The 143,379-nt window shown below is 52.1% G+C and overlaps 1 protein-coding gene across 3 annotated transcripts; it reads right to left on the bottom strand.

Moving 5' to 3' along the window:
• Positions 1-27,216: 27,216 nt before the first annotated feature.
• Positions 27,217-111,384, bottom strand: GFRA2 (GDNF family receptor alpha 2). 3 transcript variants are annotated; one of them, XM_079139059.1, is made up of 9 exons: positions 110,607-111,384; positions 105,315-105,629; positions 99,370-99,453; positions 77,854-78,208; positions 39,527-39,636; positions 38,773-38,913; positions 36,658-36,830; positions 29,409-29,462; positions 27,217-28,531 (listed from the first exon to the last, which is right to left on the bottom strand). In XM_079139059.1, exons 1-9 carry the CDS (start codon positions 110,644-110,646, stop codon positions 28,409-28,411), a joined length of 1,395 nt encoding a protein of 464 aa, XP_078995185.1. In that variant the 5' UTR covers positions 110,647-111,384; the 3' UTR covers positions 27,217-28,408. The 3 variants fall into 3 exon arrangements, with proteins under 3 accessions (XP_078995185.1, XP_078995186.1, XP_078995184.1); XM_079139060.1 differs by lacking the exon at positions 110,607-111,384 and adding an exon at positions 107,983-108,622; XM_079139058.1 differs by lacking the exon at positions 110,607-111,384 and having other exon boundaries at positions 105,315-106,335.
• Positions 111,385-143,379: the final 31,995 nt, after the last annotated feature.

Here is a 143,379-nt window from a genome sequence, read left to right as displayed (position 1 = left end):
AACATGAAGAGCTTGTCACACCTCTGCTCAAACCCTCTACCCTCTACTCATGTCACTGAGAGTAACCCTAAGCCTGTGCAATGACTCCAGTCTCCCCTTGGCTCACTCTACTCCTCTCACCCAAGCTCCATGCTCCTGTCCACACGTGCCAGGCATCCTTCTACCTTGGGGCCTTGATGCTGCTCTCTCAATCAGGCAAGGTGGTGCATGTCTATCATCCCAGCTACTCAGAAGTCTGAGGCAGGAGAGTCACAAGTTCAAGGCCAACCTGAGCAATTAAGCAAGACCCTGACTCAAAATAAAAGGACTAAGGGCTTGACTCAGTGTTAGAGGTCTTGCCTACTGTATATGAGGCCTTGGGTTCCATCTCCAGTACTGCAACACGCACACACACACACACACACACATACACACATACACACACACACTGCTCGTATCTCTGCTATAAGAAGCATAATGACCAACTGTCTCAGCTCAATTCCTTGGGACTTACCATCACATTCATATTGAGTCTATACTTCTGGGCCATTTCCAGCCAGCGGCAAGGTTATTAAGGCAGGTCCATTCTTACAAAAATGCAAGGCTCTCCAGGGGGTGACTGGATCAAGGACTCCCAACTATATTCCTGGAATCACACTTCAGCCTCAGTCTCTTTCTACCCTGAGAGGTCCTCCCTTCTGCAGGTGTAAGACCCACATATGGTCCAAGGCTCCCTCCCCAGGAAAGCTAATCCCGTTGTGGCATCTTCTCAGTGGCCTCTTTTGTTCACTGATTTATCCCAAGTGCAGTAGTATCTGCAGGATGAGTGTTTAATAAAGGCTAATTGCTGACCAGTGGCATTCATATTAGAAGCAACTAGGGTTCCTAATACACAAGGTGAAGGTTTGTCCTTCATAAGCTGGTCTTTTCGACTAGTTAATTGAACAGTAAGCAGAATATGGAGATCCCAGGGTCCCAATGAACAATCACAACCAATACTTGCACAGTGGTTTAGAATGTTCCTGAATACCTTTACAAACACTGTCACATGACACCTCAACCTGCAAAGCACATTTTTATCTATTTTAAATTTGAAACCCACATACATACAGAGGTTAACGGAGCTTCTCAAGGAGACATCATAGAGCCTGAATTCCAATCCAGATGTGGGTGTCCTGGGCTCAGGCTCCCCAACTTCATCACGCCATGTGAGTCCCAGGATCAGAGTGGGGAAGGGCAAAAGTTGGTGACTTCCTAAGTTTTGTCAAGGACTAGAATAGGCACACCACCAGACAGTGGAGGCCTGGTGACCGGCCATGGGGACAGGGTCTCCAGTTGCACAGCTCTAGAACAGGGCCCTCCTGGTGCCCCCTGGAGTTGAGTAACATGGAAGTCCTACACAAGAAACTGCTTCCTGAGGCTCAGGGATACAGAGAAGACTTAGCTAAGGAAGAGAAAAGTAGAAAGGGTACACAAAGGGAATGCACACTTCTGCTCCAGACTGGGAGGAAAGACCGGGCAGTAGACAAGAGACCTCCAGAGTCTGAAGTTCTCCAAAGACACCTTCCACCTCCCCTGATTAAACTGAGGCAATTTCTCTTCCAATCCTAGGAACCGGAAGCACTCTTCATGCCCACCCGCCATGATGAGGTTTTGCACCCAAAACAGTGGAGCAGGGTCTGTGAGGCTGGAGGCTGTGCCATTGAGGAAGGGAGGGGTGGAGAGGAGCGGGGAGCACTCTGATGAGACCCCAGTGGGGGAAACAGCAGAAGCACTTCACTTCCAATCACTGAAGGGTTCCCAGGGGGCTCTGTGATCAGGAGCACAGGTGGAAGCGACCAAAACCCATGGTCATTTTGTGTCACTGACTGAACAAGGCCCCTTCCTCCTTTGAAGCCTGGAGTAGCACCTAACAGCCCTTATAGTCCCAGTGGGGATGAGCTTTCCAACCAGCCTGCAGCAACACAGGGGGAGGCAACAGTGGGTTTCAATCAGAAGACACAGATTCCATAGCCCTCATGGTGGCCTGGCAAGCTGGCCTTTGTCTATAAGCAACTGCCTCAATTTCCCTAGTGTCCCCAAGAAGGTAACCATTTTCTACACATGCCATGAGAAAGGACGGAAAGAAAGGAGCAAGGAAAAAAGCGGGAGGCTCTGGAGCTCTGGATGCATTTCCTCCCTCCTCACCCACCTCTAGACACTGCCCCCCACTCCATTCATTGGTTTGGGCCATGTTTTGGGCACCTGCATCGTGCCAGGAACACTTCAGTATGTCAACTGCAGACTATTCTTCCAGTGGGCATAGGGGGGAGGGTCTGCCACTAAAACCTGTCTGGCTGTGGTCCTCCTATGCCCACCCAGAAGCTAAGGGAGCTGAATTAAATGCTGCCCATGGTCTCTGGCAACTCCAGTGTTTGCAAGATGGCAGGAGAAGATTCAAGAAGAATCCGCACTCCTCCTCCTCCTCCTCACTGTGCTCCCCTCCCCCATTCCATTCCAGCAGCTCAGTCTTTGCTCCACCACTGCTTCAGGGGACAAGGGGACAGGCACTGTGAGATGGAGAACAGACAGGCCCAGAATCTCCTCTGGCCTCTGGTGTGTCAAAAGCTTGTGTCCTTGGGGAACTGAGAGGACTCAGACTTAGCCTCAGTGACGGAGGGTTCAAGAATGCCCTTCCTAAGTTGTTCCTGGTCATTTTTACCCAGGCTAGGTAGAGAGAAAACGCCAGATGGTGGGTCAAGGGATGCCCCATTGGCCACCTTATGAACAGGGGTGACCAGATGGGGACGATGACATCTCCGCGGATACCAGCATGGGCAGTTGATGTCAAGGACCAGATGGACCTTCCCCTCCCCCAGCCAGCACCTACAGTTCAACAGAACACCTCACTGGGTGCCTGGCCTGCCTGACGTGAGGGTGAGCTCCGGAAGCCTGTGGGCTGACAGGCAGGGCAGGGAGAGGAAGCCGGAGTGCCTGTCCTTCCTGCCACAGGCAGGACTTGCTCAGAGGGAGGGCCATGAGTGGGATGAGCCCCGTGGGACCCGCCTAAAAAGAGGCGAAGAGTGGAACGTGCCAGACAACACTTCCCTGGGACATCACTAGGAGACTCGCGGCTGGCCAGCTCCCTCTGAGGCACCTGCTGCCTGGTTGGACTTTTGCCTGGGTTCTGTGCATGAGGACCCCTCCCCTCCCCAGCCTCGTTCACCTCAGACCCTCCCCACTCCCACCTTGGCCTCAGTCCTCCTAGCTGGACCCAGTGCCAAGCTGCTGTCTCTGCCAGGACACAGCTACACTTAGCCAACAGCCTGCCAATCAACCAACACAGGGGTCCCCTGGGCTCCGTGAGTCCAGTGACCCCCAGACTCATCCTGGTGACAAGAGACAGAGCTTCCTTTTCCACATCTGCTACCTGCCACTGCCCAGGCTGCTCCTGCCATCAAGGTCCCTCTGTGCCCCATCCAGGCAGCCCGTGTCCCATCGCATCCTGGAGCCCAGCCAAGGCCCCGGGGGCTGCCCTGTCTCTCTCTTGACCTTACTGTGTGACTCTAACAACTGTGGTGCAATTATATGCCCTTCCAAGCTGCCGGGGCGGCGGTTCCCAGGGAATTCTGCACTCCTCACGGGGAAGTGCTGCTAATAGGAAAGAGTAGATGAACACGCGCTGGCGCTGGCACCTCGCTTCCTTCCCTTAATTTACAACAGCCCACCTCTGTTTATTGAGCCGGTAACATATTTGAACACTGACTCATAAGAGGCCCTCCTCACAGACACCGTATATCTGGAAAATAATTCCCCTTCCACTGAGGTGTGTGCAGAATTCAGCGCAGGCAATTTATAGCACTCTGTGGAGAGAGGCAGGAAGAGGACACTGAAGCAGGGGGTCAGACTGCCCAGCAGCCAGGTGGCCTGTCCTGTAGGATGTACTCTAAGTCCCGCCCCCCAGGGCAACTCCCAGGAAAGTCCCTGTGTTCACTGGTGTACAAAGTGAAGGACAGAGCCAGGGAGGCCACAGGTCAGAAGCCTACATCCCCATGGAGCTGCCTGGCCATGCTCCCTACAAAGCCTCGGCATGTGCTCTCTCCTCTGTCCTCTCCCAGCCTCATGAAGAAGGCCACCAGGGATGGCCACCTCCATTTTACAGAGGGGGAAGCAGGAAGTGAGTGATCACTTAGCCTTTTGTTGGTCATCTGCTCCCACATCCCCAGGAGGACAGTTTATGTCCTTTTTTTTTGATAGGGTAGGGAAAACAAGGCAGCAGATGTACCCTCCCCATGCCTCCAGCTGCTGGGAGGCGTGGCAGCATCCATAGTTGCTAGAGAGACCTTCCATAAACAGTGACCACGAGGACCCCAAAGGCATCTGATTGTGATCAGCTCATGATAGATTCAGATTTAAAAAAAAAAAAAAAATCCAGTTTCCCTCCCCAGTTTGTCACCTTCAGAGCTCCGGGAAGGGAGCTGGTAATTAGCCCTCATCACTGGGTGAGAGGGCACGCCGCTCCTCCCACTCCACATACACGCACGCACGCACGCACTACTCTCCAGAGGAGAATCCAGAGGACGCAGGGATGTGGCTAGTGGGGGTGTGCTCGGGCCCAGGGTGGCCTGAAGAGATGTCTCACTCACAGGTGACCCCCAAGCCATCCTCAGGCATCTCAAACCATGGCAACAGAGCAAAGCAGAAAGAGGACGGACCTGAGTTCAAACTCGCTTTGTTACCTGCATTTGTTATCTTTACCTCCTGAGCCTCCGTTTCTTCATCTTTAAAATAGGAAGTGTAACAGAAAGATGGTCTTTTGAGGATCACATGAAATATTAGACATCATTGCACACGGTAAGTACTCAATACTGCACATAGTAAGTGCTTAATAATTATTCAACATCTTCTCCTCCTTTAGTCCCTCTTTTTTTCCTTGCCAACCCATAATAGCCCATCATCTCCAAAAAGTTTTCCCCAAAGCTACCCTGAACAGACCCTGATGTTCTGACACAGGATTCATGGGCAGTGACTTCTTGGGGGCTAAATAAGGCTGGAGCTGGAGGCTGGGGGATGCTGCCACCTCTGAATAAAGAATGTCCACCCACACCCCCAAAAAAAGAAGCATTCTCAGGAGAAGCTATAGGGAAGAGGGGGACATGCAACAGAATAGGGAAGAAGCCAAGCATGGGCAAAGCCTTGTGCAGGTGACTTCAGCCATCACCGGGGCAAGGGGGAGCACTAAGTGTCAGTTAACCTCAGGGATGTCCTGCCCAGGAGCTGGTTCTCGCTCCCCTCCACTTCCCAGTAAGAGAAAAAGACAAGGGGCATGTTGGGAGGCAGCTCTGGTCCCCCCAAGGCCGTCCTCATAGCAGTTTGAAGCAAAACGTCCTACAGTCAGGAAGGGGACTTTTGGAAACAGGAAGGAGACTCCTGGGGCACAGGAGTTGAGGGACACCAGCTCGTAATCAGGCTGCCTATTCGAGTGAGCCCAGGTCACCGAGTGTGGGAGGACAAGCAAGGTGACACCTGGCCCCCAGGGGAGCCCTTTCCAGGCACTGACACAGCGTAGGCAGATGTGCTAACCCTCGCAGCAGCTTTTGCGTGGTGATCTTACCTTCTTCTATAAAGTCAAGGTCCAGAGAGGTGTGATGACCCACCCCAGGTCCCAAAGCTAATTAATAGCAGCCTAATTCCAGGTTTCTGGACTCTAAGTACCAACCTCCTTCCAAAAACAGTAGTTAAAGTGCCACACATACATACGTGCCATGTGCGGGTCACCTACGTGAGAACTTGGCAGCTCTTCAGAAGTGAAGGCTGGGATGCAACCTCAGAGGAGCATAAGTCCTCCAGGGCCACACGGAAGGGTCCTGCCCCCAGGGCACGCAGTTCTCCAGGCAGGTTAACAAGCTTCTGTGTGTAGGGCGGAAATCATCCAGGACTGATCTGAGACTGGTGCCAGGGAAGTTTTCCCATTTGTTCTCCCCCAGACACCCTGATTCTGTGGGAAGATGAGCTTCAGCAGGGAGTGAGGAAACATTGTGTCTCTTCCTTCCAGAAGCTTTTGATGAACCCCAAGGACAGGGTTGAGACCCTGCAACATGTATCACACTGATAACATTGTTTCAATTACCTTGTCCTCCACCTGACCATAGTTCCTCCGAGACAGAGTGGCCTGTCTCTGCACCACTGTTTCCTGGCACATAATAGTCACTCAACTAAGTGAAAGTTTGTCTGGTTTGGGGAGTAGGACTGTGTGGTGGAGACCACAGGAAACAGGAGGCTTATGTCAATGAGTATGAGGGACAGTCATAGGGGTCAAGGGAGAGAAAAGAACTAGGAGGTTGGGAGAGGGACACAAAAAGGAAATAGGAAGGTTCTAAGCACATCCTTGGACACCCAGCAGTGCCCTACAAATGCCTCCACACGTGCTGGCCCAATCGGCTTCCTCAGAGTCCACTGGAGGACTCAAAAGCGTGAGAACCTTCATAACAGTTCGCGCCTCTGGAAGTCCCACCCCACCCGCCTGGCAGGCTACCCAGAGCTTACACCGTAAAAGGAAGGAGAAGCAGCAATGCAGGGTGAACCGAGCCCTGCTCATCCCTGGGGTCTCTGGAGGCCTGAATGCCCGCCATGTTCGCCTGCATCTCTGCCCCACACCCCCTGCTTGCTTTGACTCAGTATCCTGGAGAAGAGCCAGGAGAGGGCAGGGTGGCAGGAAGTGGGCCTGAACTCCTGCAAACTTACAGAAATAATGGAGCTGGTAAAACATCTGCTTCCAGATGGGGTTGAAGGTTGGAGGCATTGTTTCTTCCCCTGGTGCAGAGGGAGCAAAGTGGAGGGTGGGGCGGCCAGGCCTCCTGCTTGCTGCATTCTGCCTGGGCCCGGGACAGCCAGCTTTGTCTGTGGGGGCTTCCTGTGTGGCCCACGTCCTGCATTCTGACTTGGCAATGCAGATTAATCCGTCTGGCCCAGCCATGGAAGAAGTCCTGAGAAAGTCCCTCTGCCCTCTCCGCAAGGGCCAAGAGAGGCAGCCTCACCCTGGAGAGAGGTCCAGGGCAGGGAGGACCAGGCGGAAATTAAATTCTGGCCAGAAGCCCCTCCAGAGATAGTCTACAGCAGCCCTCATTGTACTGGGGAGGAAACGGGGACCCTCAGAGGAGAAGAGGTCGCCCCAGGTCTCATGGCTCCTTCTCCCCTGAAAGACTCTGGGGCCAGAGGACCAGCAGCCAAGCAGGGTGTGGGGGTCATAGGCAGATGGGGCCAAGGAGAATGGAGGGAAAACATGGAGCTGCTCTTGTCTACACCACCCACCAGCCCTACCGCAGACTGGGGCTTGGCAAAGTGGATCAGCCTCCCGGGTGTTAATAGCCTATCCAAACCCCCAAGTTTTTCCCGGACAGGGTTTCATGAGTCCTTGGGGACTTTCAGGGAGAAGCAGAAGGAAACAGACATTTTCCCCAAATACAAAAAAACAAACAAAAATAATCTGGAAGATCAAGGCAGGAGAGGGGCCAAGCAAAGGGCCAAGCTTCAGAGGGCCTGAACCACCCTCAGCAGCTGGTTGGTCCTGGGTCAGGCATGGCTCTCCCATGGCCTTGCCCTGGTGGCTGAGGGTCAGCAGTGAGCCTGGTTGGAAAGCTCTCAGTCAGGGCCTCTCCTGGGTCCTCCTGGCAGAAAGCTCAGCCCCCAGCAATTTAAGGGGCCAGTGCTTGAGACCAGTTCCCCCACAAATATCTTCCTGAGTTGTAGATAACCCTCAGAGAGTAGACTATTGCCCAAAGACCAAGACCAGCCTAATTTCCTCAACCTCAGCTCCTCTCCCATCACTATTTGGGTAGCTCCCTACAGTACCCCTAAGAAGAAAAGGGCCTATGTTTCTACGTCCCCCCACCACAAATAACCCTTCATCCCTTTCTTATTGATCTTTCCAATGTTTGTTTATGCAAATACAAATACAAATGTTTGTATATATTCCCATTTCTTCCCTTTCTTTTATAAAAGATATGATGCAATTTACCTTGCTTCTTTAACATGATATCATGGAGACCTCCACATATCCACACATGGAGATCTTCTTCCTTTCTTTCCCTGAATAGTTTTCCACTAGTTAGATGTTCTAGAATGCATTCATTTATCCGGTCCCCTGTTGACTGGCACAGGGTCGCTTCTAGCCTTCTCCTATTACAAACATGCCCGAAGGAAAGACTCTGTACACCTTGGCTTCTACTCGTACAGGTGTTTCTGTAGCAGAGGTTCCCAGCAGTGAGATCCTTGAGTAGACACATTTGTGATGTTGTGGACACTGCCAGCCTTCTTTCTAGACTTTTTCCATTTTCCACCCTGCCAGCAATGATGGAGACCACATGCTTCCCCACAACTTTGCCAGCACTGAATTTTGTCAAGATTTTGGATTTTTGCCTAATGGGAGAGGTAGGAAATGGTTTTGATTTGATTTCTATGTGGTTCTGATTTGCATTTCTCCCATTATGAATGGGTCGCACATCTATTCACATGGTAAAGAACTATTTGCATTTCTTTTTTGTGAATTCAATGTTCCTATCCTTTGCCCATTTTGCTCTTGGGTTATGGATCTTCTTGATTGTGAAGTCTTTTCATATTGGAAGGATTAGCGCTTTGCGACATGAATTGCAAATACTTTTTCCTCTGCTTTTCATCTGCCTCTTGACTTTGCATGTGGCATTTTGGACATGTTAAAAATCTTTTTAATTTTTAGGTAGTCAAATTCATCCTTCTTTTCTTTCATGGCATCTAGACTTTGAATTATAGTTAGGAAAGCCATCCAAGGTGGCTGCCTTGCTTCCTTTAGAATTTTCACATTTGTCTTTAATATTTAAATCTTTGCTCCCTTTGGAGAGTCTCTCAATGCATGGTATGAAGTATGGAGTCGGATTCATAGTTTTCCAAAAAAGGCTATTGTTCTAATACGCTTTATTAAATCTCATGTTCACCACACTGATTCGCGTTGCCATCTGTATCCTTTACTGACTTCTTCCATATATCCTGGGCCTACCTGGCTGTTCTTCCCCATTGGTCTGTCTATGTCAATGCCACACTGCGTTAACAAGCAAGACCACACAGTGTTTTCAAATTATGTGATAGAGCTAGACTCTTCTCATTGCCCTTTTCTTTTCTAAGATTTTTTTTTTTAGATTTCTTGCTTCCTCCTTTTTCAATATAGACTTTAAAATTACTGACCAAATTATATTGTTCTCTTGTGTGTATGTACAAATACATAACAACAAATCTCACCATTATGTACAACACTAGTGCACCAATAAAAAAAAATATGGAAAAAACTTTAATACCTCTCTTAGTTCCAGAGGAGTGATACCTCTTGGTATATTATTAGAATTGTATTAAATATGTAAATTAACCCCAGGGGGTATGGACCTGTTTATGATATTGAATATTTCCATCCAAAAACATGTGGGAGATGGGAGAAAGAGATTCAGTTCCAGCTGCAGGGTCCTGAGGCAGGGACAATGTGTGATGGGGGATCGGTGACCTGGAAGTTAAATCTGAATTCACATCTTACCCAGCATCCCTGATAGGACAGCATCTTTGACCAAAGTTCACTCTGGCTCTTCTACTTTGCTCCTTTTATTTGAGATTTTATGAGAGGACATTTAGCAGGACACATTGAACACATGAACTGATTCCATAATCTGACATCCAGGTTAAGATTAGGATTGCTCAGGATCACGAAGGCAGTGGGGAAAGTAAAGGCAAATAGAAAACAAGATATAAGGAAACATAATGAGCCCTTCTTATGTATCAAGACTAGGGAGGGGAGTTTGCAAGGAGATATAGATGCTCAGACACCCCCAGAGTACAAAGCTGGGCCCAGCAGCTTGTGATGGCTTAATGCAGGGTGCCTCAGTCGAATCAGCTGCTAGAACAAAGTATCTTAGCATGACTAATTGATAGACAACTCAAGTGTTCCACTCCTGGAGCCGGGGAAGTCCAAGATCAGGCGCCAGCACGTTAGGCTCAGGTGAGCGTCTGCCCCTCATACGTAGCATCTTCTGTGTGTCCTCGCATGACAGGAGACACACACAGCCCTCTGGAGCTTCTCCTATCAGGGCACTAATCCCATTCATAAGGATGGAGCTATCGTGTTTTAATCACCTCCCAAAAGTCCCACCTCTTCATGTATCACCTTGGGGATTAGGTTCAACATACGAATTTGGGGGAGAGAAACATACATTCAGACTACAGCGTGGGAAAGAGGGGATCATATGACATGATAGCAAAATGGCTTTCAGTTCTAAAGGCTGGAGAAACAGGTGTTTGTGGACAGCAGAGGAAAGCCTCAGTGTGAAGTTGAGACCCATGAAATGTCCTGGCACTCAGGCCTGCCCCTGTCCACCAGAGCCTTCCTTCCAGATATGTGCGTCTCCAGCCAGCTGCACCAGACTGCTCAGGGAGCCCGGTGGCAGCCATCGCTCTCATCTCAGCATGCCTGCAATGCCATTCCCTCCCAGAGGATGCCCTTCCTCCTCTGCAGGCCTCCCTTGCTCATCTCCTAGGCACAGCTCCAGGGTCTCACCATCACCGGGAAGCCACCTGACCCCTTCCTACCCATGCTTACTCACTGTGATGGTCACTTTTATGTCTCAACTTGATGGAGCTATGGAGTGCCAGACATGTGGCTAAACCCTATTTCTGTGTCTGTGAAGTGGTTTCCAGAAGTGCTTAGAATCTGAATCAGTAGACTGAGAAAGGAAGATCTGTGTCTCCAATGGGTGGGCATCATCCAAACCCAGAGAGGACCCAAGAGGATACAAAGGCAGCAGAAGCTGAGGGACCCCTCTCTGCTTGCCTGCTGGAGGTGGGACATCAGTCTCCTGGCCTTGGACTGGAATTACACCACCAGTGCTCCTGGTTCTCAGGCCTGTGGCCTTGTATTAGGATCTACATCACTGGCTTCCCAGGCTCCCCAGCTGGCAGATGGCCGATCATGGAATGCCTCAGTCAACCGCCGTAGTCCCACAAGCTAATATCTTACAGTGAATTTCATTTTCCATGTGTTTCCTATTGCTTGTTTCTCTGGGGAACCCTCATGCACAGTCTCCTTGGAGTACCCCAGTACTGTATTCTATGTACAACCCCCTACTCTACACCCACATTGTTTTTGTATCAAAAATCTCCTCCATTAGACTCTCAGCTTCTCCAGGGAAAGGACTTCATTTGTATTCCAGCGCTGAACATGTCAAAAACATCCAATTGTGTTTGTAGAAATGATAGAGCAATCAAATCAATAAGCAGGGAGCCCTGGGTGCCGATCCCCAACCCACCACCCTGCTCACACTCACAACTAAGTGAACCTGGACAAGGTATTCATCATCCCTCAGCCTCAGTTCCCATGCTTGTGGAATGGAGAGAAGGACAACACCCCCTGCAAGGATTATTAATAGGATTAAATAACATAATGCCTGTTCAAGGCCTGGCCCAGTGTCTGGTACCTAAAAAGCACTCAGTGGTAGCTACTATGACTACCACAAAAGAAATTTTAGTCAATAGGGTTTCTAGTTTGAGCTAGAAACAAAGGTGTCCCAGGCTGGGCTCAGGTAATAGGGTCATTTCCTTTAAGGAGAGCTCTTTCTAGAGCACTCTGTCCCTTCCCAACAAATTACACCACCTCCAGTTGTGGCCAGAGCAAGATGTACCAAGACTGCCTCTCCAGATGACTCAGTTTCCCAAATGTATTGCCGTTCCGAGCAACTGCCTCCGTCACTGGGTCTGAGCAGATCACAAAGGTTCTGCAGTCAGGGAAGCTCCCCGCCATATGCAGAGCCCCATGGGGTAGAAACACATTCCCAGTACCATGGACTTTCGGGAACATTCATCAGAAATGCCTGCTGAACAGCAAACCCCAACTTCACATAAGGTCCCATTGGAAAAGTGCTGACAAAGGTCTGGTTATGTAACGGAGGCGGCAAATAATTAGCACAAATGCTCCCCAGCAGAAGTGGAAGAAACAGCCCTCAGGCCTGAGCTGTTCTCTAGGAGATGGCGGGAGAGCTGCTCTCATTAACCCAAGTATCGGGAAAGGATCTGCCTCCCCAGACCAGACTAAATTGAAAATCTTCCGAGAACAGCCTGCTGACCCAAGGGACACGGGGACAGCCCAGGGCACAGGGATCTCCATGGAAGGACTGCCAAGTGCTTCTTCGCCCCCTGGGAAGGTGTGGAGAAGCCCAGGCCCTTGGCTTGACTGCACTGAGGACTTTTAAAGGGCGTCTTACCTTGGGATCCTCGGGGTTCAGCACGTAGTAGGCTCTAGATAAGAGGTTTCTTTTTTTTTTTTTTTTTTTTTTTTTTTTCTTTCATTACTGGGGGTTGAATCTAAGGGTGCTTTATCACAGAGCTACATCTCCAGGCCCCTTTATTTTTATTTTTATTTTTTATTTCAACAGGATCTCACTGAATTGCCAAGTCTTTCATCAAACTTGCACTCCATCTACCTCAGCCTCCCCAGTAGCTGGGTTACAGGTCTGCACCACCATGCTTAGCTGAAGGAAAGGTTCTGAGTGGATAAATATGTTTCCCTGCATCTTGAACTCCCGACCAGAAGGGATTTTCAAAGGACCACAGGAGTGGGAGGGGTTAGGCCATCGTCAAGGTGGACTGAGTGGCCAGGAGGTCCCTCCGGCCACTGCCACCACATGTCCATTACATCCTTGACTCAGGAGCATCTCCCAGTCCTCCTTTGTCACACAGGCCCAGGGTTCTGAGACTGGCTGTGCAGGACAGGGAGAGATGGATTCCTCCTGGTTAAGGGCAAGCAGCCAGCTCTCAGCAACGTGGAGTGAGTTACAGCCTACGCTGTAAATCGCAAGGGCTTCAGCAAGAGCCACTGAATAAATAGGTTACGCTTTAAAGCCTTCGAATGGGGGTTTATACTGGGATTCACATTTGGAAAGTTGCTAAATGCCATCCATGTGTGTGTCCGGTGTCTGCTTCAGAGGGAGGTGTGTGGGGGTACAGGACAGTCGCTAGGCAAACCTCAGGTCCATCTCAGCACATGCCCTCTCCACCACCACTGTGTCACTGCTGTCATCTCTGCTAAGCAGCCTAGTGGGGCCTTTGACTTTGAACCCAGCCCTGGAGACAAATCAAGACCTTCAAAGTTGGTCTTCGTCTCCCCCAGTGCCATCAGACCATGCCAACCAAGGGCAAAGGTGGCTCATCCATAGACCAGGTCCCCTCAGCTTCCACCTGGCTGGGGGTTCAGGCACTGACCATTTTCAGAGCAAACTTCAGGGATAGTGCCCACTGCCCCACACTACCCCAGAAGCATCCCCACCAGGCACAATGTAGAACGCACTGACCGGGGCCCCAAGCCTGTGGCTCCCTCCCATCATTTAACCTCTCTGGCCTCAACCTGCTCACATAGCATCCAGATCAAAACCACTGCGGTTCTGCTTCACGTGGTCCTGTGAGAATGAGAAGAGATGAGATCACAGCTCGGAAAGAGCCCTTTGATAACAGAGAACACCACACTGCCCCACAGGTCAGCACGCCAGCCTGGTGCTGGCCTGGCTGGGCTCTGCCATCTCTATTGCTGTTTCCAGGCAATACCGGAAGCCACCTGCTGGGCCAGGCCCCACTGATGGCCAGAAGCAGCAACACAGGCAAGGAAGTCATTCTTGCCAGAGGCCAAGGGCCCATGCTCCAGGCCAGTAATATCACCACCATTTCTCCCATACGAGGGAGCCAGACTATCCAATCTCTACAGCCCTGCCACCTCTCTGGGCTCCAAGTCCATGAGCCAGACCTCAGGCCTGCACCTTCTCTCCAGTGATATCCAGAAGTTTATTCCAGGATTTGAGAGCCTGTGTGCCCAAGCCAGATGGTCAAGGTCGCCTAAGAGGAGGTACCTGGCCTCAGGGAAAGCACACTTACATTAGGCAGCCACGACTCCCAGGGCACATCACACCACGGGCCCCAGGGACTTTCTGTCACCATCAGAAAGAACTGCTGAGAACTTAAACATGGAGCAAGCACTCGGAGCCCCATTTTAACTTACATGCTTTTGTGCATTCATCCTCTGTCCGAGGGAAGTACCATTACTGCCATTTTACCAGAAGAACCACTAAAGGTTGAGAGGTGAAGGACTTGCCTGGGTTCCCACAGTCGTTAAGTGGCAGACCAGGACAAAGATGCATGCTCTGTTTACTCCAAAGCCTATATTCTTGAGTGCCAGGGCTCAGCGGCTGGTGTTTTCAAAGAAGGTTTTGTGGAAGAGATAGGTAGCTATTTATTTCTTCATATACTTACTCTCCTACCCCCACATAATTCCAAAAAGCTTTAAAGTTGTGTTTATATTAAAGATATACCTGCAGAGCCACAGAGTAGAAAGGGAAGCAGGATGTACGTGAGGCCGGGACTAAATGCTCTCTTTAACCATTTGTTTGTTCATTCATCGTTTCTTGGGTCTGTCCTAAGTGCTAGATGCCAATGGCTTCTCCCTGGATGTACTGGGAGGCAAGACCCACACCCCAGTCTTAAGGATCTTCAAGTTGTGTGTGTGTGTGTGTGTGCGTGTATGCACACTGTATCAATAAGAAGGGAATGGGACAATCAGCCTGAGAGTGTTCTGCTGGAGGTGAGCATGCATCATCCGGAACAAGGAAGTGGGCTTCTTTCCCAGAGAGTGGGAGTCAGAGGCTTTCTGGAAGAATGTGTAAAAAGAGGGGTGTACAAGGGTTTCTGATATTACAGTTCCAGAGCACAAAATTGAACTGTTTGCTGGCACCACAGGACAAAGGGGAAATACTATGTGTTTCCCAGTGTTCCAACATCAAAGATGACTCTTCCTCCTGTGCAAGGGTCTGCCATCATATTTATCCATATTTAAAGGGACATTGTCTTAATGGACAGTGTCTTGCAGAATGCATTTCCAAGACAATGCAAACCTCAGGAAGTGGCTGTGACTTATAGCAACCCCTGATAGAGCCAAGCTGGAATGGAGTCCAAGCAGTCGCCTGACCTGGCTTTCCAACAGTCAAGCTTGCTTCAACAACTGAACCAGAAGAAAGTAGAAGTGGACAGTGAGGAAATAAATGAGAAAAAGGAAATCAAAAGGGAACCTATTTTTTTAAGAGCCTACTATGTGCCAGGCCCTGCTCTGGGCACTTTATGCACATTGATTCATTCAATACTTCCTACTCTTATAGGTGAATGTCACTCAGCCCCTTTACCAGTGACAAATTGAGACTTTAAAATTAGAGCTTAGGAAAGGACCTAAAAATTGAGCTGGTCCACACTGAGAAGGGCTGTCTTCATGAATTAGCCACCCACGGCTCTTACCCCCCACACATTACAGGTTGTCTGGAGCTGTTCACCTGGCCACCTGGACCAAACCACTTGTTTGACAGAAGAGGAAACAGGCAGACAGAAGGCAAGTGACCTAGACCAGGACTGGAACCTCTGCTTTCCTGACTCCTAGGCAGACACTTGCCCCTCATGCTTGTCCCCAGGGTCCAGCAGAAGGGCTTGCCTGGAGGAGTAGTGGTTCCTGGGACCCCCACCAATGGGGGTCCACTGCTACTTCTCAGTGCAGAGGAGCTTGTGAGGACCCCTGTGCCCTGTGCCTACACCCAGCCTCAAGGACACAGCCCTTCAGTACAGCTCTGACTGTCACACACACAACCCATCAGAGCAGGTAAATCCTGGACCCCACCTGAAGGGGATGGGGTCCAAAATTCCACCTATGTTTTATTCTAGTGCAAATCTCACCATGTGCAGGGACAACAAGGACAGGTGAAAGGAAGTCCCCTCTTTGCCACCTCTGAGGAGCTTTCCATCCACTCTTTGCCTGAGTACTGAGTTCATGAGCAAGTACTTAAGGACATTTTTTAAAGCCCTAATGAGAGTCTTGGTGAATTCTCCACTGGTTGCAAATCCTCCAAGAAAGAATGCCATCCTAGGGCCACTGAGGGTGATGACCCTGAACTGGCAGGTTTTCAGCTGTAACCTGAGACAGGAAAGCAGGCAGATAGGTAGCGGCACCCCCAGGAGCAAGGGGTTCTTCCCCCAACCCCCTGCCAGGCCCAGTCATGGCCTCCATGGTCACCTTGGACCACAAACAGCTGGATCAAAGCAGGCCCAGCCCAAGGAGCTCTGATCTCTGTGGTCTGGTCGTTGTCCAATCCTCTTTCCTCTGATTTGATAGTCAATCTGCTTCCCCTAAAGAAACTCAAGGTTTGATTCAGAGAATTGCAAAGGAATAAACAATCCCACCCACCCTCCATGCTGTGCCGTGAGAAACTTCTATCTATGTGCAAATACATGCCCATGGATACCCCCATTGCCACCAGATCACTGTCCCCCGACCCTCACTGCAAAATGGGAGCACAGGAAGCAGAAATAACCTGCAGTGCTCTTCACCCAACTGAACTGGCATTATGCTCCAGGAGGTAGTGCCATTTGCTGGGTCTTTTAGACTCCCCATCCCGAGGGTCACACATACACTAAGAATTTTTAGTCTCATGATTGTTAGTAAATGGATAAAATTGAGACACAAGTTTTGCTGTCCCTGCTTCCTCCCTTCTCTTTTGTCTTTTCAAGAGGCCAAGGAGACTGAAATGTCCTGCAGCTAGTCTGCTCTTCCCTGTTTCCTCTCACCCCTGACCCCTGGCCCCCAACTGATGACCCCTGCTCCCCTCCAGCAATGGATGGAGAAAGATCATTACCACGAGGAGAATGCTCACCCGAGTAGACTTCTCGTGAAGTTACGTTTGTTCGCCTGGCACATTAGAATCTTTCAATTTGATCGTCCTCCGGAGATTGTATCTATTTCCTTCCCATTTCAAGAGGCAGCTGTTGATCTCCGTTCTAATGGCCTGGTGATTTCCAACAAGTTCCTCGTCCCTCTGCTGATGGCCTTTCTCAATCACATACCTAAACAAGCAAGACTTGATGTTCCCCCTTCTATTATCATTAGCTCCATCTTAGTAAATAAAACGCACCTGCTCCCTGCTCCCCACTCTCCCAAGGTGCCACTTAACCCTTTCAGGCCCTGGTGGAGTGCTAGGTAGATTTTCTCCTGCTTGCCTCCCTGTTTATGTACCAGGACAAGTGGCTGAAGCACAGGACAAGTGCACACTCTCAGCGCAAATTCAGAAAGACGCTTGTAGACCTTTCTTGGTTGTTTGGAGCTGGGACGTCATGTTTTTTTTTAGTGGGGTGGGGGGTGAGCCTGGGTAAATCAAGACTAGCAGCTGTTCAGAAGGACAGGAGGGCAATGTGAGCTGAGAGCTTGGTTGAAAGGTGGGCTGTCGCTGAAGGACTCAGTCAAGGTGCCCATGCAGATGCCCAAGGCCACAGCACAGGACTCTGCACAGCACAGGATGACACCCTGAAGGTGTCATCAAACATCCTCATTCCTGTCTGCTGCTCGGAGAGTTCCCTTTCTTCTATCCTCAAGAAGAGCTTGCTAAGTCAATTAATGATCCAACGTGAGCGTGCAGGAACCGTGTGCAGTACCTAGGAGGAACACCATTGCAAGGGAGGGCAAAGGGGTGGGACTAGAGAACAGAGCTCAGGATTCTCTCTCAGTCCTGCTGTTGGTGATGGGCTGTGTGGCCTGGGGTGAGGGGCAGGTTTGGACTTGCTTCAACAGTAAGGAAAGGACATCTGAGCTTGCACTCTCTGGGTTTCTGCTTTGTTGTGCTGATTCAGAATCCCTCTGTACCTCTCCTTACCCCCATTTTCCTAGAACACTCTCCTGGAACCCACGGACACTCATCCCTGCTTTCTTTCAGTCAATCAACAATCATTTATTGAAATCCCCAAGTGTTGCCCTCAGGATTAAGGATAAAGCTGGGGCAATAAGAAAAAGGAAAAAAAAAAAGACTGTGGAGCTCTGTCTTGGAGCTTACTTTCTAATAGGAGGAGGTAGATTATAAACAAATAAACACACATGCAATCAAGTGCAGCACAACAGTGTTTCAGTCAACAACAGGTCCTCTACAATTGTCATGGAGCTGAAAATCTCCTATCTCCTGGTGACGTCATAACTCTCATAATGCAATAGAGCAACACGATGACGCAGGTGAGAACAGACCTGCTGCACTACGAGCCACTGAAGGCATAACACAGCAACTATGTACAGTACAGGACAGTGGATCACGACAGTCAACGCCCACGTTACTGGCTGACGGTTTTCTCCACTTTTTCTTCATTCTTTTCAAGAGCTCTCCTTTATAGTTGGCTGTAAAGCAGTACCCAGGGCCGGCGGCAGCAGCACCACATGCCTCGTGTCCATGTGTCTCTGGACCACATGGAGGCCACATGGAGGGTCAACCTGGACCATCTAGGTTCACAGAACTGCTCTACAATGCCCACGCAAGGACCAAATCACCTAGCAGTGCAGTTCTCAGAAGGCAGCTCTGTCATTAAGCAACGCCTGGCTGTACGCAAACACGTGTGCACCCATAATCGTGAGTGCTTTGGAGAGGTGTCAGGAAGGGGAGTCCTGAAGTAGGGCGCCCCCCACAGGAGAGCGCTCTTCAATGAGCTGACATGAGCAGGGACCTGAAAGAAGCGAAGGAGTGTGTTTTAATGATGAGCAGAAGATAAACAGCCAATTCAAAGGCCCAGAGTGAGCGTCAGCAAGCAGGCCACTGTGGCTGGGGCTGAGTGGGCAGAGGAGGGCGGCCAGAGAAGCAGTCAGTAAGGTAGACAAGGCCAGACCACAGAGGGCCTTTCAGGCCATAATGAGGGCAGGTCCACTTCAGAGAGATTATACTACATTTCTTGGTTTAAGCAAAATTTTATAATTCAGATTTTTTTATTCTCTTGGACAAGTTTCCCTCCCAATTAATTCAAGCGAGGGGCCTTTTGCCCCAGATTGATGGAAAAGTGCAAAAAATGCACAGTTAAATTTGAAGAGGCTGATTACTGGAAAATATCTAGCAACCCTTGGGCAAACCTCAAGGATGGCATGAGGCTGCCTAGCACGCTGGCACGTACCCAGAGGCTTCTGTTCTCCACACCAGTCCCTGTGAAAGGAAAAGGACCCTCCTAAGCAGCTGGACTGCACGTGGGGAGAAGGTAAGATGGGAAGATGAGATGGAATCAGAGAGAAGAGTCAGTTAAGGGACTTTGGGAGAACAATCCCCCAGCCGGCCAAGAAGAAGAGCCATCTGACCTGAAGCGGAGTCCTTACTTCTCCAGGCACGGTGCCTACAACAGATAGGAGAAGGCAAAAACCCAGCCTGGGAGAGCAGGTTCCAAAGCAGAAGGACAAAAGAGGGATTCTGCCGGGACTGCGACTGGACTCCCAGCCCATGCTGGGCCTAATTTTTAACAGGACCCAGAACAAGGGGTGCCCTAGTCTGCATGCACGTGGCATACCCCCAGTCCCACGCAGTGGCCTAGACCCCACGCTTTCGTGCTTAAGCACTGGCCTGACGACAGTGGACAGGGTGGAAGTCAGAGGAGTTGCAGAGGACGGCAGGACACTGAGGGACAGCCCTGGGAAAGTCTCCTGCTCAGGAAGGGTCTTGCTGCCGGAAACCAGCCTCTCCAGCAACCGTGCTGATTGCAGACAAGCTGGTACCCCCACATCCCGCCTTAAGTCCTGCCACTATCAAATACATTCTGAAGTCCTGGATACTCAAGTCCACACAGAGATGCTCAGGACCTGGGCCTAGGCCAAGCTGTCCCTGTGAGGCACCTGGAAAAGGCTAGGCCTGCTTCCTGAATAGGTCCATTGTAAGGCACAGAGCCAGTGAAGTAGGTAGGTCCTGGGTGGTGTGTCCTTCCCAGTTCTGCCAGCCAATGGCCAAAGAACAATGACACTCTCAGGACTGATCTGTTCCACCTGTAGCAGGAACCACAACAGTTGTGTCTGCATGTACAAACCCAGCTTGGACTATCTGAGGCTCTTTCTAGACCTGTCCCCTCCCAGGCTGCCCTGTAGCTGCACAGTAGGTTGCAAGAAAGTCCATTTGAGGGACTGGGTGAGGAGCCATCACTGTGGTGGGACAACAGTACCCCTGGGCCACTTCTAATTCTCAGTAAGGACAGGTCTGTCTGTTGGAAGAAAGTTAGACCCGCGTCCCCCATCACCACCAGGCACTCAGTTAGAAATGTTCTCAATACCCACCCCAGAAGGAAGCATTTTTGGACCGATCCTGTTGCTGTCACCTCACTCAGCCAGCTTTCTAACAAAACGAGAATTAAGAGTAATTTGAGGTTGCTGGGAACACTAGAAAAATCCTTTCATCTTCCACTGGGGATGGAAGTGAAGGATGGCCTGAGCCAGCAGGTGTCATGCCACAAGGATTTATTTGGCCAACCAGGCTGGACTCTGATTTTCAAATGGAATGGGTGAAAGTAATGTTTTTTATCTTAAATTGTCAACCTCTTATACAGAGGGGCAGTCACTGTGCAGGCCTGAGGAAAAGCAAGGAAGTGTCTCCCGGAGGCGGCAGGAGCTTCACACCCCAGCAGGCTCACCACTGTGGTTTGGCAAACTCGCCTGCAGAGATGGTGAAGGGGAATGAATCACTTTCTGCCTGGGTGGGCCACGTGCTGGAGACTCCTCCGTGACCTCTGGCTGCCAGATGGTTCGCAGGTCCAGGTGGTGGCTCAAAAGTGCTCTCTCCTAGGAAGGGAGGCCAGCTGGGGCGGGTCATTGTTCCACGTGGCCCCAGGGTTGGCTTCTCTAGAAATGCTGTCTTGAAGAAGAAACAGGCCAGAGAGCGAGGTATACAGTTGTCAGCCGTGCCCAGCGGGAGCGCCATGGCAGCCGTCCAGCCTCTACACCAGGCATGTGGTGAAAAATCGAAGCAACCAAGCAGGGTGGCAGTATTTGCTGAAAGAGAGATGAATTTTGTCTCCTTGCAAGTCATTTTGCACTGGACTGGTGAGTTGAGAAACAGCTGGTGACACAGACTCACGGAATCCTGTTGGGGAGGAGCCTGAAGTGGAGGGGGCCCTCTGCCCTCTGCCCTCACGAAGGAAAGCAGAGTTCAGAGCAGGCAGGCAGGGACTTGCTCAGGCCCAGCTTCCTCCATGCACCCAGTCTTTTGCCCCCACCCCTGAGAGGCAGCTCCTTTTGCTCTTGGCCTTGGGTCCTCCACCAGCACACATAGGAGTGTGTGTGGCAATTAGGGAACCATGCCCCCTCCTCGGGGCGGAGGCCCAGAGCAGGGGCACAGATGGGTGAGTTGAGAGAGGCTGACTTGCAACCCCATTCCCCTGTTGGCCACTGTACAGAGCACAACGTGACAGTAGCACACACTGTCCCCACTTTCCAGCACACCTCATGTGGGTCTGCCCTCCACCCTACTACCTGGCTAACTGCTTCCTTTCTTGCACCCCAGCTCCAACAGAAGTCCATTCATCCCAGCTTCCTCTACCACCAACTTGACTGTGAGTTCGAATCCCTGTCCACGCTGGCCAACCTGCCCTCTCTCCCTCCACTCTCAGGTTGATTTCAGCCCCATACACCATCAGTCATTCCCTGCTGCCACCACTCTGTACTCCAACAGCCTGAGATGGATGACTTGGACTCAAAGGAGTCTAGAGCAGCGCATTGGCAACTACAGGCTGTGGGCCAAACTGATTTTGTAAATAAAGTTTTATTAGAACACAGGATCTCCTGGACATTGACATTTTGCCTGAGACACCTTTTTAGTTACTGTGGCAGTTAGTAGTTGCAATTGAGATGACGCAGCCCTGGTCATTCTAGTCCTTCCTAGAAAGTTTGCTGGTCCCTGATATACAGCAATCGTTCTGAGGTTCAGGGAAGTTCAATGACTTAGCTAATGTCACTAGTCAATAGCCAGCAGAGCCAGGATTGAATCCTGGTCCTCTGACTTTTGCCAGCATACCCCAGATTTTTCCTAGGAAAAAGCACACAGAAGAAAGAAAGTTCTCTTCAAAAAGCCCTGGGTGACTCAGAACTCTCCAAAAGCTGGCTCCGGGGGCCCAGGGTCCCTCCCTGCAGTGAGACTCTAAGAGCCCATAGTAGCAAAGCCCACTCTGTCTTGCCTTGGGCACCACCAGGGACCGACAGCACACCAGTCACCCTCCCAAAGGTGCTGACATTCCCTCAGTTCAGCTCCTGTGACTAACTGATGCTTCCTGTTCAGTTTTGAGCTGCTGCACTTACTCCAGTGACACATCCTCTGCCTTCATGCATGGAGAGGGGGCAGCCAATCAAAGGGACTCCAGAGAGCGTGACATTTGGATGTTCTGTAGCCACCGTCCCTGGTGATTCTCAGATCAAATCAACTCTGATTTACAAATAACACAAGGACATTTCCTTTTTTGTCTCCCGCTCTTCCTGCCCTCTCAGCTCCACTTGGCAATGCTTCCAAGAGTGCAGCCCAGGGGGCTGATGACAGCCATACTCTCGTCTGCCCCAAATCCACAAAAGCTTCTTAGTACACAGAAAGGAGGAGGAAGGGAGAAGCTCCAAGAATGGACGCAAGAATGGCCTGGTCTGCAGAGCAGGTGCTACGGAGTCAGGGAGGCCCAGGGTAGAGGGCCCACTGTGTGGAGGAGTGTCGTGACTGGGAGCCCACACTATGCCAGGCATGTGGCAGAATATCCCATGAGCTCTCAACACCACTCCTAAGAGGCGGGACTGACATCATTTCACAGATGAGAAAACCGAAGCTCACACTGGACATGATCTCCCAGTTGGTTGGTGGCAGATCTGGAATTCAAATCAGGTCTGATTCCTAAATTTGTTCTCTCCTCTTATCCAGGGGAGGGGTGGGCAAGATAAGAGCAGCCCAAGGTCAAGCCAGCAGGACCCCATCTGGTCAGGCTCTTTCCTGGACAGGCTGACTCCTAGCCAAAGCCATTTCCCAACGAGGTCATTAGCAACCCCAGCAAAACCAGATGGCAGGTGCTGAAGCAGAATGCCCACCTCCATCTCCCTCTGCCCCACCAGAAAGAGCTTGAGCTGGGGGCCCTGTCACTGAGCAGCCTCTTCCTTCCCCTTCCTCCGCCCACCTTCCAAGTCTACACCATCCTTGATTTCATGAAGTCATTTACAGAACTCCCTCCCGGTCGCCCTGTAGGCTCCCAAAGGTACACTCAGCTTGCTAGTGGCCTGTTACCTTGACCTTGCAAGTACCAAAGATGCTGGAGAAAGAGTGAAGGTGCAGCAACAAGCCCAGGTGAACGAGACCCTCCCCATCCCCCCGGGACAGTGGCTGCAGGCACCTGGGCAGCCACAGACCAGCATCGGCAAGGCACACACACGTGGCAGCTCAGTTCAAGATGGCAACAAATTACAGCACAGACCCTGGAGCCAGCCGGCCTGAGCACTGCCACTTACTAACCCTCCACAATATCTTAGGCAAGACAGGAGCTTCGCTGAGCAGCAGTCAGCTCATCTTCCTGTAGAAGGGGGATATGGAACCAGCCTCTCTGAGTCCCAGTGGGGATCCAATAAATTAATATTCATACAGTTTCAGAAGAGCACCTAGCATATGGTGAGGGATGTGAGCATGAGTTAAACCTTAAGACATACATATTTTAAAACACTTGTTTGAGGCTTTTTTGTTGTTTTGTATTTGTTTGTTTTGTTTTGTTTTTTTACTGGGGCCTGAACCCAGGAACACTTAATCACTGAGTCACATCCCCAGCCCTTTTTTTACATTTTATTTAGAGACAGGGTCTTGCTGAGTTGCTTAGAGCCTCACTAAGTTGCTGAGGCTGGCTTTGAACTTGCAATCCTCCTGCCTCAGCCTCCTGAGGCTCTGCAATGACAGGCTTGTGCCACCGTGCCCAGTCTTGTTTTTGTTTTGTTTTCAGGAAGAGCTATCAAAACCCTTCCAAAATGTCTGATCCTGTTTTTCTGCCCTGGAAGGTAAGGCACAAAAACCCCATTTCACACAAAAATGGGATGTGGCAAGTAAGGTTCTGGTGGGGAGGTGATCCTCTGCAGGAACCCGGCTCTTGTTCACACCTTCGTGAGACTTCAAAGTCCTTTCTATTTGCTCACTTGCTTTAACATATACGAGGAAGCAGCACAACTGGGTTTTTCAAACATCACATCACAACTGAAGTATTCAAAGCAGACACTCCAGAAGGCTGGGCACTCTCATGTTGTCCAGAATACTGGAGACACGCCTGGGAGGGAGGTGGACACCTGGACAGGAAAACCAGGCAGAAGGCTTAGCATCCACTACAGTCCCTCTCAGTGTCCCTCTCCTCTCTTTCAGAGCATGTTTAGTCAAAAAGGACTTCAGTCACCATCTAAGGCAACATTTCAGGTGATCCAACCAAGGTTGAAATGAACAAGATGACAAAATTTCCCATAAGTGACCAAAAGCCAGTCTTCCTGACATTTAACCCCACCACAAAGAATGTTAACACCTTATTTATCAGTTTGGGTTCCAAAATGACTTTGTCTTTTCCTAAAAAATTGAAACCATGTTTAAAAGATGATTATCTATCCCCAAGGAGACGCAAAAGAATGGACACCATGTCATCTATTGGTTTACATTTCTTGTATTATGATGGAGCTTGTGACCAATTTTATCCCCTGACATCCCAGCCCCTTGGATGATTCAAACTCACCTCACAGATCAGAGTCTCTCCAATAAAGAGGCAACACTGAAGCTTTGCTGTCTGTGAGTAAAGAAATCCATGTCTTCCACAGGCATTTTGGTGGTCAGTGGCTAGAAACTGGGTACACACACATACACATGCACACAAACACACGAGACCCTTTGGCATGAGGCTAGCTAGCCACAGCAGGTCGACCATCAGACCCTGGGAGCCAGGGGCTAGCAGGCCCAGCCCTGAGGGAGGAGGCTAAAGCAGGGCTCCTGGGTGGGACCTCAGCAAGCAGGTGAACCGTGGCAGGAATCTGGGAATGGTGAGACGTGTCCATCCTGGTAGACCAGGAGTGGGCTGGCATCAGGAAGTTCTGCCCTGAGACAGCAGAGCCCAGCTAGGGACTGAGAATCCCAAGCAGGGCTTATTCCCCAGAATGGCCAGAAAGAGCGGGACCGGGCCTTGGCCTGGGAAACCTGTGTTGCCACACACATTAGAAAGGGCCCAGGGTGCCCAGAACTAAGATGGCACCCCTGTGACTAGTATCAATACACAGCGGAGGCCTGGCTATGCAAACCACTGGCAGTTCTACGAGGGGACAGTGACCCTGCTCACCTGATGTCCAGAACACCGAAGTCCTCAATGGACCTCCCCAGGCCTCCCACTGCAGATCTCCCCTGGGCTTTCCTGCTGGCCTGTGTGGCCTTCCGTGAATTAAGAGGAGGGCCACAGAGGCAAGGGCCAAGCAGAAAGCTATCTACGCCATTGGCTGGGCATAACTGCCCATGCCGGATGCTTCCCCAACAGAGGGGAGCATTCCTGTGTGGCTTCTGACTTGGCAAGGTACTGGGGCCAAAACACGAGCTAAGATGGCCTTCCAGACAGAGGCACGCCCCAGATGAGCAGCTGTAGCGAAGGAAGCTAGCCTGTACCCCTTGCTGACTGAGCTCAGCGCAGGGTCTGTACTGCACAGGGCTGTGCTCTGCCCAAAATGACCACCAATGTCAAATCTCTCCCCGGTGGTCCCCGCCAGTCTGCTCCTCTTCCCACTCCTCTGCCCTTGTCTGCTCCCCAACCCCAGTCTCAACTTCTCAGCCCAAAGGTCCTCCTGTCACTAAGAGTCATGTTCATTATGAACTCAATTAACATTAAGAAACTGACATTTGACTCTTCCCAGATTTATTTACAGATTTTTAGAGGAACACAAAGAATGGCCATCATCTCAAGCAAAGGAATGAATACTTAATAATAAATTTTCGGCCATGCACTGCATGGATGAGGAAGTACTTTCACCAGAGTAAAGCTGCCCAGTATCCATTTCTCCATCATAATGGTGCCTCAACTTCCTTGTGGGGTACCCACCCCCATTCCCTAGCCCAAGGGCTTACTTCCTATTAGGAATGTCAGTCACTAAGACACAACCTTCCTCTCACACTCAAGAATGGTGGGGGGCAGGCATGAGGCCTGTCCAGCCAGCTGGGCAACAGTTGCTGGCCACTGGTCACTGACCCTGTAGATCCTGCCTTCTGGCCCTTCGGCTGTCCCAGGTCCCTCCCTCCCTCCATAGTTCACCTCCTCCCACAGCCTTCCAATAAATCACTGTTTGAACTAACCAGTCTCTCCTGTTTGCAAGAACACAGAATTCCAGGCGGACATCAGTCACCCCAGCCTGCAGTAAGGCCAGCAGAGGCTGGGAGGAAAGATGGCTGCTCAGTGTCCTCCCTCCAGGCAGAGACCGGAACATGATCCACTGCAGCATGACCACCGTGAGCAGATGTTACTGACACATGTGCAACCAGAAACCAGAGCCGTTTGACTGGACCCAGGGTCAGGAGGCTGGAAATGACATCCCATGGCCCGCAGTGACAGGATGGGGTCACAGGAAGCCCTGAAGGCACAGGCCAGCCTTCCCCGCCCCCTCTGCCTGCTACCTTCTGTGTACAGGAGCACACGCACACTCATGTGCACACACACACACAAAAACACACACACACATACAAACACACACACACACAAAAACACACACACATACAAACACACACAAACACACACACACACACACACACACACACAGATTTGTGCACACGAGTACGCCCTCCTCCTGCCACTCTCCAGGGAGAATCTGAAGAACATGGCAGGCCCAGTGTCCAGGCAGGCTGGGTGCAAACAGAGGGATGGACGGACTCAAACACTGATAGCAGTCTTCCCTCTCTGGTGGGAACCAGGAGGCCAGGTCCACCACACACCTGGAGCAGACCAGGGCTCCCAGGGAGAGACACCCTCCACAGCACACAAGATAGACACGGCCACCAGCTGCCTTAAAACAAAACCATATCTAAGGGGACAACAAGCCATCTCTCCCTCCCTAAGGCCACCTCTCCTTTCATTCTCTCCCAGTTAGGAAGCGACAGGCATTCAATCTGACAAGAAGGCAAGGTAGGAGAGAACAAGAGCCCACGACAGCATGGCTGAGACCCTCGAGCCTGCAAGTGTGAAATTACCCCCATGGGACCATCATCTACCTGCTCACTCTGGCACATGTGGACGAGACGCACGGGGCGGGGTGGGGTACCCAAGTAGACACACGGATACACATGCACAGGAACGTTTCCAGCCCCACCGGGAACACCCAGCAGGCAGCAGGGGCCAGGAACGCGGAACGGCGAAGGCACAGGGCAGTGAGGCACGGGCAACTTGCTTCCTAGTACTTTTATTGGAGCCTTGGTTAAGCGTGAATGCGCGTCAGGAGTCCCGGCCACGGCCCGTCAGCCCAACTGGAGCGGGGCCCTGGGGTCGATTTCCTTTTTTCCCTTTATAGACAACATTATTAAAAAAAATAAACTTTACAATAATACATTTTCGCTCATCTGTGGGGTATTATTCGATAGTTGTTTCTTAAAAAAAGGAAAGAAAAAGGAAAGCACAGGATATAGGTACGTGGACGTGTATATACACACATGGAGAGAAAGAAGCCTCGTATGTACACAGTCGACGGATATCTCGGAAATGAGAAGAAGGGGTGGAGGTGGGGAGGGGGAGAGAAGGAGCGAGCTTGAGAGACCAGAGTGTTGCAGACACACGTCCCACTGTGGCCTCTTCTGCCCCCTTCAGTGGTCCCTTAGGGGAAGACCCGCCAAATGGAACCACGAGAAACCGAAAAAGCCAACGAAGCATCATTTCTCTTTGACTTCAAAACTCCTAATTCCAAGGAGGAAGCTGCACTCTGCAGCTGGTGCCCAGGGCTCGGCCCCTCCCTGCAGGGGATGGCCCAGGCAGGCTGAGAGGCCCAGGCCCCACGTGCACTACAGCCAGGAGGACCCAGCCCCGCATGGGGGCTCCACACCACACACAGTGAGGGAGGACAAGCCATCTCCATCTTTGAAGCCAAGACGAGGGCTGACAGGGCCCAACCGGAGGCCTGTGGCCAGCTCCACTTCCCCCAGTGACCAAGGCCCTCTGCTGGGCCCCCAGCAGGTTCCCAGAGTGGGCAGCTCCAGAGCAGCTGCCACCGTCCTGTCCCCAGCCTGCATTGGGCACAGCACAAGTCCCTTCGGCAGTGGGGGTCTCAGCGTGGTCTCTTGCTTCAGAAGGGTCCAGAGAGAAAAACACCAGGAGACAGTGAAGGGCATTTCTAGAGCCTTGTACCCCACTCAGGGCAGAGTGTCCCAGAAGCCAGGGGGCCTTCGGACCAGCTCTCGGGCTCCCCACCTGCTGGTCTGTTGGGTTTAGAAAAACTTCTCCCGAGAAAGAACCTGGGAGGAGACAGGTTCAGAGACAAGGCGGGGGGATTTTTTTGCAAGGGGGATGTGTGTGTCTGGGAGCATTTCCACTTGGTCAGGCGGGAGTTCTCATCTGTGTAGTTGGTAGAAATCTTGAGACGGGGTCCCAGGGCCTACAAGGCCCATTTCAGCAACAGGAAGGGGAACGCGGTCAAGGCAGCCGACGGTCTGGCTCTGCTGGGGCCTGAGTTAGGTTTGATCACCTTGTTGCTCCCTGGGATGATATTTGTCGTGAGCTGCGTCCACCACAGAAAGGAAGACAGAGAAAACAAAAAGGTCCCGTCAGTGGGCTGGGTACCAGTCTCCTCCAGCCCGCCCTCCCTGGCCACCAGAGACCCTCCCTTACGCTCTGAAGGCAGAGCCAGGCTTCCAAAGGGCAGGGTAGGGTAGGAACAAAGTGATGTTCTGTGTCCCTGCTGGGCTCCCAGCCCTCGGGTTGGGGCAAGTGAGCAGAAGTCCCCAGAAAACAGGTTATGTCTCCCTGCTTCAGGACCCGGAAGGAGGATGTGCATCCCATGAGGAGGGAGGTGGTCTAAGACCCCAGGGAGAAGCTCCAAGGTCCCCAAGAACCTGCGTCTGGAGAGGAGAGGAAAGGCAGGGAGGGGAAGCCATGTTCTCCCAATTCCTGAAATTCCTCCTCCAGGAAGCCTTCCCAGCACATCTCTGACTGAGCCGCTCTCTTCTGCAGAATTTTTCACCACACTTTCTTCTCACCTAAGCTACCGTGGTAGATCTACAAGGCACATATACACTCCTATGCAGGGGAGTTCTTTAAGGAAGGGACTGTGTCCTTTTCCATCTCTGTATCTAATAAATGTCGCAGGACCAGTGCTGAACAGTGCTCCACACATTTGCCTTAAAGATAAGCAAAGCGTGGGAGGGCCTCTGCTTGGAAAGCTACTCCCCTCTCCCAAGGAGACAACGCAGGCCCTGACTGAAGCCTCTGTACTCCCCCACCCACCCGAGCAAAGTGAGTGCCCACTCAGGTCCAGGTGGGGGCCGAAAGAGCAGACGACCCAGCAAGGGGGTTCTGGGGTTCTGATTTCAAGGCTCACTAGGAAAAAGCCCTCTGGGGCCAGTCTCCTCCACCTTCCCCCTTTCGGCACCACTCACCTCTGTGAAGCACATGCTTAACTCTTTGGAGTTATTGGCCTTCAGTCCCTGCTCCTGTAAGAGAGAAGGCACTAGTTAGGCCAGGTCACCATGTTTTTCTGCCCTAGCTTTGACTAGCAACTTGGATAAGGCCCTGCCACTCACTGTTGGCATTGTGAAGCTGAAGGTGCATAATAAAGATCGCTGCTCAGTCCCACACAGCAGGAAGGCCCCTGCATCCCTGAAGCCCTCATCAATTAGATCCTGGCTTCTCAGGGCTCCTGCGGAACCAAGCTCTAAATCGTGCTGTCCAGTTCACGGCATTCTGTAGGAACTAGCCATCTGCATGTCTGTCTGCATACTCAGAGCTCCGCAAAGGCAGGGACCACGTCTCCTTTCCTTGCATTGAGCCATGTTTGGCTCACAACTCAATTAATGTTTTACTAGATGCATGCACGCATGAATGAATAAATGAATGAATGCATCAGACCAGAGATGGCATTCTAGAGCCAGCTCCTATTATTTGCCATCAGTGCTGGAAGGCTCTGTAGAAAAAGATCATGAGCCCTCATCTGGGCTCAGGAGAGAGAAAACTGTGATTGATTAGTGATGTCTGCCACTGGTACACGTTAGGTGGACATCTGGCAACTGCGCCAGGCCATTTCACTCCCAAACAGATGTGCAGCACCTGGGAACTCTGTAGACAAGATGAAGAGTGAGAAGGAAAGATTGGCATCATGGTCTTTCCAGGATTCTCTGCCCTGGCATAACTACTTGGAAGCAGGTCCACAGAGCATGCGTGAAGAACAGTGTTTTGTTACCATCATCATGAGAGCCATCCATGGGAACCAGCTGGGGATATGGTGCTTCCAAAGGCTTAGTTCCCAGGGCACTTGTGGGGAAGCTCTGGCTGCCAGGAGCAACTGGGAAGCCCAAGAAATCATGCCTAAATCACGACTCTTGGCCAAAAGTATCAATAATTCTTTGGACGTCGTAGGCAATCGACCACCCAGGCATCTGGTCAGCTAAACAAGGCCCCAGCTGTCACACAGAGACCCCAGCCAAGAGCAGTCACTGCCAGTGGTGGAGACAGAAAAGTGGTGATTAGCACTGCAGGAATGGAACCAGACCCAACCCAGGTCCTATTCAAGACCAGGTACCAGTGCCTCCAGGTGCAGGAGATGGCCTGGCCAACCCCCAAGCTGCTTCCCTCCATGGACATGCTCCCCACGGTCCTCCCAACCACTCAATTCTCCTTCTCAAGGCGTGGCCCAACTGCAGCCAGGGATGTGGGAGGCCAGTGCTGGGACAGAACACCATGCCTGCCCCACTCAGAGGCCATGCTGTCATCAGTGCAGCCCACCTGTCCTTCCCCACCCCTCCACCAATCCTCAGTCATTTATATCCATCCCCACCTGTGATACATACGATCTAGCAGCTACTGATGCCCTTTCTGGCTTCCTGCTGTAATCGTCAGGGGTGGCTGGCCTGTTCTGTCCCTGTTTTGTCCCTGTGTCCCACTTCCCACAGTGCTCACTGAATATGGAGTCCATGTGGAATCCCAGAGGCAGACAGCCCCATTTTCAAGCAAAACTGCTGTTCTTTGTCTTATACTGGAATGATGTGCAAAATTATTTTTGAAGTCTAGAGCTTTAAAAATTTTTTTTTGTTTTGAGAAAATGACAAATCTAGCTGGCCTTTAAGGTGGAGCCAGTACAACATTGTGTGATGATGCACACCAGCTCTCGGGCAGGCCCAGGGTCAAAGGCAGACCTAGACAATGTCAGATCAGTTGGGTTCTATGCCAAGGTCAACCCACACAGAGAAGCCGGCAAAGCATCTGAGCCCCAAGTCCAGCCAGGTGTGTGGAGATAAAATCTGAATGCCAATGTCCTCCAGAGCAATGGCCTAGGCTGGATCCTGCTCCCCAGAATGAGCAGGCCCTGTCAGGTTCCTCCCAGGGCAGGAGAGAGCAGTGGGGATCAACAAATACCACGCAGGAAAAATGAGAGCCAGAGTCCTTCTGAACCTATGGATGTCCGGTTCTGCAGGCCTCCAGGGCTGACCACCACAACCAGGGAGCTCAGGGTACCCAGCAGGATTGCCCTCACTGCCCTGAGCAGATGCCCCAAGTGCTGAGACCTCTGGTTTATAGAATTTTCTCAGTGAAGCTTCCTAGCCCTTGGGACCCACAGGACAACCCCTTGATCCAAGGCAGCCCAGAAACAGAATGAGAAGCAAAAGCTCAAGAGGCCACTGCCCTGCACCCAAGTCCTGGTTCTGCCAGTCACCCAGGGCAAGCCCACTGTGCCTCAGTTTCCTCATCTATAAAAGACAGATAGACAACTGTGCTTCACTAAGCCAGGGATACTGCACACAGGACAAAGCTCCCCACAAAACTAAGGCTCACTGCTCATTGCACAAAGCAGAAAGTGAGCCAAGCAGAGCTGTGCACCCCAAGGCAGGGCCCAGGAACAAAGCCATGAAGAAGGCAGAGGATAAGGTAAAACCTGGGTAAGCCAGCAGCCTGGGGCCTGCCAGGGATGAGTGACAGGGCAGGCTCCTGCTCTCTCCCCCACCTCCTCCAGCCTCTTTGCCACAGATGACAGCTGGAGAGGTAAAGGGCTTGGGAAGTCCCCATTCCTCCTGACTTCCACAAAGCAGAGAAGAAGTGAAGGCTGCATTAACCTCCCGCACAGCAAACCTGAGACCTGGCCACTCCTAGACAGGGAACAGTGGGCGTGTCCAACCAGCTGTTGAATTTTCTGGAAGTGGATTATGGGTGGGGAGTGCAGAAAGAAAGGCCACCATCTAATGTTCAGACCACTGCGTCCCTTCCTCTCCAGTTGGGGATGCCCTTCTCCCCAGTGGGTCTCAGCCCTGCCCTTGAGGAGCTCACACCCTAACAGAGATAAACCTCCCCACAATCGCCTCCAGGCCAGTTAAATATCTAAGGGGGGGGGGGGGTAATAAAACTGCCATCCTTCCCTAAGGCTCCAGGCCAGGGACAGCTCTCTAAGGCCATAGTCCCCTCTAGGCTGCCCCTGAGCCCAGCTCTCCCTGTGCAACTTGTGCTTGGGTAACTCTAGTCCCTGACCCTGTGCTGAGCCTCTCATACCCTTGAGATAGACTCGGGGTGTGTAAATGACTGTGTTCCAAAGGCAACAGGCCCAGCTGGGATGGCAGGACCCAGGGATTCTAACAGCAATCCTGTGACATGGAGCCCAGCAGAGGGACAACTTGGGAAGAGCTGGTCCCCATGGGCTGCACTATGGGGGCATCAGAAGCATAAAAGAAGTGACAGGTGCAGTTAGCACTAGAGAAGGGGCATGGCCATGAATCAGGAGAGCAACAAGGCAAGCTTCATCCTTCTAGAAGTTTCTCCCAGTAAAGTTCCCGTACCAGGAAGTTGGAGAGAAGCAGTCTTCCTCCTCTGCCTTGCCCACCTCCCTCCCCACCCGCCCCCAAAGCCCAGTCTGGCTGTCCCAGAGTCTCACTGGCCTGACCCAGGTGCTACTAAGTCCAGTGCTGTCCTGCTGGCCAGATCTCTCCTGAGTCCCCTGATCCTGTCCCTGGCCCTACCACCAAACCCTGGCCTCTGTCCTCATCTATACCCTGTGAGCCTGTCCCCCAGCCCCTCCCTCCCACACACACCCACCTCCAGTGACTGTCACCTCTTCCTCTCCCTCCACTCCCTGTCCCCACCCTCTTTCTATCCCTCCTTTCCCAAACACAAAAATCGAATATTTTTCAATTTCCAAAACCAGGGCACTGACCCTCCAGTAGCTCTCCCTTGCCAGCCAACCCCATCTGCTCTCAGGTGACTCTCCCACAGTAGGGCTCTGCTGTCCTGTGTCCTGGCTCCTGCTGGCCCTCTTCCTGGGACACCCTCAGCCACTACAACCCCAGCTCCACAGCTGCACGAGCCAAGTCCAATTCTTCTAGGCCTGGCAACAGGCTTCCCTGTCCATCAGCCCTGGGCTAAAGCCGACACTTCCTCCCCGAGTCTTGCTTTATTCATTCTCTCATGCCAGTCGCCTTCACCCTCATGATCACTTGAGCAGGGCCTCCTGCCATCCTCCTGGCCCAAGGACCAGGAAATGGCTGATCAAGCTTGTCGGCCTCAGTGCCCAGGTTAGAGTGACCCACAGTTAGAGTGTACATGGACACATACACGCACACACTAACAGCCACTGGGCCCCATGCTCTGGCATCCACAGGTCTGCGTACTGGGTAAGAGACCCATCCAGGCCACAGAAGATAGGAGGAGGGCACTGGCTGCTGGCTGCTAAATCTGCTTCAGTGTGAGGCAAGGGGCCCTATGGCAACCCCTCCAAACTCATTTTTATTGTCCCAAGATGACTGGCAGCAACAAGTGAAGGATTGGAGAGTGCCTGGCGAAGAGCAGGAGAGCAAAGGGGACGCATGTCACTAGGTCTCCCAGCCCTCGGAAAGGGACCTGATGAGACTGGCATTCTGGGCCCAAAGCAACCCAAGGGGAATGTCAGGGATGGCGGGAGCAGGCCATGGCCAGGCAGAGCCATAACCCACCACCAGCCTTCCCCAGACCCCACCACACCGCTCTGGTCCAGGTCCTGTCACGAGACCAAACAGCCTTGTGACCAAGCTTCCTGCATCCCGGATAGGAAACCATCCTTCCTCCCACCCACCCACCTAGTGCACCCGAGGGCACCCAGCAGGGGAGCTTCAGGAGAGCCTAAAGCCCCCAGCCTCTGCCAGGAGACCTCAGCAAGCCCGCAAACAAACGCGCTGTGGACTCCTGGCTCTTTCCTCCAGACCACGCTGGGCACCGTCTCCACGCCAGGCCCTGAGCACTCCTTGTCTGAGGTGACACAGAAGGGGGTGGCAGAGCCATCATGGCCTCCAACGACACTGGCCCAATAGGGCAGCGGGAAGCACATCTGAGGAGGCAAAGCTGGAGTCCGGAGTAAGGCGGAGGGCAACTTCGCATGGCAGAACCAGGGATGACCACCCCAAGAGCGAACCTGTGCCCAGGGCTCACCAGGCAGAGGGGCGGGGAAGGGAAGGAGCGTCTCGCTCAGAGGAGCTGGCAGGTGCCCAGGGCCAGCGTCTCGCTCACTTATCTGTGGCCCGATCCCTGGGAAGCCTCCCAGGCTTCAGAAACTAAGGCTTTGGATGAGGGTCCGAGACTGGCTGTCTCCCAGGTTCCCGCTCTCTGAGCCCATGGGGTGAAGGGAAGGCGAGGACGTTCACCCAAGGTGCACATGGCTCAGAAGAGACCACCTCCAACTTTGCCAAGTGTTCTCCGAGTTCCAGAGAACCCCATACCAACAAGATCACCAGAGAGAGGGCCACAAAGGCAGAAGCTGACGGCAGGACCTGAAGCTATGTCAACACTGGACACAGGGTCAACTCGGGGCCACACCACTCCTGGCTCCTCAACCCCACAGCCAGCCCACCATGGGAAGAGCCTTTGCGGGGAGCACATCTGAGAAGAGTCAGCACAGGGGCCAGGGGCCCACTCCCAGCCCTGCTCAGCCACCGATGGGGTTGCAGGGCCATGGACAAATCTCTGCCCACTCCAGACCTCCCGTCCCCTAGGTTTGGGAAGGAGATCTTGGAGCATACTTCCAGTCCAGATACCCAAGTGGATCCCCAACAGGCTGCCATCTCTGGGGGTCTCTAAGGCTTTCCCAAGGAAAAAAGAGAGGTAGAGGGGGGCAGAAATAAGGAAAACCATCTTGCTTCTCTCCAGGATATATCCAGGGTACACAGTCTCCTCCCCACCAGGCCTTGGCTTCCGTCCCTGCCCACATTTAGGGACCCCTCTGTAGTTATGGGTTCCCATGACTCCCAAGGGCCCCAGCAGGGCCACCACAGAGCCATTCAATCAGAGATGATCCAAGCTAGCAAAGCTGATGGACGGCAGAGAGGTGCAGGCTGGGGTGGGCCCGTGCCAGCCCCAGCTGAGCCGAGGACAGGGTTGAGGGCTGAGTCACACTGCAACCCCAAGCCTGGCATGGTGAAGTAGGTGCTCATAAAAAAGACAGCAGTGAAACAGAAGCAGGGGCTCTCCCCTTCCATTTCTGAGCAGGAACCTCATTAGGGTGGCCTAAAGGGGGAGCAGGTCATGAAAGGGCTCCATGCTGACCCAGACATAAGCGCACCTGGAGGTCAGCTGCCACCAGAAAGGGGAAGGGGCAGTGGGAGGAGGGCTTCCCTAACCAGGACAGGCACCAGGACACATGCCAGCTCAAGTCTCACCTCTCCTGAACCTTCATGGAGGCTGTGCCACTGCACATGCTCCCCACCAACCAACTCCAGCCTGAAACATCCCCTGTGCCCACCAGCCACAACCTCACCATTCCCTCCCTCCTCTTCCCTCCCTCCTCTGCCCTCCCAAGTATTTTGCACTAGGTTCTCTTCTAAATCCTCTGTTCTCAGTGTGTGTGTGTGTGTGTGTGTGTGTGTGTGTTTCTGTCCTGCCTAGAACCAACCTCTTCAGCAAAGAGACTACCAGAGTGCATGGTGCAGTGGTTCCAGGGTAACACAGCGAGGGAGATGCTGAGCTCCTCCAGAGTGCCACATGTCCCCTGTTGTGACACTGCCTGCGGTCTATGTCTCATGCTTATTTCATTGTCTGATCTTCAACAAGCCCATAGGACCAAAAAACAGGCCTGTGTTCCCTCATTCATCAATGTCTCCCTAGCATCTCACATACAATTTGGCAAGTACCCCACACAGGTGAGAGGACACGTGAGTGGGTGGGTGGGTGGATGGACAGATGGATGGACAAATGAGCCCCATGGGCTTTGAGTCAGATCAGTTAGGTTTGGCCATTGTCCACACCAGTCAGCTATGTGATCTTGGGTCCATCACTACCGCTCTAGACAGTTTCCTGCACGTGAAACAAGAATGCCAATACCATACTGTGTGAGAGTTCAACAGGAAAAGCAGAGGCTCTACTAGGACAAGAGCTGGTAATGAGCAGAGGGCTGATAAATGGTACCCATTACACTTCTCGGGTGCCCTGTGATGTCTAGCATGATGCCACGATGTAGCAGGTGTTCCACGTTTGCGAGATCAATGCCAAAGAATGAACAGGAAAAACCTACCTCACGGCTCCTCCCTGCCTCTGTGTCCCTGACCTAAAGGCAGGACCTTCAGTGTCTCTGTGCTGGCCCCAGATGAGTAGTTTCCCATGCTGTTCTGACACCATGCTGCTTCCCCAGACCCTTGGCCCCCTGCCCCCTCCCAAGTCCCTGAGTGGCAGAGCCCCACCCCTCACCTGGACAGATGTGCAGGTGGTGATGATGCTGGTCCCCAGGCTGGTGCTATCACTGAGATCATCTGGCAAAGAAGGAGTCTTCTCCACCCTTGGGGCTTGGGTGGCCGGGAGTAAGGGGTTCTTGGGGGACACGTTCACATCTGTGCCATTGCCGAAGGCCTGAATGGCGTTCCCTGGTGGGTGGGGGACAAGCAGATGGACAGAAATCAGGACCCACTTCCATCACTTCCCCCCACCCTAACCACTACCTTCCCTGGACAGCCAGAAGCTGAGGACAAAGGGTAAACAAGGAATTTCACTCAGTTCGGGTTCTTTTCAGACCTACAAAGTCCACATCTAGAGAAGAAAAGAGCAAGAGGGAGCCAGAATGGAAGGAAACGCACAGCATGGTGAGGACGGCCTCAGAGGAGAGGAAGAGGAAGCGGGAGGTGTGGGAGCCCAGGGAGGAGGGCAGGGCCAAGGGGGTCCCAACCACAGATCCCTAAGCACAAGCCCCCTGGCTTCACTGCCACCTCAGAAGCTTCCAGGCCCCAGCTGCAGGCATTCCAAGGGCCCAGACTCAGCCCTCCTCCCTGCCCACACCTTACACTTTCCACAGGTGGCCTCCACGCTGCCAACTAGCTCTAGTTCCCTGGGGACTGACTCTTCAGAGTCCCGGACAGAATTCTGTCCCCAAGACACAAGCCCATAACCAAGCGTCCAGGGGAACCACTTCCTCCATGCCCCAGATGCACCTCCCCAGGCCTCACGTCCAAGTCCACACCAGGCATCTCTTCCCACCACTACCAACACTCCCAGCCCCCTGGGTTGTCAGTCACGAAGGTGTCATCTCTATGTCCCCAAGTCCCCCAGACAGAAACCCAGGTGGGGGCCTTCTGGAGCCTCCCTGCCCACCCACTGGCAGCCCGCTGAGCTGGTTTCCTGAAGATCTCTCCACCCCATCTCTTGTCACTGTCCCCCTCCCACCGCTCTGGTTTAGTCATCATTGTCCTCTCCCTAATACAGCCTTCTTAGGGATTCTCTGTACTGTGTCACCCATCAGAATCATGTCCCTACTTCCATGACCTCCACATCACAACCAAGTGGATCTTATCTCTACCCATCTACTGGTGTCCCTTCAACCACCCATGCCACCACCGTGCCACCTGCAGGGTCAGAAACCCCAACGCCTCATGTCTGCAGGACCCTTCATGAGGAGGATGCTCTCGCCAGTCAGATAACGTAATCTGGTCGCCTTCGATGCTGTGCAGGCCGAGTGCCAGGCAGCTCCCTAACAAACTGTGGTCTTCTGGGGAGCCCGGGGCCCCTGCCAGGGTGGAGAGCAGGTGCCTTCTGCTCCTCAACTGACTACACCCTGGTATGCACCAAGGGAGACAGCCTCTGAGAACCCTCAGGGCCTCCCACCTCCTGGCCGACCGTGTCCCCACCCCGGGCTCCTGACACACCCTGGGCAGGACTCTACCCTAGGACTGTTGGCACTGCACTGTGATGGCAGGCAGCCCCTCTGTTCACCTCCATCTGGCTGCACGCCCCTCAATGACAGGCACTGGAATCTGAAATACCTACTGGTGCCACATAGAAAGGAAGAAAACGGATGAATGGACAGACAGATGGAAGGAAGAAAGGAGGACAGGAAGGAGGGAAGAGACTGCAGGTGGGTGGTCAGCAACAGTGTCCCAGTGCAAACACTAAAGGCAGGCTGCCCTCTCTGTGGCCTCTGGTTTAGGAGTTAGATGGCTTCAAGTTCCAGTTCCAGTGGGGAATACTCATTAAAGGAGGAAATGGCAGATGCCTGGGATGAGAGGGCGCTGTCTCCAAAGGAACCTAGCTGACGCAGTCAGAATAACAGACCAGAAACCTGGGCTCTGACCTGATACAGGTTCAAGGCCTCTGGTGTGAACTGAAGCTTGCCTGTTGGCAGCTCTCACATGACTCTTCAGAAGTTCAAAATCCAGGATCCCTGCAGGCAGCACCCACGGTAGAGAAGCCCCATGTGTATCACGGGCCACCTCACAGGAGGTAACACGAGTGGCCTAGGCAGGCTTCTGGTCCCCAAGGCAACGGGCAGGTGGGAAGCAAGGGGTTTGTGAGGAAGGGAGGACACCCTGGACTCACGGAGGCACGGGTTCTCGGTGAAGTCCCTGAGGAACTTCTCACACTCCTCCTCCATGTTCCCGCTGCCTCGGCAACTGCACCAGGGCGACACCACGATGCCGGTGGGGCTGGAGTCCACGTAGTTGGGGGTCATGTCAAACCCTGGCAGGGAGGAAGGGAGGGAAGGGGAGATGAGCAGTCAGGCCTTCCCTTGGGCCCCAGCCCCAGGTATGCCAGGGCACCTACACCCCAACTCTATGACCATGGGGTGAGCAAGGGCCAGAGGCACAGAGCTCCTTGTCACCAGGATGGGAGGGAAGAGCCCAGCAGCTCTGTCCAAGACTGAGTTCCCTTGTTTTCTCCCTGTTTTCTAGAATCAGGAAAACAAAAGAACAATTCCTGGGTTGGATCCTAGTGCTGACATTGCCAGCAGGGTGAGACTGTGCCAGTCACCCAACTTCTCTAACCTCAGTTTTCTCATCTGTAGAATGGGGACCAACATCTCCCTAGTAAGAGCTGTAGAGAGGCCCAAGAAGAGAGTACCTAGAATGTCGGAACCGCAATAAAGGTCACATTTTCTTCTTGCTTCCAAAAACATACAGGCTGCTAGGGCCCTCCACCCCATGATAAAGAGCCGGGCTCTCCTCCCTCAGGAGCTGGCCTCTCCTCTGGTTTCCCTCAAAGTTCTATCTGAATCAGCCCCAGGGAAGCTCTGATCCAGGAAGGAGCCCCCATGCCACAAGGCTGGGAGCCCAGAAAATGCAAGAAAACTTACCAATCATGCCAGCGTAGGATCCCAGACACGCCTGGTAATTGTCGGCAGGGCAGCTGGTAAGTGTCCGGTAGGAGGCTCGACAGTTGGCGTGGAAGTCCGCCAGCCGGGACCTGGTGTCAGGAGAAGAGCCGACAGAGAAAACAGTTTAGTCTGGCGTCCTTGCCTCCTCTACCCAGCGTGTCATGGCGGCCCCTCCCTATAGCTCCCCAGAGCCAGAGGAAGCCAGGAGGAGAGAGAGGAAGAAAGTATGGGGAACCGCCTGGGGCCTCAAGCTGGGAGCAACCTGGGGGACAGATTTCCTAGACAGCAGGGCTGTAATGCAGTTTAAGAAAAGGCCGGTGATGGACTGACCAATAGGGCTCAAAAAGACACCATGCACATTTTCAATGGCTCTTTGCGAGAGAAGAATGCAGAGAAGATGCAGGCTGGGTTCACAGAGAACATCTGGGCCAGGGCCAGAGACTTGGGCTCTGCTTTCTGCTTAACCACACATATGAATGCTGTTACCCAAGTCCTTCAACACCTGCACTCTTCCCACCTGCAAAATGGACCCAGGGCTGGGGAGATGGCTCAGTTGGTAGAGCACTTGCCTTACAAGCACAAGGCCCAGGTTCAATCCCCAGCACTGGGGAAAAAAAAAATGGGTCCAATAACCCCTGTCCCAGTCACCTCATAGGACCTGGCTGAAGCTCAAAGCCCCCACTCCAGGGACAGATGTCTTACAATAGGACATTCCTGCCTGGGCTCCTTTGCATCATGTCAAAACTACCCCCACCCACGGTCACCCTCCACTACCATGCCAGTCCCACCGGGTAGAAGCAGAGCCTTTTCTTTTTCTGGTGACGCAGCATGCCATTGCCCATTCACCTCTGATGCTTCCTCATAACCACAGGGGCACAGCTCTGTGCTCCACACTCAATCTGAGCTGCATACAGGTGGGCACTGTCTGACCAGTCCAGCCCCCGCCCAGTCCCAGAGCTAGAATTCAGGGGAGGCATGGAGCAGAGGCGCCGCATCTAACACACACAGCAACCCCCACTCCTTCCTTCTGCCCCAGTGCCCTGGCCGCAGAGGTTACCATCAGCCTGGGCTGAAGAGCACCCTTCCCTGCCCACCATGTCAGGTGGGTGTTCTTGGTCTCAGACATCACATCTGAGTCTCACCGCAGTTCCCAGAAGCAGTGAAGAGGTCTTGTTTGCTGGCATTTTCCCCATGATAAGCACAGAGCAGGACCTCAGGACCAGGTGCCCAGCAAGGGTTCTCTGATGACTCCAATTGCCAGCGACAGAAAGGGCTAAAACCCATGTCACCTGGTTCCTCGGCCATGCTCTTGGCACACTGTAAAGGTCCTCACATAGCCATCCCCAATTCACCCCCAAATATAGCTGTCCTGGTTCTGGACTTGAACTTTGTCCCATTGGAGAAAAGACCAGGAAGAGAGAGGAGGAGGCAAGTGCCGGAAGAGGCAGAGCCAGCCTGAGAGAGGAGAGATGGGAAGCCTCCAGGGGGCGCTCCTGCCCTCACGAGGACCCTGCCATGCAGGCCAGGGGTATCAGAGGAAGGTGGCTGAGAACACCCCACTTCCACACAAATTCCAGTTTGCCTGGAGGGGCCTGGAAGATGTTTTTGAGAAGTAGGGAGCCCTCTGCAGAGATCTGGCCCCAAACAGGGCTCGCGTGTCTCAGTCCCTGAAGCCGGGAGAAGGTCATGATTTTTAAAAATGTATACTCACATCAGTGCTTTACTATTTAATCCTCCAAGAAACCCCATGAGGTATGACAAGCAGTTATTATTGTTCCATTTGACAAATGAGAAAGCTGAGGATCAGAGACGCTAAATAAGCCCAAGATCGCAGAGCTCATGAGCAGCGGAGCCAGGACTCAAACCCAGAACGCTAACAGCAAGCGGTTGCCCTTTCTGGCAGGTTCCAATGCAGGATGGGGCGAGCCCTTAAGGGTCCTTCCAGAGCCCACACTCTGCGTCTCTGTAAAAGCAACACCGGCTTCCACAGGAGGCCACAAAGCCTGCAACCGTCTCTGCGCTCATTCTTGTCCATCCGTGCACCTCTACTTTCTCACCACCACCCCCAAAACAGGAAAAGCAGCATTTCCAACCACGCCCTTACTCACTGCAGAATGAGGTTTGGCCTTAAATGTCAAGATAGCATCTGTCCCACTCTGCAAGCCTGCAATTCAGAGAGGGGGCAGTGAGTGAAAGATGGAGGCGAGGCCTCTGCACACACCCTGCACCTCCAGACACCTGAGAGGTGGGTGGAGTGGGCAGAGTCTCAAACCGCTAGGTGGGATTCGGAGACAAACGAAACAAAACCAAAGCTGTCTGGAGTTGAATTGTGTCCCCTCCAAAAATGTGCTGAAGTCCACATTGCCAGTAGCTGTGAATGCAACAATTCAGAAATAGGGTCTTTGCAGATGTAATCAAGTTCAGAAGAGGTCACGGTAGATTAGGGCAGGTCCTAAATCCTTATAAGAAGAGCAGAGACACAGACACACTGGAGAGCCTATGACGAAGGGGAGACCAGAGTGATGCATCCACAGCCAAGGGCCGCCAAGGATGGCGGACAACACCAGAAGCCAAGAGAGAGCATACTCTTCCGGCTCCGAGCTGAGCACGGAGCATTTCGCTGAGCGTTCAGAGAGAACATAGCCCACTGACTCCTTGATTTGGGCCTGCTGGCCTCCAGAACCCTGAGAACACATTTCTGTTTTAAGCACTCAGATTCTGCTACTTGGTTCCAAGCTCCAGGGAACTACACAGCATTTCCAAAGACTCCTACCTCTGCTTGCTTCAGCCAAATCCAAACAAGGCAAGGCAACAAGATCAGGCTACATCACTGAGGGCTGCAGATGGGCAAGAGAAGGCCAGAGCAGAGTTCCCACAGGGGTGGACCAGGGAGGCTGCTATGTCCCCATCAAAGTCTCTAGTTACCATCTTCTTCATGCCAAAGAGGTGCCCAAGCACCATCTCTTAGCTAGAAGACAGCAGTCCATTCCAATACCATCAGACCACATTCCTACCACCTCTCCAAAAGACTACCTCCTGTCCCTCCCCAGGAAGCCCATTTCACCTGGCCAAGTGACTTTCTCCCACTTGTGCATTCCAGTCACAACATCCAGGCAACTTAAAGGCACAGGGACTTACTGGTATTGCCTTGCTTTGTCTGTGCAACTGAAATACACGTCCCCAGAGTGGCAGACACTACAGCTTTCCTCATCCATATCCTCCAGGATCCCTCTGAACAGGGACGAGGTGGTAGACAGCCATTCACCCTTGCTCCAAATATGTATGGAGACCTGCCATGGGCCTGACAGACTCAAGATGGGTGACATGTATGTCAACACAAGTCAGAAGGGAAATCCAAGCACTGGGGCCAGGGCACCCTGCCTACCAGGCTGGGGTCCAAGACTGGTATGGGAAGTCACTGTCAGCCCACTTCCTGAGGACAATGCCAGCCACAGAAGACCTCAGGGCCCCAGCCCGACCTCCCAGACAGTTCCAATCCCTAGCAGTGCACAGGGCCTCACTTCCCTCTGACAAGGTTAACTGTGCGATCAACTGACACTGGGCACCCTGGGGGTCATGGCTGGCCTTGACGTCCGTGGGGCCTCTCAAAATGTCACTGGCTCCACAGGCTGGAGAAGGAGCTGAAGCATGAATGGGAAGACCATGGCAAAGGCCCTCTGGGGAGCCAGAATGTCTCCCTCACTGGCCAGAGAGAGGCCAGGCATCAGGAGAAGAGATGAGAGTAAGGAAGCTCAAAGCCTAGGTGGGCCAGCCAGGGGCTCCCGGTGAGCTCAGAGGGAGCCTACCCTGCTGCCAGGAGAGGAAGGAGCGTCTGTTATGTGGCCTTGATTGGTCCCTCACTGTGGCTGTGTGACCTTGGGCTGAGTACCATATCTCTGATGCTCAGTGTCCCCAGTTACCAAGCAGGGAGAGCTGCGCCTTCCTGCCTGGCTCACAGGGCTGGGACAGAGTCAGTAAGACAGCGCATGAGAGGAGCCTGGAAAGAGCACGTGCCTGGCGTGGACAGGAGGCACCGCCTCACCTCCCTCCTCCATGCAGGTCTGAGCCCCAGCACTGCTCCTGCCGCTGGCAAGTACAAACAGGAAACGGCTTTTCCTGGTGCCCTGCACAGAAGGGAAAAAAATACCTGTTTACCCTGTGCTGGGCATGTCTGGTCCTGGGCAGGGCGAAGTGAGCACCTCTGGGGGAGACAGCTCCCTCCCTATCACCAACAGGCTCTCGGACAGCCTGCCAGCCTCCAGGCAAACCCTGGCCTTCTGAACCCACCGCCCTCCTCCATGCCACACCAAGGACACAGGAGGCCAATGTGCACCAGGGTGACTTACAGGGAGAGCACCTGGCTCCTCTGTGGCTGCAGCTGACCTCCTTCGCTACAGGCCCGTGGCTGGTGCCAGGGCCTCGGAGAGGCTCAGAGCGAAGGGAGGGGAGGGTGCGAGCGTGGGCCAGCAGACAGCAAGGGGAAGGCGAGGGAAAAGGCATGGACGCAGCTGGACCGTCTGTTCGTCCATTTCTCCACTCTCGGTGTCAAGTCAACCTTGGCAAGCAGAAGTGACAAATGGGGCCGTTTAGGAGATGGCCATGTCCAAGTCTCCAGGAGGCTTTTTGATGGCTCAAGTTTCCTGTCACCTCTCAATGCAGGATAGAGTCGACTCGATGATAGTGGCTCCTTCTGCCAGCATCTGAGATCAAGTGGTGTCAGCTTCCTTCAGCCTACGACACACTCCGCCGCCTCCCACCACTGAAGAATGGGCCCAAGAACACTACAGCCCAGCCCTGTAGGCAACACTCTCCAAGGCAAACGTCACCCATTCATAATGCATGAGCCAGCTGGTCATGCTGCACCATCTCTAGGCCAGATGTCACTCTCCCCCATACACCAGGAGGTCAATGGTCTCTTGGACTCCACTCCAGACGCCAAGCACTGACCTTCCTGGATCATCCCCATCACTATGCAGATTTGCCTTTTAAAGGCCCCAGAAAAGAGAGGACATGAAGAACGCATGAGAGGGAGAGATAAACAGATAAATGAAGAGAGAAAAGCAGAAAGCCATCAAGAGAACCCAAATGCACACACGCTAAGCTCTCTGCACTGAGGCAGAAAGAAGGCTGCCGACCAAGTGCCCAGCAGCAGGTGATCGTCCGCAGAACACAAACCCTCTTCAAAAAGCAGCATCGGCAGTCTATTCAATCACAGGGAGCAGCAGAAGGGGACACCTGACCCCCAATTTGATGAAAAGTTGCCATATTAAATTCAGAACATCCAGCTAATCTAATCTCAAACAATGATTTTTTTAGCATAAGTATACTTTTTTAGTATAAGTAGGACATACTTACACTAAACAGTTTTCTAAATCTGGAATTCAAATTTAACTGGAATCCTGTATTTTTGTGGTAGCTCTGACAATACTATTTGATAAGCTTGGGTGCCCCCAGCAAAGGGGGAAAGATCAGGTCTGGACATACAAAGAGCCACCCGCCCGTGCAGAAATCACCCAGAAGGGAGGAGGCACGTCCTGTAAAAGTCAATGGTCCTGACACTTCACAGAAGATCTACAAGCAATCAACAGATATATGAAAAAATGTTCAACATCTCTAGTAATAAGAGAAATGCAAATCAAAACTACACTAAGATTCCATCTCACCCCAATTAGAATGGCGATTATCAAGAACACAAGCAACAATAGGTGTTGGAGAGGATGTGGGGAAAAAGGTACACTTATACATTGCTGGTGGGACTGCAAATTAGTGCAGCCACTCTGGAAAGCAGTGTGGAGATTCCTTAGAAAACTTGGAATGGACCTACCATTTGACCCAGCTATCCCACTCCTCGGCATATACCCAAAGGACTTAAGATCAGCACACTACAGAGATACAGTCACATCAATGTTCATAGCGGCTCAATTCACCATAGCCAGACTGTGGAACCAACCTCGATGTCCTTCAGTTGATGAATGGGTAAAGAAACTGTGGCATATATATACAATGGAATATTACTCAGCTATAAAGAATGATAAAATTATGGCATTTGCAGGCAAATGGATGAAATTGGAGAATATCATGCTAAGTGAGATAAGCCAATCTCAAAAATCCAAAAGAGGAATGATCTCACAGATAAGCGGATGATGACACTTAATGGGGGGTGGGAGTGGGACAAGAATGGAGGAAGGAGGGACTGTATAGAGGGAAAAGAGAGGTGGGAGGGGTGGGGGGGAAGGAAAAAAATAATGGAATGAATCAAACATCATTACTCTATGTAAATTTATGAATATGCAAATGGTATGCTGTTACTCCATGTACAAACAGAAACAATATGTATCCCATTTGTTTACAATAAAAATAAATTAAAAAAAAAAAAAAAGGCAATGGTCCTCAAAGCGTGGTTCACAGACGAACAGCAGCAGCATCAAAGGGAACTTCTTAGGAATGTAAGTTCTTGAGGCCCCAGCCCAGACACATAAGACCTGAAATTCTAGCAGCAAGGCCAGCAAGCTCCTTTAACAAGCCCTCCAGATGATTCAGAGGCAGGCACAAGATGAGGGAATCTGCCAAGGTTTCAGGGCTGAGCTGGGGGAGTACCCCACCCCCTGGTCTCAGCTTTAAATATCCCCCACTTTATAGTCAGTCATGGAAGAAAGGAATGCTTCAACCATGGCCCCAGGAGGCTTGTGGTTACGTGTAAGAGTACACACATTTGTGAACACACATGCGTGCGCACATACACACACACACACACACACACACACACACACACACACAGGCACACCCCTGTCCCCACAATTAGGCCTGAACATTCCCCTTCTTAGTGCTGTACTTTGATCTTAGCCAAGAGGAAACACCCAGGTACCAGCTATCAATGGAACCCTCCCCATGCCCAGTCTGGGAACACCTTCCCATAGACTTTCCCAAATTTGTTCAGCCTGGAGTAACACTGGAGTGAATTACTCCCACAGGATGCCAAAACTTTCCAAAGCTGGCAAATACATGGCTTTTGGTCTGAAGTTCTTGTCTCCTTCCCAAAGTTCCCATTTATCAGGTTGTACTTGGCATGTGGCTGCCATGGAAACCAATGAGTCTCTACAGGCTGTAGCAGAAACAAAAGCAGAGAAAAGGGAGTTCCCATCTGTTGAGGACCTACTATGTGTGCCCAATGCTGTTATCTCATTTAATTCTCTGAACAATCCCACAAAGACACACTTCACCATGAGGACGCATAGCTCAGAAAAGCTAACTGGCAGAGTTACACACCCTAGAGCTAGCACACCATGGCCAGATACCTGCCAGCAAGAGCGGGCAGCCTTCAGTACTGACCAGTGCAAAAGAATGGGGCACTTGAACATTTCATGGAGGGGAAAAGGGTTCCCAAGATGTGTAACCGACTACGGGTTGCAAGAACTGTTGTGAGAATACAGAAAGTGACTTCAATATACCAAGTGCCTCTGAATTAGTTTCCCTTTCTTCTTTCTACATTATTTATGGGTGCATTACAGTTGTACATGATGGGATTTGTTGTTATGTATCTGTACATGCACAGGATAGTATAATATAATTTGGCCAATATCACTCCCCAGCACTTCCTCTGGGTTGGCTCTCTGAGGTCTTCTCAATGGTGCAGGGTTGGGTTAAGTGGGTTCAATGTGACGTGACACCGAGAAAAGGGAGCATGGATTTTACCCACAGGACTGCTTTCTGACACCCACAGGGCTCATGGTGGACACCCGGATCCTCACTCCTTCCACACCACCTCCTGGACACTGCCACCATTGTTTCATGAAATCAAGGAACAACCTGGCTTCTGTCCCTTCTGTTTATTCTGTAACCATCTAGTGGAGACTTATTCTTTCTGTCCAGCACAACGGCTCCCCTGGCAGTGGCAGACTTCCTCCTTGGGTCAGGCATTTCTAATAAAGGCTGCAGCCCATGTCCTGAGCCCAGCTAGACTCCTGACCCACCTGAACTCCTTTCTTCTGACTGCCATGCTCTGGGGGTAAGGAAGTAACTCAGGCTGGACAACAAGGTCCCTGCATGAACTTTTATTAATGGATCAGGCAAGGAAGAACATTCTTTTCTTTCTGGTTATGGTATACCCAGGTGTGAGTGTGGATATACTGGGACCATGGTTCTGGCCTTGTGGTTGCAATAAGAATACTCACATATCTAACCTGCAATGAGAAACAGAAAAACAGAACAAGAAACAAGAGGAAAGACAAATAGAAACCTCTTTGTATTAAAGTCCTTGGAATATATGCCTGCCTTTCCTATATTATACAAGTCAATCAATTTGTCTTTATTTTTTTAAGCTAGTTGGGGCTCTGTCATTTAAAACAAAAAAAAAAACAAAGCATTGATACTACTGAGCTTCGCTTTCTGATATTACATGACCTTCTCTGTCCAAGTTCTAAGCAACCAGAAAAAAGCACTGTGGAAAGGCCATAGGTCAAAAATCAAATCCACAGAGCAGGATGGCAGGAGCGCTTCAAGAAGAGCAACCGTGAGATGATCCGACTCCTGCAGGAAGGCAGCCCTGGCCGGGCCTCTCCCCAGCTTACCTGGGGAGGAACAGCCAGATCACTGTTGACATCAGGGAAAGCCACATCACTATCAAAATTGACAAGGATGCAGACTGTGTCAATATATGAAAATTTAAACATGGAGTTATGTTAAGGGATTAAAAATCAGGAGCCCACACAGCATATGCCCCCTGGTCACAAACAGGAAAAAATGTTAAACTAGGAACTGAGGAGATTCAGAAGGAAATTTCAAAAAGATGCTAACAGAAGACACTGTTGATTATGTTCTCTTTCAATAAAGCCGCTTGAAGGTTGTAATTATTTCTTGAAGTTTAATTGAATGAGGTCTTAGGAATCCTAAGTTATAAACAATGATTTTTCTGAGTCTTTAGTTAGAGAAAATGTCACTGGTTCTGGAAGCTTCATCATATGCAACCAGCCCTCTATTCTGAGACAAAGAGGCTGGGTGAGCAAAGCCCCCATCTCAGGAGATCTGGCTCCTCACTCCTGAGAAGCCCAGTTCCTGGGAGCATGCAGGCTGGGGAACTGACCACCAAACCCTTCTAGACATGACACAGGCCTCAGGGCTCTGCTGAAAGCAGAAATGTTTGATCTCACAAAGGCCCTGAGTTCTTCAAGAACCCCCTGCCTCCCTCCCAGCTCCTCCACGGAAGCATGCCCAGTCATGACATCCAATTTCCGAAGTACCTACTGGGTTTGAACCTCAGCTTAGCGAGTCATTAGCTGTGTGGCCTTGAGTAGGTCATTCAGTGAGGCCTCTGTTTCCTCACCTGCAAAATGGAAGTAACAGTAGCACCTACCTCCTGTGGTCCTTATGAGGACAGAGCGAGATATTCATTGAGGGCAAGTACGAAGTGCCTGGACAGTGCCCAGCATAGAGGGTGCTCTACCAAGGTGTGCTGTTGGGATTAATATCAGGAGCCCCACTAAGGACTCCTCAGCACGAGACACCCTGGAGGGCAGAGCTCCGTCCCTTCAAACCAAAACCTCATAATACTAACCTAATAACAAGACCTCTCATGTGAGCACAGAGTTGTACAAGTTCCCTCACCTACATCGCCACAATGAATTCTGACAATTCTCCAATGTCAGTACCTCACCCTACCTTACAGACAAGGAGACAGAGGCCTAGAGAGGCTAATTAACCCGCTTGATCCCACAAACACAAAGCCAGAAGACTGAGGTTCAAATCCCAGCTCCCACACAGTGGGTTTCCCCCGCCCCCACTTTCTCTAGCCCGCTAACTCCCCACTCCTCTCCCTCTCCAGCTTTCTACAGCCCAGAGGGGAGGCTTATCTCTCTCCTGGAACCACCCAAGCAAGTCACCGGGTGCACCTTCCTCCTTGCCATGTGCCCGACCAGTCTGCAGTTCACCCAGCACCCCTCCTCACTCTTCCAGGTGAGCCATGAAGGTGAACATGGAAAACATAAGGATCTGGAAGAGCCCTGTGGCTAAAGCCCCTCTACCCCGGCTGACCAGGAACAATCAATCAGACCAGTCCACCACCAAGAGACTGGCTGTAGACCACAGTGCTGGGACCACACTGCTCTGCGGAGGTTCAGGGAGACCTGGATGGGGCAGGGGTCAACCCAAGTCCACCTGGATCTCCCCACAGGAACCAGAGATGAGAGTCAAGACCATTTCCTTCTCCAAAAGCCCATCGCTGAACACACTCCTTCATGTCCTCCCCAAACAGATCCCCTTGTCTCCACTTTTCCCATCCCTTCACCTGCGTTCCAAACCTATTATTACCGGGTAAGAGGAGAAAAGAATTAAACGTATGCATCATTTGATTTTAATTGAAGGACTGTTCTATTTCATTGAACTGCTAAGTAAGCTGAACAAGAGATTGTGTTTACATAAGCAAACCCCAAGTCACTATAGACTTGCTGTCACATTAAGTCAATACTTATGAAGACTCTCTATTTAATTATTCAGTGAGGATTGACTTATTATTGTGTTAAGAGTGTGGTTAGCCTTGAGCTAGGTAGCCAGCCAGCTGAAAGGTTTCTTTCAACTTTCTCTGAATGCTGATATGGTTCTTGCTGCTGGTGTGAGGTTAGGCTTCCTCTCTCCCTCCCCACACCTCCCTCCCTACTGCTGCAGAGCAAAAGGCTCCAGCTGGATCTCCCTTCCGTGGAGGGCACCAGGTGACCCTGAGTGGCCAACCTCTCCAAAGGTCTTCTTAAGATCAGCCATTCATCCCAAGACCCTGGCCCCCGAAATCTCGCCTGGTTACTTCTTCTGTCCCTACTGCATCCGCTGCAGCTCAGCTGCCCATCCTGACTGAGGACCTCCTACTCAAAGACGCTTCTCCAGTTTTGTTATTCCAGCACTTCCCCTCCCCCCAGCCTCTGCAGAACGTGTTTCCCCATCTTTGCAATCTATGCAAACTCTATTATTCCACGGCATACTGTTACAAAGATATAAAGACCCAGAGAGTTTCTTACATCAAATCACATGTTCTGAAACATAATTGTGCAGAGAAAAATCCAGAGGTGAGTGTTTTGCCTTAACTGCCGACCAACTGAAGAGGCAGAATGATTAAGAGCAAAAGCCCAGGTGCTAAGTCACCAGGGTCCAAACCCTACCTCTGTCAATCACAAAGGGTACAACCTTGGACAGCGCACTCACCCTCCTTTGGGCATCCTCAACTATAAAAGGTGGCTAGTAGATTCTGAGAGGAGTAATCAAGGTGGCCAGAGAGTGCCCAGAGCTGTGCCTGGTATCTGCACTTACCTTTCATGAATGTCTAGACTAAGTCCTCTGGAGAAGGACTCCCTGGGCTTCACCAGCCCATTATCTCCACCCTGAGCCCCACCCATAATTGCTCCTGTGCTGCTCCTCTTGCCAAGAATGCCATCCCTCAACCACAACCTCCTTAAAACCTCTTCCACTTCCAAACTATCTAAACTCAATTCAGGTACCATCCCTTCCAGCCAGCCTTCCCTGAATGCCTTGCCCCCAACTCTGAATACATTTCACAGATGCCAGTCACTGCATCTGCATCTTCACATCATCAATGATATTTTTCATACCTGTTTCTCCCACTAAATTGTAAATTCTTTCAGAGCAGAAATCATCTTACTCATGTTTGAATCCTCAGTGCTAAATGAATTGCCTGACAACAGGGACTCCATCCACTGGATGGAGGGATGGAGGGAAGAATGGATCAATGAGGGGGTAGGTGGGTGGCAAATGGATAGTTGGGAGGGAGGGAAGGAATGAAGGAAGAAAGGGAGGGAGGGAGGGAGGAAGGAAAGAAGGAAGGAAGGAAGGAAGGAAGGAAGGAAGGAAGGAAGGAAGGAAGGAAGGAAAGGTAGGTGGATGAATGAATGAATGGTCGAGTGGGTTAGAGGATGGACAGAAGGAAGGGTGGGTGGGTAGGTGGGTAGAAGGAAGAAAGGAAGGAAGGTTGGTTGGGTGAATGGATGGGTGAATGGATGGATGGATGAATGGAAAGCTAGATGAATGGGTAGACCAATGAATGGATGGATGGATGGATATATGAGGATTGCCCTTGGAAGCAAGGAGAATTTTCCCCTAAGAACCAGGGAATCTGAGAACTCTAATAACATCTCGACTTGAAAAATAAAATCACAAGCAGATCTCTAGCTGACAGCACAGCAAATTGTGTCAATGCTGCATTTACTTGGACACCAAGATAGCTCAGGAAAAAAAAAAAAAAAAAAAATGCCCTCTGGTGGTTGTGTCTTTCTGCCTTCCTCTGACTCTGCCAGGTTGTTAGGACCTCGGAAAAGTCTCTCTGCCATCACTGGCATTCACCAAAGGAGGCCACTCACTAAAGGAGGCCCCAGGGGCCTACAAGAATTAACACATATCCTTAAGCACCACTCTTAACATGAAGAAGTGCCTTGGGGACCTACAGAGGAGAAGCCAATGTGTCCCTACGGAGAAAGGCTGGCTAAAGTGTCCATTCTCCAATGAGCAGAAGGGTAAATGGAGCCAGTGACCGGGGTCAAAACTCCTGCTGCTTACATGTTGGGAACCCTGGAGACATTACTGCACCTCTCAGTGCCTAGGTGGCTCTCTCACTCACACACACACACACACACACACACACACACACACACACATACATACACACACACACAGAGTGAGAGAACAAAGAGAGAGAGAGAGAAAGAGAAGATTTCTGGGGGGGATGGACTAAATGGAACCACATATGCTAAAGTATTTCTGAAAATTATAATGTACTATATATTTGTGTTTATTATTTTTCTTCTTAGAAATAATTTTTAAAAAAACCAGCAATTCAATTGCACCCTAATTCTGCTCTTTGCCTGGATTAACAGACAATCTCCAGGTGCAGGAGCTGGAGCAGGGTGAGGAGACAGGTGTGGGCAGAGCACACAGTAGCCTGGACCCACCAGGCAGCAGAAGGGAGCAGGTGCGGTTGGCATCTGCTCTGAGGAAGTGAGGGGGCCTTGGGCCTTCTGACCCCTCCCCTCCGTTCTCTGTTCCAGGCCTCGGAAACAAACCGCATGGACAAGTGTTTTCCCTATCAGGCAAATATCGGAGCAGCCCTGCCACCACTAGGAATCTTTCTCATTATATAGACTAATGAGAACACTGTGCTTCTCAGGAGCAATTTATCAAGGCAACATCCATTATAAATGACATTTTTCCTGAACTAACAAAGGATATGAGGCTGGGGAACCTGGTTAAAAGGAAATGTTTAGCTGATTCCAGATATCATCCAGAAGTTAATTACCCACCCCCCTGCTGCCCGGTGCCTTCCCTGTTCTGTTCTTCTCCTTCCCCTGGGGCCTCCTGTGCTGCCCACACACCTCCAGGACCAAGCCCAGAGCCCCAGCTCCCGGGAATGTGCTGCCTTTAGGGGGGGCAAAGTCTTAAGTGGCAGCGTCACTGGAGCATATAAGACCAGATTATTTGTGGTCCCAACTTGCTGATGCAAGATGAAAAATACAGCAAACTGCAGCTGCTGAACTCAGCTTTTTTCTTTTTCTTCCTTCTTTCTCCTTCGCTGAGGTTAGTGTTTTACAAAAAGGGCTTAAAAAAATATAATCTATAAACTGGGGGGTTCCAACCTGTCGGCATGGGTCAGGCAGGCGGGAGGCGGCACCCAGGCACTTCCTCTCCCCGCAGACACGAGCTCTCACATGCATCCCCACACACTCCCGCAAGGAAGGTGCCACCACCCTGACAGACACATAGGAGGCCACGCACTGTGCCTCAGGTTTAAAGTCCTCTTCCCCGAGTCCCTTTCCCGATGCCGTCAACCTGGGGTCCTCTCTCTCTGTGTCTACCCTTTGACTCCACAACAAGCAACAATGTTATGTCTCCCTCTGACATCACAAGACTGGGTACCAGGATGGCAGGCAAGAGTCACCACCATGGGCAGTGTGTGACAGTGCTGGTTACATGGAGCAACAGCCTGGCAGAGGGCCAGCTCCCATCCGGGCCTCCCTGTGTGGAGTGGCTACAGGCAAATCAGAGAGGACGCTGCTGACAACTCAGGCCAGGAGAGCAGGTGGCCACTGGGCCCCAATGGATTGAAACAAAGTGCAGGGACAAATGCAGAAACTTCCAGAAACCTCTACTACAGAAATGTGACTCCACTATAGTCCAGGACCATGCAGTCTCTCAGAATTTGAACTGAATCAACCAAGAAGAAAGAAAAATGTCCAGGTAGATATTCCCCTGGGGCAGAAGAAAGATGGTGATAGCTTATCATGATATAATACCAAGCAAGAAGTGCTTAGCTCATTACATATTTGAATGTATGTATCTTAATGCCAGCAGATTTGAGCACCAGGCGAAGCTCATTTCTTCTACCAGAGTCCCTCACACAAGCCCTTCAGGGTTTCACCGAGGTTGAGGTTCAAGGGATGGGGAATGAGACATTGAAGTACAGGGTACAGAAGGAAGAAAAATCTGAGTCAAAATCGAGACACAAGTGAGGGTGGGTCCAGGAAGAGAAGGCAGGCCATCAAAGCCCGTGGTGATACAGAGAGCAGGAAAGGAATCCAGCAATGGGAAAGTACAAATGAGAAGGTTCCAGAGGTGGGATCAGGAGAGTCCCTAGCTCAGGATGCACAAAAGGGAACCTTTCCAAGGCACCTTACTAACACAGAGCAGAAGGAAATTCCTGAGAGTCCACCACCAGCCTGCCACTCTCTCCAGTGGGCTTAAGGGGCAGGCTTCCCCAGCAGACTTGGAAAGCTTTACATTCCCCCAAAGGAAACTCTGAAGCAGAGGCAAGGTCTTCAAGACTACTCACTCTGTCCTCTTCCCAGTAGCTGGAAAGTGGGTGAGTCTCAATACCATGGGACACCCAGCACTTCTGGGGGCCGGGGGGGGTGGCAACCTCCAGTTCCTTATCCCACTTCTCTGTAGGGATACAAGGTGGGAGGCAGCATCTTAGTGTGTCAGCCAGGACAAAGCCCATGGCACGGGGAAGAAGGCAGGAACTGACTCAATAACCAAGGCCCAGTGAAGGGAGCCAACAGGGCAGAAGAAATGGAGGCTGGTAGGGCAGAGTTGGGGGAAAGCTGGAAACCACATCCAGACCCAGGAAACAAGAGGGGCAGCATGCACAAGTGGACTGCACCTTCAGAATCATACAGCTCACAGGGAAAAACCCTCCAGTCTACTGCACAGATGGGTAACCTATCCCCAATGGGCTTCCATAGGAACCTTATTTTTCTAGATGTTTCTTCTTGCTGCCCCCTGGCATTTTGGAGGTATACCAGATGTCCTTACAGGACACCTAAACTTCATCCAGACATTACTGGAAGTGAGAATATTGGAAAGCAAGAGTAGACTCCATCTATCATCACTCTGTATGGAGTGCAATGAATTTTGATACACGTGAATCTGCAGCAGTAAGGAAGGTAGACCAGTTGTACAACTGGTAAAGTTATTCTTCGAATACCCAGTTGATACCTTCCTCTGCTGCAGTAGATCTGCAATTATTGAGCTGACAAACATACTATTGGAAGCCATTAACAGAGCCATTCTAAAGCAGGAGACAAACTGGGAACACAATTTGGGACCAGGTGGCTGGTCTAGACAGGATCTGCAAGGGGTAAAGACTGACGTTTTAATGAAGGACCCCAAGACAATGGTAAGCCCTGGAACACAGAATGGAATACAAATGATATGAACACAGAATGGAACACATACCATGGAAATCCAGAGTTGGCAGAGAACAGAATAGCTTCCTTAGGTTACCTCCCCTCTGACTCTCACCCCAGAATCAAACATAGGTGCACATTCAGTAGATCCCTCCTGGTCAGCTTCCATGGCCACTGCAATGAAGAGCTGCCCAAGCACAATTCCAGGCACTGGACTTTGCAGGCTGGGGCTTATTCCCACTCATCTCCATGCCACAGAACTGGAAATCCATCCTTCCTGACTGATCCTGCTCTGAAAAGGAGCAGACGTGGACAGCAACAGATGCAGAGTAGAGGCCCCCCACCCAAGCATTCAACCTCCAAGGACAGCCAGTTAGTCTGAAGAGGTTAAAGAGCTAAAGACTAATACCAGTTCATCTCAAAGAAGATTCTGGTGTTCTTGCCAAACCCAAGCCCTCAGACAAGGAGTAAGACCTGCAGGCCAGCTCCAACTATAAGCAAAGAGCTGCTGTGATCAATGACAGGAGACTGAAGGGGCTGAGTGGCTTCAAGAGAGCACGAGGGCCAGGGCCAAAGCCCTCACAGAAGCCCATGCCCAGGCCAGGCAGGGGAGAGCCACCAGGACGCTGAGCCAACCCAGACACTTGGGCTGAAACCTGTACTTTGCAAACCAGTATTTTTATGCTGTTTATGTTTTCTATAATTATTTCCTTTTAGCCCTGCCTTTGCATTCACTAAGAGACCTACCAAACTAATAATAAATAATCATAGCTAACAATTTTGAGTGTTTACTCTGTATCTGCTAACCACTTCTGAAAGCATTAGTGCATTTAATCCTTGCAAGCAACCTGAGCAGGCAGGTAGCACGAAATTCCCCACTTCACAGAGAAGGAAGCAGAAGCTTCAGGGAGCTAAGTGACTTGTGGCACAGCTGGGAAAGATGAGGGCTGGACTTGAACCCAGGCCTATTGATGGAGAAGGCCAGGATTGCCAGTCCTCTCAGAGGTATGGGTGAGCCTGGAGTGCTGGACATCACCCTCTGGGTAGGGTGCTGGCAGAATCCAAGACGGGGGTGATGGTCACAGGCGCAGAGCCAGGGCTGTCTGACCTCAAATATAGCAGTTCTCCCCTTGAGAGTCACCCCTGGGCTCCAACCAGCAGTAAATGGGCTTTGGTGCCATACAGAAGGCTGGCATCCATTAGGGTGACAACCCACCTGCTCTTGGTCTCTGCCCTCAAACCTATGGTCCTTCTCCAGCTCCTCCCTCTTCCCAGTGCCCCCTCACCCACCTTCTCCAGTACCCCTTTCCTTGGAAGCCCTCCTTAGCCTTTCCCAGCATTCCCCCAGCAGCACTTGTCCATCTGAGCCCTTCCTCTCTGCCTCTCAGACATATGAATTGTCAACACATTTTCAGGTCCCACTGTCCTTGGGGTGGCATGGTGGCTGGAGAAGTGTGTGAAACCCTGCCTCTACATATTAGTTTCCCAGGGTGGCCCTAACAAAATGTCATAACCTAGGTGGCTTAAAATGACAGGTACTTGTTCCCTTGCTGTTTGGGAGGCTAGAAGTCCAAGATCATGCTGTTGGTAGGACAAGGCTCCCTTTGAAAGTTCCAGGGAGGGTCCTTCCTGCCTCTTCCGGCTTCTCTTGGCTTATAGCAGCATCTCTCCAATCCAATCCCTATGTCCACTGTCACACAGCCTTCTTCCTGTGCATCTCTGCCTCTTCCCTTCTCCATATAAGGACACCAGCCTCTGGATTTGAGGTCCATCCTAATGCAGCATGATCTCATCTTACCTGATTCTCTGCAAAGACTTCATTTTCAAATAAGGCCACATTCTGAAATTCCAGGTAGACATGAACTTGGAGAGACTATCTTTCTGCCACCCTCATCGATTCCCTCCTGATTCCAGCAGGCCCTTGATTTCACTTCTTCCACCTCCCCTTGAATCAGATGGAGGCTGAACCCTCTGTGTCCAGCCTGGGTGGTCACTTTCCCAAGGACAGGGTTTCAACTCTCCAGGGTTCCAGTCTCTGCCACCCACCTGGGCCCCACTCCACGTGAGGGTCAGAAAGAGCCTCCCTTGCCTCTTCCCAAGGAGCTGCCCCAGCAGAGAGGTTAAGGCTGCACTGAACCAGGTCCCTAGGCCCTGTACCCTACCGCAAGGTCCTAGGGGAGCACGTGGCACCATTCCCCGCCTCTTCCCTGTGCTCTGCCAGGGCGGGACATTGTGCAACCTGGGCCCCAGCACTCCATACTTGGGAGTGCCCAAGTGCAGTGGGCCCCACCCCACTGCAGGCGCCTGTAGGAGGCAGATGAAGAAGAATCATGTATACTTCTCAGGTTTCCAGACTCCCACCTCCCTCCTCAGGACCAGGGCACTCAGTCCCCACGGGTACAGAGACCACACGGGACACTGCATGTGGCAGATAACTAAGTCCCTGTAATGGTGATCAGTCAGAACAGTGGAGTGAGCACTGCTACTGCTTGTCTGGCCACACACAGCAGCCTCCATGCCGGGCCTTCCTCAGTCTCCGTGGCTGGGGCCAAGCCATGTGTTCTGTTCATGCCACAGTGGTCTCCTGCAGTGACAGCCCGTTTCCAATAACTGCCTGGACTCGGAAAATACTTGGATTATCTTCCCAAGAATAAACAGGGCAATTTTAATAGCCAAAATGTGGGCTGGATGATAGAGCTAGTTTGTGGATATGACAGGCTGGTAGATGGTAGGTGAATCGGGGCTACGCTCCAGGCCAGGTACACACCATCTACAATTGGCTGAGTTCTAGAGGATGCAGAGATGGTGGAGACGTTGGCAGACCAAGGGAAGGAATGAGCTCACTGGACTCCCCCATCCCCAGGCCACCTTCCAGCAGTGACTCCAGGGCATAAAACCCCTGGCTAGACAGGGTGTCCCTACCTGCAGTGGTTCTCAGCCCTCCCCCAGCAAGTCACCCAGGGAGTCAAGGAAAAACTGGATTCCTGGGCCCCACAGCCAAGGATTCCCTTTCCACAGGTTTCAGGAGGGATTCGGGAATCAGCAATGTATCAGGACCACAGCTGATTGAGACGCGCGAGCCACAGAGTTTATCTGGAGAGAGAAGGCAGGATAGGGTGAAAAGCACAGCCCTGGGAGCCTACACTGGTTCAAGTTTCTGCCACACCTTATTAGTGTGTGACCCTGGGTGGGTCCCTTAATATATCTGGTCCTCAGATTCCTTATCTGAACAGAGATCATAAGAATGCCCACTTCCAAGGACAGAAAGTAGTCTGAGAGATCCTAACATGGTGACATGGCCCCTAACACACAAGAACTCTCAGTGATACCTCGGAACTGTACAGCGGGGTCAGGTTCCCTTTGGAAGCCCACCTACTGTCTGGGATCTGGAAAGCAGAGTCTGTAGCCAGGTGACAGAATCCACAATAGTGCCTACCACATGGGGCAGATTGAGACCAAAGGACGGAACCTTCCAGCCTCAGACTCTGACAAGAGTCAGTTCAGACATACAGGATGCTCTCTGCGCTTATCTCCTCCTCTCCCAAGTCTACATAGCGATAATAACCCTCTCAGCTGGTCTCAGCTATGCTGCGGGGCATTAGAGAAAACAGGCATTGCCACTGCAGCCTAAGAGCTAAAGGGATGCAGGGCTTCCCCTCCTCTTCAGGCTGGTGGGGAGTGACAGGGTCATCTTGAGCAAACCCAAGAAGGAAAAGGTCCCTGCAGATGCCCCTCTGTACTTAGAGATTTTCTCTTTTAATAACCATGGAGAATCAGGACTCCTTAGAGTCACATGTTACACTACAATGTTTCAGACAGCAATGGACTGCCTGTGCGCTCCCCAAAGATTCTATCACCTAGTGACATCATAGCTGTCTTAGTTTGTGTAAGTATACTCTACCACGCTCACATGACCATGAAACCACCTAGTGACACAGCTCTCAGAGCACTTGACAGTACTATTAAAAAGAGGGCAATTTCCTTACAGAAGTAGCACCTCCAGTTCAGAATCACTTTGGGGAGGCATGCTGACAAATCCACAGGCACACACTCATTTGGAAATCCCTCCTGCAGGCTACACTGGCTCACCCTGGTGGCTCCCATGAACACACACTCACAGCTGAGGGCACAGCTTGCTAGTGCTGCCCTTCCCCCACAGCCCTGCAACACTCTTTGGGACTCTGGGTGGAGTCACCAGGGAATGACTCTCCTATCTGCTTTTCCTGCCCGTGAGCCTTATGAGAACCTACCCTTCCTGACTTGCCTGGACCTCATGCTTCTGGGACTACACAGAAGAGGCGTGGGCCCAACGACCTGCTACCACACCTGGAAAACCTAGAATCAGAGAGGCAGGGCCCAGGAAGCTCTACAGAAATGACCTCTTGTCAGAGCCAAGCCACCCCGGTGACTCCCAGGAAGAGGTGGAGTTTCAAGGTGCCCTCTCCAGGGCCTCTCCTCACAGAAGAAGGTGGTGCTATGAAGTGATTTCCTGGGTCCTTGGTGCTACAGCCCAAGATAGGACATCAGAGACCAGTGAGCCCAGCCTCTTACTCTGGAGATGAAGGAGCTGCTTCCCAGAGGGAAAGGTAACCTGGTAAAGGCCTGCTTTTCAGTGCCGATCTGTACTCCAGAGTGACCGAGAGTCTGCACCATGCATTGCAAAGCCAGGTTCGAAGCCCTCTCCCATGACTCAGTCCTCCAGCTCCGTCTCCAAGACCACACCTCCCTTGGTGTTTCTCATACAAGCACGTGTGCACAGCGCTCGTGAACACACATGATCTGCATTTGCTCATGAAAACTTCCAGAACTACTAGACATGCAGAATGGCAGCAAAGCCCCCAGCTCTTCTACCTTGCTGAGTAGTGAGGACTTTACTATTAATGTCCTAAGTCCATGGTTCTCCTCAGATCATACACTCCACTCCCTAAAGACCAAGTGTAGTTCATGAAGCGCAAAACCTGAGATGGGTATAATTTAAATCCCATCCCTTTGGTGTCAGATAAAAAAGCAAACACAAGAGGTGACATGCATTCCCTGAGGTTTTCATGGTGAGATAGGCCAGATTAAGGGGAAGACACTGGGATTTGGGCCCCTTCCTTCCTATTGACACTAACTTGGTTTGCACTTCCTCCTTCTGCAGAGTCAAGCCCGCAGGGCCTCATTTCTAACTGACCCCCCCCAGCACCCCAATTGGAATGGGCATCACTGTCCATCACCAAAGGTCTCAGCAGCATCACGAGGTGAGGTAGTCACGGCTGCAGCATGACAGCCTCATCCTCAGAGTCACCTTCTGTGCTAATGACACAACCCCACTCACTGAGATCAAAACCATCCTTCTCCCAATCCTTGAACCCAGTCTGTGATAACAAGATGGTAAAATTAAGTTGGGGACAGTCATTTAGGGAAACTGAAGACAATGAGGGTGTGGACACTCTGCAGAGAAATGAGAGGGCTCTTGGAAGGTCCATACCCTGATCCATCTCAGTGGCCAAGTCTAACTCTGAAAAGCCTTCATATGCTTTCTTGCCCCTTTTCCAAAGTCATCTTAAAATATATTTTTTAATCGAAAAGGGCTCTGCCATAACAGCACATTTGTAGGTCACTCATCTGGCAGCCTGCCAAGAACAAGGAAGTCGCCGGAATAGGCAGGATGAAGTTTGTACACTAAAACAGGTCTTTTGCTCCCAGGAAAATCCATTCTCTCTCCACTTACAGCCTCATGGCTCCTGGTTCATCTGTAATTCAAATACACTCGTCCTCTGGTTTTCGGTTCCTCTGAAAACCAGCAAAGGTGAGAGGTGACAGGAAGAGCAGACAACCTTCAGCAAGAAGTGACAGCCAACACAGAGGAGGAGACAGAAACACCAGAAAAGCAAACAGCAACCACTCAAAAGCCGTAGTATCTGGGACTAATTAGTGTAGGGTAGAGAAGTCAGGGGACCTGAAGGCACCCCAGCACCATCTTTGACATTACCTGGCCATCAGGGATGAGACAGAGTCATCAAGAAAAGGTTAAGGCACCTGCTACAGCCACGGGTTTAGGAGACAAAAAGCACCCAGGCACTCCCCAGGTGCTGACTGCACCTCTGCACAGGACCAGGCTCTGGGCCAGGCGCAGGGGCAAATGAACAGCCAGAGCCCACGATGTCGCAGCTGGGAGGGCAAACGTGGTGGAGAAGGCAGCTGGCTCCTGCCTTCCTAAGGGCACAGCAGAGAGAGAAGAAAGAAGAATAATGAGATGTGCTCTCCCTTCTTCCATCCACCATCTACCCCTTACAGGGACCAGGCAGGACTTTAAGGCTGGGAAACCTGGATGTCCCTGACACTAAGAAGAGCCATCATTTTCAGAAGTCTCAAGAAGGCAGTCCAAGAAATGGAAACACCCAGGATCTGCTGAGTGGAGCGGTCACCAGTGCAAAGAGAAGGCTCGAGGTCCTGGGGGCCCGGGCTCCTCTGCCCTAGGACCCGAATGAGGGACGCTAGAGTTGCAGCACAGGGAGCCCCTGGCCTTGAGGGCAGTGCCTATGGGCATGAGGGGGTCTCTCTGGGTGAGTCTGGGGTCCGTGGACTTCACAGCCAAGCGGGCAACTGGGGCCACTCAGAGCGGATGCTGAAGGGCCCACCTGAGGATCCCCACTGTGATGCTGGCAGGAGGAGCAAAACCAAAGAGTGACCAGCAGCCCTGGACTGACCGAGTCCTAAGGCCAGACAGGCAGCACAGGCAAATGGGGTCTCATTCCTGCTAGCCAGGTCAGGGAGGGGGAACTCGTAGCTGATTTAGAAACATCAGGAAACGTGAGCTGACCCCAGAGCACTGTGAAGCAAAATCCACACACTCGAGACTGAGATGTGTCCTAAGAATAGCTCTGCTAGGGGCTGGAACAAAGTGGAAGCAAAGCACAGGAAACAGAAAAGGCAACTTTCTGGAAAAGAATGGGAGGCCACAAAGAGGTGACCGCAAAAATCTCTTAATGTGACTGGGCACCTCCCCAGACCCCAGAAGCAAGACACACAGAAGGAAATCACCCATTCAGGGAGGCCAAGAGGGTGGCTACAGATGGGAGAGCCAAGGCAGGGAGGGGTCTCAGAACCCAGATTCTTCTGGAACAAGAGTCCGGGGCTCCTGAGGTTTGAAGGCTTTAAAAAGTTCATTCTTATCTGCTGGCTGCTCGCTGTCAGGCTGTTTGACTGCAAAATCCATTTCCAAATGGGCCACAGAGCTACGGACTTTTGAGGAGTTGAGGGCATGGTTCATCAGTAATAGTCGTCTCCCCAACTTCCTGCCTCCCAGGTGCCAGCTTCTTCACTAGGGGACAGCTCGAGGTCCACAAGGCCCAGTCTGCAGGCCCCAACCTCCCTCAACCCTCAAACTTCCCACAGATCTGCAGGCACTACCCTGAGCCTAGTCCCTGGCCTGCCCAAAGCCCAGGATCAGGCAGAGAAGGGTGGTTTCTCATTAGGATGGACAGATCACAACACGTAGCATCTATCCACAGTATCTGGTCAGCATGAGAGGCTGAAGCCACAGCACCACCACCCAGGCCTCACCTCAGCACCCCAAGTCTAAATGTCTGCCCGCTCAATTCTCCAGGAGAGAGGGGACCAAGGGAGAAGAAACCCCAGCCACGCCTCTATTTTAACCACCCGGCAGGTTATACGGAGCCCGCATCTGAGCTGGGGGCTGCTGGAAACCCTGCTCTAGTTAAAATACATCTATCTGCAGCATTCAGAAAATAGCTAGCTACAGTATTGCTTTCAGCTATAATGGAAAACTGATGGCTTTTATCTCCCCAACTTTATGACTATTGATGGGATAGAGGCTGAGGTTTGATGACCATTTAATAGCCGACCCTGCGCAGTTAGAGTAGCATCAGAAAGCAATGAAAGCGCCGAGATGATTGTCTGGCAGAGAATTCTCTGCCGAGGTCCAGGAAGCAAAACAACCACCCTCCCCAGGCTCCAACAGAAGAAAGAAAAAAATCAAAGTCATCATCGTTTCTGTTTCTCCCCCTCCTTTTGGCCATTGACCTCTGAGAGGTTGATCCAAAGGGGAGAGAGGGGTGGGGGGACGAGAGCAATCCAGACCTGAGCCCTCATGGAGAAAGTGAAGGGACTGTGGGCTGGGGACCCCACCTCATGGGCTCCTCCACTGCCCCACCCCTCCCTGCCCAGACTTCAGCACCCCATGGACAGGCAGGCTTCTGGCAAGGGGCTCAGGACAGTCGGTCAAGTACTCTGGGACAGAGCTGGAGGAAAGAGAAGGAAGCAGAAATGATGTCCCATTTGCCAAGACTGGGCTGGCACAAGGTCCAATAGGTCTGAGACCTTCTGCCCATCACTAGAAGCCAACAGCCATCTCCAAGGCTCTGTGTATCCAAGCACCAAGCCTTACTGCCATTCTGTCCCTGCCCCTCCTGGGAGGATCTGCCCAGCAGCCCATCACTACCTGCCCTTGCTCCTATTGGTACAGATCCAGGTCTGCAGGCCAGCATGTGGGCTGAGAGACAGCCCGTGTTCAAACTTTGTAGCATTTCACTACAGGTGAGCCTCCCTGAAAATCCAAAATCAGACACGCTCTGAAATCGGAAACTCTTTTTGAGCCCTGACATGACACCATGTATGAAAAAGTCCACCTATGAAACTTGGCTTTATGCACAAAACTGGGTAAAATATTATATAAAATCAGGCTGGGGATGTAGCTGGAATATCTGTGTGGCATGAGCAAGGCCCTGTGTTCTATTCCCCAGCACTGTAAAAAAAAATGTATAAAATTACCTTCAAGCTATGTGCATAAAGTACATATAAAACATAAACAAATTTCACGTTCAGACTCAGGTCCCATCCCCAAGATATCTCATTAAGTATGTGCAAATATTCTATCACCCAAAAAAAATCCATAATCTGAAACACTTCTAGTCACCAACAAGTGGGATAAGCAAGACTTGACCTAGACCTTACAGTTGTTCTCTCTGTCTATGGTCACGAGATGGACGGCATGGACTTCCATTTTTTTAACAAGGAAAACTGAGCCTCAGAAATGTTCTCTCTCTCAAGTGTGGGGCCCAGGTATTTGACCCTATGCAAGTTCACACTCTGCCACTCCAAGTGCTTCCCAGAGCAGGGCACTGGCCAGAGAGAGGAACCAGATCCTGTCACACTACAGATGTGTGACTTTGGGTAATAGCTTAATCTCTCTGGGCTTCAGCTTGTTTATCTGCAAAATGGAAATTTCACTGGGATGATCTGTTAGGTCTCCTCTACCTTTTTTTTAAGGTGTGATCGTGATTCCTTGGGGCTTTAACAGTCACTTTCTCAAGCACATACACGGCCTCCTTGGCACCCCAGTTGCCACCTTTCCACCCAGCACACAGCTCCATCCCGGGATGAATAAGACTGAGGCGCACACTCCATTGTCACAGCCCACGTGTCTTCTGAGCTCCTAGGTTGTCACTTAGTAGCTACCACATGTTGATTTTTTTAGGGATTTCAAATTGTTCCTGAAGGGACCAGGGGAGAATTAGCAAGGAGCAGGCAATGACCCTTGTTTGGCTTATTTAAAACACCCCCACAGAAACAAAATCCTTAGGGAAACAGTGGAGAAAGGGAGCCACCACCCCAGACCTCCAAAGGCTCAGCCTGGCCAACGTTCTCTAGCCCTCTCCATGTGCTCCATGGACCCTGCTCTCAACATGGCCAGCCAGCTTATGTTTAATGATGCCAACACACTGACTCCAAAAATCTTCCACTTTAGGCATCATCTCTCCTTGAGTCTCGGGGTGGTGGCTAAAGAGGCCCTTACATATTCCTAAACCCACTGACCGGTGGAGTCCTCACCCTGAGTGCCACCTTCAGTTATAGGAAACCAGACTGCTCTCCTTAGTGGCACAGCCAAACCACAACTGCAAACTACCCAGAAACTCCCCTCCCACTCTAAGGAAGACCACTTATTCTAGCTTCCTGTCCTCCCCTTCACCTGGGGAAACTCCCATAAACTCCCCCAGGAAAGTCCCAAGAACTATTTGCGGGTCAGTTACCTGAGTGCACCCTCTCCTCAGAAAGCCTAGAATGTGGCTGTTGGCCACCATCAGGCAGTGGGACCCAGACACATTTCTCAGACGATAAGAGTGAACAGACAGGTGCACAGAGACCAGGTACACAGACCGTTCACAGGCACACAGCCCACAGGGGAATCCAGATGGCCATTAAAAACCAGTATACCTGCACGGGCTGAGATGGATAATTGCTGACCATGTATTTAGAGAAAAAGGTAGCTTATCAAATAGCACCCTGCATGACATCATTTTGTTAGAATATGTGTATGCACTTGAGGCACTGGGGATTGAACCCAGGACCTTGTGCTTGCAAGGCAAGCACTCTACCAACTGAGCTATATCCCCAGCCAGCCCCACATTTATTTTTAAAGTATGTACTCTCCCAAGCACTAGCTGGGCATATTCCAGGGTATCTGGATTGGGATGTTTTCCCTCTAAGTACACATTTCTGTCTTGCCTGAACTATTTCTTCTAATGAGTACATACCACTTTTATAATCAGTAAAAATCATTAAGCAAATTTCATTTTGAGAATTAGGAAAGAAAGAGGGAAAAGAAGGAAGGCAAAAGAAGAGAGGATAAGAGGAAGGGACCCACAGTCTACTCCCCCTCTTTCCTGTAGACAGGCGGCCCCAGCTTCACTCTATCCGAGGGGACCCAAGCAGGCTTCCTGGCCGACGCTCATCCAATGTGGCCAGAGGCCTCTGCCTCTGCTCCTGCACCACCCAAGGCCACCCATGCTAACTTCCAAAAAGATCACAGGGTTAGTTATCAGCAGGGGCAGTAGTCCCGCTCCACACGCTCAGGAATCGGCTCCAGGATTCCCACAGATGCCAAACTCCAAAGGTGCTCAAGTTCTTTTGAGGTATAGATAATGTGCATAATCCACACTGTGTATGGTAGGTCATGTGTATAGTAGGTCATCTCTGGGTGACTCACAATCCCTACCAGAATGCACATGGTATGTAAATACTTATTATACTGCGTTTTATTTATACTATTTTTATTGTTATGTTGTTATCTTTCATTATGGTTTTTCTTTCAAATATTTCCAATCTGTGGCTGATTAAACCCATGAATGTGGAACTGTGGATTCAGAGGGCCAGATGTATTAATTAGGGCTTGGTAAATTCCTAACCAGGGTCCACCCACCTGACCACTGTGGCCTCTTATTAAACAACATGTTGAGAGACTTGTGAGCCTGCTGATGTTGGGGGCTGGCAGGCAGAGGCCTGGCAAGGAGATCCCCTCCGCTCAGGGTCTCTGGGGAATCCAGAGCTCCCCTGTGCCACCCCACAAGCACGAACTCTCCTCCCTCAGTTGGCTCCTTCTGCTCTGAGCATGACAGTCCCTCCCTTTGAGACAAGTCACTGCTCAGTCCAGCTTCCTCCTCCACCTCCTTCTTCCCAGAATCTTCTGCCCCGAGGACATCCTCCCTCCTCCCTGCCCAGCTGCAGGACCCTAGCTCTCCCAGCCTCCCCAGACGCCTGCTTTCCATGTGTTGCCTTAACCCCATCATCTCCATCCCAAACCCTGCCTATCTCCTGAACTCCCAGATAACAAATCTTTCTCATATTTGACTTTTCCACTGGCTCGTTTCAAAGGCCTTCAAATAACAAGTTTGAAGTCCAAACATCTCCTCCCATATCCTACCCTCCATCTCCTTCTCTCGGACAAGGGTGTCTCTACCAACTGGCCACCAGGACAGAGACCTTAACATTGTCCTGGATCTGCCCTTACTGTTCACCTGCACTAAGTCCCCAGGAACTGGCCTCTGAAGGTCTCTGTCTCTGATCAGGCCTCTTCACTATGCTCTGAGTTGGCCTTATCTCCAGGTCTGCCACAATGGGGCCTCCCAGAAGGCCTCCCTATACAGCCTCCCTCTCTTCCAACCCCTGTGTGCACAGTGGCCAAAGGGGTCTCTCTAAAATAGCAGCTGGACAGTTCACCATCTTGCTGAAAATGGCTCCCCACTTTCTCTGAAGAAAATAAAACTCCTTGCCAAAAAGTACCAGGGCTTTGTGAACTGATCTCCCTGCCTCTCCCTGGTCACCCCTCTCTCACACACATTCCCTCGGCATGGAATAGAAGGGCCACCTACTAGTAATAGGCCTACTCCTCCTTCAGACCAGCACAGACATCACCTTCATTAGGCCTTCCCTGACTACCCAAACTGAGAGGGCTAGCCCTCCACCTCCCAGCCAGCACTAGCCTGGAACAGCTAAGGGCAGGTCTGAGGCTTATCTCAGCCTTCTGGGAGAGCTCAGCACCCAGGAAGAAAGTTCCACACACACCCTCCTGAATGGGCTGCCAAGCTTCCGTGAAGATCCTTATTTTAACAAAGAAAACAGAGGCTCCTCCATGGATGTTAAAGGATGTGCCCAAGCTCATCAGCCTATGATCTGAAACCAGGGCTGCCCTTTGCTCTTTGACTCTCTTCCTGAGCACGTCACAGTACCCAGAATACAGTCCTCAGGAAAGGAGAGAACTGCCCGCTCAGGACTCCGGCCAGGCAGGGTGGAAGCAGCTATCCCCGAATTCCTCTCCCATTCTAAACAAGCAGCAACTGTTTCCTGTTCCTTTGTGCATAACTCAATGTCCCCACTCTATAGGCAGGAGGGTACCAGTGGTGGCCTGAGGTGCTCATCCACCTCAGCAACCCTGCCATAACAGGACCTCCCACGGGAGCCCTCTGAGTCTTATGAGAGAGCCCCTGGAAGGGCCCAGAAGCTGGCAGCTGGCCTAAGGGCACCACGGCTCATGCTGCCCCACCAGAGGGAAGCAGGCTGCCTCTTCTCTCAGGCTGCTCATGCAGACGGCAAAGCACCCTGAGGCTGGCTACAGGAACTTCCACCCCAACCCTGAAGCACCATGGAGAGACACCCATCGCCGGGGCTGGGTGCCCCCGAGCCCCCGTCAGCACTGCTTTAAGAACGTCCTCACTGAAGACTGCAGGTGAGCAGGCAAGGCTCCTCCGGCTGCGCAGGAGCCACCCGTGTGAGAAGCAGGCCCTCCAGACTGCTCACCAGTGAACAAAGGCTCTTCTCACAAGCCAAGGACTCAGGGCTGGAGCAGAAGCTGAGTCAGAGGCGACCGTGTCATGCACAGGGTCTGTTTCACTGCACAGAGACTCCTCCACTTATGATCCAGTTATGCTCGAGACCCATCATAAATTGAAAATGTCTTAAGCTGGAAACGCGTTGAATGCCGCTAACCTACTGAACATCATGGCTTAGCCCAGCCTGTCTTAAACGTGCTGAAAACACATTCACCTACCGCTGGGCAAAATCATCTAACACAAATTCTGTTTATAATGAAGTCTTAACACTTCACGCAATTTATTGAATACAGACACTGTGGAGATCGGCTGTTCACCCCTGTGGTTCCAGGGTGACTGGGAGCTTCAACGCCATTGCCCCTGCCCCACGTCACCAGATGGGATCTTATCACATACCCACTAGCCTAGGGAAAAAAATCCAAATTTAAAATTCAAGGTACAGTTTCTACTGAATGCATATCACTTTTCTGTGTGCCATTATAAAATCAAAAACTCCTATAGCTGTCCCAGAGCTAAGAGGTCACAGGGTCACTTTGCCAGAAGCCATGGTCCTTGGAGCTGCAGAGTGCCACGGAAGAGAACCTGAGATTGCCCCCAGTGTCAGGGACACCCTCTCTCCTGCCTGCCTCCACTTTCACCTCACACTTGCCAAAGCCAAGCCAGTGCTGGGCTGTCCTTGGCCATTCCCCTGCTGAAGGACAAACATCTTCCCTTTCCTTCGTCATCTCCCCCAGCAAACTCTGACCCACCAACTGGCCAGCCTTGCTTTGGCATCTGGTTTCTGGAATCACCAGTTCATCCAAACTATGTAGAAGAGCCACCAGGGCCCTCCACCTCCCGGGCCCGGTGATTCCCTGTGTGTCCTCACCCCCTGGACCTGTCAACAGTGGCTGGCACAGCTGTCCCCTCCCTCTTTTTCAGAACACATCCTCTGACTCCTGGGCCCACCAAACCAACACCAAACACCGGGCACTTCTGGCACGCCTGGCCTGTTCTCAGTCCTCTCACACTGGATTCTCCCTAGGAGAACCCTCTAGCTCTCATTACCAGAGCCGTGCTGACGACCCCCAGATATGACTGTCTTGAAGGTGCTGAATGAACATGCCCAACGCTGGATTTCCGCTCGCTCTCCTTACCCAAGTCTTCACCATCTCAGAAAATGACACGTCACCCACTGAACTGCTTGAGCCAGAAGACTGTGAGACACCACTGAGTCCCTCCATCTCCTCACCCCCCCTTCAGGGTAGATGGCTTCCATCTCCAAAGTCTCCCCAGTTCATCCACTCATCTCTCTCCACACCACCACCGCCCCGGGCTGAGCTGCTGATCCAGGGATATGAAAACGTCCTTCTCCCTCATCTCCTGCCATTGCTCTGGCATTGCTCTGCACGCCAGGCACACAGGCCCTGTGGGATCTGGCCCTGCCTGCCACGTCCTGTGCCTCTGCCCCGACCCCTCTGTTCCAGCCACTCACCTCCTCTCAGCAACGCCAAGCCTTCCCACCTTGCAGCATCTGCCATGCCGCACCCTCTGGGGAAACGTCCTCTCTCCCATCTGCTCCTGCTGGCTCCTCCTTCTTCAGGTCTCAGTTCAAATGTTGCCTCCTCAGATGAAATTTTCCTGACTCCTGTGCAAATAGGTGCCTCCTTCCGTGCCCCCCGTTATTCTCTATTTCTATAGCCTGCTCATTTCAACCCTTTTAATTAAGATTAAGTGTCCTTTATCCAAATGCTGGAGACCAGAAGAGCTTCCAATTTGAGATACCTCCCGATTTTGGAATATTTGCATGTACATAATGAGGTATCTTGGGGATGGGACCCAAGTCTAAATACAAAATTCATTGCTGTTTCATGTACCCCTTACATCCATAGCTAGGAGATAATTGTATACAATATTTCGGATGCACCTGAATTTTGACTGTGACTCGTTCAGGTGTGGAATTTTCCATTTGTGTCATTGTTGGTGCTCAAAAAGTTTCTGACTTTGGAGCATCTGGCATTTCAGATTTTCAGATCTGGGATGCTCAACCGGGATAAACGTATCTGCATATGAGTCTACCATCTACCTCCTTCAACAGATTGTGACTTCCAAGGGGGCGGGGACCACCTCTGCTGTGTCTCTGAGATACAGCTACTGCTTAACACAGGGCCTGGCCAGGAAAGCCCACACAGTAAAGAACTGTTAAATAAATAAACAGACCCAGTATAATGAAAGTATGAAAAAGCAGAGACCTAATCAGGTAGAAAAATATTGCGTGCCTTACACAGACAGGCTCTAGAGAGCATCTGTGTGGAGTCTCCAGAAGACAGGTTTAGGGAGGTGGCAACCGGACAGTCTTGACAAAGGGCAAGTGCAAGTTCTGCGGAGACTGAGACCCAATGTTGAAACCCTAATCCCCAGTGGATCTGGAAGCGGATCCACTTTGGGAGGTGACTGGGATTAGATGAGCTCATGAGGGCGGGGCCCTTGATGGGGGGCTGACGAGACGACTGCCCTGTACTGCAAACACACAGGCCAGCTGCAGGTGAGGCTGCGTGGACTCTAATTCCCGTACTCTGCTTAAGTGGCATTTCCCTGAAGGGCTCACTCTTATCCCAACCCCCAGAGACGAGGTGGGTCCTAAATCGCAGCCCCACCTCACTAGGCAGGGCTGTGCCTCACCTGCAAGGGCAATGCCTGGAAAGCAGGCTGGATGGGGAAGGCCAAGGGCCTCCAGGCACAGCCGTGCTACTAACTCTGCAGTGACCACAGCAGCAAGACACACAAGCCCTCTCTTGCAAACTAGGTATCTAGGTTGGAGCTTCCTTCTGAGTGTTTCCCCAGAGCCTTGAGGAGAGTAATATTCAACATGCCAGCGTGTCTCAACATGCCACGGAAGTTCCAGGAATAGCCATTTGGGCACCTGTGGCCTGCAGTGAAAGGCGAGTAGGGTCCCCACAGAGAGCAGCAACAGGGGCCAGCACGGATGCACAGGGAAAGGCAGTTCTTGTCTCTGACAGGGCAGAGAAACCTGCACAGGCAGAGCCCCCCTGTTGGGGCAGCCTCAGAAGCAGGCCTCCATCAGCAATGGCTGCTCCAGGGGGCAGCTCTGCTCTGAGGTTGGACACTGAGCTCTGCTCAAGGCCACAAAGGGCCCTGAGAGATTGATCTGCCTGAGGCTCATTGCTCCCAAGAAAAGAATGCCCTCCAACTCCACCAGAGTGGACCTAGAAGGTGGCAGAGTAGAACTGGGATTTCGAAAAAAGCTGAGTGAACATGCTATCACCAACTACAGGCGCTGAAGAAATAGCTCCTTTTGGAGAGCGCTCGCCTAGCATGCGCAAGGACCGCGGTTCGAATCCCCGGCAGCTCAAATGAGAAGAAAAAAAAAAAAAAAACCAACTACAACATGGCTCTCCTCCCACCACAGAGGAGATCAACACAGTGTCCTACCACCAGACTGTAACACCTAGGAGGGCAAGGACCTCCAGCCCCTCCTTCATTAACTCTCCAACCATAACACAATGCCAGATCCAATGCCGGGGACCAAGAAATCACTGAGAGATGAAGAGAGGAATTACCGTGAGACCCCAGTCTTCCACTCTAGGCAACTCGCTAGACCCAGGAATGACAGACCGGCTTCCTATTGAGGATCCATCCTGCCTTTCCTGTGTCTGTGGCAGGCATTACTAATCAATCACAGTCCTCTTTGCTTACTGAGCCAGGAGGCAGATTTGACATCATTCCCCAGGGTACCCATCCAAGTCGATCTTTCAGAGAAAGCAGAGGTTCTCGAACTTTAAATCAAAGAAACCTTGGAGAATCTAATGGACACAAGTTTCTTTCTAGGAGATATACCCAAAACTTAGAGCCCAATTTCAAGGTATTCAAGAACTCTCCCTTAAAAGGAATGAAGGTCTGGATGCCTCTGAGTCACCCACTTGTATGTAAATACTGACTTAATGCCACTTAGAAATGATCTGGTGAACACACCAGCCAAACAGCCCCTACAGCGTAAAAAGAGGTTGAGTGACAATTCCAAGGAGCCAAGCATCAAATCCCAGACCTGTTCCTCCCTGCCGCCTGAAGTCAGTGGGTCCTCCCCACGCAGGCAAGCGGACAGCTGGCTGGAGGCACTTCTCCACTCCCCGGGACAGCCCAAGGGAGGGGACAACTCCCTCTGCGTCCCAATGATCTTCGCAGACAAGGACAGCATCCACTGCACAAAGGGACCTGGACCGCTGGGGCAGCTCCAGGCTGGAGTCTATTTATACACATCCCCGGCACCCAGAGGTTAAATTACAGCCCCGCAGAAGGCACAGGGCCAGCGAGGAGATATTTATATCATCCTGGCAGATGAAGAAGAACAGGACATTGCAGAGGGCTGCTTCCAAACGTGGCCTAGAAGGGACATGGTTTACAGGACAACAGAATCACCCTCCCCATGGCCAACACACACACACACACAAATACACACACACACACACACACACACACACCACTCTCTAAGAACATCTTTGCAAAGAGCTCAGCTGACAAGAAAGAAATTGAAAGTTTTGTGGTTTTTGTTTTTGTTTTTTTAAAATGCAGATCATGGCCCACTGGGGAGGTGAACAGAATCCAGCCAAACTCCACAGATTGATTCCAACAAGTTCCAGGCCCCATATCAGAACCTCATAAAGGAAATGCCTATCCTGTCTTCCCTAGATCTCTGGTTAGCTTAGGTCTACCGCCTGAGGCTCCGAGGGTGTGAACTGGGCGAAGGCGCAAGGCAGAGTCAGAGCTGCTGGGAGGCAACGTCTAAGCCAGCTGGGACTGGGGTGGAGCAGCAAGCACCCCTCCCAAAGGCGCCTTCTGACTCTGCTCCAGAGGATGTGGGAGGATTCAGAAGTGCTTCCAATAACCCCAAGGCCCAGTGCGCAGATATCCTTGTTTAATCAAGGTTTCTTCAAACCCAGATCAAGGAAAACCTCCAACGCTTTATCAGTAGTGACATTTAATAAGACAACACAGCGGAGTCTGTTGCACATCACACAGGTGACATCATACAGGCCTGCCACTAGGTGTGCCTCACAGCAAATCAGTGGACTGGCTTTAATGAGGTGCCAGGTAGGCTTTGGCTAAGCTACCCCAAGACTCCTGAGCCAAGATTTATTCCATGAGAAGCTTGGCCATAACTGGGTCAACTCCCTAAGCAGAAGGAAGGACCAGAGGGGCCAGGCAGGCCTGGCTAAGTCAGGCCCTTAAGCATGGGGAATGTGCTGGGAGATGCTCAAAGATGAGGGACTCATTTCAGGACCATCAGCCACAGAGAAGCTTTCCTGGACCCCCATCAAGCCAGCTTTGTTCATTAAATTATCCAAGAAATGGGGGTTTCCAGTTCCTGCTCCAAGTACATGGCATTGTGCTTTCACAAGATTTCCAGCTGTGGATCCCACCTGGAGGGCAGAAACGTGAAGGAGGCCAAGCCCAGCAAAGGAAGGAAGAGAACAGCATGCCTTCCCATGCTCCGTGCAGAGCCGAGCCCGCTTCCTGCCCTACAGATGCTCCTCTCCAGGTGCATCAGGAGGTTCCAGGTGCCATCTGGTCATCTCCACAGCAAGTGGGTTGAGCAACACATAGGTGAGCAGGTCAGGCCTGCAGAAGCTGGAAAGAAGATGTCACATCTCCTTCCAGGCAGGCCCACTTCTGGGAAAATACTGGCAAATAGGGCCTTTCGAACCCACCCTTTCATACCATGTACCCTGAGGAGGGTTTGGCCATCTCCTCCTAAGCCAAGCTCATGTCTCCAGGAGCAAACCCAAGTGGCAGGGGCAGGCACAGCAGCAGGCAGACAGGAAAGCCACATGGACAGAATCAAAGCCACAGACTGCAAGACCCCGAGGGTCCTCGGTGATGCCTTGGTTAAGCATCCTTGTCTGATCAGTGACAAAACTGTGGGCATAAGGAGTGAAATGGTCCATTTGGGGCCACTCAGGAGCCCACAGGCAGAGTAAGGAAAAGAGGCAGGTAGAAGCCTGCCCCCCAAGATCCCCTGTGTCCACTATCTGCCTGTCATCTCTGCCTCTCATCTATGGTTCTCCCTAACGTAAGTCTCCCAGCTCACCTCGAGCCCCAGCTCTGAGTCATGGGCAAAGTCCTCTGAAGGGCACCTTGCTGGGCACAACATCCCCCAGGTCCCAGCCAGACTCATCCTAGATGTGGGTTCCACCCTTGCTCCCCGCCTCCCTCCTCCGGGCCAGAACTTCCATGTGGGTGGGCGCCGTGGATGGTAGGAGCAGGCAGACGTGGGTTGGAGGGATGCCCTGGTTCAGGACAGGAGCTCGCCCCCTCCTGGGCAACCCGAATCTCCTACTCCCAAAGTGAGCCCCGTCCCCGATACAGCAATCTAGATGCAGCACGGTCCATGAGCCCCGGGGTGCCATTGTTGAAATCCACATCCCAATGCGAGTACCAGCATGCCTGGCTCAGCCCCTCTCGGAAACTGTCCACACACAGCTCCTGGGATTCCTCGGTATCAACCCTCGCAAAGCTTAGCCACGTTTAAACACCCGTTCTGGTTCCATGATGTGACATTTATCACCCAATTCTCCTGTTCCCAGCTTCCCCATCTCTGGAAAAACAAACGAATGAAAAACCCTTTTAGTTCTTTAAACAAACAGACATAGACCAAGCCGCCAAATTCATCCTGCTCCAAATCCCCCCATCCCACACAAGGCACAGACCTCAAAGGAACTGCATCGTCCGTGGTCCACCTTTCCTCAAAATGTGACAGCAGCACTGAGGTCCTGTTCTCTGCCTGAGACTCCCGTTCGGATGGCTGAGTGGCTGAACCTCAGGCTCCCGTCACATGGACCCTGCGGCCTTCTGGCTTCCTGGGCGCCCCTGGCCTTCCGTTCGGCAAAGGGTCCTGAGCTGGGTCGCAGTGGTCCTTACCAGCTCCCTCAAGCCTGGTTCCCCACAGGCTCTGTCATTCTGCATCACTGGGCATGTGTGGCCTGGCCAGCTCATGTTAGCATCGAGCCCAAGGAGAGGAAGAAACGAGATGTAAGAATCAGTGCACCCACTCTATCACATCATGGGAGTCATGCGGCCCAGCCAGCTTCCCCCTCAATCCCAGGGACCAAGAAGCTCAGGGCCTCAGGTCAGCACTCCACAGTGGAGGCCCTTGCTTGCTCCTGCCTTCGAGGGGCTCAGTTTCTGCTAACCCTCCTTTATAGGCACGGGATCGGTTTGCATATAAGGTGCATGGTTTTAAGTAAGCAGAGGAGAAGCCCATCCTCTTTCCAGGCCTTCCTGAGCCTTGAGTTAACTCCAGTGCCTTCTTGGCACCTCAGCAGAGCTTGTTTCCCAACCAAACAAAGTAGCAGCTCCCCTTCAGTGAGCATGCAGGCCAGCTCCCCCAAGCTGGAAGGCAGCAGTGCCTGCCCCCAGTCCCTCTCCAGGCCCTGGCCCTGCCTCCTTCTGAAGAAGGGAGTTTGTACTCAAGGCCTGCACTTCTACCTCCGTGCCAGGCCTCAGCCACAGCAACACACACACACACACACACACATTCTTTGAGACACCGGGGCTTGGCCACTCCCTCCCTCTGAAGCCCCCTTCTCTTCTGGTTTCTGGTTGCCCTCCCACCTGCCCCCTCCAGCTCTCGCTGCGCCTCCTCTACCCCTCCCTTACGCAACATCTAGTGTTTCCAGTACGTTTCTGCCCTGCCACCCACGCCAAGGCTGCACTCATCACCTGAACTCTGAGGACGCCCAAACCTGCAGGCATGTCCACCGACCTGCCCACACCACCCGCTGCTGAGGCTTGCGTCACCAAGAAGCTGCCTGAGCTCTTACTCCTCAGCCCAGGCCCTCCCTCCAGCCTCATGGCTGAGCTCCAGACCCACAAGTCCCCCAGTGTTGCTGTGGGAATATCAACAGGCCCCAGGAACCTCTAATACTGCACATCCAACACCACCCCGCACCCTGAAGGCTCCATCGCTCCAGTTATTCACCCAGGAAACGCGGCAGAGGATCCCCCGAGGAACATCAATGGAGGGCTCACCAAGCACCAGCATCCACGTGCAGGGGGAGGTGGGGAGCAAGAAAGCAGCAACGGTTCTCGCCTCCAGGGGACTTTCACTCAGTCACCCAGTTCTTTCAGGTCTACCTGCCACTCTCTGAAACCCTCTCCTGTTCCCCAACCCCAGAGCCACCATCGTAGTCCAGGGCAGTATGCCACAGTGGCAAGAAGCAGTCTCACAGGACGCCAGATCTGAAACATGCGCTCTGTGACCTTGGGAAGATGTGTCCTCTGTTTCCTCACCTGACAGATAAAGATGTTAACACTGCCCACCTCACAGCCTTGTGGCAAGATTAAACGAGACAGGAAGCCTTTAGAACAGTGTCCAGAACACAGCACACAGTCTATGAACACCTGCCATGGTCTCAATCCCCATTAATCCAGCAGCCTCCCGTCATGGCCCCCTCCACAGGCACCCACCGCCTCCGTGCCCCACGAGCCGCTCTGTCTCCAGTCCTTTCTGACTGACTAAAAGACCACTGGACTTTTCTCCTCCATCTTGTTTCCCAATTCTCAGCTTAAGCCCCATCCTCTACACCTCGAGGCTGAGGACAGTGCCCCTCTCTTGTGCTCTCTCCTCTGGAAGAACCCAGCCTTGTCCCTATGAATTAGGACCACTTGTCCCCTTATGCTTCCCTGCTCCTTAGAGAGCACTGTGTTCACCTCTGTTTTTCCAGAACTTAGACCCATTTTGCTCACAACAGGGGCCCAAGAAATACTGAACGACATACCAGAAAAACACAAGAATTGACAAGAAGCAAATTTCAAGTCAATATTTTTACAAAGCACTTCCTAATAATTAGGCCACACTTATTAAGCATGCCGGGCTCTGTGCTAAGCTTTGGACACATGTAATCTAATGATCCTATTAGATGTGGGTATTTTTATTCCTGTTTCACAGGTGAAAGGATGGAAGCTAAGGAAATCCTTAAAACTTAATCCTAAAAACTCAAAGTCACACAGCTAGCAAGCGGTACAGTAAGAATTTGAACCCAGCACAATTAAAAGACCTCAGAACCCATTCTTCACCCAGCCTTAGCCCAGAGTGCAGCCTGCAAGGAGTGGCCTCCTGGGTCTGCAGGAGCGCCCTCCTCTCTGGGATGTTCGCTGGGGGCTTCCTCGAGAGGTGAGACTAACTTCTCCGCAGGTCCTTTCTTCCAAGACTCTAGGAGTCTGGGATGGAAACCATAAGCTCCCGGGTGGTTCATCCTGGCTTCCCTCTGAGGCTGAGCTCGGAGGAGGCAAACAGGAAACCGGTGCTGAGCGAATGAACGAGTGAGTGAAGGGGAGAGGAGGGTGGGTGAGGAATGAATGAATCTGGAGATGAACGGATGAACGCACGGCAACGAATTCTGCACTGTCCACCTCACTTCAACCTCTCGACACCTTGCAGTGGACCCCAGGGAAGGCAGAGAAGCGGGGGAAATGACCGGCAACGCGGCACCCTCAAGCCTGCAGCCCAGAGCCGCCGCAGCGCCCCTACCGGCACAGGTGGTCAGTCCGGCACAGGCTGCGGAGGTCCAGGCAGTTGGGCTTCTCCTTGTCCTCGTAGGAGCAGCTGGGCAGGATGGTTTGCCGGCGGCGCTCGGCACACGCCTGGTCTTGGCAGGAGCAGAAGAGCATGCGGTAGGTGTACTCGCTGGGCACCCGGTCGAAGAACTGGCGCAGGGCCTTGTGGCACTTGCGGCGGTTGCAGCGCTCGGTGGGCGAGATCTCGCGGTTGCAGATGGAGATGTAGGAGGAGCGCAGCTTCTTGCAGTTGTCGTTCAGGTTGCAGGCCTTGGCAGCATCCAGGCAATGGTTGCTCTTGGCACTGACCACCGGGTCTGCTCCGGTCCCTGGAGGAGGAAGCACAGCACGGGTCAGAAGCCCACCAGGGCACTGAGATCGGCATGCCTTCCCATGCCCACTCTGCCTCAGTTTCCTCATCCGTGAAACTGGGTCGCTTCACAGGCCCGCCTCCTGAGGTTGCGGTGAGAGTTAAAGGAGTCAATATCCCATTACTCAGGACGATGCCGGGCACAGGGTGCCTGTGCAGCTCTTAGGATGACTTGGTCCAAAGTCTTATCTCGAGCAATGAGGTGTGCATGGCCCTGTTCACAAACACAGGAGACTTGATGTCTGGCTCAAGGTCACACAACTAAGGGGACCCTGACCACCCCGCAGCACACCTTAGCAGTGCCTTAGCAAAGGGGCACCACTGGCACTTAGAGTGGGACAGTGCTGGTTAAGGGTCTTCAGCAGCCAGGGCACCAGCGGCCCCACAACCGGCCTCCCAGCCCTTCCACTGTGACCAGCAACGTTTCCAGGAGTCGCTATACTGCCTCAGCAGTGCCTGCCCCTCCCTACAAGCCTCGATTGTTCAGAGGAGGCTCACGGCTCAGGACCACCAGACCCTCCACCCCCAGCCAGTTGCCACCTACACCACCTCCTGTCTGTCCTGTCTACAGGCAGAGGGAGACAGTGGGACCCAGACTGCACATGGCCTCCAGAGAGCCAGAGGAGAGATCCTCCATCCCAACCTCTATCCTGCAGACAAGGAAACCGAAGCCAGCACAGCACACTGGCAGGAGGACCGAGCAGGAACCCGATCACCCAGCGCCACAGTTCACCAGGAAGAACCACCCGCTGAGCTTCAGAAGGGCACAGCCTCTTATCCACTCCTCCTCCACCCTACTGAGGTTCTGGGGCTTTCCTGAGCACCTCTCCCCCTGCATGTCCAGAGGAGGCCACGCTCCCTCCACAGAGGGGCCTGTGACCGAGCATTTGCAGCAGACGGTCCTGGTGTTGACTGCTTGCTCATTCTCTAGGGTGCCGTGTTGCCCCAGGCTGGCCCGCCCAGCTCCTCTCTGACAACCCTGCCTGAAAGCCCAACACCCGCACCTCAAACTCAGACCCCCAGGCCACCTGCCCCTCATAGTCTCCCTCATCCTGCTGTGAACAACTCACCCCTCCAGTCGCCAGGGCCAAAGCTCTTCTTTTGTTTGCTTTTTAGTTTATTTTTACAGATTGCATTTCGATTCATCGTACACAAGTGGGGTACATCGTTTCATTTCTGTGGTTGTGCACGAAGTAGATTCACACCATTCATGTAATCATACGTGTTCATAGGGTCATGAGGTCTGTCTCAGTCCACCATCTTTCATACAGGGCCAAAGATCTTGATGGGCCCTCAACTCCTCTCTCATTCACACACCACCCCAGAAAACCCAGAGGCTCAGCCTGCAAAGCGTGTCCAGAGTCCTCCACTTCTCTCCCACTGCTGCCATGTTGTCTAAGCTGCCATCGCTCTGCTGGCGAAAGCCCCTCTGCCTTCTTCCCACCCCCCAGGACAGACTTCTGTCATCACCGCAGCTGGAATGAACGAAACTTCCAGAACCAAAGGTGGGGAGTTATTATTCCTGGGGCCCCAGCATCCATTGGCTTCCCCAGGTCTTAACATCCCCAGCAAGACTCCATACTCGTGCTGTCCACAAGCACAAGCCACACGTGGCATTGAACCTGAAATGTAGCTAGCACATTTCGAATGTGTATGCGAGATTTCAAAATACCAAATTTTGAAAAATTAATGAGAAAAAAAAGTATCTGGTTAATTTTATTTTTACTCTGATTTCTACATATTGTAGAAATATGTTAGACAAATGGAGCATTAAAGTTAATTTTGCCTATCTCCTCTCACCTTTGTACATGGCTATGGAAACATTTAGAATTCCATGGCAGCAATGCATTTTAGATCTCTTCTAACCTGCACAGCTTTATGGTACCAGGTCTCCTACTCCTCTCCCACCCTGCTCTGTGATCTTCCTGGAATATGCCATCGTGGCCTGGCCTCAGGGCCTTTGCATTTGCTGTTCACTGGTCTGAAAGGTTCTTCCCTTCTCTTCATGACCCCATGACCACACAGAAATTTTCCTCATTTGGCTCAGGTCTCTGCTCAAGTGTCACCTCACCTGGGAGTCTTTCCTGACCACACTGCCCTGAAAACCACCCCACACTCCACTCACCCCACTCAAATCAATCTTCCCGTAGCACTCGGCACCATCTGCCACAGTACATACCCACTCATTTGCTTGTTTGTATCAAATACAAGCTCCCTGAGGGCAGGAGCTGGGTGGGCACACTAGCCACTGTGCTCATATACCCCATGTTTGATACATGGGTGCTGATCAAGTATTTATATGCAGAAGAATAAATGTACTTATAGCAATGTCTAGTTATAGCGAGTACTCAAAAAAAAGTTACCAAAAGCATTAAAGAAGCAAAACTGACCCAGAGCAGGTGACAGCAGTCAATGCAGGACCACGTACAGTCAGGGGTTAATGTGGGGCCAGAAGTGGCTCAGGGGTGAAGGCTGGGGGATGATTGACAGATGAAGACCAAGTCACTCACCGCACCTCCTAGCCAATAACAGTCCTACAAAGACAAGAAGAGAGAAGCTCCCTCCGCCTTGCTGGAAAGTAAAGAAGCAGAGGTACATCTGGACGATATTACTCAGTGATACAAGGAAATGAGCTGTCAAGCCATGAAAAGGCATGGAGGGGCTCACATGAGAGAAGCCAAGCATCAGAGTCCAACTACAGAACATTTTGGAAAAGGGAAAATACCAGACACAGGGGGGAAAGAAGTGGCTATTAAGACGGGGGAAGAAGAAGATGAACAGGCCAAGGGTACCGGGATTGAACCTAGGGGTGCTTAACCACTGAGTCACATCCCCAGCCCTTTTTATAATTTAATTAGAGACAGGGTCTCTAATTAGTGCCTCACTAAATTGCTGAGGCTGGCTTTGAACTCGGGATCCTTCTGCCTCAGCCTCCCAAGCCACTGAGATCTCAGGCCTGGCAGCACAGAGCATTTTTAAGGCAGTAAAATGATCCTGTAATGGTGGATACGTGTCCTTATGCATTTGTCCAAACCCATCAGAGAGACACCACCAAGAGTGAACCCGACGTCAACCATGGGCTTCAGGTGGTGATGGCGTGTGGTCGTGGGGTCATCGGCTGCAACAAAGGCACTGCTCTGGCTCGTGGGGAGGCTGTGTCCCTTAGGTGCAAGAAACAAATGAGAACTCTCTTTACCTGTCCTCAATTTTGCTGAGAACCAAAAAATGCTCAAAAAGTAGAGTTGGGGGAAATTAAGACTGAAAGGAAGTCAAGGTTTGTTTTCTTAATCAATAAACATGTATTTTTATTGAGGACTTGCTACGTGCTAGACACTTCCACCACCAGCAGGCTGCAACCCTGCCTGAGACTCTGCTGGGGACAGAGGAGAAGCTGGAGCCAACACTCAGGCTAAGTTCTGCAGTGAGGAAGTCAGGGTGCAGAGCGGAGAGCATCGCCTGGAGCTGGGGAGTCGTGGACACAGGGATGCCTCTGCTGAAAGCCACGACAGGAGTCAGAGGCAGCCAAGAGGGCAGAAAGGGGCCCCGAGAGGGAACACAGGGGCAAAGGCTGGGAGGAGCAGAAAGCAATTGGTTATGTCTGGAAATGGAAGCCCAGGTGGGGAACCACCAGGGGCGGTGCTGGGGAGCTGGGCTAGAGGCCCATGGCCAGGCTGGAGCATTTGGCCTCCCCCACCATACTCTGGGCTGCTATCAAACCATTCTGTTTGGTCAGGCAAGGACCCAAGGACGCCTGTCAACACCAAGGCCCCTGTGGAGGGTTCTCCCAGACCAGCCGCTCCCTGCACCTGTCAGATGCCGGCTGGCTGGCGGGAGGGAAGAGCACAGCGGCCTGGGGCCAAGGTGGAGGAGAGACAAGGAGGGACTCTGCAGAGGATCAGGCGACAACCGCAAGCGGAACAGCAGCTAATTTAGGCCTGTGGCTGCTTCTGGGCTCCCCAGGTGCTCTGTTCCCGCTCCTCTCAGCATGTTCCTGAGCTAATGCCAGTGTAATTATAGCCTCGGTGGCTTCCATTCGGAGCCTGAGCAGCGAAAGCGTTTGCTAGGGGTGGGAAACGCAAACCCCTGGGCCCGAACTTGGTAAATTTCCTAGAAAAAAAAAATGTGGCAATACCAACAGGAATTGCTTGGCTACCGGGAGAGAGGCCTCTCTGATCCTGCAGGGGAGAAGCCCATGCTGGGGCCCTGCTCACAGCGGAGAAACACCCCGCCTCTGCCAGCCCCTGTCCAAGCAAGGCCCATCCCGCTTCATCCCAAACCCACCCGTCGGGACAGGGCTCAGCACGCGCAGTGCGCACACCCCGGGGAGAGCTCCTTCGCAGCTCAGCCTCCCCTGCTCAGCACGCCCACCCCCGCCCCTGAGGCTCCTGTCCCTCACTGGACAGAAAGCCCCCAAAGGGCAGAAAGGAGGAGTGGGAGATTCCAAACCAACCTTGTCTTCCGGGACCCCTGCTGCTCCTCAGGCAACTGCTGCAGGCTCCAGCCCGAAGCCAAAAGGTGCAGAGGGCAGGGATGAGGATCCCAGAACCTCAGGCCTCTCTAGCTCCCTGGCCCCCACCCCGTGCGGAGAACTGAGGGGCTCCAGGAGCTGGACTCCTACATGCCAGGACTGGCTAACATAGGACAGCCTGTCCCCAACACATGTTGCCACTTCTACCCTGGTGGGTCTCCCAGGCCTGCAAAGAAAAGCGGAGATGGGCCAAGTAGTAAATGGTAAACAGCTGCCCGAGAGAGAGGGACGTGGGATTTAATAACCCTTGGCACTTTCCAAAACCTCCGTAAATTCATCCTGCCAGCCTCAGCCCCTGGGGACATGTCCTCGCATCTATATCCCCTTCTCTCCTCATCCCTCAGTGAAAAGGGGACACCAGTCAATGGCAGAGGGGCCGGAGGGGTTTCACAACAGAGGTTCCGAGTCAGCCTCCTGGCACCCCTGCCTGCCTCCCTGCCCACACCCTGGCTGGCCAAGTCCATCTTTTCTCTTCTCCATGGGGGTTAGCCCTGAGCCAATGGCCCATCTGCAGCACTGGGCTGTCCCCAGACAGTGGGGCTCACAGGTCCATGGACATGTGAGCATCCCTCAGTTTGATATTCTCTAAATAGCTGTTGGACATTTATAAAGCTGGGCTTACCAAATTTCCGTTACCCAGTATCACGGATGTAATTTGGGCCCTGTTAACAGTACCACCTGTGTTAATATTTAATAAATTTTCTTTAACTCCCTGGATTCTTAAATGAATTTTTAAAAATTTCCCTGACTCACTTTTTACTAAATTTTAGATTTATCCTAAATGATAACATCACCATTAGCTCTGAATTTTTCTAGCACATTAAAAGGCACTACTCTTGAAAGTAAAAGGTTTCTTTCTACACCCATCTCACACTCCAGCAGCCGCTGTGTACCCAAAGAGAATGACTAGCCTAGAGAAGAGGGGCTCAAACTCCAGCTCGCCTGGGACTCACTAGCCCGAAGCAGGACCCATGGCATCAGGGACTCTGTGGCTGGCCCCCAGGCACTGGACTTCACAAGCTCTCCATGATTCTGAAACCTCCTTCCAAAGCATAAGAACCAAGGCCTAGAGGCCCACCACCCAGCACATAATTTACCAAACTCGCCCCCAGCAGAAGGAGGCCTATGACCCTCTGCTGTCACCAAACATGCTTCCTGTGGGCTTTCAATTCCCTCTGCCCATCTCCTGACTCATCAAGATAGACTTTCCAACCTCTCCACGCAGGAATGACAATAAGAGGGCCACTGTTCTGAAATACTCCCACGCCGATGGGGACCCAGATGTCTCACCTTCCCTTCTTGCCCTTCCTGGAAACTGTCAGCAGGTCCCTAACCCCATTTGCAGCAGCTCTGCAGTGTCTGCCCCTGAAGTCTCCTGGAGTTCCCCTGGCCAGGCTGTATGGCTCTGCCACTTGAGTGGGGGTCAGAGAACCTGGGTCCTAATTCTATGTCCACCGCACTTGGTTATGTGAGACTCCAGGTAACCCCTACCCCTCTCTGGGTCTAGGTCTCAATTCTTCATGGGAAAGCTGATGGGTTTTGAACCACATGACCTCACATTTGGTGACTCTCCTGCCTACCCATCCAACACAGAGGGTGAGATGCTGAGGAGTGGAGGGCCTTGGAAAGCTCCTGTCCCACTAAGCTCCTGTGAGCAGGGACCATAGGTCAACCACAGCAAACTCAAAGGAGTCTACCTGGTCCTGTGCAAATGCAACAGTATGCATGCACACAGCAACACACACACACACACACACACAGCTCCTGACCACACCTGCCTCTCCACAAACAGCCCATGGCCCTACAGACAGCAGTCAGTCCAACAGCAGTCAGTCACCAAATATTTTTATACACTGACAATATGCCAGGCCCTAGGAATCCAGCTGTGAAGAAGAAAGACAGAATCCCTGCTTTACAGGGGCTTCTATTCTAGTGCTAGTCTGATAATAAACACACAAATAAATGAAATAATTTAAAGAATTGATAAGTGCATGAATAGGACAAGGAATTTAGGGGATGAGGAGAGAAAATGACATCAAACTGAGACAGGAGTGACACACCCACACACACACAAAAAAAAATCGAATGTGCCAGGCACAGCGGCATACACCTATAATCCCATGACTCAGGACGCTGAGGCAGGAGGATAGCAAGTTCAAGATCAGCCTCAGGATCTCAGCGAGATCCTAAGCAACTTAGTGAGACCCTGTCTCTTAATAAAATGTTTTAAAAAGAGCTGGGGATGTGGTTCAGTGGTTAAGTATCCCAGTACCAAAATAAAATAAAATCCAACGTAAGTGAATTCCAAACAAAAGGAAGAGCAGGCACAAAAGTCCTGAGACAGGCATGGGCTTGGCTTGTTTCCAGTTTAAAAAAAAAAAAAAAAAGCCTGGAATTTCAAAAAAGGCAAAAGTTAGAAAAGAAGTCAGAGGCACCATCAGAAGACAGCCATGATGCCTTGCAGGGCAGGCTAAGAACTCTAGATTCTGCTCTAAAATAATAAGCACTTGGAGAGCAAGAAGGAGGGGACCACAGGAGCTCATTTGCTGACACACGGAAGACAGAGTATCCGTGGAGGGGTCGGCAGAGGGGTAAAGAGGAGATGGGTGACAGGCAGCTGCAGTGGCAGGTGCAGAAGGGGAGGCTTGGGTAGGGTGGTCATTGCAGAGATGGCAAGAAATAAGCCCATTCCGCATATAACTTCGGGATAATACCAGCAGGATCGGCTAGGCACTGAGTGGGAGGAGAGAGCTCTCAAGGAAAATTTCTGGGTGTGGGGCCTAAGCACCAGATGGATGGTGAGAGCAGTTCATGCAACAGGAAACTCTCAGAAGGGGAGCAGAACGAAATGCATAGTTCTCATCTGGACTTGGTAAGTGTGCAGGCCCAATGGTGTGTAGGTTGGGTGGTAACAGGGCCAAGGATTTGCAAGCTGGAGTTAGGAGATGGTCTGGGCTGGAGATGGCAGGTGGGCATAACCGACATGAGAGGTCCCTTAAAGTCACATGACTCAACAAAGTCACCTAGATTGAGGGTGAAAATAAAGAAGAGAAAAAGAGGCAGGACAGAGCCCCGGGATGCTGGTGTCTAGTGGAGACCGGGCAGAGTGGAGCTTGAGTTGGGGGAAATCAAGAGGTGTTGGTTGCATGGAATTGAAGACAAGAGTTTCCCAAAGAAGGAGGATGATGGTCAACTGAAGCCAAATAATTAGGGATGTATTATCAATGAAACGTAGGCTAAGCCAACTCTCCCAGGGTGGGATGAACGCAAGAGGCACAGGAAGCAAGAGGGACAGGCCAGGAGAAGAGACCTCCAGGCCCAGCCTTCCCTGTGGGGTTGCAGCCACCAGCCAACACCCCAACACATCTCATTCTCAGCAACCTTCAACCTCAGATGCACTTTCACAAGCAGCACTTGCTGAGCTCCCACTGCGGGTCAAGAACTGCTGGAGAGAGGGGCAGAAGCAGCAGGCTCCTCCCTGCCCTGCTGGAGAGAGGGGCAGAAGCAGCAGGCTCCGCCCTGCCCTGCTGGAGAGAGGGGCAGAAGCAGCAGGCTCCGCCCTGCCCTGCTGGAGAGAGGGGCAGAAGCAGCAGGCTCCGCCCTGCCCTGCTGGAGAGAGGGGCAGAAGCAGCAGGCTCCGCCCTGTCCGGAGCTTACATTCCAGTGCAGGGAGAGACTAGGACCTCAGAAGCAAATGAAAACTCCCCCTTGCCCAGCATCACCCTCCAGCTGGGGCTACTGGTTAAGAGTGAGGACTCTGTCCCAGCAGTGGCTGGGGAGATGGAGGACTCCCAGGGACGGGGCCACCCACTAGCAAAGCAAGAGGGCACAGGTTACATATGTAACTTCTCGAGCTTCATCTGCAAAATGGGACACGATGCCAGCCCTGCCTACATTCAAGACTACACAAGGATGGAACAGGACAACACAGATGAAAACACCAGGTGTCCCCAGAGGGCCAATATGCTAACGGCTTGGTCTACAGAGTGGTACTATTGAGAGGTCGCAGAACCTTAGGAGGTGGGATTTGTGGGAGGTCCTTAGGTCACTGGAGTCACGTCTTTGGAAGGTGGTTCTGGCCCACCCACTCTTGGCTCAGGTTCAAGATTGTTTGCTCTCGTACCTGCTCCCTCCATGATGGGCCACCAATGGGGCTGCCTGATTTTGGACTTTGAATTTCCAAAACTGTGAGCTAAGTCAGTCTTTTCTCTTCGTCAGTTAGCTGCCCCAGGTCCTTCACTGCGGTAATGAAAAGATGGCTAACGCAATGTCTCTCAGAGTCTCCAGTCCACAGCGCACATGCAATAAGAACTTATTTAAAAAACGTGTCACCTCACTAGAAAGATCCTCCCTCCCACCTCTCCATTCCTGCCCGGCTCTAGAAAAGGCCAAACCCTCATGCTCCAGCCTCCACAAACCCTCCCCTCAGAGAAAAAGGTTCCTACCCTCTCCCTTCTTGAGCAAGAGGAGGGCTCCTGGGCTCCTCGGCTCCATCCCAGAGGCCTGCCTGAGCAGGACCAGAGCACCTTCTCAATTCTGGGCCCTGCTCTCCTAGCTAGTCAGCAACTAGCTAGAAGTGGTAGGTACCTCAGCTTCCCCAAGATGACAGAACCAATTCCGTCGCCTCACCTCCCTGTCCTCTCAGTAACACTCGAAGTCCAGAGATCAGAGGGACCTGAACTCCCATCCCTGACTGCTCTGTTGTGTCCCAGGCACACTGCTCCTCAGACCTGCCCTAGAAATCCCAGTGGGACTCCCTTACAGTCTCAACCTTCTCTCTGAACTTCCCCTCACCTCCCAGCCCACCTCAACACCAAAGCCACCCCAAGCATTCTCCAAGGGAAGTTGAATTTTTGGAAGCAAGCCAATCCACCAAAAATCAATTTGATGAATGGCAAACTCACTGAAAATCAATGAAAAAAATCAATTTTGATGCTTTTGAATATCGTTTTATATTTCGTCAACTTTTAGCCATGTTTAAAATTCTTTCTCCAATTCTTCAAAAGGTAGATGAGACTTAATTTTGTGGTTCTAACAATTAAATCTTTAAGTGCCATTCTTTTGCAGTTGAAGGGACTTTGTCAGTCACATTTGAGTCTCCTATTCCTTTTACATACAGTTTTGGGTTGGGGGTTATATTTAGAACTTTGCCATTCTCACACCAGTCCCCACAATGGTGTGTCAGTTTTAATTTTGTATTGGTAACAAGTAAAAACCAAAATCGAGGCATATCAAATTGATGTGACTAACCTAAATCTTTCTTTGACATTTTTTTATTTAGTGGTGAATGATTGTAGAATTTGGGACAACAACAATTCAAAGCAAAAATTTTGTTACCAATTATGAAATATACTTTTCTCAGAAATCTACATTAACTCATGACCCTTAGATTTTTTTTAAAAAACTCAATATATCTTAAAATATAGTCACAAAGTTCATCTGCAAAAACCTTCCAAAGACACGAAACCCATTCTATGTGAATTTCTAAAATTTTTTTAAATAATTCCAAGAAATGGAGTTGAGTAAATATATGCATTTGGCAAAATCAGCAACTAATCATTTAATACACTCATGATGACAGAAAGGGCCACTGGGCAGCTCCTGAACAGCTGACCACCCAGCCCATAGAGTGAGAGGACCTTCCTTCTCCTCCCCACTTCTGTGCCTTCTGTCTGGCTGTGAAGGTCACATCCCCAGTCCACTGTCCCCTCTACCCGTGGAGCTATCCCTACCAACCCGCCATCCCTGTGAGGAGCAATTTCACACCTGGATCACCAGCCTCGTCCCCACCGGCTTGCCATGGCTGCCACCCACCGGGATGGTCTGTACACTGGGCCTTTCTCCTCATCTGTCTTCTCACCTCTGGTGACCTCTTCCTACACCCTGGCTCCTCAGGGCTGTGGTCATGCCCTTGGCCATCATAACATCCATACCAAACATCTCAACCTAAACCTCCTTACCTCCTGGAACCCCCTCTGGAATGTCTACTCCAGCAATTTCTCTACCTCCCCAGACCCTGACCTGCTGACCCAGCACTTGCTCTCCCTCAACCACCCCCACCCTGTCCTCATGCCCCCTTTCCCCAGCCTAGACTCCCTGGCCTCCAGGAAAGCACCCTGACTTCCAACAACCCTGGTGAACCCTAACCGCCCTCTGAGCAGCTGACTGTCACCAGGAAACACACAAACAGAATGAGCTGTCTAAAAGTCCTGCCCTCAAGCCTCAAATGTTTTAAATAAAGACCATTTACACTTCTCCTGAGTCTCCCTAGACTGTCTCTTTCACCCAAATTACACTGTCTTAGTATGTTCAAGCTGCTATAACAAAATGCCACAGATAGGGTGGCTTGTAAATAACAGAAATGCACTTCTCACCTCTTTTTCAACCTCCAGAACTACAGATGCTGTGTCTGGTGAGGACTCAATTTCTGGCTCAATGACAGCCATCTTTTCTGTGTCCTCACTTGTCAGAAAGAGGAAGGGAGCTCTCTGGGCCTCTTTTATAAGGGCACTAATCCCATTCATAGGGCTCTGCCCTCATGACCTGCTCAGCTCCCAAGGATTCTATCTCCTAATGCCATCACATCAGGGTTCAGGTTTCAAAATACGAATTTGGGGGCAGCACTAACATTCCGACCACAGCAACTTGGCATAAACGGAAGAGCTATACAGAAATCCCTTCACCTTCCTACCCAGCAACCATCAAACCATCTCACTTATAGTCCAGAAAGAGGAAATAATGATCCATGCCAGATGCAGCTGAGTGGCCAAGAGAATCTTGGATTATGTCCTCTCTCGATTACTAGGGGTGACGTCTCCCGGGCCTCATGGGTCCCAGCGTACAAAGTGGACCCCATCCCCCCACTGTCCCGTCCCTCCGGAAGTCACCCCTCCCCCTTATGCCCTTCGATTTCCCCCTCTTTCACAGACCATTCCCAACAGCATGCAAGTGTGCCAGCATGGCTGCCCATCACAAAACAGAGCAGAACCAAAACCAAAGAACTCCCCCTGGACCACGACCCCTGAGTCCACTACCTGGGCTGCTCCCCTTCAGAGCAAAGCTTGAAAAGGCATCTCTGGTTGCTTTCTAACCTGCTCACCTCACATTCTCTCCTCCAGCCTCCATAGATTGGCCTTTCCACCCCACCCTCCCCAAGGACGCTCCACCCAGACCGTCACAGCCCCAGGTGCTGAGTCAGATGGCAGCTCCTCCAAGCTTCTCTTAGTTGGCCACTCAGCTGCATCTGACATGGATCATCTTCCTCTTTCTTGAAACTCGTGCCTGCCTCAGCTTCCCAGACATCCCTAACTGGTTCCCCTTCCCCTCTGGCCCTTGTCTCAGCCCCTCTTCTGGAAAGCCCCGGCCTCCCTCTGCTCTCTGGCTATACACCCTCCCTCAGTGACCTCCTGCTTCCAAGACTTACAATACCATCCATATGCTAATGACTCTCCGTAGCTCAACCCTGACCTTGGGATTTCCAGGTGGAGGTCTATTTGACATCTCAACCCTAACATGGCCTAAACCAAACTCTTGATTTCTGCCACCCCACCCGCTTTTGTCCCTCTCCTCATCTTCTCCAACCTAGTAAGTGGCAACACCACTGTTGTTCAAGCCAGAAATCAGTTACCCATAATTCCAGCTGGGCATCCTCTCAGCTCCGTTTCCAGGACATATCCCAAGCCCACACATTCTCTCCACCTCTTCCCTGACCACCTCTCACTGGACCCTCCAATGGCCTCTTAGCTGCGGCTCACCATCCTCCCTGTGATCCATCCCCTCACAGCACAAGAGTATATCGTTCAAGGGCGTAAATCACGCTGTGCTGCCCAACTGTCTCCAGTCTCCCAATGGTTTCTCATCACTCTGACAACAAAATTCAAACTCCTGCCTTGGCCTGCAGCAGCTCAGTGGTCCAGCCCCGTCCGCCTCCCATGCCACTCCCTGCACCTCACTCGTGGGTGCAGCCACACGGCACCATCAGCTCCCACCTCCACGCACAAGTCCCACTGGGGTCTTCCCCTAACTGTTCCAACTCAGCCACTCTCCGGATCTTCCCAGGGCTGGCCCTCTAACGCGCCACAGTCTGCGTTCCCAGGCCCCTCGTCCACCGCCTCATTTCATCTCCTCTTGGCGTTCATCACGACCTCACGTCCTCCTTGTGAGTCTGTTTCCTGGCTCATTTTCTGCTCTTCTCTGTCCCCAGCTCACAGAACACTGGCCCCGTAAGAGCGACAGACTCCTTTGTTTTGGTCACTGATGTATCCTCAGCACCCAGAACAGGGCATGGCCACCAAGGATGCTCAGTGACTGGGGACGAGCTCTCACATTCGACCCTCCTGCAGGGAGGGCACAAAACAAACAGCCACTCCCACACGTATCACACATACACACACACACACACACACACACACACACACACAAACACATCATACTTCCACAAACCATCACACACACACACACCACCCCATAAGCACATTGGCATACAAGCTCCACTTACACTCACACCTACAGCACACACATACACACACTGCCCCCACACACACCACTATCCTCACATACCTACCACACACACATACACACACCACCTAATGCACATGCCTATGCACATACGCCATCCACACATCACCTGCTACATGCCATTGTCTACACACATGCAGGCTCTTCACGCTGAGCCCTCTCCTGGCTCTGGCCCCTTCTCTGCACACCCCTGGGGTTAGCGGAGCGTGTGGACAGAGGCGGTGCACAGTGCCGGGCCTCCCATCCTGCCTCCCGCAGAATTCACTAGAAGGAGGGCAGAGAGCGGCTGAGCTAGGAGCGTGCTCAGGAAACGCAGGGTCCTGCCAGCTCAGGAGCTGGGGAGGACAGCAAGAGTCCAGCTAAGGACTGCTGGCGGCAAGCATCCCTGCCACAGAGCCCTTCACACACACAGGGAGCCCCCCAGGCCACCTGGACAATGCTACTTGAAAGGAACCAGGAAATCCCCTCACCCCCAAAATCTCACCCCAGCATCTAGAATTCTATCAGGAGAAAGGCTCTTTGGGGTTAAATCTATTCCCTGGGGTCCTTTTTTCTTATTGTTTTTTTCCATGGCGATTTCTTCCTCAGACGCAAAGGCAACCAAAGATGAAGTCGCCAACAGTGCTCATGCCCCAGTGTGAGCAGACCTTTCTACCCACTGACAGGAGCCCGAGGTCCTGGCTTTTATGGGGACAGAAAGAATAGAAAGGGAAGAGGGGAAGTGAAGATTCCTCAGCTCCAGGGCCCCCAGGGTGGGAAGCTGACTCCCTCCCCATCACCATCAGGGTGGCCACCGGTCACCTGGCCCCAGTCCCCTCAGACAGCCCATAGTCCCTCCCTGTCCCAACTCCCTCTGGCCAGCAAAGGAGTCCTCCCCAAAAGGGGAGGTGGAGGAGGTGACCGAGCTGCAGCTAAAGCCCAATTGTGGTTGACACTCAGAGTCTCTGACAGCTGTTAGGAGAAGAATGTGATTTTGAAATTTAAATAACATACTTCTGCATTCGGCTCAGGGAAACAACCTAAGGATAAGCAGTTTATCGCCTGAGCCACCATGAAGCAGGGCAGGGAGAGGGGCCGCCTGCTCCTCCAGCTCCTCCTGCTGCCTCCTGCATGGCTGCCTCACAGGGGCCTCTGACAGGCACAGCTCAGCCTCCTGGACACTGAGGCCCACTCTCTCCAACCAAGGGGAGGGCGCGCAGGTACAAAGCTAGACCCCCACCTTAGTGGGGCCAGGAGCTCTGAGGGGCAGACTGAGGAAAGCAAGAGGTTTCCCTGGGCATCCAGGAGTCAAGCCAGGCCCAGCCCTGCCCAGTCCCAGCAGGCCACTGGGGAGCTTTTCACAGGAGACTGACTCTTGAGCCCAAGGGCATGTCCCTCCCTGCTCCAAGGCAGCCCAGCCCCTCCCTAAAACCCAGGCCCCTCATCCAATCATTTCTCTTGAGCTCTGATAGGGACAAGTCCTGGACAGGAGCCACAAGGGAGGAAACCACTGAGAGGCCATTCCCCTGCCTGCCCTAAGAGTCACTATTCACTGTCCCTGAGCTCACCGGCCTCAGAACACTGGAGGCCCCTCATCACCCAAGCTCGGTCAGGCCTCCCAGCCGTGATACTGCCTGGAACATCCTTCCCAGGTCCTCTCCCCCAAGCACTGCTGGTTGGTGACATGCCCTGAACTCCTATGGTGTCACCAACACCACACGGTCTATACCACACGGGCAATAAACCACCTACAGGGTATCCCCATGGGTGTCTGTCTGCCAAGCCGGACAATCAGGACATGGGTCCGATGTTTCATAGCAATGGCCCGTGCCACTTCCAGAACACTCCATGTGGACTAAACAAAGCACTCCTCCCAGCCCCAACCCTGCCTCCCACACGAGTCCCCAGCGGAATCTAGCACGTCTCGGAACACAGGGGCACACACACTTCACAGCTGCTTGGACCTCACAGTTACTTCTTCCTGGGAAGGTCAAACACTCCCACAAAGCCATGGGTCCCCAGTCCCCAGATGGTGACCCCAATTACCACCATCTAGGGAGCTCCTCGGCACCAGTGCCATGTGAGCAGCAGCCTGTGTCACTGCCCATCCCCACTGGGCAGCTGAACTGCTGCATGTCACAGGGAGAAGAATGAGGTTCAGTGACCCTGAGGTCACAGAACCAGGAGGGCAAGGCCAGGATTCAAGACTAGAACTAACTGGCCTCAAAGTCTACAATCCATCCTCCACTCCAGGACCCTCCGTGGATGTGCGTGAGGTTCAAAGGACAGCGTTGGACACCCAGGGATACAGAAGAGAAGGCACACAGCAGACAGAGCAGGACCACTGCACACACGTGCCACGACACCAGGGAGTGAGGTCCAGGAGGGAGGACTCTACGCCACGGCACAGGACAAAGAGTGGTGCTCACTTCTTGGGGGTCATATGCAAGTATCCTCAGCAAAGGGGTAGTAGGACCTAAGCACTAGCTCCTCCTCTCCCGCACCCCCAAAAAGGAGGTCACTGGAGCCTCCAGCAAGAATGTCCCTGCCCTCCCTTGATTCCATCCAAGCAAAATGGCCCACCCCAGCCTTGCTGGCCAGTCAAGGTAGACCCTGCCCAGTCTCCCGCCTCAATCTACAAAAGGCCACCAAGCTCAGGCCTCGCACTAGCCTCCATCTGTCCACACCCAGTCACAACAAGGTTATCACTGCCCGAAACTCCCACCCTACTGCCAGCCCAGGAACCATTCTCTAAAAATCAGTCACCCCCATCAAGCACTAACCTCAAGCTGAAGACAGCCTCATGTCACCAAGAAGTATGCAGCCATTTTCCAAATGCCAAGTTCCAGGCCAGCCCTGCCACCACCTGCCATTGACCTTGGCGAAATCACTCCATGATAACATTTAAGTAGCTAGCATACTTTTCCTGCAAAATTCCCAGCACCAGCCCAAGTGCTTACCTGCATTATCTCATTTAGTCTTCACCTAAACCCTAAAAGATAGGTATGTCTGCCACTCCTTTGCTGGGCAAGAAGAAACTTGGGCACAGAGATGAGGAACCTGCCTACAGTAATACACCAGGCAAGGCTGGAGCCAAGTGTTGAACCTGAACTACATCTGTCCCACCTCTCTGGGCCTCAGTTTACCATCAGGTGAAGGGCTGGGCCTACCCAATCCCTCAGTTTCCTTCCAGCTACAGAAGGAACACCAAAAAGTGCTCCACTAATGTGCTCCCTGCCTGTGCCTCGAGCAAGGTTGGAATCAGAAGCTGAGGCACTGGACACCCCAGCCCCACACCCTCCTGAGGTCCACGCCCCTGGCTGGCTCCAGGTCGCCTTCACAGAACTTCTGCCAGGGCGACCTCCTCTGCCTGAGGGTCTCTTCTTTCTCCTCTGTCTTCTTCCACCTTCTCCTGCCTCCCCAGCTATATGCACAGGGTCAGAAGGGTCACTCAACTTCACCATCGGCCCCTCCCCTCCCTCTAGATGACCTTCCACCTCCACGGCACATGTGTGGCTGAGAGAGGATGGCTGCCTATCCAACCCAGTGCCGACTCCAGCGCACAGCGGGCTCGTGGACTGCGTCCATTCGCAGTGAATCCTGTCAGTGGGAAGGAGCACAGGCCCATCATACAAACGTAGTTAGAAAGGTCACAGCAGGCCCAAGACCACACACTCTGTTACTGTATGGATCTTAAATGTCCTCCAAGGCTCAAATGTTGAAGGCGTGGTCACCGCCTATGGTGCTGTTAGGAAGTGGTGGAACCCCTAAGAGGTGGGGCTAGTGGAAGGAACTGAGGTCACTAGGGTGTGCCCTTAAAGGAGATATCAGGACCCCAGTCCCTTCATCCGTTTTTGCTTCCCAGCCACCACGGGGTGGGCAGCTTTTCTCTACTATGCACTTCCGCCATGACGTTCTGCCTCACCACAGGCCCAAAAGCAAAGGGGCCAACAGATCATGGCCTGAAGCCCCTGAACCTGGGAGCCAAAATAAACTTTCCTCCTTACAAGTTGTTTATCTCAGGTATTTGGTCACAGCAACAGAAAGCTGACTAACACATCCCTAAGTGGCCAAGTCAGGGTCCAAACCCAGGACTGTCTAGCTCCTCTTCCCATCCACCAGGTGCCTCATTAAATGCTCTATTTCATGTTTTCAAAGGCAGCTTAAATTGCAAGAAACAGGACAAACCTCACTTCTTGTCCATGAAATCTCTCTTCCCCGGTTTAAGGTGAGAGCAGGACATTGGGATGCTTCCAACATGACTGTAGTGGTGAGTCAGGGCATAGCCAGACTGTCCTTCCTGACCTTGGCCTCAGGACTAGCTAACCCATGGATGAACCCAGGGCCTGCCAGGTGGGGACTAGGCAGAGAGGAGGGGCAGGGTTTTAGGCATCTGGCAGCAAAAGGTGTTGTAGGCATCCTGTTAGCTTTCCTTGCCAAAAGGATCCCAGGAGGACTTTCCAAGAATCCCAAAAGAGAAAGGTGAGAGATGAAGAACACATACTCTAGGAGGTCCCAAAACATGGCCCCAAATCTAAGATAGGAGGTGGTGAACAAATAGAGGCAACTGGGCCCCAAAGAGACAACAGCCTCCATCTCTGCAGGTAACACAGTCCAGAGGAGACCACAAGACTCCCCTCACCTCCTCCAACCTCTCCACACAGAGAAGGTAGAGGGGCAGCATTCAGTCAGCTATAGGCACGTGGAGGTGGGAGGAGCTTTCTGGAGGGTCACCCGCAACCCCACAGGGCTGTAGCTTTATACACCCAAAGCAGCAGTACAAGGTCTTAGGTCACCCAGGCCAAGACTTCCCAGCCTGGGTGTTCCCCACAGGTGGGTGATAAATGTGTCCAGATACTGATGTGTCAGCCCACAGGGAGCCAGACGGGGGCTGTGATGGCCAGAGCTCCAAGCTGGTCTGCACACTATGCCACTCCACCATTTTCCGGGTGTCTTCATGGGACAAAGAGCAGAAAGCATTGCTCTAAGCTCTGGTTTCCATTATCAGACAGGAAATGTGAGGTCTAGAGCCAGGAAGTGACATGCCAAAGGCTGCACAAGTGATTTGGGGCAGAGACTCAGCCGGAACCCAGCCTCCTGGCTCTTGTTCCGCCTTCTTTGTGCTTCTCTACAGTGGGCTGCTTAGTTTCAGGGCCTCCCCGCCCAGCTGCCCAAGTTTCCCCACATGGAACCACCCACTGACCCAACTCCAGGGCTGCTATGGGTCAACTAGAATCCACAGGGACAGAGAGTTGGGATCACCACAGTCCCCAAAACCTGGGCCTCATAGCGAGGAGTGGTCCCAGAGCACAGAGACCCAGAGGTTGTGGGGTCCTTATCTCTGGGCAACAAGTGACAGGGAGCTGACTCAGTGAGTGCACATCGGGCGATTTCCTCATCTCAAGTTCACTCCAGGAAGATTTTTTTGCTAGGAAGATACTGAAGTGTTAAGTCCAGGAAGCAACAGGGGCCTGGGCAAAGATGAGGACCTCAAGCTCCTGTACCATAGGAGCCAAAGTGGTTTACTTACAGGAGCCAACCCAGGGGCACCTGCCTACACAGTGGTATTCAGCTGGTACCTGAGCAACCGGGGTACCCCCACCACAGCACACATATGCCCACAATCTCAGAAGGACCAACCCAAGGTGAATTCCTGCTCAAAGCTAATCAGGAGAATCAGAATGTCAGTTACAGGGACCTCAGTCAGTCCGTCACCTAGATCAATGAGATGGGCAAAATTTATCACAGAGCTATCACAGTACCCACAGGCAGAACCAAGATGGGAACTTCTGCTAGGACCCTTCTGGGGGGCTCTGATGGTGGGAGCCAAGGGCAGGGTGCTCCACGTAACTGACCAGCTTTGAGGTCTCCATTCCATTCCCTACCACTTCCCACCACTGCCAGGGGCCAAGGTCATGTCCAGTCAGTCACTCTCTGGCTACTGTAGTTTGAATTTTAAATGTCCCCCAAAGGCCCAAGTGTAAAAGGCTTGGTCCCAAGATTGAGAGTACTGGGAGGCAGTGGAAACTTTTAGGAGGGAAATCTTGAGGTCTTTAGGGCACTGGGGGTATGCCCTTGAAGGAGAATTGTGGGAATCCAGTCTCTTCCTCTTCCTCAATTTCACCTCCCAGGTGCAAAGTGGGCAGCTGGGCTCTGCCACATACTCCTGTCATGATATGCCACCACAGGCTCAAAGCAACAGGGCTAACCAATCATGGTGAACTTTTTCTCTTTGTAAGTTGATCACCTCAGGTATTCCATACAGCAAGGGAGAGCTGACTCACACAAGGAGAAAATCATCTGAGAAGCCTCACTTCTCACATGGGTCCAGGGTTTCTGCCACCAAGGAGAAATGCATACCATCCCCATCTCGATCACTCTCAATGGGAGAGGCTGTCACCTCAAGGGAGCAAGGTTCATTCTTATGTGGGCAGAAAAAAAAAACTAGATATCATAATGGTTTGTGGTCATCCAAAACTCAACCTTCTGTGACAAAATTTTATTTATTGGTATTTAATTTCTCCAGCTAGGGAGAATTAACTTTTCTCCTTAGGGAAGTAATACCGGGGGTCGGGGGATGGTTGAGAAACTTTATCCCACAGAATTCTTCATTTGAAAGGGCTTAGGATCCCATTGGAAAGTCTTTTGTTCACAGTGTAGCAGTGTTTCTCAAACAGCAGTGACCATGCCCCCCAGGGGCATTGAGCAATGTCTGGAGATGGTTTTCGTTGCCATGACTTGAGGATACATCTAGTGTGTAGAGACCAGGGATGACACTAGACATCCTACAGCTCACAGGACAGAAGTCAGGCCAAAGTGTTGACAGTGATACTGTTGAGAAACCCTGGTTTAGAGCCAGAGGAACCTCAGAAGGTCTGATGGCCACAAAAGCATCTGTCAAACCTGGGCCTGAGGCCCAGAGACCCTCGGAAGCCCCTGAGAACAAGCCCACTCTGGTCATCCAAGCACCAATGGCTCTTGGAAGAAGAGCCTCCCCCCACGAGCAGCTCGGAGACAGGAGTCCCCTCTCTGGTGCCTGAGCAGGACCCCCTGGGCCCAGGTCTCTAACCAGAGGTGTTCATGAGGTCGAGAAGGGACCACGAAGCTCATTTGGCTCTGTGCCTGGGCCTGGCAGGCAAAGCTGGAGCCCAACATGGACTCTCACTCCTCAGGGTTGCATGGGGTCAGGACAGTCCAGGAGCCAGAGATGCCTCCCTCTGTGGTCCAAAAAGCTGAGGGAAAACCCACAACAGACCAGGGAGCAGTAACCCCAATAATACGGGTGAGTCTCCCTCATCTGAAATGTGTTAAGACCAGAAGTGCTTTGGATTTCATATTGTTGTCTGTTTGTTTGGATTTTGGAATGTTTGCATCTACGTCATGAGATGTCTTGGGAACGGGACCCAAGCACAGAATTCACTGGTGTCTCACACGTACCTGTGCACACAGCCCGAGAGCAACTGGAGGCTCTATTCACAGTGCACTTGCACTTTGTGACCCATCACAAGAAGACGGGTGGAATTTTCCACAGGGGTATCCTATCAGTCCTCAAAAAAATTTGGATTTTGGAGCATTTCGGATTTGGGATTTGGGGATCAAGGATCCTTAACTTGTACCAACCACGGCAGCTGATGGTTCCTAAATGCTCACACAAGCCCTGCAGCATGTGAGGGCTTTGTAATCCACGGGCTCACTCAGACGTCACAACAGTGCAACCAGGTACGTGCTCACCTCACAACGGAGGAGACTGAGGCACACAGAGCTTTAGCAACTTGACCAAGAAGAGCTCCAGAGCAGAAAATTGGAAATAAGGAAAGCAGAATGAAGGACCCAGGGAAAGATGGATGACGAAACAGGAGAGTGACACCAGGAGTCAGATTCAAGACCTGTCCGTGACAGCCATCATGCTAGGAAGGTCCTCACGTGCTTCTCTCCAGACCACCACGAGGGAAGTAAGCCACATGGTCTTCTTTACAGACCAGGAGCTGAGGCTCAGGGACAGTAAGGGACATGCTGATAAGCAGCAGAGTCAGGGAGCCCAGGACTCCTGAGTCCAGGCCAAGCTCCCAGGCCACATCCCAGCAAGGACCACTTACCTGAGAAGATCGAAGCAAGCCTGAAGATGTCCGAGAGGCGGGAGGTCACTGGCTCGTAGGGTGAGGCTTCGTAGAACTCCTCGCCTGAAAGAGAGAACAGCATCAGACATAGGAGCCTCCTGTCCAGGGCGCTCCAGCGCCCAGCAACCCTGTCCAAGAAAGTGCCATCACGAGGCTCGTGGAACTGGGGAGACCGGGCAGCACCTCCCCAAGTGAAAAGGGTTGTGCTGGTGAGTTAGAAATGAAGCGTTCGATGTGTCACAGGGGCAAGCGGTTTCTCTCCGAGAGTGGACCCTCCCCGAGAGCAGGCAGCACTGCCTGGTGCTTCTCTCCCTGTGATCTCCCCCCGCCCCCGACAGACCAAAGCAGACCCCACTGAAGGACTTCCAAATGTACTGGAAAGAAGGACAAAGGAGGTGGGGCAATTTCCCATGGAAGACCAGGTACAAATCATACAATCTGAAGCCAGAGGGACCGACCCACCATGGCTCATCAACACAACTTCCTCATTTCACAAGAGAGGGTTCTGGGGTGGCCCAGAGAGGTGAAACCACCTGCCTGAGGTCACACAGCTTCTCACAGCAGAGCTGCAACTAGACTCCAGTCTCTTGGCCTTCACTCTGGTTCTGCCCAGGTCACTCAGAACCTGAGTCACTCAGGTCACAAAATTTCCTCTTTGCTTCCCAAGATGTCACCAGAAGAATCTGGCTGGAGGGGATGAAGGTTGCTGGGTGGGAGGCCTGGCTCCCTGCTCCTGTCAACTTGATCCCCCTCCCCACCACCACCTGCCACCTCCTCAGACTTTTCCTCAGGCTTCAGGGTGCAGAGAGCTCGTGAGTGGAAGAGCAAGACAATGCCAGGAGATAAATGGCACCGGGCTGCCCCGGAGACGCCAGCACCTCAGCGGGAATCCTGCAACCTCTGCCAGCACCTCACACGAAGCAAATATCCCCTGGAGGCCTGGCCAGGGAGGAGAAATCAATGCACTCATTCAGACGGGGCGTGTGGTGAAGGGGCAGACAGGCGGGGGCAGTGCCTGGTTCACTCAGTGACCTCCATCCACCTGGGCAGGCACCCCCTGCCATGGAGAGCCCAGGTGGGGCAGCATGCAGGGGACCACTGCAGGGAGGCCTCCCCTCCCAGAAGAGGGGTCTGGGATGGTCCTGAAGGAGGCGCCTCGCTGGGCCCAGCAGGCCACTCTGAGGCCAGGACCGGAGGTGCAGCTAGCCCGGTGCAGAGACCTGCTGCTGAGCCCCATAGGCTCCCAGAGGAAGGCAGAGCCCAGCACAAGGAGGAAACACCTCCCCACCCTGGCGAAGTGGCGTCTGCCTGCATCTCAACTCAGAGGAGCACCCCCTTCCTGGACAACACCGGCACCCACGGTGGGCATCCGACTGGAACCTGCTGACCGACCCCATCCAGACGGCTTGTTCTTCCTGGGCTCTGTCCAATTCCTGCTCGCTGGGCTTTGGGCCATCCCAGCCTTTGTGATCTCGGGCTGTGTCCTCCACCCGCTCAGGGCTCTTCACCTACGCTCTCCTAGGAAACTCCCAGTGGAGGGGCCGCCAGCTATGGCTGGGCACCAAGGCCAGCAGAAGCAGAGCTCAGGAGTCCCTTTTATAATAAAAGTCCCTGTGCCTCCCGCGTGCCGCACTCCAGACGTGCTTTCCACAGGCTCATTCACTCCCTCCTCTTCAGCACTCTGTGAGCCAGGCACTATTATCCCGGCTACCATGCTGACAAGGAACATGGGACACAAAGGCATTAGAGCAACTTGCCCGAGGTTGCTGAACGCCATGCAGCTGGGAAGCAGCAGATCCAGGTTCCAAACCCAGGTAGGTGGCTCGAGAACCCCAGGCATCACCACGAGGAACACAGCCTCCAGCACCACAGCATTACTGAAACCAGTGGCTCTTAACTAAGCACTGGCGCGCGCCCTCCGCGGGAGCCGACCTCGGCTCCCTTCCCAGCACAGGGTCTGTCCTTCCCAACCACATCTGGCACAGCGATGCACCTGGGGACAGGTCAACCAGCTCCTTGACTAAAGGGTGTCCCTAAGGGAAATGGCCTTTCCCAGGGTGAGTTTGGAGGGCCCATCTTCTCCAAATCCATTCATTTAAGCCGCCTGTTCCTGCAGCAGAATGCACCAGTAGGAAATCCCAGGCCTGGGCCAGTGACGTCAGATCCTGGGAATGGAGACATGGAAGAGCCCTCTGCTCTTCACGAGCAAAGGATCGGGAACTTGGATCTCAGTGCTGCCTTTAGAGAAGGCAAGAAACCTGCTTTCAAACTCCCAGGCAGTCAATAGGGACAGCCCACTGTGTAAATACTGGAGGTGGTAATGACAGAGTGGAAACAGGCCCCAGGCCATGCCACCTCCCCAGGGCAGTGCAAAAAGACCTGGATAAGGGCCAGGGACCCTGGGTCCAAACCTGGCCTTCAAAACCTCCTCACTGTGGCTGCCAAACAGGAGGCGGCCCAAGACGTGTCCAGGTCCTCTGCAGCTGAGACTCCAGGAGCTCTGAGGCCATCCGTGCAGAGACACGTGCCTGCCACAGCCTACTCCCCTCCCTCCACTGCCACTGCCACTCCTCACAGGCTGAGGGCCTTGGCCAGACACCATGAGCTCAGGCCCAGGTAGAGGGAAAAGGTAGCAAAGACCCGTGTGTGCCCCACCTACCCACAGCTGCCTAAGCGAAGCCCCAAATCCACTGGGATCAGAAGGGAAATGCGAACCCACTACTCATGCCTCTCCTTTCTTTGGGAAAGTCCTCCCCTCCCCCAGCCCCAGGCCCAAGCAAGCAAGCTATCAAGTGTTCCTTAGGAGCAGCGAGGAGGTTCTCGCAGCCTCCCCAGGGAGACCTCTCAACCCCCAGCGCCCGCTGGGAATAATTCACTTTCAGGTAGATCCTGTCACTCACGGGGACAAGTGAATGACATTTTCAAAGGCCTCTTGGTTGCCCCCGTCAACCCCACCCAGAATGATGTCTGGCCCCGAGACCCAGAAGAAGGTGGCACACCCTGGGGAGAAGAGGCAGGCTTCTGAGAGGGGGACAAGTTGGGGGTACTTTTCTGGGTGGGCCCAAAGGAAAATATCTCAGCCTGTGCAGTCAGCAAAGGGGCCGCAGCTTCTGGAGTGCCACCATCCTCTGAGGCAAACCCTAGGGCTTAATAGATGGTCAACGCGTAAATGAACAAAACCACAATCTCCAGGCCCAGAACCAGGGGCAGTCGTCTGCAGTGAGACATTCCCAGGTATCAAGGGCCTTGAAGACCCCAGAGCAGCCCAAAGCACAATGCACCCAGCACCAAGCTCACTGCTAACAGGAACTCAGGGAGGAACACCTCGTTTCTCCAGGCTCCAGAAAGCACTGGACTCTCAAAGCACAGGAAGGCCATGAAGTTCCAGGGAGCCACTGACATGAGCAGGGCTGTCTGTGATCAAAGGCCCAGGAGGCCCCAGGCCCTTCCAGCAGCAGAGTTTCCATCCCCTCCCTATCCACTGTGTGTCCCAGCATGTCCACCCCAACCAGCTGCCCGCTATCCTCTAGGTTGAGAGTGAAGGCTGCCAGGAAGAAAACAAGAAGCGGAGCTACTCTATTCCAGAACCGCAGTCTTCCTCCCAGAGTCGGACTCTGGTAAACAGTTCCTTGTCTCCTGCACAAAAGGCCACAGGCCTGAGGTCCTAAGTCCCTCTTTGCTTATTCCAGTTCCAGGGATCCAGGTTGCTAGGGAGAAGTGACCGCTGATGCATGAGGAATTACTTTGCTGTTAATGACAGTAACACCATTCAGTTATGTGCACTTCCCACCCAAGTGTTCAGAGTACATCTGAGCCAACTTAGAGGCCACTCAGGGACCCCTTTTTCTGCAGCCACCACAGCTGAAGCTGGAATCCTCCTTCCCTTCCTGCACCCGAAAGGGAGCTCCTTCCTGACCTAAGGCTAATTCCCCCATCCTGGCCCTGGGCCCACTCCCTGCTCTCTTCCTGGGGGACCCTCCTGTCTCCACCACTACAGTCCTACCCAAAATTTAAATTCCACCCTGTCCCATCTTGAAATATATATATATATATATTTGTATACGTACACAGACACAGGTACATATGTATAAATACATAGGGTGCCCTCTGTTCTCTCCTTTTCACACCAAAACTCTGAAAAAAGTTGTCTACATTCATCATTTCCAGTACCCCTGCTCCCATCCGCACCCTAACCAGGGTCCTGCCCCCAACATCCACCTAAGAAGCTCACCCCAAGGTGGCAGAGACAGTCACCTCCCACTTAACCTAAAGTTCGTGCCACCGGTGGCGGCCCTTTCTTCCAACCATGAGCCCCTCCCTGTCTCCTCACTGGTCCTCTGACTTCTCCCCTAGGGCCCTCTCAATGGCCCTTGGAGAGTGTCCTTCCTCTGACCATCTTTTAAAATCAGCGGGTCAATGGTCTCAGGACTCCACCACTGCCCTCCTCCCACTGTGGCTGTCCCTGCTCCCCGGGGCTCCAGTGAGCACCAGAGGCTAATGTCACTCCTAAATCTCTCTCCAGACCCCCTTCCTCCTCTGCACTCCAGATCTGCAGGTCTGCAGGATATGGCCCGCAAAAGACACGTGCCCACAACTGACCCCAGCACCCCTACACCCCCTTCCTCCCACTCAAATCCTTTGCTGCTCCTTCTAAGCAGTCCCATCACCCACCAGTGGCCCAAGACAGGAAACCAGGTGCCCTCCTTGAGTCCTCTCTTCCTTCCCCTTCTCAAGGGCAATCAGTCCCCAAGACCTGTTGATTCTACCTTCTGAAAAGCTCCTCCATCCCTCTTCCCCTTTCTTACACTGTCCAGGTCCCGTCACCGTTTCCCCTGGCCTGAATCTCAGTATGGCTCCTGAACAACCTTATGAGTGACTTTCCTCACCAGAACCACACGAGCATTCTTCTGACGCGCAGGCAAGGTCCTCTGTCTTCCTCAAACCTTTCGGGGTTCCCTGCTCCTGGGATCCGCCAGATCTCACGCTCCCTGCCCCGACGTCTCCTCCCCACCCTTCCCATGCCACCCTCTACCTTGTCCTGTTACCTGTTACCTGCGTGGGACACAGACTCTCATGCTGCTCCCTCCAACCACCCCCTCCTTCAAGACCCTTCTCCTTTGTAACCCTGACTCTTCAGTCTCCACTTGGAGGCTGCCTCTCCCACGAGGCCCTTTAGATTCTGTAACAGGGGTGAGATGCCCTCCAAGGTGCTACCACTGTATCTGTGACATCCCAACACAGAAACGTCCACCCCCGACCATGAGCTCCGTGAAGGCGGAGGCCAGGCCAGCTCGTTCTCCATGATTCCCACACCCAGCAGGCAGGAAGCTCTCCGTAGACATTTGCCGAATTAATACATGAACATCCAGCCAAATGGTCAACCCTCCTAAAATGCGCACGACTCCCTCACATCCAAGTCTGGAGCAAATCAGAGGGTGTCACTGGGGGAGGGGCTCCCAGGTTCTGCCTCCAGCAGGCTTGCCAAGGGACATAGGGCCTGCTGCCCACGCCCTGCCGGGAGACCTGAAGAAGGCGCTGAGGTGGCCATGAGGTCAGAAGCACATGAAGGCTAGGCCTCCTGGGAGCAAGGCTGTGGGCCCGGATGCAGGGGAGATGACAGTGGGAAGCAGCAAGCGGGCAGCCCGTGACTTGCCCAGCCTTCTCCTGGCTCTCACTTTTTCATCTTGGCCCCTCTTGCTCTCACCGAGAAGGGGCCACTACACCGTCCTTGCTTGAATCCCACCTCCTGCTCTTCCTCTGCCCCCTGGCTCCCTGTTCCCCAGCCTTCCACCTCCTCCTCCGGCTGTCACCCTTGCCCTCCTGAGTCGGGTGGCTGAGGTCTGCAAACAGCAGGCCCCGGGTCCTCTACCAAGCCATCCTGAGCCCCTGGCCCGCCGCGCCCTCCCAGGGCCCACAGGGCTCACCTTCGGTCAGCCCCAGGTGGATGCTCCAGTAGATCTGCAGGCACTGCAGCTCCTTCTTCATGCCACGCTTGCAGCGGCAGTCGTACAGCGGGCTCTCCTGCAAGACCTCCAGGGCCGCCTGGCACTCCCGGTTGGCCAGCATGGTGTTGCGGTCCCGGCCGGCCAGGCACTGCCGCAGCGTGCGGTAGCGGGAGCTACAGTTGGATTCGGCTGCACACAGCTCATTGGCCCGGACACAGTCCACTGGGGGGCGCCAGCCGTGGAGCTCAGGGCCCTGCAGGGAGGAAGGGCTGGCCAAAGAGCGGAGGGTCTCGTCTGGTTGGTGGGGAGGGAAGACAAGCATGAATGAAGGCCACCACAATCTCCGACTCCACATGCAGGCCTGGAGCTTGGACCCTTCTGGGGACGGCACGCCCATCTACACCAAAGCACACCAAGGCCAACTCAGCGCAACAGCCCTCCTCAGACCCGAGGTTGCAGGCCCTCATTCTCCCTGGCTCCATGGTGGGCACTGGGTTTTTCCTCAGCACAGGCCCTGGGCCTCGGAGCCAGGAAGGCCCTGGCTCAAGACTGAAGCGGTTCAAGATGCCACAGGTCCAGAGAGACTGTCACCACCTGGGCTTGCTGGTGGTGTAGAGGAATTTCACCTGAACTTCACCCAGGACCCCTACAAACTTCTAGCCACAGGCTCATCCAATCACCGAGCTAAGCCTTGAAGGTACCAGAAAGTCCTGACTTTCAGGACCTGTCTGGGCCTCATACACGCTCTGCAGTCCACCACCCACATCTTACTCTAGGGAAACTGAGGCTCGAAGAGGGAAGATGACAACTCCAGATCACACGCAGAGGTGGAAAGGTCCCCTCTGACGCCTAGTCTCCTCATTCTGAGTTGCTAGACTTTGTGAGAAGACAGAATAGACCAACCCTGTGGTTGAGGCTGTCCAAGGAAGAGCAAACCCTTTGGGCCCAGCGCCCCAGAGCTTCCAGTCCAACTTCACACCAGATGGAGGCCTGAAAACTTCCCTGCCACTGTCAAGCTCCACCCCAGCCCCCCCAAAAGAACGCGCATTAGGGGAGCCAAGGAGCAGCCCCTCTCTCCCTCTGCTCCCCTCCCTCCCTGCACCCACCTCTCCCACCTCCATCTCTCAGCTCCTCTTATCTCTGCCTCCTCACAGATTCATCACCTTTTCCTTGGAGTGGCCTGGATTTCTCTCTCCTCCTCCTCCTCCTGTCTCTCTTGCCCTCTCTTTCCTTTCCTCCCCTCACTCCCCTAAAACCCTCTCCACTTCTCTTTTTTTCTTCCTCTCAAAAGCCAAATAATAAATCAATTGCAGAAAGGTTGGAACTTCCCTCCTTCAGGCCCTGACTAGCAGATTGAGCCCTGCTTCTCCAAAACAGACCCCACCACCATCAGTCCACCCTTCTGTCCCTGTCCCCAGTGTCCTCCCTTATGAGGAAGAGAGGTAATGGGTTGGGAGAGGCTGGCCTGTCCCTTTCAAAGCCAAGCTCCCAAAATGGTTCCCTCCATTTGTGGACATCTTCTTCCCATCTCCCTGTCCTTGCTAAGCCCCTAACTCCAGACTCTGCCCCAGAAAAGCCCCATACCATGGTCAGAGCCATCGCTGCTTTTTCCAAGGTCCAAAGAATAATTGGGGAGGCTTCTCCACTCCCTTCCACTCCAAAACATAATAAAATCCTGGGTCATTAGTCCCCTCCTCAGAATACCGCAGAATCCCCCATCCCTGCCCAAAGCAGCCACTCTCCCGCCTTCCCCCTAGGAGGCCCTGCTCAGGGGGGAGCTACTGCAGGGGGACAGCGACACCTAGAGGTAGATCTCTGCACAACAAGCCTGTCACTCCCCAGAGCCAAGTGAGAAAAGGAATCACTCCCAAAGGGCCCAGAGCAGGAGGCCCACCCCATAAGGAGAGGGCGGAGGAGAACAGGGGACAGGCAGGGCTGCAGAAGGCCTCAGGGAATGGGGCAAAAGAGCCTCCTTCTCACACTGACTGCACCTCTGCCCCAGAACCAGAAGAGCTGAAGGATGTGGCCACATTGAGACAAGAACCTAAGAGAAGCAAGCGAGTGCAGAGTGGGAGGTACAGCACTGGGATCAGCCCAGGCGCCAGCTGGAGACATGTCCTCCACACCAGCTGAGGTGGCATCTTCCCTTCCCAGCTTCAGCAGATTCCTACATCCTTGAGCAGGACCCAAGTGCCTCTGGGCCACCAGGAGCAGCTGAGCCAGCACCACCACCACCTGCACCTGCTGCCCCCTCCCAGCCCTGGGCTCTCCACTGACTTCACCGCAATGACCCAATAGGTAGTTCACCTTCCACCTGAGCATACTGTCCCAGGGGACAGCATCCCTGGCATCCTCAGCCTCTGTCAGCTCAAATCCACAGCAGGCTTCAAGTCAGGATACCAGCCTCAGGAACTGGGACACTTAATAACACACACCCTGCCTGCCCTGCATGTGGGGCCAGGAGCCACAGTGGATGGTCATGCCAGAAGCAAGGGCTTTCCCCACTCTACCAACTGGTTCCTGGGACAAAGCAGGGGCACACTCTGCAAAGGACTGATCCTTTCGCCAACTGTTCCTAACTCTTAAGAGTCTGCTTCACGACCCCCAGAACCGACCAAGCCCAGCCAGAGAAGAGAATCACGGTAACCTGGAGCCTTCAGCAAGGAATCTTAGAAGAGGAAAGGGCAGAGGTATCCTGGGGATGTCTCCAAAACCCAGATGGGAGGAAAGTGGATCCATCAAGAAGAGACATGTGCAGCAGCTTCTGGAGACATGTGGGGAGCATGAGACCATACAACTGCCTTCCTGAGTCCAATGTCCCCCCAGAGAGCCAGATGTGTGCTGAAGGCCACTCGGGAGTGAGCCTCCGAGCACCCCCACCCCAGTTACCCTCCTCATCACACTCTGTCCCTAAATGCCAGCACAAGAGGTCAGCATGCCTGGGCAAAAAAAGGCCTCTCTCTCCACCACAGGCCTCTGCCCAGACCTCACACGGGTCCTTAGAAAGGACGCCAGGGTCCCTGCTCCAGAAGCACCCTTCACCATGTCCTCAGCTGAAACTGCCTACTAAGCCTCAAGTTTCTGAAAACCCTCTGCTCTGAGCAGAATTGCCAACCAATCCCCTACAGTCTTCTTGCCAGGAAAAGGGCCCTAGGGCTAGAGTGTCCTTACCACCAACCCAGTCCATTCCTTTGGGAGCCCTTTAATATCCTGCAGTCACTCTGCTAAGACCTCAGCCCAGCTTTGGAAGGGGACTCCTCAAGCGACAGGGAACTGAAGGGCTGTGACCCAAGGAGATGGTGACCACCCCTCCTCTCCCAGTCTTGCACCCTCCCCACTCAGCCCTCAGACTGCAGACACCCACTGGGCATCTCTGCCCGTCCACCACACACATCTTCACACACACATACACACCCACCACGAGCAGGATCCCTAGCACCACTTCTGGGAAGGAGAGGAGAGCTGACTCTGCAGCCTCATCAGCTGGGGACACACATAGGGCTTTGGGCCTGGAGAGAGTTGCTCTCCTCTACCCCCAGCCCTCAGAAGGTGCCCACAACTGGGAGCTCTACTGGCCTGGGGGTGCATAGTTCAGCAGCAGGCAATCTGGCTGTTTTGCCTGAAATGCAATTTTCTTTTCTTCTTCGCCCTGATCATTCTAAGCCCCAAAAAGCTGTGTTTTCAAACCAGCAATGGGAGAAAAGGTCAGGTTTTATAACAGTCCCTTCAGAAGGAGAGCCCACTTCCAGAGGATTACCAGGAGGGCTGCAGGATGGCAGTGGGCTCTTCCTCTTCCTTGCTTTGCCCCTCCCACCCCAGAGAGAAGTAGCCACAGGCTTAGGGAGGCAGAGAGTGAAGGCCACACCCCAGGGCAGGGCCAGGCCCCCAGGGAACTCCTACCTTGACCCAGCCAAATATTACTCCCATTGACTCCAAAGCCCCATCCCGATCTATAAGGCACTTCTTGGACCTCACACGTCTACCTCCCGATCTGGGCCTTCCCAGAACCCTCGTGCTGGAAGGAAAGGGCACACCCATGACCCCACCAAGACAGCCTGGCTCACACCCACCACAGCAGCCAGGGTGGCTGGAAGAACTCACGCTGAGGCAGATGTGTGCCCCTATGTCCACACTCTCTCTCTCTCTCTCTCTCTCTCTCTCTCTCTCTCTCTCTCTCTCTCTCTCTCTCTCTCTCACACACACACACACACACACACACACACGTTACCAGGCTCTCCAAGGAGCACATATTCCCGGGCAGCAGCCCTGCCTGGGACTCCTGGCCAGCACTTGGCCTTGGAAACACCTTCTTTTCCTCCCCTGCACCCAGAAATGGCCTTCTTTATACCCGTTACCCCAGCAGCGGAGATTTCACATGGCATAAAAAGGGCAGGGGTGTGGGAAAGAAACCGCTGGGGTTGGGGTGGGGGTCACAGGGCAGTCTTTCCCCCTCCGGTCCTGGAGGGAGGGGGCTTACAGAATAAACAGTGGTCTTTGTTTGGATGCCTTTCCTCCCTCGCCCCCACCCCCCACCTCCTACCTTCTTCACCTGAAGGAGCAAACTTTGGCTTCCTCTCTCCCTCCTCCTTCCCCAGGCACTGGGCCCTGAGCCCCAGAGGTGCCGCGGGGGAGGCCTTGAGGGCGGCTGGCTACCCTGTGCTCTTGCCCACCCTTCTGACTGGAGTCCAGGCAAAGGATAAGGGAAAACTTGCAAAGTGTTTCAGGGTGTGGGGAGGTGGGGTGCCATTTCCAGAGGTTGATTGGCAGGCAGGGAGTGACTTCCAGGGCTCCCCATAGATGTCCAAACCGGAGCTCCAGCAGAAACCCTGGCCTTCCACAGCTATCCACTTCGGGAGCCTATCCGGAATGGTGAACTGGCATTTCACCAGCCTCTCCCCTCCCTCCTCTCTTCCAGATCAAGAGTTGGAATTTTTTTTCTTAAGTTGCTGCAATTTGAACCCATTATTGTAAGGGAAATGAGTGCCACCACGGCTTGCAAGTGTATGTGTGCGTGGCGCGGGGATGGTTTGGATGTTCTAAATCTCCTTCCTAATCCCCCAGCGCAGTCAGCCGCGGCTGGGGTCCCTCCGCCCGTGTCCACACCGCCCAGCCCGCCGGTTCGCTAGCGCCCGGGCCCGGCTCGCCCAGCGGCGCGCGCTCTCCGCCCGTCTCCCGCGGCGCCCCGCTCGCCCCCCGTTCCCTGGCTTCGCTCCGGCGCCCGAACGCGCGGCCCCGCGCTGCCCCCCAGGCTCGCCGCCCGCAGGTACTCACCTAAAAAGAAGAAGAGGCAGAAGGCGTTTGCCAAGATCATGTTAAATAAATCCCACAGTTTTGTTTTTTTTTTTTTTTTTTTTTTTGTCTTTCTCCCTTGGGTAAAAAAAAAAAAAATGAAATGAAATAAAAATAACAATAATAATAACCAAGCAGTGATAATCAGCCCCAAATCCAATGCGGAGATCCCAGCTAGTCCGCCCGATGAGGATCCAGAGTCTTGCGATTCTCGCCTCTGGCTGGAGGGGGTGGGGTGGGAGGCGGGCGGTGGGCTGCCACTCGACGCCCCCTTTGCCCACCGAAATCAAATACACACGTAGCAGTGGGTCTGGCCGCTTTATAAGCCAACAGCCCGGTCCTGAGGTCAGCCCTCCCCTCCGCTGGTCCGGGAAGGCGCGAGTCCCCGCGGGTCCAATTCCCCTGCGCTTCCCAGGAGGGGACTGGGGAGGTGGGGGCGAGGCGATTTGCGAGTGGAGGGCTGGAAGGAAGCGGCGAGGGAGGGAGTCAGAATAAATGCAAATAGCAAAGAAATCCACCGACGGGTGTGAGCGCCAAGGTACAATCCAGTCGGAGCTTCGAGGACCGGAGAACCGAGTCGCTTCTTTCGCACCAAGACGAAGAAAAGATTCGAAAAAATCTTCTCCCGCTACCCCTCGCTCGGCTCACTTTTTCTAATGGAATTCCAGTGACCGTGTGTGTCTGCGTGCGTGTCTTTCCTCTCCCTCCCTCCCGCTCCTCTCCCTCGCTCTCGCCCTCCGCGCTCGCTCTCCAGCTCTCCCTCGCTCTCTCCCTCCCTGCTCCCTCTCTCCCTGCTCCTCCCTCCGCCCGCCCCCTCCCCCTTCGCGGCTCCCTCGCCGCGGCTCTCGCGCCCGCGCCCCTCTCCTCCGCCCGGGGCTCGGCGCTCGGGCTCCCAGGCGGCTGGCGGCGCAGGGCGCGGGAGCGCGGCAGAGCAGCGACAATCTGCAGCGGCGGCGGCGACACGGCGGTGGCGTTGGCGCCGGGGAACGCTGGCCGAGGGGAGAGCTCCGCCGCCGGCTCCCTTTGCTCAGCCGCCCGCCCTTCCCCGGACTGACCTGCTGCCTTGGCCGGAAACTGGCCGGCTCCCTGGGCGACAGCTCCTGCTCAAAGCCACCGAGGCTCCAAGCCCTCCTCCTCTACCCGCAGAGCCCCCTCCCGCCGCGGGCGGGCTGCGCCCTCCAACCCCCACGGCCACTGCCCTGCCCCCGGACCCTGGGCCGCCGGGTCTCGGAGGCCTGCGGAGGCTGAGCGAGGAGGGAGGGCGCGGGTCGCGGGCGCCAAGCCATCCCGGAGGCCTGGGGGCAGGGCGCTAGGAAAACCCCGGCCGGGCGGTCTGGGTCGGGAAGGGGACTCCACCCTCCGCGGGCTGATGTGTCCCTCTATGGGGGAAGCCGAAGCGGAGCGTCTACCCGGTGGTGCAAAGGAACCGAAGGACGCCCTGCGGCGCCAGCGCCCCAAGCCGCGGAGCCCGGGCTCAGCCTGCCTGCCCAGCCTAGCCCCGCGCGCGCATACACGTGTGCTTTCCACGCGGAGCTCGAGAACTTTCCCCGCACACCGCGGCGCGCCGTACCGTGCACGCCCCAGCTTCGCAGCCCTTGGAGACTTCCCTTTCCCCGTTGGTCTCCCCTCCCCCGGACCCGGGAACCTGCTGCTGCGCCTGGGCGCCCTGACCGCCTCCTCCGAGGCCTGCGAACCTGCCCAAACAGCGCCGAAAGAATCCGGCCGGGATTCGCATCCCACCGCGGCGGGAGCGCCCGGAGACCAACCCCGGCAGGGGCTCTGCGCCAGGTTCCGCGGCCACCGGCCACCGCCCCCCGCACTAGGCGGCCGGCTGGACTCCCGGGAGCTGGTCCCGAAACGGCTGGCAGCTCCCGGCTCCCGAGGCTCCGGGTGAGGACCCCCTCCCCCAGCCGGGAAGGGGGCGATTGATCCATCTGTCGGTGGGCCGGGCTCACCGGCGTGTTTTAGTCACAGAATTTACAATAAACGCCCAGAAGCACCGAAAGGAAAGCGTCTGGCTGGGAAAGGGTTGAAGAAGTGAGGCTGCTGACACGTTCCGGCAAGACCAGACGGGGAGAGGCGGCGGGGCTGCGGCCACGCGGGTGCACACGGCGCGGCGCGCACGGGAGCACACACCCACGCGCACCGGGCACCCCAGTTTCACACTCCCTTCTGACACACCCTCATCTGTGTTCGAGCTGCCCTGAATCCCCGGGCTTTCGCGCGCACATTCCTTGCAGGCATCTCCGCGCGCGCAGACGCAAGATGCTGGGGCGGGGTGTGTGTAGTGCCTCGTAAACTTTCCGCGCTGCCCAAAACCGGATCTGAGCTGAATCCGAGGTGTATTTGGGAGTGCATGTTAAGATACATTTAAAAAAAAAAAAAAAGATTTAATAATAGAGTAAATGCTAGACTAGACATTGCGCGAAGGGAGGGGTCACTCAAAACCAGCAGCCTTAGCTAGTGGGAAAGCTAGAGGGAGCAACTTCCATCTTGTGGATTTAGGCGGGAATGCGTCTTCTCCGAGCCTGGGAGCGCTGGGTTCTGGTCTTTTCCGAATACCCCTTTCATTGGGCCCATCGTGGGGCAATGGCCCTCGACCAGTGCATATTCTCCCCTGCCAGTGAGTAGCGGCCCCTAGAGACGCCTCCCTAGCAGGCTAGTGAAGGGTCCAGGCAGGGGGCCTGAGGAACTAGAACCCCCATGTTCTCCCCGTCCATCCTCCAGTCACTCAAGTTCTAGGAAATGACTTAACACCTGAAAGGTTCCCCTAGCTTCCTTCCAGACTCAGGTAACTTAAGGAACCGGCTTCAGACAAGTGCAGGTTAAATGATGGAAAGTGACAGGAGTCACGCTGCTAGGGAGCCTTGAACCAGAGGCTGGGAGCCTGGACGTAAAAAATACTTTCTCCCTGCCTCTCCTGCTTTCGGGGCCTTCTGATGTTCCAGTTACTGCCTCCTCCAATCCATTTGTACCCCATAGGGGCATTTCCTCTCCTAAGGACACCCTCAGACTCCAAAATTACTGTTCAGCACGTCCCTCTCCCCTTCCCCCTGGTGAGGGGGGTGCGGGGGAACACTGTGTGTGTGTGTGTGTGTGTGTGTGCGTGTGTGTGTGTGTGTATGAAAGTTAAATCTTCTGTATGTGTTTCTGTGTGTATGCATGCGCACGTGTGTATGTGTGTCTCCCTGCTATGTATAAGGAGGGAAACTGTGAACTACATGAGGGCTTTGTCCCCCACTTCCAGTGAAGGGGACTGAGAAAGTAGCAATGGACACCCAGAAATGGCTGCCACTGAGTTCCTATGGGAATGGAACAGGGAATTCTGGTAGCTGCAGGTAAGTGGCTGGGACCCTTTAGGAACTCAGGACCACCCAGCCACCACGACTGATGACACACACCACCAGCAATGTTTAACCTGTGACTGTGGCACTCTGACCTTGGATCCCCTCCTCCCTCCTATCTGTTCAGGGGTCTCACATCCTCTGCCAACCCCAGCCCTCAACCTGAGTGTCTCCTGGATATGGCCTAGTCCATGTAGCACATCATTATTTCCTGAGTATCTACTATGTGTGAGAGCCACCTACTGAACCTCTCTGAACCTCAGTTATCTCATCTACAAAATGGGCTTTTTAAAAAACACCATCCTTGTAGAATTTAGAAGAGATACTGTACACAAAGCAGCTAGTAGGATTCCTTACCGAGTTGCTCAACCCCTTCTTCAGGGGTCCAGGAGAATGAGGGACCTTTGACAGGCAATAAAACCTAAGTGACAAATGAGAAGCAGAGATAAAAAGCAACCAGGGTTCAAGAGAAATAAGAAAGTACGTTCTAGAGGATAGAAGCAGCTTACAAGGAGTCATGGGGAGGGACACTGTTCCTCAGGAGATGACAACATAAGCCCTCAGGATGCCCTCTCACACCCTCCCTACCTGCATCCCTCCTCCAGCATGAGGAGCCCCACCCAGCTGCCCCCCCCCCCCACAGATGGAGAGCACAGTGCGCAGCAGGAGGGAAGAGAACACTTAGGCCTTTAATTCCCTTCTCTCCTCTCTGGTCCCACTTGTTTTGTGGAGTGGGTTCTCTGGAGGGCAAGAGCTTAGACTTAGAAAAACAGAGTAAGGGAACAGCCCCAGAGAAGGGAGAGGGGGCATTGCCCACCCCTGAACACACACACATGTGTGTGCATGTGTTGACCGTACAGCGTGGCCATCTGCTTAGTGACCAGAATCTCATCACTGTATTTACTTTATTGGAAGGAAGAAGGCTGAGCATTCCCTTGCCCCAGAGATAAAAATCAAGAATGCAAAGAAAACAGTGTCTCACCATCCCAAGAAGATATCAGGAACCACCAAGCTGGTTAGGGAGAGGTGTCACAGCCATGGGACAGCAGCCTGACCCAGGGCATCCCACCACCAGTCAACTAGCACAAATTTATTGAATGTCTTCTCTGTGCTCAGCATGGTGCCAAAGGCTGGGGGAACAGGACCAGGGTGCCCTTGCCATGGAAGCCTGTATTGATGGAGTTAAACATGCACCCATGAAAAAAGAAAGTGAGCAACCCGAGACTTGCTGCACATGGGAGGTGGGTTCACTCTGGACCTGGAAGCATGAGTAGAATTTAGCAGAGCATGAGGACATTCCAGGCAAGGGTACTGCCTCACCAAGGCCACAGCGGAAGGACGGTTTGATGAACATCCCACAGTTTGGAGAAGCCAAGGGCACATGTGGGAAAAGCCTAGCGGGAGAACATCTGGAAGGGCCAACTAGGATGCATGGTGGAGACCAAGCACTGCAGGCTTCAGACTTGGGCCACTAGAAGCTAGTGAAGTTGTTTTGAGCAGATGAGTGACATGGTTTAGCAAGATTAGTCTGACAGCCATGTGAAGGAGAAAGACCAGAGATCAGTCGGGAGCTGATTGTAACAGTCCCAGCCTGAGGTAATGAGGGCCCCAAACCGGAGGTGGCAATGGGCATGGATCAGAAGAGATGGTTGTCAGAGGCTCTGCATTGCAAAGATGAATCAGCAGGATGTTGGTAGTGATTGAACACAGGCAAGAAGGGAGGAAAACTGCCTTCCATTCCTTGAAGGACCAGGCCATGACAGAAAGACCAGGTCTGACAGTTTAGGCTTTGCCACTGGGAAAAATAAGTAGCCAAATTTGTGGCAAAATACGTGTAGATACTCCTTTAATTCTTATAACAGTATGTGGACTAGGTATTAGTAATAGTCCCATTTTACACATGAGAAAACAGAGTCAAGAGAAGTGATTTAACTCGCCTAAGGTCATATTCTAGATGGTTGAACTAGGGTTCAAACTCAGGCAGTCAACATCCAACTTCCTGCATCGGTCAGTCCTGCCCTCCATATAAATAAGCTAAGTGACAGCTCTCCAGGCCTAAAAGTTTTCACATCTGCCTTAAGAACATCTCAGATAATCCCTTTTCTCCCTCCCTTGTCTAGCAACTGTGTGAAAAAATCCTGAGAACCAAAATTCCTTTCTTTGTTTATCCTTTTGGCTTTGTCTAGCCTCCTCCTTGGAGTTCAAGTCTAGAGATAGAGAGAGTCCTGTGTGCATGGCATAGCCTCACGTCGCCCAGCTCTGCACCCAAGCCTGGAGCATCCTGGACATTCCCAGTCCTCTTCCAGGCTCCTGTCTCCCTCTAATGGCTCCCTCAATCCTTGAGGCCCAGTCCAGAAAGAGCAAGCTAGTGTGGGAATGCAGACCAGCAGGGATTTAACTAAACTAGCTGATTCCCAAAGAGCGAACAGGGCTGCTGGGGGGCAGGGGGCGTGAGATGGGGCCAGGAGGGAAGAAGTGCATGCGGCGCTCCTGAGCATTGATTTCTCTAATTGATTCTGGTCAATGTTCTCAGTGCTTCAGCATCCCCTTTAGATGTAGGCACAGGTAGGAGGTGGGGAATCTGGCTTTACCCACCCTCTCCCCAGGGCCCCAGAGACATCTCTGCAGCCCCACCCATCTGGGGAGCCCCCAAGCTCCAGGGGAGCCCATTAGAGGGAGAGGAAGCAGCTGTGGCTGCGGCTTAGTGGGGAGGGGAGGGATACAGATGGGAAGCCGCTGGACAGAGAGCCATCAATACCACCTGAGGTGCGTATAGCATCCCACAGCTGCACAAAGCTCACATCCTTCGTCAAGTCCTTGCAACACCCCTGGAAGGGAGATGGGGCCAAAGTAGCTTCCCTTCTAAGTGAGCAAGGCTCAAAGATGGTTGCGGTCGTGTTAGGACCAGCAAGTGGCAGAACCAGGACTCAAAAAGAGATCCTCCAGTCCCTGGACCGTGAGTTACCCCTACCAGTCTGGGAAACGGGCAGGAAAGATGGAAAGGGCAGGAAGCATCCACCCCACTGCAGTGCCCACACCAGGGCACCATGGTGGGCAGGGAGAAGGCACCCAACGTAGTTTGGGACATGGTCTTCCCAGGCCTGGGGAGAGCTATTGCTCTGAATTTCTCTTTCACCAGACATGCCAGATTCTGGAGAGGACCGCCATCCCTGTCCTCACTGGCCCCTTCACACCTCCCCACAGCCGCAGGATTGAGCTGGTCAACAGCCCTTCTGTCACATTATCATAAGCCTGAACTAGCCCAGCTCATTGCCCAGCCACCCCCACTCCTGACCACATTGCTCCATCTGTGGTTGGCACTGTTCTGACCACGCCCTGCCTTGTCCTGGTGCCAGTGCCATGGCTGGCAACCCCTAGCTGCCTGGAACAACCCCACAGCCGCTCTCCTGAGCCCACACACTTCCCAGCTCTTGGCACTGGCCATCTGCCAGGTTACTCAAGGTCAAGGAAGAATCAAGGGAGAGGGGCAGTGGCTGCTTCTGCCAAGCTGCAGGGAAATGGCTCCTGCTGCCTGGCACCTCCCAGGAGAGCTCTCAGACCCAGCAGCCCCCCACTGAGGCTATGTCTTTATTTAGCCAAGCCTGGCAAGGTGGGTGGAGCATCAGTGCCTGATCTGAGATGGACTGTCTCTCGAAGGGCCAGCTCCATCTCCAGGGCTAAACGACTGCTCCTGAGGGGTTTTGAACAGAAAAATGGAGACCAGTGTCTCTAAACAGATGTGCCTTCCCTGGATCCAAGGTGAAGTTTGGCCAAATGAGCCCATTTACCTGCAATGCCTGCCCCCATCACCCTGAACTCTTGTTCTGGAATCTTCTTTTCCCATCATTCAGAACTTTCTGTCCTTACCCTGTTGTTTCTGTGTCCCAATGCTTTCCTGCTATCTTTTCACTCTCATCAGAGTAGGAAACCCAGGAAAGGGGCAACGTTTTAACCCAAAAGAATGAATCACTAATAGTTGAATTTTGACCATCATCTGCCCTCAGGCCCTAGACTCTTAGGGTTGAAAGGAACCTTCTGTGGAGACAATAATAGACATCGACAAAAATCTGTCATATAGGTGAGTGTCCTAGAAGTTCCTCAGACTGCATACACCCTTAGGTGGCCAGCTACCTATCAACCTCCCCAGGTGCTGGCCAGGTGTGGATGCAACTTGCTTTCAGCAGGACAGACAGAGGCCACTCCTGTCTCCTCCCACTCCCCAGTCCAAGTCACTGCATTCAAATGGTGGGCCCCAGGTGGGCATCCCTGGGTGTGAGGCATCTGCCACTACCTACTCCAAAATGGGGGAGTCTCCTCTCCCTATGAGGGAAGGGGTTTCTGCACTCCTCGTCCTGCAATCCTCCCAGCTACCCCAAGAAAATGAGCCTTTGCTCTGGAGTGATTCCATCCTTTTATAGTCTCAATGGCTGGCTCCTAAGACACACCCAACCAACAAGTGTGGCGTTGTGGCACGGGGCCCAGACTAGGGTTTGAGTTCCAGCTCGGATCTGGCCTTGCTGCCAACCCAGAGGAGAGTTTGGTACTCTCTGGGGGTATGATCTGCCCTCCGTAAGGATATCCCAGTTGCAAGAAAGGGGAGAAGGGGGGGTCAGGAGGAAAAGAGCAGGGAGGGAGAAAGGTTGTGTACTACTGGAATCTCTGCCTTCTGTGTTCCATCCAAACTTCTGCGTTTCATCTTCCATTCAATTCGTTCCACAGAATGAGCCAGGAAAGGAAACTCGGGTTCTAGCTGCCAGCTCTGACTCCAGCCAACCATGTGACCTTACGTCCTCTGGGAGAGTAATTCTCTACCCTTCCAACCTCACCCGGGAGCAGGGTGATCAAATGAGACGCTGAACATGACAGCGCTTGGAAGCATATGAGACTCCCCACAGCAACAGTGACTGTTGTGGGTTTTTTAGGCAACCTGCAGCCCAGGGTGGGTTCTGGAGACCACCCCTCACCATCTGTTTCAGGAGTGAGTACCCTAGGGCCCCCCAAACTACTTGGGGACAGCTACCCTAGTGACTTGTAGCTGCACAGTAAAGAGGAACAGGGAACATTCCCTCTTCACGGGTAGGACCCCCTTAGCTCTCCTCACATCCCATACCCCTTACTGAACTCTATAAGATGGAACCCACATCTTTATCATCACCATGATGAGTACCTAAGTGCACAGGAAGTGTTTGCTGAGTGAATGAACGAGCAAGTGCTGCCTCTCACCCCATAAGACCTCGGCAGAAGGATGTGGGCCCAGGACCCTGGCCTGGTTCCCACAACGCACCCCCTGTTCCTGGACTTCCTGGGGTCCAACTGACCCTTAAAATAAATGCTTCCACTTTTGCCCATTCTATTCTCCTTAGGAAAAATTGATAAATCTGACCGGAGGATTTTATTTATTTATTTTTTTTTGCCATGTAAGTTCTTTTAATTCAAACTAGATTGGCTTATGCTCTTAACTTTAAAGTCTAATTCTATAAAGACTTAGCACATTAATGGGAGTCGGACTCATTAGAATTCCTGATCGACACAATGAATCGCCTGGTTCTTACTTGTTAGCAATGTAATCCCCCTCCCCCACTCCACTATGGCCCAGTGACCCCGATAATATTTTAGTCTGAAGAGGCAAAGAAGGAGCACAAGCTCAGTTCTGCCCCCCAGGCCACCCGGATGAAGTGGGAGGGGGAGGGACAGCCCATGGATAACTGGCAATAGGGTGAAAACCCAGGACCCTTCCACCCCAGCAAGGAGCCGCCCTTCTCTGCAGACAGAGGCGGGATCGAAGGCTGTTTACAGTGTTTACAGAGGAAAGAGTGGAGCTGATCTGGTGCCATGTGCAGGGGTTAGCCCCTCCATATTCGTGGTGCCCCAGAGTCCCCATGGAAGGGGACACCTTGGTGGCGGGGGAGGGTACCTTAAGTTCCCCACCAGCCTTCCACCACAGGGAACCATTCTCCTGTCTCCTCTGGGCCAGCTGCAGCCTCGGAAGACAGTCTGGCAAACAGACCCTAAGTGAAGTAATAATCTATTTATTTTGACTTGCCAGTGCATGGTGTACTCCAGAAGCAGCAAAACTGATAATGGTCTCTTTTTTTGTAATCAATCTCAATCAATTATTGAATTCTTCAGTACCTTCTTACTTCTTCTCTCTGACACATCCGTGTTTTAAAGAGAGACAGGCCTTAAGGCAAGGTAATGGCTCTCTAACCAGAGAAATCAGGCACCCGGGGAGAGGGATTCAAATGAGATCTGAGAAGGGAGCGCTGGTGGCATCCACATGCCGCTCCCTCCCCTACCCACGCACAGATAGCTCATTGATCGCTGCTAAGACCTCTCAGTGCCCAGCGCCAGGCAGCCGCATCCAGTCACTTGGAGTGGGCGAGCAAGTTCATCTGATCCATTTCCAAGGGCTGTTTCCATGAATCCTGAGTCCCCTCCAGGTCTGTGCGTCTGTGAGGTGACTGAGGCACCTGGACTGACCAGGTGTTATGCCCAGTCATGCCACCAGAGGCCAGGGGGAGGTGTCTACCAACTCTTCAGAAGAGACCTTCTCAGTTCCCTAGTGAGGACAGGGAAGGGGTTTGTGGGAGGAGACTTGTTATGCCACGCAGAGCAAACCTCTCCTATTGGAATCTGACTACTAATTCCCATGAACCCCTGCTACAGAAGAGCTTCCACCTCTGACAGCCCCAAGGAAAGCAGGTTTTTCTTTCCAAGATGTCACTCACAGCCCTTGCCACACCTTCCACACCAGATACTCCATCCCATCTACCTGAGACCCAGAGAAAGCGAAAGGTCTCCCACCCAGCCCCTAGGGATAGCCAGGGGAGGCAGGAGGGCACACTGATGCTGCACTTGTTGATGGGGGTTCTGGAAGGTTCCCACCCCAGGAACCCCTTCACAGGCCTGTCCTTTCAGAGTTAAAGTTAAATCTTCCTTCCCTTCTTTCCTCTCCTTCCCCTTCCTTCCCTTTGTTTAAAGGAGCAGTATATTGAACACTTCCTGGGCTCCAGGCACTGAAACAGACACTGAGACACAACACCTGAGAGACATTTGCCTCTGTCTTCAGTAAGACAGGAGGGAGGAGCTACAGTTTGGCAGAGGACCCAAATACATGAACAAATATGTGCAGTGAAGTTTGTAAGCTGTGGTGATTGGATTAGGGCTTGGTGGGGGAGAGGGACCAACTGTATAATGGGTAGATGTAGAAATGGGGATTTGAGAGAAGTCATTTCATAAAGAAAGAACACTGGCTAAGTCCATTTATCAGGGGCCTTTTTATATTCATAATTACTCTAAAGATGAAAAAAGATGAGGGTAGTGAATCTGCTCTAAACTGTGGCAAGATATGCAGTGGAAGGTATTCATATAAAATGTTGGACTTTGGCCCACCAAAATGGGTTGTATTCATTAAGCTAGGTTAAGTTGGGCTTATTGCTGCAGCAACAAGCAACTGCAAAGTCTCAGAGGATCAATTCTGCAAATGTTTTCTACTTCTTTATGCACTATGTTCAGTGTAATTGGCAGGGCCTGTGCTCCACACAGTCACTCAGGGATCAAGGCTGACTCGTGCAGCATCATCTTGTAGCTGCTGCACCTGGAACACAAGGCCCCCTCAATCATTGAAGCAAAAAGAGAGGTATCTGGAGGACAGAGAGCTGGCCAAAAATGAAATGGGTCATTTTCACCCATAACCTATTGGTCTGGACCAATTACACCAGGACTAGTAGATATGGGGAGACAGATGGACTGACTGGTAAGTCTCAAAGTCTTTGTCACAGGGACCAAAGGAGTCCGCGTCCTGTAAAACTTGGGTATTTGGCTAATTAGAGGGTCCGTTAGTATCTGGCTCCCTCAGGATCAAGCAAACTCTGGAGCCCAGGACTGGACATGCATTCTCCCTAACTCCAAAGTGACTGACCATGGCAGAGAACTGAGGGAAACCAAAAGACTCAAGTTATTTCTGAGACTCTAATGAGCACTGAATTAATACAAGAAGAATCATAATTAACATTAACTGAACATGTACTATGTACTACACCCACATCACCTGTAGTATCTCATTTAAACCTTGCAATAGCCCAGGAAGATAAATAGTATTATTAGTCCATTTGATATCAGAAGAAAATAAAGAAAAAGTGCATGGTTTTTCATATTCTTCAATAAGTAAAATAGTAGAGCAGAAAACTGAACACACAACTACCCCATCTCCAAAAACCATTCCTCTTACCACCAACCTATCCTGCTTCCCACAGGGGAATGGGCCCACTAATCACAGACACACACACACACACACACACACACACACACACACACCTTACAGTTCCTAGATCTCTCTTCTCAACCTTACTTTGTCACTAGCCTTATGATCTTGAATATGTCACTTTAATTCCCTGAACTTCCACTTCTCATCTATAAAACCCAGATCATAGAAATACCTGTTATCTCCTTTCATGGTCTTATACAACAGTTTTTGTCAGCTACAACTCCTCTGCTATTATGGGACCAAAATAAAATAGTTGTGGATCAGACTTTCCCCAGGGATAAGGCAAGGGTCTGAAGGGAGGTCACACCTGCTGGTTAGGAGACAAAACAGGACAGATCCCTGGTCACTGGAGGTCTTGCTAACACACCTGACATGGTCCCTGCCAGCAACTAGAAGGTAGTCCTCTCAGTGTCCTCTGTTGCCACCCTCTCTTTGGCACCTCTGACACAGTCTCGTGTTTATTTTTCCTGCGGAGGCTTCTGCGGGATCTCTCCTAAGTGGGACAACCATGCAAGATGCTCCATGGCATCAAAGAGTGGAGCATCTCGCTTGCTGGCTGGGCTTCTCACCCGCTCCCCAACCCTCTCCCACTCCTGCATCTGGCCCCTGCTTCCCCTTCCAGTCCCTTCTTCTCTATGCCAGCCTCTGATCCATGATGCTCAGGGAGCCCCGCTCCAGCCTTCCTGGTCCACACATCTGTCCCCTAGAGCACCTGCCACATGTCTTACCCTTCCACAACCCAGTTCCTTCCATTGGGGGCTTTGCTTCCACCTAGAACAGCCTCCCCCATCTCTGCCCATAAAAACCCTCCCCAGATACACTTGCAAATGTCAGCAGCAGTTATCCGAGGGTGATGAGATTACAGATTATCTCTGTCTTCTTCTTTCCAATTTCCCCTATTTGCAGATCTGGGGGAAGGAGCACGTGTTATTTTTATAGTCAGGAAAACACAATGAAGTCATGCTTTAAGTCCCTGCCCTCCTCTGAGACCCCTCCCCTTTGTCCCAGTTGATGGTTCTTTCTCCTGTGAAATTTTACAGCTCTCAGCCCTAACTGGCTCTGCACTCCAGTTAGTTTGCTGTGCATGAACATCTGATGTCCTCAACCAAATTGTAAGCTCCATGAGAGCAGGAGACCCATTATCACCTCTTTCCTGCACTGCAAAGCCCTCCACACGTATCTGAAGTACTGACTGAGTACAACCATCCCTCCATATCTGAAAAGAATTGGCTACAGGACCTGTGGATACCAAAAGTTCAAGGATGCTCAGTGCCTTACACAAAATAGCACGTTTGTCTAGAACCTGCGCAGAGCCTTCCACATGCTTGAAATCATCTCGAGATGATTTCCAATGCCTAATTCAATGTAAATGCTGGGTAAAGAGTTGTTATACTGTATTGTGTAGGGAATAATGACAAGAAAAAAGTCTGTACACAGTCACAGACACAATAGGTTTTTAAAATATTTTTGATTTGGGGTCAAATGAAGCTGCAGATGCAGAATCCATGGATTCAAAGGGTCAACTGTGTTCACCAATGAGGGCATAATGGTGGCGGTGCTGGCACAGCATCCAGTGGCTTGAGGAGCGGTCGTGAAAGTTAGAACTAAGCAGCCTTCGGGTTCCTGTAATCCACTGCCCTACATTCATACAGACCGTTTCTGGCACTTCATTTGCCCACTAATTAGGTTTTATCACCCCCCACCCCAAGGGTAGTCAAAGGAGGCCTAGAGAGGGATCGCTACCGGTCCAAGAGTTCAGAACCCACATCGCCTGTCATCCTGCCCAGCACCTTAACCACTAAACCACAGCTGCCACTCCAAGACCTTATTAATAGCCATTTCTCTCTCCAGTCAGTGGCTGGACATGGCCTGCCAGGTTAATAATTTGTTCATTAGGCGCCTAATGAATGACTTGTTAATTGCTAACTTGATGAACAGCCAGCAGTCCCCATCTGCCTGGAGAAATGGCAGCAAATAACCACAGAAGAGTCGGCCAAGCCCCAGCGGCTCCAGAGCGGGAGAGAGAGGGTGGCAGCTCCCTATTGGGGTGAAACCTGTCACTGCTGGTCCCCTGCAGCACGGCGGGGTCCCCGGGAATGGGCACCTTCCATGGAGCCACCTCTTCTTCCTGGACCTATAACTGTCCTGCAGCCCAGATCTTCATCCCCTCTGATCCTCTTCTTCAAACCTGTCTCTTTCATTTCCTCCTGTTTGCATTTTCTCCGAGTTTCCACCACTGGACATCAGCACCACTCATTTTAATATGAAGTGATCTCACATTTATATGACTTATAATGAGATGCCGTTCTATTTTCTCAGAGTGTTGGTCCCATCTCCCCATCTCAAAGGCAGCTGTCCCCAGTGGACTTCAAGCTTCCTGAGAGCAGAAACTACATCTTTGTTATTCACCTTGAATCGCCCATACTTAACACCATGCCCAACTCATACATAGTTTTGAAAAGAGTGAAGGAATAACTCCAACCTCTCTATATAAATCTGTATGAGTTTGCTCAAGCTGCCGTAACAAAATACCACAAACTGGATGGCTCAAACAACAGAAATTTATTCTCTCCCAGTCTGGAAGTCTGAGATCATGGTGTCAGCTGGGTTGGTGTCTCCTGAGGCCTCTTTCCTTGGCTAGCAGATGCTGCCTCTTCGCTGTGTCCTCACATGGTCTTTCCTCTGCTTGTGTGTCCCTGGTGTCTCTGTGTGTGTCCAAATTTCCTCTTCTTATAAGGACACCAGTCACATTGAATCAGGGCCCACCCTCACCATCTCATTTTAACTTAATCACTTCTTTAAGGATCTGCTCTCCAAATATAGTCAGTCACATACTGAAATACTGAGCTTAAGACTTGTGAATTTGAGATACGTGATTCAGCCCACAACAACCTCTCACCCCAAAGACGACCTCAGTGCTGGGCACAGATTGCATATTCAATAAATGCTCTGAAGTTGACAGGCATTCCGTTTTCTCTGTGAGGAGGGCTTCTCTTGGTGGCCTGGGCTCCCAGTTCTGCACAGACCCCTGAAAAACGCTGTGGAGTATTTAAGGCAAACCCTCTTGGTCATATCTGCTTCCCAATCCTAATGGCTCTGTTATTTTTGAAATCACTTTCAAGCTGCACTGAATAGAGATGATGATTTCTTACATTTGCATAGCAATTTTTCCTATCAGAGCACAGTCTCATTTTATCCTCTCAGCATTGCTGTGAGGGAGGAAGAGGAGTTGTCTTGATGTCCAGCTTACAGACCAAGAATTGAAATAAGAAGGAATTAGTCAACTTTCTCAAGTCCAGCTAACAAGGTACTGTCTTACCCTCCCAGGACCTTCCTTGGGAACCCCTGTAAAAGAGACTTGGTGGTTTTCTTCTCTGTGTCCAAGCGCCCAGCATGGGCCAGGGACAGAGCAGTCAGTCACCAAGAAGTTAGACATTACTTATAATGGAGAAGCCAGAGCCTCTCTCCAGAGCAGCCTGAGAGTCAGGAAGGAATGACCCCCACTGAGCCACCCAAATCCAGGCAAAACAAGCCTGAGGACCCAGTGAAGGGTCAACCTCAGGTCCTGAGCTTCCCATATCAGGCCAGCTGTTTAGTTAGGGCCCTGAAAGCCAAGAAGAAACTGAAGACGATTCTGGGAATATACCTGTCATCACTTCCACACCTTTTGGGTGACAATAAGAAAACGTGCCTAGAGTACAATTGCAAAATTATTTCACATAGTATTTATTTTTATCTCTTTATTTTTAGAAGCTGCCTCAAATACATTGTGGAATGAACCAGGGTATGAATTTTAAGAATACACTATCTCACTTCACCCTCAGGGCAAGACTTCAACATAGAGAGGGAGAACCTTATACCCATTTGGCAGATGAGTAAAGGAAGATAGAGAGATCAGGTGTCTGCCCAGCATGGGGCAGGGATGCTCAGCACCCTCCACTCTACACTCTTTCCTCTTGGTTTCCAGATTTGGTGGTGGAGGAAACACCCTGCAGACCTGGGCCAGGAGAGATCCCTTCTGAGGGTAGGAGGAAAAGGAACACAGCTTCTATTTGCAGATGCACCTCCCTCAGCAGACACTGGCCCTACCATGCCCCCTTCTTCATTCCCAGGTTCGTTACCCATATGTTGACATGACTTTCTGGCCATAAATGGCTCTTGAGCTTCCCACCCCTGTTTGTCCTGTGAACAGCAACTCTGCAGTGACTTCTAGGGAAGTCCAACGACACCTGCGGGAGAAAGGACCAGCAGATGTGGCCTTCCTGCACTCCTCAGCCAGCAGCTTCACTTTGCTCTTGGGGACAGGGTGCTGCTTCCCCTGAGTCCTGGGCACAACTGGGCCACATCTGTTGCCCTGTCTGATCGTCTCCCAACACGGTCAGAAACAGACTGCAGAACAAACAAGCCATAGTTTCTCACCAGCTTGATGCAATGAGAATTTGTGATTGACCCCGCCCCTCCCACATCTGTACCACTGCTGCCTCATTTCTGTATTCTTCTGGGATGAACATAGGTGCCCCTAAGCCAAACACATCCACAGACACATCCCTAATCCCTAATGCTGGATGCGAGAGCTGGAGTGACCCACAACATGCATACAATCCTCCTCCACACCCTCCTTGCCAAAGAGACTCCAGCCTGGGTGTGGTCTGCCTCCCTTCCTCTCCCCACCCCCACCTAATTGAAGCTCCAGCTCTCTATGATTCCCCAATCTCTTCAAGTCCTTCCGCTCTCTGGATAGAGTCCTTCCTGCGTATTTGCTGCCAGATGATATCAAAATCCACAACTACTTGGCACCAGCTGCTTGTCATGCTAAGGGTGCAAAAGAACTGGTCCCTAGGGAGCAGGTACATGGCAGATCCCAGCTGGGATGGAAGAAATGAAGGTGTCAAAGGAGCTGTTACTCAGAGACCTGTTCTGAGGAGGACGGAGGCAGCAGCTAAGGTCCAGATGAATGCCATTGCAGTAGTGGGCTGCAGGCACTTGACAGAGCCTGTGGCTATCACAGGGCCATCAGATGCACAGCTTGAGTTCTCAGGGACTCAGAGAGGAGTGCAGGCTTCAGGAAACGGAGCCCCAGGAATGAGATGAGAAGTGCACTGAGGCACAAGTGAATCACCTGCCCTGGAGCCAGGGCTGGGGGGACCTGGAAGAGCCCTCCTGCAACCCTGAGAGAAGAGACACTTGGAAAACTGACTGGCTTCCGGTCAGCACATCTGGAAAAGAGCCACCTCTCCATCGCCTTGTGAAAGTACTTGACCCTTCTGTCCTGTCCACAAAATCCAGTTTCAAATTGCACTGGTTTTGGAAACAGGCCCATGGCTGGCTCCTCTGGGACCCAGGAAATGGGAACATCCTGCAGAGAGAAAGGCACTTCTGGCTGAGCCAGGACATGGCAGGCGGGCACAGCCACCTCCTTGGAGGGCAACAGGGCCCCTGTGGAAGTCCAACTGGCAGCATCCCTCAGTACTTTCTGCCTCACGTCTCCCCCTGAACAGAAGTAAGAACTGCCCCCCCTGCAAGGGATCCGCAAGGCGGGTCCCACCTCAGTGCTTCATGAAGTCTCGCTTAGAGTGAGGGAGTCTTCTTGCTAAGCTCCCAAACCAGGAGACCTTAAAGTTTGCTTTACCAGCTCTTAGAGAATCTTGGGAGTGTTTTCCCAGGCTGAATCAGGTGACCTCCCGGGATTCAATTCCAAAGCATCTCCCGCAGCAGCCACTAACCAAACTCACTGGCAGGAGCTGGGAAACGTGATCTGTCCCTGTTCTTCCTCCACCCAGGGTCTTCAGGGTCCACTTGGGAATAACTCTTGTCTTCCTCTTGCTTAATCTTTATAGTTCCCAATGTCTTCGACCTCTTATCCCAAGCTCTTCAAAAGCCTGGGACCCTAAGGTGCTCCTGTCTACAAATCCCCTTCCTCCACCTCCCCCAGGCTGTCCTCACAGCTGGTGTTCCCCAGAAGTAAAAAGAGATCTGCCCCCACACCATACTCATTGCAGAGGAGGCCTTAGCTTTGTTTTGTTTTTAATTAAACTTTAAAATATACACAGATTCAGAGGAAGTTGTAAAAATAGCCCAGAGTGGCCTCATAGACCCTTTGATCAGATTCCCTGAATAGTTACAATTTATATAACTATACTGTAGTAGCAAAACCAGGAAATCCATGTTGCAAGTGGGTGTGTAGCTCTGCCATTTCAGCAAGTGGAGACTCATGTAACCTCCACTGAAATCAGGATCTGAAACCACTCCTTCACCACAAAGTGCCCCCCCACCCCTTCACATCAGTCACCCCTAGCTGTCACTCATCTGCTTCCCATCTCTATCATGTTGCTATTTCTGGTCTCTGACCCTCTGAGCTTTGGCCCTTGAAAACAGACTAGGTAGATCCCAGCTGAGAGATGGCCAAAGCAGGCAGCCTGGGACAGAGCAACACAGGATACAGGGAGCCCAGCCTCCCTTGGATGCAGACAACCCACAAACGTGGCATGTGCCACGACTCAGTCTTCCTCTGCCCATTTTTGGCCTCCCTGATCACTTCATTGTCTCATTCAGACCCCAAGACCACTGCTGCTCTGGACAGCTGCTCACCTGCAGGGTCCACTGCCCTCCTGCATTCCATAAAGCAGCTTGCTCTCTGCTGCCCCCATCAGGTAGTCTAAGCTCAAAGCGACTCGACCACAGAATTTTAATTTGAAATTCTTTCAAGTCATGTTTCCCCCATCCTGTACCTACATAATTCATTTTTATTACCTAAATATAGGGTTTAATATTGGTCCCTGTTAAATTTCATCTTGTTTGTTATAGGCATCATCTCAGCTTGTCAGGATGTTTTCAAACCCTCAGCTATCTCTCTGGACCTCAATTATCCCTTCTGTCATCTAAAAATTTAATAATCCTGCTCTCTGTGTCTTCTTCCACGTCATAGATTAAATTGTTGAGCAGGGTTAGGACAGAGTCCTATGCCACACTATTGGGGGTCCCTTCTCAGTGGAAACGATTGAGAGGTGGGAGGTGAGTTAACCCCTTTAGGGAGTAACTCAGTGGCTCTTAGTCCATCCAGGTGCACTGCCAACCGGACTTCATTTTTTTCATTTATTCACAAGGCTGCCAAGAGTGATTTTACACTGCCTGCTCAGGACTGACCAGCCCCAATAGCCAGAGCTTAGCAGCCTGTAAGAATAAGGAGGTCATATTTCCTCCTATCCAAGTTACAGTGGCTTTGAGTACCCACTTCACTAGGGATCTAATTCTCAGGTATTCCCAAGAATCCAGAGGCTGTATTCACACATCTAAACCTCAACCCTCCCTGAAGCTGGCTGGCTACTGCCTGCAAAGGAAATAGGAACTCAGAAGCTAGCTTTGCTGGCTGATGGGCCTTGCCACAGAGTTCTTGTTCTTTAATCAAAAGTTTGTAGCAGCCAGGCACGGTGACACATGCCTGTAAGTCCAGCAGCTGCGGAGGCTGAGGCAGGAGGATTGCTAGTTCAAAGTCAGTTTCAGCAACTCAGCAAGTCCCCAATCAACTCAGCAAGACCCTATCTGTAAATAAAATACAAAAGAGGGCTAAGGATATGGCAAAAAAAAAAAAAAAAAAAAAAAAAAAAAAGTTTATAGCTTTCCCCCAAGGCCCACCCAGAGTTCTAGGCTAACCCAGGTCACTGTGGGTTCCGGTGGTACCCCTGCTGGCCTGGCCCTGGTGCTGGCTCCCCTTCTCCCCAGGAGGCAGCATGCAGTCCTTTCCTGCCTTCTGGCCTCTGCTGCAGCCCACAGTGCGACTATCAACACAAGGATGGGGACCCAGTCCCTAGTCTCACAGGACCCGCTTCTCCTGTATAGGTCCAGAATAAAAACAGACGTTAGAGAAGGATGGCCTGCAAAGCCACCCTGTGATGCCTCATTCCCAGGTGCAGGTGGATCATAGCAGGAGAAGGGTAGCTCCTCAGCCGCCACCCCAGCAGCCCTGCTGAGTAGAAGTGCCCTGTTACGCTGATTTACCAATCAAATGGTTATCAAAAAGACAAAAGGGGGTTTGGTTGATCTGCTTTGTTCTAAGTGAACTCATGCTGGCTTCTAGCAATCACCTTTCTTTTCCAAAAACTCACAAATCATCAGTTTCAGTCATCTGCTTTGGGATTTTGCCAAGAATCAACATTGGAGTTACTGGGTAATCACTTCCAGACTCTGGGACGGTACCAAGCCAGCGGTGATACGTGGGAAAGAGTCTTAAGTGGAAACCAGGCTTCCCCAGGCCCTGCCAGCTGTCCTTCCCCTCTTACCATCATAAACTCTCTCTCTCTCTCTCTCTCTCTCTCTCTCTCTCTCTCTCTCTCTCTCTCTCTCTCTCTCTCTCTCGCACACACACACACGCGCGCACACACACACGCGCGCGCGCGCACACACACACACACACACACACACATCCATGGCACTCCCAGAGACTGCACACAGAAGACCCCAAAGCCCCTCTAACACAGACGTGCTACCCAGCACAAGGACAGCCAAAGGCACCATCGCTGGCTCTTTCCCATTCTCTTGCCTCTCTCAGAATCACTGTCCCCTCTCTCCCCACCACTCCACTCTCTCCCTATAGGTGACAGACATCTTCATGGCTCTGTCACTGTGATTCTGCTGGGACCACAGGAGAAGGGGAGCCCTGCACGTGGACAGGGTGATGGCCGGCTCTGACCCCCGCTGCTGGCTCACCTACCTCTGGGAGCTCAGCCCTCCCTGCATGTGATGGAGCGCTGACTGCCAGCTTGCTAACGTCCTTGTCTGCGGACGCTGCAAAGACACTTTCTTCCACGGCGGACTCCTAAGGCTTAGACTTGAGTCTTCTCAGAATTATAGTAATTAAAGCTGAGAAGAGCCACATGCCAGAGCCCCTCCCTAACCCATCATCTCTGGACTGACAACTGACTGGGCTCCAGCTCCAAGGTCATTCTGCCCTCTGAAGGTGCCCTTCCTCTTTCCTTCCTGCCCCTCTCTCCTCTCCACACCAGGCCTCAGAAAGCCCAGGGCTCATCCTTCCCTGCCAACAAATAAGAGATCCCTGGGAAGGCAGGCACCTTGGAAACCCAGCTCTTAGCATTTCAAATTAAGCATTACATGGTTGGTCTCCAAGCATTACAGGGAAGCATTTCATCCAGGCCTTTCGAGGACTGGGGACCAGGTCAGAGACAACAATTGCAACTGGAAGGACTCATGACCATCCAGACCTGTCTGTCAAGTCCACACATGAGGAAACTGAGACTCCCAAAACAGGAGTAGCTTCTTCAAATTCAGTCAAGTGGTCCCAGAGCCAGCCCCCCCAGCCCTTCCACTTTGTGCCACAAGTTGAAGCAGCAGGAAGCCCTCACCAGAACTGAGTAGACACTGGCGCCAGACTGTCGGACTTCCCAGACTCCAGAACCAGGAGCCCAAACAAACCTCTTCTCTTTGTAAATTACCTAGTGTTGGATATTCTATTATAGCATTGAAAATGAACCAAGACAGAAAGTCACAGGATTATTTTGCTTCTGAGCACTAGCTCCATGCACCACACTCTTACCTAAGCTCTTGAAAAGGCAAAAGGCTTTGGCAACAACAAATCAAGACAAAGGGAAAGTGAACCAGGAGAAGAAGATGGCAGTGCTTGTGGGAAAGACTCAGCCCTACACTAAGTGGGAATGGGAGTTGTTATGGTATACATATGACTCGAATGTCCCCCAAGGGACTATGTGTCCAAGGCTTGTGTAATCCCTTGTTAGTGCTCAAGAAAGGATGGTTTTCAAAGGAACAAGACTTGCTGTACACAGAGTTATACACCTAGAATCCCAACTGTTTGGGAGGCTGAGGCAGGAGGATTGCAAGTTCAAGGCCAGCCTGTGCTGGGGATGCAGCTCAGTGGTAAATCTCTTGTTTAGCATGGTCCAACTCTAGCATCCAAAAAAAAAAAAAAAAGAAGGAGCAAGTCAGGCCCCTCCTCTTCTCTCTGCTTCCTAGTTCAAGGTATACCCACATCCAGCACCCTCACCAGAAGTCCATCTTGAACTTTTTGTTTTGTTTTTATTTTAAGATGGGGCCTTGCTGTGCTGCACAGGCAGGTCTCAAATTCATAGGCTCAAGTGATCCTCCCACCTCAACCTCCCAGGCAGCTGGGATTACAAGGACACCTCATGGTGCCCAGTTCAGATCTTGAACTTTGAATGTCCAAAATTGTAAGCTAAGTAAACCTCTTTTCTTCGTAAGCATCCTGTGTCCAGTATTTCATTATAATAATGAAAAGTTGATAACACAGGGCAGAAGAATGGCCAGGCTCATATCCCCTTGCCTTTGTGGACTCAGGAACAGCACCACAGTGTTTGTGAGGAGTGGCATTGCTTCCTTAGACGCTGTAGTGGTTGCTCTCTCCATGTGGTGGAACAATTGGAATGTCATTGCCCGTTGAGTTATACCAACTTCCTCATTGTTTTTCTTTGCAAAACGAGGATGATAATAGGATGCACTACACGGGATGTTTGTGAGAATTAAATGAGATGCAAAGTACCTAGCACAGCTTCTGGCATATAATCAGCACACAATAAATGTTAGATTTTTATTATTGTTTTTATTTCTCTCTTGATGAAAAATGTATTATTTTTACACTGTTGTAAAACTAAGAAAACCCGAGTTAAGTTCTACAAATTTCATTGCTGAAATCATGACTTTGGACAGTTCTATTACATTTGTGTTACTTAAACAAACCAAAAACAAATCCCTTCTCAGGAAAATTGGGAGGAAAGTGATCCTTACTGCCCCCCAAGGCTGTGCTTATGCCCATAAAACACTCTCCCCGTCCAGGGCTGTTGCTCCTGCTCCTCGGCTCATGCTCACAATTTAATTCCCAGAGTGGTAGGGCCGATGTCGTGATACCTCCTTTATTTGGTTCTGAAATTCCAGGTAAAGGCAGGTTGTGGGTGGAACTGGACTGATGCTCCTCTCACCTCTGGTCTGATCTTGTTGTGCATAGACGGCTGGGCAGGCTGCCGTCTCTCCCAACAGTGGGTCTCTTTGTCGGGTCTGCATCTGTCCCAGGCCTCAGCCTGCAGGACCCTCACCTAGAGAGAAGCTGATCAGAGACTTGTAGGGCTTGGAATTAGAGCCACGCATGGCTTACCGACAGGGACACGTTCTGACAAGCGCGTCGCTGGGCAATTTCATCCCCCCTCAAGCACCACGGAGTGCGCTTGCACCAACCAGCTCGGCCAGGTCAGTCGCTCCACCTGATGCAATCAAGACGAGCCGGCGACACACAAGGCTGCTGCGGGTGTGACATTATTTTACAGTAAAGTTTTTATCTTTTTATAAGTAGGAGTACACTTTCAACAACCATAGAGAGTATAGAGTAGTAAATAGGCAAGTCAATAATGTAGTCATTTGTTGTCATTATTGAGTATGTGCACTGTGCCTAATTGCGACCGTTGTTCTTTGATAGGACTGGCAGCCCAGGTTTGGTGACACCAGCGTCACCACTAGCGCAAGAGTAAGGCACTGAGCAGCAGTGATGGGGGAGCAGCGATGGGTACCAAGTTTTCAGCTCTAGCATAATCTTACCAAACCATCGGCATCCTATATTAAACCCATCATTGACCCAGAGGTGACCGTGCAGCCTGCAGCGGGATATGCGAAGACCCGCAGCTGCTCTTTCTAAAGGAGCATGAGGCAGAGCTATCTTTCCGTGCTGCAGGGACTTCTGGTACCCAGGCCTGCCACTCCCCGCTCCACCAGCTCCCTGCTCACATTCTCACCCCTCTGCTTGCCTTTCCCCTTCCAAGATGATGGTCAGCCTGATCTGAGTTCCACCACTCCAGGGAGTGAGGTGCATGTTCTGATGGGTCCGAGTCCCTGCCGTTCCCAGCATGAGAGCCATACCAGGTGTAAGGCTGTTTCCGTGTTTCACATCAAATCCTGCACTTGTTCCCCCCACAGAGAGGCTGATCCTACCCCTCAAACCTCTATGTTTGTCCTCCACAGCCTTGCTCATAGTCTTCTCTCCTACAATGACTTTCCTTTACTGATCCAGCCCTACCCATCCTCCAGGAGGATGTTCAAGAGCCTCTTCCTCCTAAAAGCCTTCTTAGATCACAAATAGCCCACAATATTTACTTCTGCTTTCTAATTGCTGGACAACCCTAATGTCTACACGGATCATTTTCAAACTGCAGGTTGTGTATCACTAGAAGGTCGTGGAAATCAATGTGATGGGTCATAATGAACATTCTTTAACAAAATGGAATATGAAACATCAAAATATATCACCAATGATAAATATTGATTCTAACCAGTGCATATACAAATGCATGTGTTGCATACTGATGTGATATCAAATATATTCCTGAGTTGGAAAACACTGGATATTAGTGCCTCTGTCCTAAACAGAACCATAAACCTATAAACTGTCTAATGTCTTCACCAAAGAGAGAAGAATGGGAGGTGAGCCAAGATGGAGCCCAGCTGCCTGGTGGAGAAAGCTGGCGCTGGAAACACACATCAGAACTACCCACAATTTGGCAGGAGAAAGGAGTCAGCAAGTGGACAAGGGCAGGGACTGGGTTTCTCTGCAAACCTGTGTCCCTGGCCCACAGAACCAAACAAAAGTAAGTGTTCAAAAGTAAGTAATGAACAGGTGGTGTGGATGAGGCTACATCACTCAATAACAAAAGAGAAGTCCAAATCTCCCTGGCTTCACATGGTTTACTTCTTAAATCCACTTGGGTCTGATGACTCTCCAAGGCTGCCGTCCTCCATGCAGTGAATCAGAAATCTGGACTACTTGCACCATGTCCCACTTCCTGCTGCATGCACACATGGATGACATAGGCCACTTCAGGGTGGTCAGCCCGGTCACAGAGCTGCCACTAACTGCCGGAAGGATGGCAACCGCAAAAGCTCACTTGATGTTGGGTGAGCAGTAAATGTCTCTGCCACAATATGGTCTGGGTACTTGTCTTTGCCTGACTCTGAGCATGAACCTTGCCTCTCCACTGGTCCTTCCACAGGACTTCCAGTGGTCTGCTCTACAGCAAGCACCGTCTGATCTCTAGAGATTCAGAGAAAACAAAGGCCCTGTCCCAGGTTGGAAGACCCTAGAAGCAGTCACAGGACTGGAGTGCCCAGGGCTACAGGGAACACCAGAGCATGAAAAAGGGCAGGATGTCCACAAGGTGTGCGTTGTTTAACCAGCTATCTCCATGGGAGTCAGAAGGATGCTGAATCCCACAGAGAAGCTCTGGGGACAGGATAAAGCACACCTCAAAATTAGCTCCACCTCAGGGTTGGGGAGCTGAAGGGTTCATGAACGGGCTCCTGTCAGCACTGGTGGAGGCTGCTTCCCAGGAATTCTTCCCTCCTCCCTCCCAGCCTGCTGCTCTGGCTCATGCAGGCAGAGAAACTTCTAGAAAATTCCTCAGGCACAGAGGTGCTAAAGGTGGCCAGCGACACTCCCAGAGCACACTTTTCAGTGAAGGTCAGGTCTGAGGGAACAGGACAAGGAGCTGCTCCCTCAGCCTCAGATGCCAGGGGCCATCCCTGACCTCACCAGGCAGGAGGAGGAAGAGCCAAAGTAAGGAGCTTACAAGTGAAGAAGTGATCAAATGTCCTGGGGCACAGGGGAGGTCAGCCCGGCTCCCTGGAAGGCCCCAAAGTCTCCCTAGATGTGGTTCAATTTGGGCCGGATATTGAAGGCCAAGTAGGAATTGAAGACAGCCAGGAAATGCCAGGAGACTGTCCCTTGCCTCCCCATGACCTGCATCACTCCTCTCTTCCCTGCTGACCATTCAGGTCACTTCTACCCTGTGCTCAGCCAGGTGATCCTCCAGGACTGGTCGGTGCCAGTTCTGAAATCCTGTGCCCAGGTGCCTCCACACTGGCGTCCCCACCCCTCTTGTGCCTAGCGGTGGGCAGGACCCATCCCAAGGGGCGTAAGAGGGGAGGAGTGAAGGCAGGGCTCTGGAGAGGCACTTGCTCCCTGGGCAGAAGAGCAGGTGGGTTTGCTGCGTCCCTTCCTTTGCTCCTGTTGGAGGGCACCTATGCTGCCTAGAGGTGGACAGGCCCTCCTGTGGCCAGCAGGGGTCAAGCACAAGGACAGAAAGCCAACAAACTAAGCACTGCAGAGTGGGTGGACAGGCGCAGGGAATCTGGAATCCTGACCCATGCTGAGCGGCCACACAATGTCTGGCAGCTGCCTGCCTTCCTGTCACATGGAGCACACGAGGTCCTAGGGGCTTAAGCTCTGTTGACATCAGTGTCCTCTCTTTGCAGCCCAGGACATTCCTTATCGACCCACAAGGGAGAGTCCAGCAGAAAGACATTTGTGCCATGGATCATACCTGGGACAGTGAGAGGTTCCCTGTGGCTGGAGCGGGGAGCGTGCATCTCGGGGGAGGCACTCCACAGGAAGGCTGAGGACAGAATAGGGAAGGCCACGTCGTGGTGAAAAGTTCAGAGGAGAGGTTGACAGAGCTTTCAACAAGGACGTAAGATGATCATATTTGTGTTTGAAAAATAATTGCATCAATCATACAAAGAAAGACTTGAAGACCCCGTTAAAGACACAGATGACATCCCCAGAGTAGGGTCCGATTCTGTTCAGTATCATCTGCAGCTTCTAACAGAGTTGTCCTGGAAGACTGGACTTGAATTGAAACAAAATTACCCTAATTATTTTCACATGATCTGCCCGGCTTCCACCAACTGCCATTCAGAAAGGTTGGGGGTGTTTCAGGCTCAACCATAAACTGGGACACAGTGAGGAAGTGACCCTCTTGTCCTCGGCATGAACCATGACAACATGGAAGGTTGTCTGTGACTGACTCTCTGATACCCAGGAGGCTTGTCCTGCGCTCTCTCCTCTTCTCTCCCACGAAATGGGCAGGAGATACTGCAGGAACAGCTTGATCAAGGCCTTCCGCCCCCGAGGGCTGAGCAGAGAACCTGGGTCAACAGCTCTGCCACACTGATTGGGGAAGAAAGTCTGCAGACCAAAATGTACACTGTTTCTGTAGGTCCTGGATTATCCAGGTCCCATTCTGACTCTTTCTTTAAATATGACATATATGCACAAGTTTTGGGGTGTGTGTTTTTTTTGGTTTTTTTTTTTTTTTTTTTTTTTGAGGATGAGAGAAGAGGAGAAATCAAATGTTTTCTCATGTGGCTTTCAACCAAACACCCCCCAAAATTAGGTAGGTCCCAGGGAGACCCGCAAAGATGAGGCATTGGACTTCATGTTCATACACCGATCAGCACTGCAGCCCTAAATTATATTTGACATTTAATTAAAACCCCAAGGCAGTGAAGTCAAGAGCTGAGCTGCTACAGTACTAGAAAAGGAGTTGCTCTTTGGGATAGATTCATTTATCTCCTGTCACCAAAGGCATCAACAGCCACCCCCTGCCACCTCCCCTCTGCCCCCGCGGCTCCACTCACCACTGCTGGGGGAAATACCACGGCAGCAGAATGGGGTCCGCCCTCTCCTGCCCTCCCCGCGTCCCCTCAGGCACTCAGACGCTTGCACTGGCAGGAGGGAATTGGCCTTTCCCGGCTTCCATGTCCTCCAGAGCTGGGGTTCCTTCTAGCTGCCCACCATGCCCCACCCCACTTACCCCCAGGGCCTTTCCTGGTGTCTGCACTGTGCCCGTCCATGGAGCAGGGAGACTTCCCTTCCCCTTCTTTCTCTCCTTCCTTCCTTCCTTCCCTCCCTCTCTCCTTCCCCAGCCACATCCATGTCTCAGACCAGAGGTCAGAGACGACAGCCCACAGGCCACAGGCCAAATGCCTCTGGCCATGTGTCTGTCACAGCCCACAAGCTAAGAATGGCTTTTGGAATTTTTAAATGGTCAAAAGAATAATATTGTGTGACATGTGAAAATAATACAAAATTCGAACTTCAGGGTTCAGAAGTGAAGTTTGGTTGGAACTCAGCCACCTCATTTTTTTTGTTGTTGTTTTTAATGTCCCTGGGCTGCCATAACAAAACGTCACAGACAGGGCAACTTAAACAACAGAATATATTCTCTCACGGTTCTGGAGGCTGAAAGTCCGGAAAAGGAGCTGGCCAGTCTGGTTTCTTCTGAGGCCTCTCTCTTTGGTTTGCAGGTGGCCATCTTCTGCCTGTGTCCTCATGTGGCCTAGCCTGTGTGTGTCAGTGTCCTGTTCTCCTCTTCTTATAAGGACACCAGTCACATTGGATTAGGGTCCAGCATAGCAACCTAATTTTTACTTAATTACCTCATTAAAGGCCCTGTCTCCACATACAGGCACATTCTGAGATACTGGGGGTTATAAATTTGGGGTGACACAACTCGTCCATTGTATACGCTTTTGCACTCCAGTGGTGGTAGAACCGAATGATCGTGACAGAGACCACGTGGTCTACAAAGACTATTGGAGATCATTTTTTACTGCTGATGGTCTACTTACGATCTGGCTTTATATAAAAGTTTGCTGGGCTTTGCCACAGATTCCTCAAGAGTCACTCCTCACTTTCCTAATTCTGAACACAAGCCGGAACTTAAATGCCTCTCATTTTCACCTATAAAGCCCTTCCTATTCTTTTCGATATTTGTTTTTGTTTTTAATTGACAAATTTAAAAGGTATGCATTTATGGCATCCAGCACGATGCTGTGAAGTGTGCGTACATTGTGGAAGGGTAACTCCAGCTCATTTTCTCTCTATTCTTTCAGACACTGATTGTGGCTTTGCGTGTGACTACTTCTGGGAGTATTTGCATTTAAGTTAAAGAAATGAGCCTCGAATGAGAAATCGTGGGTGGACAGAGGACCTGAGCTGAAATCCAGTAGCCTCACATTCTGCTCACTGCACACAAGGTTTTGGGGACTGGCGTGTGACGGGCCCAGAAAGTCAGCACTAGGAACAGAAAGCCTGCATGCATCTGTCAGGGATCTGAGCATGGACAGACCCCAGAAGGAGCCACAGGATACATCGGGGAGGAAAAGTGCCAGACAATGCTAGGCCAGAGGTCCCTAAGAGGCAGAGTGTCAGAGGGGCCCTGGAGAGTAGGGGCCAGATAAGAAGGAAAACCAGGCCACAGGGTCTAGGAAGGAAGCTTGCAATAAGCTCAGAGTCATCGGGATATCTTGGGGACAGCGGGGCCCTCACAATGCACAGTGTCCCAGGGTGCTAAGTGAGATGCTGGGGCTTAAGGTAAGAGCCCTGGAGAGGTGAGGTGTTATGGTTTGGATGTGAGGTATACCCCAAAATATCACGTGTGAGACAATGCAGAAAAGTTCAGAGGAGAAATGATTGGGTTGTGAGAATCTTAATCCAATCAGTGAATTGATTAAAACTGATGGGATTAATTGAAGTGGTAGGTTGTGGCTGGAGGAGGTGGAAATTGGGGGGTGGCTGTAGGGTAGATATTTTGTATCTGGAGAGTGGAGTCTCTCTCTTCTTCCTGATTATGTGAGCTACTTCTCTCTAACACTCTCCTGCCATGCTGTTCTGCCTCACATGGAGCCCTAAGGAAAGGAACCGGCCTTCTGTGGACTAAGACCTCTGAAACCGTGAGCCCTCAAACAAACCTTTCCTCTTCTATAATTGTGCTGGTCAGATCATTTAGTCACAGCTGCAAAAAAGCTGACTGAAACGTAAGGCCAGATCCTTGGCCCCAGGACCACCATGCTGCATTAAGGGGAAGGTCACCTGGGCACAAATCTAAATGGGGCTCAAAAACATGCAACAAATAAGTAACATGGTCTCAAAACTCAGGCCTCTGCATGCAGCTTCTTTAGTAACTTGGTCCCTGCTCCTACCAGAATAGACAGGGCTCAGGGAGGAACCCCCAACACGCCCCTGGGGAGCCGCTCAAAGAGCGTGGAACATATATTTAACAGAAAGGCACCAAAATATGCCTCCCTGAGTCCCTACAGAATGATCCAGGCCTGGCGCCTGCACTGCCAAGCACTGGCTGTGACCTTGAACAGCTATGTCCTCAGCCCCGCTGCCCTCCTCCAGGGGTGGGCCAGGTCCTTTCAGGTCCTTCCAGAAGAACCAAATCTTGAAGAAGCAGCAATAAGATTAGGCCTCTGATAGGCTTTGGGTTAAGGCCAGGGGAAAAGAGAGGGTGTTGGTTATGCTCAGCCCAGAAACCCCCACTGTGGCCTCACTGCTATGAGAGTTTGATGGCAGCATGTGACAAGGAGGAGGGACGATGGCCTTGCAAAGGGAGCCCACAGCTGATGGGTGTGCTCGGTGTGCAAGCTCACCTGCGTGAGTGCGTGGGCACACTGGTACACACACACACACACACACACACACACACACACACACACACACAATCAGCTTGGGGTGTGCTCTCAGCTAAAGATGTAGGAGCTCAACAAGGAGAAAGAGCTACCAAGAGGAAAATGAGCAACGGAGGCCACTCTCAATATTTCCTTGAAGAAACTCACCGGGAGCAAGAAGGAGGCCTCTTGGCAATTGTCTAACTGGCTGGCAGGGAGGGAGGGAGGCAGGGAGGCAGGGAGAGATTGTGTTAAGAGAGGATGGCTCAGAAGCAGGGTGTGCTGGAAAACATCTAGCCCTCTACAGAGGAAAAAGCCACAACCCCACAGAGCTGTGAGCAGCAGGGAGCGGGGAGGAACATTCTGGGCACAGAGGCCTGTGGTCAAATAAAAGGCCTCACAGCCTCCTTTCCTCCCCTCCTTGGTATACATTTCCATTTCTCTTGCCTCTTGCCGGCACACCCATCCAGCAGGAAGAGGTTTGGAGAGTAACCCCAGCCCTAGAGCTCTGCACTCTTAACCCTTGTTTTTTAAGAAACTTTTCCCTTAACACACAGGCCTCATGCCCGGTCATCCACATTCACTGAGGCTTCTCAATCCACTATGAACTCTTGAAACAAAACCCGCACTTACCTGGTTTAATTCTGTTCTTTAAGTTCAAGTTGGAAATGACTTCACTCGGGGACACCGTCTTCATACTCGCAGACATGAGTCCCATTTGTCATTGGGGGCCGTGGGGAGGGAGTGAGACTAGAAAGTCAGCCCATTATTACAGAATAGCTGGCCTGGATTAATTTTTCTACCAGGACCTGAGAATCTCCCACCTGGAGCAAAACCCTAATTTATTCAAAGCACAGGTTCTACATCAGGAAGTGGCCTCACAGGATGGTTACTGAAAGAAAGAAGTTGTCTTCCCATGCTCTCATCCTAAAATAGCCTTCATTCCCTTTACTACCATGTCATAGCACCACTGCCCACCAAATCAGCAAAGTGCCACTTGGAACAGGTTTAATGTTTTGTATTAGTCCATTTTCTGGCACTATAACTAAATACTGGAGGCTGAGTCCTTTATAAAGAAAAGAGGTTTATTTAGCTCACAGTTCTGAAGGCTCAAATGTGCCAGCCTCAGCTCAGCTCTAGTAAGAATTTTATGACACATGGCATCACAATGACAATGGCATCTTCATTGTTGAAGAGATCACATGAGATAGAAAATCAAAAGGCTGGGGTTTCGCAAGGAAAATTTCATCACTCCCCTCCAAGGGCAGAACCCCCAGTGACCTCCTGCTAGGTCCTACCTCTTCACTCACCACACTGGAGGGCAAACTTCCAACAAGTGAACCTCTGGGGAACGTACTCAGAACATATTCAAACCATAGCATATTTCTAACAGGGTCTGTTCTTAAGGGGTGATGTGTTCCATGTGTGTACTAGCCACAGTGAAATAGGGTGTGCTTTCTGTTTGGCCTAAAAACTCTTCCCTCAGATATCTGGGGACCCTCATTCTGGGATTTTCATGTCCTTCTAGCCAATAGCAAAGAGCAAAAGAATGAATTATCTGGCCATTCCTACTGCCACGGGCCATTTGGGGATCCCCAAGAGCCTCGGGGTGTTCACAGGGTGGGCTCCAAGCTTCCTTAAGACAGCAGCTTCCAACTTGCCTCCCCTGCTCACTTTCCTGGGCTGAACAGTGAATTCTTGCACGTATGAGTTTCTGTGCCTGCCATAACAAACCATCCCCAGTTCCATGGTATTCTCTCACAGTCGTAGAGACCAGAGCTCTGATGTCAAGATGCAGGCTGGGCTGAGTGCCCTCCAGCGGCTCCAGGGGGGGATCCTGCCCTGTCTCTTCCTGCTTCTGGTAGCTCCTGGCATGCCTTGGCTTGTGGCCATGTCACCTGGCCACTGTGGCCACTCCACATGGCTCTCTTCTCCTTCATCTCAATTTTCCCTGTCCTTTTTCCTATAAGCTATCAGTCATGGAGTCATTTAGGCCCACCCTAAATCCACTAGGGTCTCATCTTGAAATTCTTCATTCCATCTGCGAAGATCCCATTTCCAAATAAGGTCACATTCCCAGGTACTGGGGGTCAGGACTCAGCTGAGCTTTCGTGGGCCACAATTCACCCCACTATACTGGCCTCCTGGTCGTTCTCCTTAGGAGGTCCCCTCTACTGAATGAGGACCAGACTCTCCTGTGAGCTCCTCAGGCTCTGAGTCACCTGGCCTGCCACCCATTTCCAGCATCCCCCAGCATGCCCTGGGGATGCCCTCTCACCTTGCCCGCCTCAGTATCCAGTGTCTAAACTCCACTGCGCCCACCTGCAGCCCTCCCCACCCCTCTACCACTGAGCCTCCCTGACCACACTGGCCAGAGAGCCAGTGGGAAAGAAACGCTTGAGTCAAGACTCTGGGCACCAGATTCTGTCACTTACCAATGACTCTGGGCCTCAGTCTCCCCACCTGAGGATTGGTGAGGACTGAAAGGCATAATGTCCATGAAAGGAGCTGCCACCCAACAACTCCCAGAAGACATGTGCTCTGTGGCTATCTGGTCCCTCTCAATCCCCTCTCCCTCCGGGCTGGTGCTGTGTGTGATCACTTGGCTCTGCTGGCCTGGGTTCTCCAGCCTAAGCATCCTGAGGAAGGGGAAGCATCTGGGGCTCCTCTGGAATCTCTGATGGCGTGTGACGCAGCTAGAGCCAGTGAAGACTCCATGCCAGGACCGAACACCACCCCAGTCCCCAGAGGCCTGCACTCCAGACGGGAAAAGCAGCCCCACCTGGGTTCCAGCCCCTGCGTTTCTCCGGTCACCTCCCTGGTGCACTCACCCTTGGGCCTCACAGCAGAGGCAGGGCCAGCCCAGCTCCTGCAGGCAGTGGCCAAG

This window comes from Sciurus vulgaris (genome assembly GCF_902686455.1).
Source record: "Sciurus vulgaris genome assembly, chromosome: 5".
NCBI classification, from domain to species: Eukaryota; Metazoa; Chordata; class Mammalia; order Rodentia; family Sciuridae; genus Sciurus; species Sciurus vulgaris.
The sequence above is the reverse complement of the archived record's forward strand: the minus strand, read 5'-3'. Positions and strand labels throughout refer to the sequence as shown.

Coding starts and splice junctions, on each gene's coding strand:
- GFRA2 (XM_079139058.1), bottom strand. CDS start 105,732: ATGGGCGTGCCGTCCCCAGAAGGGTCCAAGCTCCAGGCCTGCATGTGG. Junction 99,454..105,314: donor CCACCTGGGGCTGACCGAAG/GTGAGCCCTGTG, acceptor TCTCTCTTTCAG/GCGAGGAGTTCTACGAAGCC. Junction 78,209..99,369: donor GCTTGCTTCGATCTTCTCAG/GTAAGTGGTCCT, acceptor TTCCTCCTCCAG/GGACCGGAGCAGACCCGGTG.